General features: G+C 39.3%; 3 protein-coding genes across 3 annotated transcripts; all 3 read right to left on the bottom strand.

The window, feature by feature from the left end:
- Nucleotides 1–821: 821 nt before the first annotated feature.
- Nucleotides 822–58546, bottom strand: LOC139718498 (low-density lipoprotein receptor-related protein 2-like). Its single transcript, XM_071629971.1, has 42 exons — nucleotides 58336–58546; nucleotides 41906–42034; nucleotides 38208–38339; nucleotides 36797–36913; nucleotides 34560–34685; nucleotides 33682–33807; nucleotides 32120–32239; nucleotides 31454–31579; nucleotides 29551–29685; nucleotides 28476–28595; nucleotides 26112–26231; nucleotides 25586–25708; nucleotides 24882–25004; nucleotides 24307–24438; nucleotides 23526–23784; nucleotides 22872–23000; nucleotides 22082–22252; nucleotides 21220–21452; nucleotides 20485–20733; nucleotides 20003–20119; nucleotides 19544–19666; nucleotides 18412–18534; nucleotides 17506–17628; nucleotides 16821–16937; nucleotides 16114–16230; nucleotides 15315–15434; nucleotides 14593–14730; nucleotides 13930–14055; nucleotides 12976–13098; nucleotides 12173–12301; nucleotides 11279–11404; nucleotides 10544–10672; nucleotides 9833–9974; nucleotides 8880–9062; nucleotides 8082–8305; nucleotides 7115–7300; nucleotides 5781–5927; nucleotides 4932–5019; nucleotides 4321–4382; nucleotides 2439–2532; nucleotides 1896–1974; nucleotides 822–1244 (listed from the first exon to the last, which is right to left on the bottom strand). The coding sequence occupies exons 1-42, from the start codon at nucleotides 58544–58546 to the stop codon at nucleotides 822–824; spliced, it is 6120 nt and encodes a 2039-aa protein (XP_071486072.1).
- A 10575-nt stretch (nucleotides 58547–69121) lies between these two features.
- Nucleotides 69122–70693, bottom strand: LOC139718496 (toll-like receptor 8). Its single transcript, XM_071629970.1, has one exon. It carries the CDS (start codon nucleotides 70691–70693, stop codon nucleotides 69122–69124), a length of 1572 nt encoding a protein of 523 aa, XP_071486071.1.
- Nucleotides 70694–80043: 9350 nt separating this feature from the next.
- Nucleotides 80044–81974, bottom strand: LOC139718495 (toll-like receptor 4). Its single transcript, XM_071629969.1, has 2 exons — nucleotides 80393–81974; nucleotides 80044–80048 (listed from the first exon to the last, which is right to left on the bottom strand). The coding sequence occupies exons 1-2, from the start codon at nucleotides 81972–81974 to the stop codon at nucleotides 80044–80046; spliced, it is 1587 nt and encodes a 528-aa protein (XP_071486070.1).
- Between the last annotated feature and the right edge of the window lie 39922 nt (nucleotides 81975–121896).

Below are 121896 nucleotides of genomic sequence, written 5' to 3'. Positions count from 1 at the left end.
GAGACCATATCACTATGGATGTCTTTTATGCCACTAAATGCATGAAGTACACATTCTATAATATACAGAAAAATACCTAAATACAACATAAGATCGAAAGAGAATAGGCCCTGAAGATTGCTCAAGGTTATATCGGCGTAGGCACACGCACAAAGGAAGACTGGAAAACTTCAGAGTACTATTCTGACAGGAAGAAGTGGACTCGTTGAAGCTATCTAACATTGTGAGCCCTCACAAACAGTTTAAAAAATTGTCAGAGATCCAGTCTTGATTGTTCAAGCTCTCAACTCTTTTGATAGAAGGTGTTTAAGTTGATTTGTTGAAGTCAAATCACAACTTGAAAATATCAGTTAATCCCTTGAAGACATTCTTGAAAGAGTGAAAAGCTGTAAGGTTTTATAGAAATCCCCCTGACTCCTTCCACAAGAACTTGCTTGCATATATTTGGCTCACTATCAAGAGCTTACAGCAAACACTGAATGCATTGCACAGTCTTCGGCATGCCAGTGGTTCCAACAATGAGTTTTGTTTGAGTTTAAGGTGACGATTGGCATGCCATCCTAATGCACTTACATACATAAATTCCATTCTCAATCAATGAAAGACATCTTTCATAGCTTTCTACGCACACTAAAGCCTCCAATGCTCAGAGAAACCCTGCTGAGATACAATGTTTACATTTCTGGCAGGGCTAACGACCTAACTGCAGGCATTTTTATGTGTGTGCCTTGATGATTTGTACACCTTAAAAACAAATACAGCCCTGGGCCTGCATTCAGGTAAAGGCATAAAATGTATAATCAAATCAAAATACTCTTTCTCTAATTGTCGTCTCGCATCACAAGTGTATTCCTGTCTCCCTCCGCCTCTGTTGGACTGTAGGTGGGGGACTGAGGTGGGGTATGTAAGTCCATTTCGGGGAGGGGCACCATGACCCTCCCATTGGCATTTGCATTTATGTTCGCGTTTGCGTCGCCCCCAGCAATCAGCTCAGGAGGGGGAGGGGGAAGCTCATCGGGAGGCGGGGGGATCTGGGAGGCGTCGATCCCACCCTCCGGGGGACCGGTCTTCTCTGGTAGCCTGATGGCGTCATCGTTACCGGGCAGGGCGGTTTTGTAGATTCCGTCGGGGTCGGGATGGAAAGTCCCCGTCGCTGCCATCTCGTCTTCGTTCATATAGAGGGCCTCCTCATCGTGCGGGGTGGCGTAGATCGGGTTCTCAAATGCCCCCGGATCATTTCCATCCTACGTAAAACAACACAATGGTATATTGGACGGTCACTAATAAGTTCAGTTGTCTATTAAAATCTTCTCTCTGTACAAAGCAACTCCTAATAACAATGGGAAAAATTGTCAGCTCTTCTGAACTGGGCAGGCTGTCGCAGTCGTAGCATTCCAGAACCACCTTTGTAAAAATTTCTATTCTAGAATCCAAGAATGATAACAATATATAATCTGTTTTATCCTATTTGCAATGACACAGTCATTCCTTCAGGGACCTTTTGTGCATTGAGAAGGAATCTGTTACAGATGCTGCAAAGCTTTGCTACACTTGAAAAGTCGCATGGAAGACAAATTTTCGACTGATGTGGAAATAAATAATATATAGAAATAATATATAGAGAATTCAATGTATTTTATTTTTCTAGCATAATGAAAGATTAAGTACTTGGCTCATCTCTTTCAGGGGGGTGTTTTATGAAGCATTTTGTCCAACATATTTGCTCTCAACCAGTCACATGCAAGGATTTCAGTAGCTTATAACAGTTTGTCAGAAGAAATATCTGACGGGGGGGGGGGGGGGGGGGGGTCAAGGTATTTAAAGCACTGAGAACCACTGAATTCTTTTTCAGCATCCATTTATGAAAGAATGAAAGGAGTTTGAAGGTGGCTTACATGGACATGGAAGGGGAGTTCAACGTTGGTCCCTGTCCGGTAGGCAACATGACCCTCTGGGGCAGGGGGCTTGATGATCCTGTGTAGGGTGAGAAAAAGAAGAGGAGGGAAACAGAATGAATAAAAGGAGACAGTTTCAGACATTGGAGAGATGTTCTTTCTGTTGTTGGTAAGTATACATCAATATCATAAGAGGCCAATAATATCATTACAAATATTCTAGCTTTATTAAAACAATGTGCACCTTTGGTTGAGCCACAATTTCTTGTTCAAACTTAAATCATAATTATAATTAGAAAAGTAAACTTATATGTGACTTTTTTTTGGTGGTGGTGGTGTCACAGCATTATGCTCACACCAAGTACTTTCCACAAATTCATAAAGCGTTTTCTTTGATAAAGAAGTACTCTTCAATGCCAAAACAGGAGCAATGATTGTCAAAGTGTCTTAACACAATGCTTATGATAGCACTCATGAGCAATTTGAATTCCTTGATCTAACACAATATATAAATATTTCTGGGACTTCAGATTAAAAACTCACCCGGTCCTTCTCCTGACAATGACAAAGATGATGACTGCGATGACCGTCACAAGAACAGCAGCTCCAACAGCAATGCCAGCCACTACACCGGTGCCTGAAACACAATGAGAAAAAGAGTGTGAGTGCATGTGTGTGTGTGTGTATGCATACCATAGAGATAAGATACTTTAATCACAAGAAAAGATGAGACAAATCCATGCTATTTGCTAAATTTTCTGCCACAGGCCTCTGTGATACGAAAGGAATTCATAAACTGACACTACAATTATGCGCCACAGCACCTCACAGTGCATGCCTACCTTGGTTGAATCAGAATGTAAAAAAAAACTAGAAATGTCGCTACGGGGACTGGTATGCCTCCGCCATAATGCGTGGTTCTCCTAATAGGTCTATAGTACAATGTCTTGACAATGTGTGATGACAGTTTCACACAAGTGGCAAAATATTGAAATAACAGGTTTGCCACAAATGGGCTGAATGTTCACTTTCTTAGAACTAGGTTCAATTGGATGAATGATTAAAACGTCAGAGTGCAGGTATTTGGGGAACTGATGATTTTTACTTGACTTTTGACCCTTTTATAAGTTTATGCATTGAGTAATTTTCAAGGTATTGAGAAAAAGTATAATTTCAGTATCAAATGGTAAAATAGTATTATCTAAACCTGACCTTTGACCTTTGACCTCACAGTTCCAAAGAGAATCACTGTTAGGTAGAACATGCATAAATATGTAAGTTTCATGATGATACCTTGAGTTACTTTCGAGATATAGAGGAAAAAGTGCAATTTAGCACTTTCACTTGACCTTTGACCTTTTGACCTTTGACCTTTTGGCAAGAAACTTCCCACAGAATATAGATTGGGTAATACATGCATACATCAAGTTAAAAAAAATCCTTCAGGCATTGCATAAATATAAGGAAAGTAGTGATATTTTGAGGAGTTGACCTTGACCTTTGACCCCCTGACCTTTGACCCATGACCCCCAACTTCCCTAGATAATCACTGCCCATCGGTACATGCATATATACTAAGTTCCATGAAGATATACTGTACCTTGAACCATTTGCGAGATATGGAGAAAAACATGTTTGAAATTTCAACCTTTTTTTTTCACAAAATAACCTGTGACCTTTGACCTTTGACCCCGTGACCCTAAAATCCAAACAAAGTATTATCCCCCCAGGATATACCCTCATACCAAGTTTGATGTAAAACCACCACACGGTTCTTGAGATATCGACAAAAACAAAACGGGACGGACGTACGGACGTACGTATGGACGGACGGACGGACGGACGACCCGAAAACATAATGCCTCCGGCCACTTCGTTGGCGGAGGCATAAAAAAAAAGCACAACAGAGAAGATTTGAGGAGAGTGTGAAGTGGAGAAGGGTCGGAGAGAAAAGAGAATATTAGGAAGAAGATGATGAAGTCACAGAAGAACAGAGAAACTATGAAACAAAAAAAAAAGGGGGAAAGAGCTAAAGTAGGACAGAAAGAATCCCTCCTCCAATGGGGTTGGAGATACAACACTGAGGCAATGTATTAGTTCTTTTATTTTTCTCTATATATTTGTCTCAATTGGATAATCTGCAATCACTCTCATCTAAAATAAGTCACATGACATATCTCTCACCATAAGGCATCATCACATGACATAACATTTACAAATTTAGTCTGTGATAGATGTTACAATTTTTTTTTTCTTCAGCTTTGATTTCCAACAAGATATAAATTGCCTTTGGAACAGCAAGCAACTAATGTCAAACAATATCTGACAATGACTGCAAAAAAAAAAAAAGGAAAAAAAGAACATGACAAAAACAGTAAAAACTTGTCTAATCATCAAAGCTGCTATTTGGATTTGTAATACTCACTGAGTCCAACTTTAGTGCTTGGCTGAGCACCACAGTTTTCTCCCGTCCAGTCTCCGACACAGCTGGGGAATTGAGGGCAAACAAACTCAAGAGTTAGCAAGCAAGACGACTGCCATACTTCTATTCTTCATGTAATTTTTTTTTTCAGCACTCCTACTGTAGTCGTTATAAATATCAAGAAGCACTAAGCATTTATACTGCAGCTTATTATTCTCCCCCCCCCCCATATAATGCTCCTACTACATTTTCTACTACACTTAAATCTACTACTTCTTCTTCTACTACTACTACAACAAAAACTACTACTACTACAAAAACTACTACTACTACTACTACTACTACTACTACTACTATGTATTAGAATTAGAATCCCTCTTTACTCATGTTCATTAAGGTGCATAGCATCTCTGCCATCTGACAGACAAATATCAATGACAAAGTGACAATGAATTGAATGCAAAAACACAAAAAGAGCAAGATGGACTCAGGCATGTCTGACATTACTACTGTTTCTGTTTTTTTTCCCCCATCCTTCTACAAATCATTGGGAATTCAGTACGAGAGGAAACAGTTATCAACACCGATGACTGACTCGGGACTTAGTGTAATACCTGCAAGATCCATCTGGCAGACAGAAACCCCCGTTGAGGCAGGGACAGTTTGGAACCGGTGCTGGGAGGTTGCGGACAGGTATCACCGCTGAGGATTAAGGAAAGAAAAAAGATAGAAAAAGATTTTGAGAAATAATTGACGGAAAGTCAAAAAGAACCCTTTGGCACAGGATTATCCTTCGTAACAAACTTGCACAATTTCAATCAAGTTGTCAAAATTATACTGCAAAACCGGAAATTTTCATGTTCATAAAACCTTTCGCTAATTTCATGAGCCAGAATTCGCAAATGAAAAAAATGCGGAAACAAGGTTTCGTTTACAGAGTCAGCACTGAATGCCAGTTGCAAAACTGCGATAGTTTCATGTCATGAAAAAGGCTCTTGGCTCCAATTTGCCAAGTTTCACACTGCAAATATTTCAGGTTCTGCTTTTACACTATTATTTCAATTTGAGGCAAGCAGGTATATGTATATATATATACAGATCTCAGACCACAATTATCTCAAAAATAGGAGAGCATCTGTTAAAAGTTCTATGGTTCCTCATATTTTGTGATTCCTCATATCACATGCTGACATTTATACAATTTCAGAACCATTACATCTGTAGCTGATTTGGAAGGCATCAATGAATGGGTTGATATGGCTCATCTTTACTTGACATAGTCATAATGAAACCTACTAAGCGAAAATTGATTCTGGGCTAGTTATACTGGATCATCTCAACTGATGTACCAAAACTGGAGAAAAACATGCACGCTCGCACAGCAAAGCACAACACGTTCGTCAAAAATCCCCTCCCCCCCCCCCCCCATGAAAAAGAAAGAAAGAAAGAAAGAAAAAACTCACCGCTCTGACACTCCGTCCTGCTCCCCTGCCTGAAGTCATCCCCCTCAGGGCAGCCGCACCTGTAGCCACGGGTGGGTGTGTCTCCGATCATCGTGGGGATCAGGAAACACAGGTGACTGCAGGGACTGTTGTCACATCGGTTCGGAACTGATCCAGATAGAAAGGTATGTCCAGAAAAAAAAATGGTTTTTGAAAGCAAATCACACTTACACAAATACATACATACAATTTGCAACGCAGTTTCTGGCAACTAATTCACTGCAAAAGATGTAGCAACAGTCACAGCTCGACGGTAGTGCTTGGCCGTTTTGAGATATTTCAGTATGATCATTGAACAAAAACTAAACACCTTGTTTTCAAGGATTATTACATAACTTCACCATCAAATCACTGACATCAAAACCAGCATTCCCTCCTCTACAGCCTCTCCTTTCAAAAATCCAGAGCAAAACAAAAACAAATACATAAAATCATTTAAAAAGATATTTGGAGACATCCATAAAAAGAAACTGCAAGCCCATCTGTTCTGTAACACTTTGTTGCAAAAAGATAAAATTTCATGATAAATCACAGCTCTTGCAAGCATCACAAACTACAAATGCTATAAACAAGGCCTGCATGGTTGAAATTATTGACAAACAATTATTTTTCATGTTTTGTTTTTTTATTTTGCAATTTCTGGACAAGTAATAATGTTAAAAGTGAGAATATCAAAATTTGTTGATGTGGAGCCTTGAAGATGCACAGCATATTAAGGTGAATAACATTATTCACTTTGAGTATTCACCTTGAGAAGTGAGAACACAAGAACTTTTATTTTTTTTTCAAATTTGTTAGGACAAGATGTTTTCGTAGCTACAAATGTCCCTCTGACCCAAATGTAGGTATAGAATGGTTTTCTGGCAATTCTTATGTAATAATCATGGCAGAACAGTGTATGAGGTAGATAACATAAAAACAGAATCTCTCCCTGTCTGACAGAACAAAATTGATGATAATAACAACATTATATATTCTCCTTAATAGGATGGTAAGAGGTAGGTCTTTTCCAGGGACAGATTTACAGCCAAGAAAGAATACATGGTGTACCACTAAAAACCATCCACCCCTAAACATTCTACCACCATGGACAAATTCAGAGAATACATAACAATATAATACAATTCTCTGCTCTTTTTCTTTTCTGTGTGTGTGTGTTCCCATTGCATGGACAATATATCTGTTGCATATCTCTAAAACAGACCTAGATGGTCAGGCAAATTTCATATTTTTCTTAAAAAAAACACAACTAGAGGTAATCAGAGTCGTCAAACTAAACAACAAATATTGCCTACCATCCAAGCTGTATCGCTGTGCCTGGTACAGTCGGAGTCCCCTGGGTTGGTTGATGTCCAGTATGACGGTGACCGACACGCCACGTCCAAGCTTGTCCAGCCGGCGGATCTCCCCCACCCCCAGGGCGGAGGTGGTGAAGAAGATGCTGTCCTCAAACACCTCCAGGGAGCGTGGCCGAAACAGAGCTGAAAAGGAGATGGAAAGCACAACAAAAATTATTTGAGAAGAGCACTTCCTTCGTTTCCTGCAACTTTAGTAAGTTGCCCTTTTTAAAATCAACTTTTTTTAAATATTTTTTTTATATAGACTGAAACAGATATGTGCTTGTAGACAGATGTAAATGCCTATCTGACAAAAATAACAATAAATTACATACACCATAAACTTTACACATTTTGCAGGGTTTTTATTTGTGCAAATTTTACGAGTCAAGAACTTATCACAACAAGATAGTGTGACTGAATTCCTCAACTTGATATCCCAATCAAAGATACTCTTTTGATAGGGAACTGAATTCTAATTCTTTCTTCATTATAATGTTATTGCTAATTTCTATTACTGGTATTACTAATATCATTATCACCACTATCATAATCATAATCATAATCATAATCATAATCATAATCATGATCATAATCATAATCATAATCATTATCATTATCATTATCATTATCATCATCACCATCATTGCAGCTACTACTTCTAATGCTACCACTATTGTCATTATCACTATGATCAAGTTACACTTGTTAAACCCGGAATAGTTTTATTGTGCACTTTTTAAACCAAGCAGATTTTTCTTGTGGTGAAAGAAAGAACGAGCAGTTGAAGTCTACAACTAGTTGTGGACTTCAACTGCTCGTTCTTCCTTTCACTGCAAGAAAAACCAACCGGGTATAAAATGTGCACAATAAAACTGTTCCAGATCTTCATTCAACTTCAGGAGTGGGACACTGTGTGACTTACTGGTCGCGGCTCGCAGGAGCTGCCGGTTGGATCCGTCCCACCTCATGGTCTGGATCATGTTCAGGCCCTGGTCGCACCAGTACACCTGGCCGTCGTTGGCGAAGTCGATGGCCAGGCCCGTGGGCTGCTCGGCGGTGGTGTTGACGAGGACCTCGCGCCCCTCTCCGTTCATCCAAACCATCTCGATCTTGGGGCTGGCTCCAATGTCTGACCAGTAGAGGATGCTGATGGCAGAGAAGAGGAAACAGAAGATGTCAGACCATTTGGGATGATTTGGTTTTCACAATAGTCATTGATTAGACATTATACTGCTGAGTTTTAAGACAAAGTCACTTGATCATGGCAACATGGATCCCAAAGGGGAAGAAATGTGTGAATAGTTCCATAGGGGCAACTCACCAAATTTTGAGATCATTGCAAATTTCAAGCTTGTTGCAAACGGATTTCAGCCCAGCTGCATGCAACATTCGAAAAATGTGTATATAACCCAACATAACATCACATTTCCATATACAAAATGCCTATAGTAATTGCAGCTGCAGGGCCCAATTCTTTAATTCCAATGAGAACAAACTACAATTGGTTAGATTATCAACTACATCTATCACTGCAACATGACATGACATAATACAACATAACGTTACAGATCAAGTTATCTGAATATGTATCACATGATAGACAGGATCGAGTCAAATTAATGTTATCATGTTCAAAGTAAAACCAAATCACAGGACAATCTTCCCAGTGCAACTCAATTCAAAGTTCGCCGTGAGTCTGAGAAGTAATCATTGCAGTTACCCTCTGCTTGGATTCACGACGAGAGCTGCCGGAGAGTCAATGTCGCCCTCTACGACGACGCGGTAGTAACGTCCGTCCAGCGTTGCCGTGTTGATGCTGGCCAGGCTCAAATGTCCGTCCCTTTTCTTCCTCCGGGAGTTGTTGTCTTCCTCTGCCTGGCCCAGGTCGGTCCAGTACAGGTTTCTATCATCACACAGAGAGAAAATATTGACCAAAATATCTTTAACAACCTTGACCTTATATGCCAAAAGATGAAAAATTCTTCAAAAATGCATAAAATTCCCGGATCACTACCAAAATTAAATGAGGTGTTCCTTGTGTCAATATCGACCTTTCATGCAAGTTTCGTTTTAATCCGTACACAACTTTTTGAGTTATTTTGCAAACAGACAAACCAACGCCTATGATCACTTAACCTCCTCCTTCCTTGGCGGAAGTAAAAATTGAAACATTCTCTGAAAGGAAAAGTTTCATAAAATGAATATACAATTAAAGATAAGTGACATGCTCAGGTGAAAGTTTGGGGAAAATTGAGTGATCCATTAAAAAGTTATGAATTCCAGAGAGGCAGCATCACAAACAATGCAATATGTGGTGCCACAGTAGTAAAATGTTACAAAGTACAAAAGGACACTAACAAATCATTTTCATTCTCTTTAACAAAAGATGCACAATCCTTTGAATGTTACTGAAATAAGTTTCCCCATTTTCGTGAAATCCCTAACCTTGGGACACACAGCCTGATTTTCCTCAAACTTTCACTAAGTATCTCACTGCTCTTTAGAAATTTGCTACATTCCAAAATACATTTGGGGTTTCCCCATTCCCTTTTAACCTTTTCTGTGCTAGGCACTTTGGACAGTGAATACAATGCTATGATGTTTTCTGTGCAAATCAGCACTCGAAGCACACTTAGGGTTTAATAATGCGGTTGAAGTGTCCCCGTAGCTTACCCGCCATACCAGTCAACGGTGAGCTCCTGGGGTCGGTAGAGGTCAAAGATAGGAAGCACATCCTCCTTAGCGGTCTCATCCTCACCCGGGATGTAGGCTCGTATCAGGGCAGGGAGGTCCGGGTCAATCCAGTACACCACCCCTGTACATGGAAGGAGACATGTTTTAATGTTTTAGAAGGATTACACACTCTGTTGTTATCAATTAACCCTTTAGGAGCCTAAGCACTTAGCTTCTTGACAAACTTTTTCATCAGTGCTCATAATCCCTCCAAACCTTTAAGCAAATCAAAACTTGACCTAGTTGTCTAGTTTACAGCAAGCCTACTCACATGTAGTGATGTACCTCAGTCCAACAGGAAGGCAAAGGTGATACAGTAGGAATTAGAAGTACGGCATACTCTTTATTCATTGAAAATTAGCATCTTCAGAGAACTGTGCCAATTTGCATACGCGCACAGCAGAGTGCAAATATCCGCATAAAATGGAAACATACCCACACAAACATTCTCTTGGTGGATTGGTTGACGTTTCATAGATCACCCTTTAAGAACATACTGACAAAGAGCGCAACAGGGGAGCTATAACTCCTATAACTAAAGGTATTTAAAAATTGTTGGGCTCTTCCCTGCTGCACACATAAGAGCACTCTATGTTCTTATTGTACACATTTCATCCATTTGCTACCCCTGTGACAAGGATCCTTCCTCACCCTCGTCGTAGTTGTAGTCTAGAGATCGGACGGAGCCCTGGGTGGTGAGTACAACGCCAAAGTCGTCGATCGCCTCGTCGTAGAAGCGAATCTCGTCATCCTGGCCGAAGAAGTACCTGGGTCTGTCCCCTGGGAGATTTTAAGAAGAGTGACACAAATGACAAGACTTTGACAAATTCACATGAAAAGTGCCCGATTTGGCTTGTACATGTATATTGATGTTACAATGTAAAGGTCTGGGAAAAGTATATTTCTTCATGATTTACATACATGACCTTTAGTCTATCACCTGTTCAGTAAACGAGCACCAGTATTTGCTTCACATTTCACTACCATTTCCGCTAGTACAATTTACATACAAAAAAAATCTTACAGCCAAAAATTTTGTGAATTTACAGAGACCATATCACTAATGTCTCTTGAGAGTGTAAGGAAGAAAAGAGGAGGACCAAACGCAGAAGATAAGGGAAAACAAAGGAAAAGTTAAATAAAAACAGCTAACAGAGAATACAGAGAGAAAAAAAGAAATATACGAAAAGAAAGAAGGAAGAAGAAAAGAACAATATAAACGGAAAAAAAAAAGACCAGAAAAAGTAAAGGAAAGAAAGAAAGAAAAGAAAGATGTAGCAGAAGAAGAATGAAAATAAAATGCAGTATGCGACACAGGGGAATGCAAATACCCTCCTGCTACAAGAACCAATCCCGTGTGGGTTTAGGGTTGGTATATCAACCTACCAATAGCCTTGCAGTCCAGTCCTCTATCCCCTGCGTCTTGATATCCTGTAGCACAAGTGCATGTGTAGGAACCCTTGGTGTTGGCACAAGTCTGCATGCAGAGGTTGGCTTCACACTCATCAATATCTGGAGAGGTATATAACGAGCATATACGCAAGCTCTGAGCAAACGCTATCTCTTTAGAAATTACAGCTCTAGAGTTGAGGCAGGTCTGTACTGTGGTAGCCACAAAGATGACATCTTAATATCATCACTGAGCACCATTTATTGACAGGTAGTGTCGGGAGAATTAGGAGAAACACTTCCTATAAAATTACTACTACCTCATAATTACAGACTTGTATACTGACTTGACAACAAAAACATTGTCATCAAAACATATATCAGCAGTGGCAGCAGCCAAGAAAAAAAAAAACATTTCTGAAACACTGTAGGCTGTAGTCAAATATATTTAGAAAGCTAAATGATACATGTACTCTAACAAAAATATGGTACAGGACCTGTAGATCTACAGAATTACATTCATCATTTTAACAGGTACAAATGACATGATTGAAAAGCTAGTAAACAAAATTCTTTTGTCATGTTGTCATAGTACAGGCAAGATCAGTAAGATTAATTAAACCCATCCACAGATGTGGCTGAAAACTTCATGCATGCTTCTTTAAACATGTAAAATGTTGAATTAAAAAAAAAATGTATATATACGATTGAACATTCATGACATGCATATCAGAAGAGAAGCTGAAATCACACACTATATTTCTGTTAAATGTGAACACTGTCATGATGGAATGTGAACAAATAAATTACAAGCAGTTCAATCTGACTGTGCTAAAGTGTATGACCTGCAGTAAGAGGGAATCAGTAATGGGCGAATCAATGCCCTCTTACCATCACAGCCCATTTTATCATCAGCCAACCGGAGGCCGTTGCCGCAGGAACAGAAGTAGCCGCCGTCTTGCAAGTCGTTACACAGGATCTCACAACCTCCATTGTCTTCTGCACAGCTACCAGATACATCTAAAGAGATATTTTATAAAAATTGTGAGCGATCTCAGAAAAAAAAAGTTTCAAAGTGTTTATTGAAGACCATATATAGGTATGGATGGACCCAGCAGCATATGAGGAAAGTACATAAATGGCTATGTTTAGTCTGCCATTCTTATGTGGTCTTAAAAATTGCAGCATAGAAGAAGGACCTTTGTCGCTTGTGGTAGTGTGCACAGGTCTTCATAATAGCTATAGACATAATTTCTCTTCCTTCCAATGTTTGAGGTGAATCACAGCCAGCTACCTCAGACATGCTAATTGCATTTCATTTTTGAAAGTTTGATAGAAGACTAGCTAATGCCCCAAAAGAACTGATCCTAATCAATACATCGCTGTTGGGGCGTCAGAACTTCTTCGTATCCAAAAATGTCAAATGTTCAAGAGAGCAAAGAACATGGCAGCCCCAGCACTGTACCAAATGGAATCACCTTTCCTTTGACATGCGCTGGAGGCTTCATCTTTGGGGTAAGACTGCTATGATTTAGACAGGACATCACTCATCTGACTATCAGATAATTCATCAAAATAGTGATTTTCATCTTAAATTTGAGATACATGGTTTCCATCACCCCAGCGACGATATTTCTCTGGACAAAATCCATCGCTGTAGGATTCGAGAAAATCAAACTTTGTGTAAGACTTACGGCAGCCGATCTCATCAGACTGGTCACCACAGTCATCCAGGAGATTGCAGACGTACGAGAGCGGGATGCACTCATCGTTCTGGCACTTGAACTCCTCGTCGGTGCACTGTCTGACCACCTCACCTGCATCGATGAAAAGACGTCAAGAAAGCTGCAATAAAAACGTCTCACCGAAACAATGCCATCATTTACTTAACAAATGGGGAATTTGCAAACCATCATGTTGTCTGCTAAAACATGTTACTTTGCGAGCTTGCGCATTCACCCGATGCAGTAGCTCATAATTCCCAGCAGCAATCTGATTTTGGATCCCTGGCAACCATGCCAATTCTACTTTTCAAATGTCTACCAGTCAAAAGAGATAAAAAACAACAACAAAAGCAGATGATGGACATTTTACTATTAGTTCAAATTGCCAAAAACATCAAATACTGTTGACACATTGAAGGGACTGTGACAAAGTGAATAAAACTCTTGACTTTCAGTTGGGAGGTCCTGAGTTCAAATCTCGTCAAGTGCCTATGTCCTTGAACAAGATGTACTTACCCACCATGTCCCATTCGACCCAGGTGTATAAATGTGTACCTGGCAATGCTAAGGTAATACTAATGGCAAGGTCCTTCGATAGACCTCTAGAAGCTTTAGAGAGGCAAGCCTGGATAAAGAGGATTATTTTATTACAGGCAACTCCCATCATAGGAATGTCCTTGGGATCAGCACTTCCTTTTGTTATATCAAAATTTTGTTGTAGCTGAACATTAAAGTGCACAAAGATATATAGATAATAATTTTGGAACCTGAAGTTTTGCTTCGTTGAAACAAGAATTTTGTAACAACCATGTTCACTATAACAGGAGTGAACTGTCTAATCATAGTCGCCTACAAGATTTACTTAGGTGCATCAGAGAACATGGTGAAAAGGGGGAATGGGCAAGGATTTATCGGACTTCTTACAAAACTCATGGTTGTTCTCATCGCTGGCATCCCCGCACGTGTCAATCCCGTCGCACAGCGAGGTCCGTGGGATACAGAATCCGTTGTCACAGCGCCATCGCTCTTCTGAATCGCATGGGATGGAAGCTGGAAAGACGAGATCAAAAAAATTCTAAATGTATGGCATCTCAAACCTCTTCCTTTTCAGTACTTGATGGCAATCTAGGAGATGTAAACTGCGCAAATCTTATCTTAATTTTTTAAGGAACTAAATGCAAGTTGGGGTTATAAGCGAAGTACATATTATACATTGTTTTTTGCAATAAGCCATCTAGTAAGTGCATGGAACTGAACATAGGTCACCTGATGGATTTTTGGTCCAGAAAAATCAATCACTTATACTGTAAGTTCAATCTGATGGTATCATGTTTCAGCACATTTTCCAAAATTAATTCCAATTAAATGACAAGTGAAAATACCCACATCTTCAAAATAACAATATATATTTAAAAGTGCATGACCTGAAAGAGATGTGACAAAGGTGATTTCTCAAACAAATGTGATGCTGCCAAACTGTCATTTCTTGGAAGTCCCACAAGTCTTGTTGGGATTCCTCGATTTCTAAACAAGTTATAGCAACTCTCTTTGATAATTTCTCCAAGGTGATGGGTAATTAGGACTCACAGCAAAGACTGAGTGTCTCGTCGCTTCCATCGGGGCAATCGGCTGATCCGTCACATCGCCAGTCCAGAGGGAGGCAGACAGTGTCATCACACGTGAACTGATCTGGGAAGCAATAGAGTCCGCCTGGTAACCGCGTTCCTGTGGGGACAACCGGAGGGAAACAGTATACTCAAAGAGTCTGAACTTGCGATTATGATGGCATAGCAGATTTGGGAAGTAAACCACTCTTCTGTCAGGGCATACTGTGGCTACATACATTATGGCATCATAAATTCAATTCAGTCAAGCAAATTCTTGGCCATATCATATGAGCCCATTAACATTTTGTATAATTATTATGGATTCTTTGCAAAGTACCAGACAACTGCATGCGCCATATATTCTCAATAGTGAGTCTAAATTTTCGTGAATCGGGACTTCCCAATGATTTCATGAGTGGTTAAATTCGCGATCGTGGAGTCCTGTACTGAACGAAGAAATGCATACGCATATAACACATTCATATCTGGATCAGAGTTAATATTTTCGCATACCTGGCTTGCGAAAATAAAAACTTCGTGAAATATTCGCCATATACATTATATAGGGCTTTATCAAGACATTCAAACTAAGCTGAATGTAAAAAGCATGCTGCATAGTGTAACTTTTTGACAGCTGTGTATATGAAGTTTAAACACGGGGGGGGGGGGGGGGCGCAGCAGATGTGGATGCAATCTACGTACCACAGTCTACTTCATCAGAAGAATCCTGGCAGTGGCTAATGCCGTCGCACACATAGTCCTGGTCGATGCAGTGGCCGCTGGCACACTGGAACTGGTCAGCATATAGGCACATGGTGTCCACTGCAAAATTTAAAAGTTCAAACAATGACAGACTTGTGGTTATTTCAGTATCACCACATTCTAATTCGTAGACATAAACATTGTGCAATGCACTACTTTAATCACTTTTATACTGGAACAATTACACCCTAATTAAATTACATCCCCTATATATCATCATCTTTTATAGCCACTGTCACCTCATTCGATTTTGCTCAGTGTTGTCACAATTACCAGCATTACCTTCATCATTAAATTGTCAACACTATCAGTACCGCTATGATAACCACCATCACCATCATCATCACCATCATCATCATCGTCATCATAATCATCATCACCATCACCATCATCACCATCATCATCATCAACATCATCATCATCATCATCATCGTCATCATCATCATCAATATCACCATCATCATCAACATCAACATCATCATCATCATCGTCATCATCATCATCATTATCATCACAATTATCGTCACCACAATAACCACCATCACCACCACCACCAACATCTTCATTATCACCATCATCATTGCATCATCATCGTCATCATCATCATCACAATCACCAACTTCATCATCACGTTTATCTCCTGCTCTTTGGTGGCTAGTACTTGGAGCAATAAATCAGCCACACACATTATATATTCATATGAGATAAGTCACAACTTTTTCGATCGATAGAGACTCACTGCAAGTGGCTTCGTCCTCTCCATCGGGACAGTCCTCATCGTGGTCGCAGATCCAACGCTTTGGGATGCACTCCTTGCTCTGGCAGCGATACTCGCTCTCCGAGCACTGTCTGTACGCTGAAGGAGACAGAACACATCATAAGAGATTTGTTACATTCACTGCAGCAGTGTTAACCTTTCAGCTTGACAGGCACTTAGACTCAAAACCTTCTTCCCTCACCTCAAGTACCGTCTTCATCACAGAAGCCCCAATAAACCTGTCCGGTTTTTCGGACGGACCTTCTTAGGAAGTAGTTTTTCATGCAGTGACTAGTTATTGAAAGGAACTGGTACTGAGGTTCACAAGTAAAATACTTGTCATCAGAAAAGGAATGATTTTGTACAGTAAACAAAACATGAATGGAACTACTTCATTCTCTTGATTCCAAATGAGCTTACTTCATTGATAATCATCTGTTCAAAAAATAGTTAAAGCTTGCAAATATTGCATAAAGTATGATTTGAAATGCAAAATATATCCTATCAGGCTTGCATCTTACCGTTCAATTTTATCAAATGGGTTTACTTCTTGTGCTTGACACAATACTCTTGCCCAAAATTCACTGCAAGAGATCCTCAACATTGATTATATGTGTCTGCATCTCTTGAGAGACAAAGCTTAAGAGCAATGATTCTTTTGCAAGAATGTCCAACAGACAATCACTTACTGCAAGCCTGCTCGTCTGAGTTGTCTCCACAATCATTGTCGAAGTCGCAGACCCAACGGGGAGGGATGCAGTCGCCGTTGGTGCACTGGAATTCACCAGTATCACAGGTGGCCGATTCTGCAATAGAAATCACCACCAATACCATCAAATACCACTATGAACTTCTCTCCCTTTTAGATAGTGACATGGTACATCCAATGCTTAATACTTTTGTCTCTCCTCCGTGACACATTATGGCAGGTGTCATGATTGTAAAATACTTCTTAAAAACCCCCTGAGTTATTAAAATTGCGAAGCATTCATAAACTTTGAAATTCAGACATGAGATAATTCGTATGTATCAAACTTTCTGCTTCCGAAAAAATTCTAAATTTCTTTTTCATCCTAAATCAGCATACTTTGCTGTGTTCTCAGCTTTGATATTTTGAGTGTCTCAGGGTAATGCATTGTCTCGTCACTAGTAGCAACTTTGAGTGTAACAAGGTGTCACATAATGTCATATGCATTTCATACAGTAGGTATAAAATGTTGGATGTTTGGGTGGTGTGGAAGGAAATAGAAATACACATGGCGGCAAAAAGCTGGAAAGGTGGCAGAAGCATTCCATATTCTTAAAAAAAGATTGTTTTGTTTGTTTGTTTGTGTGTGTGTTGTTGTTTTTTTCATCCATAAAACAGTAACTCACCACACTGACTCTCATCAGAGTTGTCTCGGCAGTTGTCAAAGCCGTTACAAACCGCCCAGCCAGGGACGCAGCGGTAGTTAGTCTGGCAGGAGAACCATCCATCCGGACAGCCAGGTCTGCTCTCTATGAGGGCGAGAAAGACAGACAGACAGTCAACAAACAGACGAATAGACAGGAAAATATACAAACAGAAAGAACCAGAAACATAGACAGATGGACAGACAGACAGGAAAAGATAGATAGAGACAATAGAGAAAAAAGACAGACATGGTCATACAGACAGACAAACACACAGTGACAGACAGGGAGAAAGGCAGACAGACAGACAGACAGATGGAAAGAGAAATATCGGATTATATACAAACAGGTAGAAAAGCAAAATAAAAAAGAGTAATGATATTAGCTGGGACAAACTAGGATGCAATTACAGATAAATTAAATAGCTTGAGAATCTGGCTTTCTTCATCATTTTGTCATTTTACTGTTACGACATTCTCTATGGGGAAGACTATTGACAGGCATGCGCACACATATACACAAATCTAAAATACTTTTAGGATAGAAAAAGAGGTAAGAAGTACACTTTGGTACCCCTGCAATATGGCATCAGTTAAGTTAAACACAACTCTCTTAATTCTTTCTTATAACTTAACAATTAATCATCTGAAAATGTGACGGCCATTTTAACGGTGCGAAAGAGGTCATTACCAACTTAAAGAGAATTAGAATAAACCTTCGCAGCCAGGGAAAAGAAAAGACAGAAGAGGATCGACCCTCCCAACCCCTCCCCCCCCCCCCCCCCCCAATAAAACTCATACAAAAACAAAATGTCAGTCAAAGGATGAACAGGAAGAAATTTGATGCATAAAAAGCAGCTCTACAACCCAGCACTACAAGAATACTTACGACACTCTCGCAGAGGTTCATCGCTGGCATCGCCGCAGTCGTCATCTAGATCGCACACCCATGACTGTGGGATGCAGTAACCGGTCCCACATTTGAAGTAGCCTTCGGCACACTCGGAGGCAGCTGATGGTGGAGTGAGAGATCAGAGTGAGGCAGATCCAGATTGATGGAGGGAGAAGAAGATGGGGAAGGGGGATGAAGGTGGGGCATAATCATGCAAAACTCTGTTTATGGATTGTGCAGAATCTCAAGTCAAAGCGCACTAAACAAATGACAAAACCTACTTGGCAAAAAATCACGCCTGATTTGTCCAAAAGAGGCGTTGTGTTATTTTAGGAGGTACAGCCCCTATTTCACTGCATTAAAGCAAACACTTTTATTAGTTTAGAAACAATGTATAGTAATTTTGCACCATCACTTTTTGAACCACATATTTGTATTACATGCTGCAGTCTCCAATATATCAATTCATTCGCACTTTGACTGTGTGGATACACATGAAAGTGGCAATCCCACAATACGAGATTGGATTTGGTGTCTAACTGACGTTGTACAAGCATTTAATAATCTTACTTCTGTTTCCAAGTACTGTTTGATATGGCAAATATGTGAACTCTAAATTTGTTTGTTTGAATGATGTCATTGACTTCATTTTGATTGATTTTTGTTTGTGATTTTTGTAACCACTGATCTTTCATTGGAATGAAAAAATGAAATGCCAAAAGGTACAGTATGATATTGTACAGACCAATACGATTTCAAAGCTTTCTTCCGGGAAGAGAGGTTGACTTTTCTCATAAACACTTCAACAATAAGTCCTATTATCCAATAAAACAATTCAGAAATATATTCAAATTCTGTTCCCCTTTTGAGAAAAAAAGATTGCTCCTGACAACCAGAAAGCTTGCCTGAGTTGCCTGACAGAGCAACATTTAATGCAGTTTTTGAAGAGTATTTCACAAGAACAGCTGTACAGAACAACTTGCCATTTTAATATGATTAGGTCATCACAGGTACACAAGAATTTCTAATGTAACATTCAAAGAAAACTGGCATTATTCTGAGTTTATAAGAGCACTTGCACTGACTTCAAACTCTCGGAATGAGGATTGGAGATGACGATTCCACATACCACAGTCGCCCTGATCCTCGTCCGAGCCATCCAGACAGTCCTCGTTGCCATTGCAGGCGAGAGTTTGACTGATGCACGACCCCGTGGCACATCGGAACTCCCATGGCTGACACATCGTATCATCTGTACAAATGTGGAAATAAGGGAGCACCAGTCTCAAAATTTTTCCTTTGGATAAGGCTTAGGTAAATCTTTTATTGGATGAATAAAATATTTTTTTTTTAAGGCTTCTGCTTAAACAGAATATGAAAAAGCCACAAAGTCACCATGAAAGCAACAGCAGCAAAACGAAACAACAATGATAATTACAGTTAGCAAAATCATCTTCCATCATCAATACCACCATTAAAATCATCATTGTCATCATCATCATCAACATCATCATCATCATCATCATCAACATCATCATCATTAGCTGGATCAACTGACTTTGTCCTCCTACAGTTGACAATGACTTACTGCAGTGAGCTTCGTCGCTTCCGTCCTGACAGTCGTCCACGCCGTCGCACAACTGGGTCGGGGGCACGCAGTTATTGTTGGCGCACTGGAAGATTCCAACCTGGCAGTAGCGAATGGCTGCATGGAGGCAAGAAAGGGTAAAGAAGACAATGACGGTTTAACATTAAGAGTCTTCTACAGAGAACAGAACACAGAACAGACTTGGAGCACATATCAAATACTTTAACTACTATAAGTATTTGATAAAGTGTAAGATATCAAAAAAACTAACCAATCTACTGCAACAAGATGGGCTACCAATATAAAAAAAATTGTTACAAGATGAGAAGTCTTTTAGAAAGAAATCAAGATGAGACCTACTAAACGAGATGTGAGTGCGGTTTAACCACATTAACTCTGGAGTAGATTTGTTTGTCAATTCTACTGCTCTCAATTAAAGCAGTTTGAGAGGATTACAGTACATCGTTTTTAGCCACACTTACGGCAATCATCTGGCTCGTCAGACCCGTCCGCACAGTCATTCTCCACATCGCATCGCCATGACAACGGGATGCACCTCTGGTTGTCTTCGCATCTAAACTGGTTGGCGGTGCAGGCTGGCAGGCAGGTGAGGTTGTCTTCGTCCAGCTGGAAGCTGTCGGGGCAGGCGCAGGTGGAGGATTCCCCTCCAGGGGCAATGAGGCACAGGTGTGAACAGCCCCCGTTGTTGGCACCGCATGGATTTGTAAGCGCTTTTGGGGGAAAAACAAACACCCAACAAAATACATACTGTATGAAGTACACTGATCTATCAGCAATATTCTTCGCACATCCTACAACACACTTTCCTATTTTGTTGTTTATTTTGTTACATGCTTTTCACTTCCTGAAAAGAATCTCTTCATCTTGTCACCGATACAACCTAAACTTTTATCTATATGTCATCTTTTCTCACATAGTTAGCCTGTTAGCCTCATATCGATTTTCTTTTTGCTCTTCTTATCAAGTAATTTAAGAAACTGTTGTTGTGTGAGTTTTTGTTTCATTAATGGCTTTCCTGATGACGGGCTCCTGATGCTAAATGTTGGAATATTGTAACAGTAAAATGCAGTGAAAGAGCTGCATACTGTGAGTCTGATTTTACACTACATACTCTGCATCTATTAAGGTCAGCTCAAACAAGGTTGTGGAATTGCTCCAAGGTTTGGAGCAGGACAGAGGGGCAGATGGTCACTCACTCTGGTCCTGGCGCAGCGGATGATAGATCTGGACGTCCATCGGCAGCTGGATGTTCTGGACGTAGCGGGAGAGGCCCGCGCTGGTCAGCTTGTCGGCCCGCTTCACCCTCATGCTGGTCCAGTCCGTCCAGTACACGTAGTCCTCGAAGATGGAGATGGCGAATGGGTGGGAGAACATCTCCTCTTCCGGATGCGGGAGGATGGTGATCCCCTCGCCATCCAGGTCAGAGAATCTGTGGAAGGATGGTGGCGAGCAAAGAGCGTGACAGATACAAGGGAAATTGCAGAAGGATTGTGATTGGATAGGAATTACAGGACAGCTCAATCAAAGACAGCAATGAGTGAAAGGGAATGGAGCAGTCACCAAGAGATCTTCTTGTTGGAATTCTGGGCTAACTTTGTAGGAAACTTGGAGCTCTTCTGAAGGCAAGTGTCATGTTATTCTATATGTAAATCCATTTGGTAATAATAATATGTAATTGTCCATTACAAAATGTCCTCCATTTCTTACCTGTGACAAGAATGGTTGCTTCTTGCTTATACATGTATATGATCTGAACTAACAGTCACTTACATTTTTGCACAATACACCTTCTATGTGAAATCATGAACAAGACAAAGAATGTATCAATCAAAATAAACTTTAGAAGAAAATGAATGGAAGCTCAGAAAGTAAACAGAAACAATGCACACACAAACACACACACACAAAACCCAACACTCATAAAAGACTGTTCTCTATGCTTCAAAAAAGAAACTACATGACCCCACTGTATAGCAGGTTTCCATTCTTACATGAATACATTACACAGAGTAAAGGGCAATGTGAAATTTGTCGACCATGTAATGTACGAAGACTTACGCTATGTAGTCAATGTGGGCATCGCACCAGTACAGCCGCTCTGCAGCGTAGTCGATGGTGAGACCGTTTGGCCACACCATGCGGTCATTGTGGAAGCTGGACCTGTCACTGCCGTCCATTCCTACACGTCCAATGTAGGCACTTAAGCCCCAGTCAGTCCAGTACACATACCTTTTTTTTTTTGAGAAAAGAGCATGAATGTTGGTCTTACTAATTGAAAATTTAAGCATCTCAGCATCTTTGAGGCACTAACAACTACTCCTCTTAATGGAATAGCCTGGAACATCACTGAAAAGAAATTTTGATACAAAAACTTCAATAATATTGATGAAACGTTCTTTAAACAAAAACTGGTGCATATATAACTAAAATCATACACACAAGCACATTCATTTATCTCTATACATAATCATCGACCTGACTTATGAATGAATATATCGTCATGAAAACCGTCAAAAGAAACAATGATATAATAGATACAAAAAATACCATTCTCATAATTTATCAAGATATAATTGTTTTTTTTCTAGCCATAGCCTTCAATGATGGCCTCTATTAATGCTTCTTTGAATAACAACTTGAAAGTCTGTGGGGAAAAAAATGTCAATCCTATCACATATTGACAGACTACATTGCTCTATGATGTTTGGAGAAATGGCATGCTAACTAGCTGTGAGATGGGATACAGTTATCACATACAGAAAAGTGTGAATGCATAATGCATGATGCCTATGTACTCATCAAAAGACTGAATAGGATAACGGCTTCAAATCCATGAGGTGCAGCTTACCCGTATTTTGGGTTGACCACCACGGCTCTGGGCTGGTCCATGCCGGAGTAGACGAGGGTCTTCCGCAGACTTCCGTCCAGTTCGGCCACCTCCATCACATCATTGACGCTGTCCACCCAATACAACTTCCTGTCAACAAATAAATGAATGTACCACATAAAGTTCATTGCCTCATGTTGTATTTGAAAAGGTGGGACTAACCAAATAACCCCCCCCCCCCCCATGCTAAAGATGTGGTTTACCCAGCAAGTTTTACAGGGTCAAAAATCTTCCTGCGCCATATCTGTCTATGATGTTGCTAAACAGTTTTGGAGTGATTTTCTGAGATGGATTTTCCTCCAAACACAACAGCATGCAGAATACACGCTTAAGGGCACATATGCAAACCTAAAATATGTGCAGCTTGAACTCCTGAGCTCATTGACCCTATTTGCCAAATGATGAAAAAAAAATCCTTCAAAAAATTAATCAAAAATTCCCAGATCACTACCAAAAATGAATCATCTGTTCCTTGTGTGATTGTCAACTTTTCCTGTAAGTTTCATCCAAATCTGTTACAACTTTTTAAGTTATTCTGCCAACAAACCAACAAACCCCAACAAATATGTAACTTCCTCAACAGAGGTAATAATGAAAGAAAAACTTTTTCCTCACCTGCCAATCCAGTCCACAGAGAGCCCCTCGCCGCCATCTACGAACTCATCGACGACAACTTCCTGATCCATGCCATCCAGTCCCATTCTCAGGATGTGTTTCTCGTTGACATCCAGGAGGTACAGCTTCTCCTCGCTGTAGTCGAAGTCAAGCGCCACAGCGCCGGAGAAGCCCTCGGCGATCAGGGTGTACTCCCGGCCATCGGTCGAGAGTGACCGCACGTAGTACAGGTTGGTGAATATGATGAGTGGGTCAATACCTGGTGGTGCCAAACAGATGGTTTGTAAGACGAAAAATTGGAGAGCAATGGATCATTTCCATGCATATTACGTAGGCGCCTAACACTTCACAAAAAAGCAGGTCTAGATTTCTTTGACACATTCACTGACTGTGAGCCATTCAAAATCAGCAATCAGCAGTAATTACTCCTACTATCAATACTAGTACTATAAAATTATACAACCTACTGCTCTATAACTTTTTTTTTACTACTTATCTAGTCATGTCGTGCAACCTCAACGGTGATGTGAATGAAATGACTAAAAGTAAAAAAAATTCGCAAAAAATATTGTAAAATGATGAATACCTCATTGAACTTATTTGGAAGGCTTAGATCTCTGATAAATGTATTATGCAAAATCATATAATTGAGTACAATTATGTACTTTCAAAAAAATAGTAGATATTTTGCCACTCTTGTGACACAATTGTCCCCGTATGGGATGGTGTCAAAGGCCACAGCAAAGTTACGAGCACGAAAACAAGAAAACGGGACACAAACCTGATGCGTGTTTGCAGGAGCGGCCGTTGACCTCCAATACGTATCCCGTCGCACATTTGCACATGTAGCTGCCCCGGGTGTTTTCGCACAGCTGCGTGCACAGATCTGGCATCTCCTCGCATTCGTCAATTTCTGGGAATCAGGCATGGTGCAAGTAAATTATAAATGTGCGAGTTACAAGACGAAATCTGTGGTCAGTAGTTTTTGTTTTTGTTTTTTTATTGGTATTGCACAGGCCATAACACAATATATTGCCTGTTACGGGAACAAAATGACCCAGATGTAAAAGTTAACTGCGGCTGATTTGAGTTATTTGCAAATTATACTTAGCATAATGCATGGAAAGTACCTCATTGTCTTAGAATTGGAAGTTTCTGAGTACAGCTAATAAAAGCTACACGTAGGTCGATATCATTTGAATAAAAAGATAATATGCAATATATACATAAGATATGAGAGGGCAACATCACAAGTGCTCCACAATTCAAGGGTAGTGATGTTTACACCCAGGTATAACCTTTAGCTTCACATGGGGGACATCATATTCACAAATACCAGAGTGTAAACACACTTACCTGCACACGTTTTTCCGTCTGAATTCAGCCTGAACCCATCATCACACGTGCAATAGTAGCTGTTGGCTGTGTTCACACACGTGTGCTGGCATCCGGTTTGCTCATTATCGCATTCGTTTACACCTAAAGGAGGCAAAGAGGCCATCACACATGATTTCTTCTTCTCTGTTCTTTTCATCAAACAATAAAAAGCTCAAGTGTTTCATTCATCACTGAATAACTCCAATATTCTGCTATAAATACTCATCATATCGCATTTTAAAGGTCCATTTGGTTTTGTACATAAAAACAAATATACATTCAAAAACATCTATTTCCTATGCCTTTACACTTCCTTTAAATAGCACACTGAAGATCACATTTGCTAGCAAACTTCCAAGATTAATCACCTAAAACTTGACATTACAATAATACATGGTTTGCTGTCAACCTACATAAAGCTGACACGAAAGACAAGAAAATGTGATTGTGCTCATATCAAACCTTGCACTTCACTATACACAGTGCATGGCAAGCCTACACATGCAGTGTTGAAATGATACACCATGAGTTTGCTACTGAAATCCATGCACAACATGCTACTTGTATGACACCATACAAAGCTTATACGATACACCAGGCAATATAAACGTAACAATCCACTCTACACGGTGCATGGCACGCCTACACAGTGTCAAAAAAATACACCACATCACTGTGCTCACCGCAGCGATATTCATCCAGCCCGTCGTTGCAGTCCACATCATCATTACAGATCAACTCCTGTTTTATGCAAGTTCGGTCACTGCACATGTACTCCCCAGCACTGCACATTGGTCCTTCAGAATCTATTAAGAGGTACAGAAAGAGGGTATACAATGTATATAAAACCATCTCATTCAATTTTCATCCATTTTAACAAGTTTTATTGTAAAGGGATGAAAAAAGGTGTAAGTGACTCAATTTTCATATTTTTTAAAATAAAAGTTATCAAAGAACATCAAAAAAATACAACTGATTAAAAAGATGAGTTCTGAGAGGAGTTTGAAATGATTCAACAGATCGAGGCATTCTGAATACGCAGAGGGTGAGTTTATTCCAAAGGGTAATTTCTCTATAATTGTTTGAATTTATTTCAATAATCTAAAAGAAAGGAGAGAAAAGAAGAATAATCTGCACAACACTTCTTCTTTGCATTCTGAGATCAGGAGACAAAGCCATCAGGAAATTGAGAGGCAAGGCGGTGCATACCACATCCACTTTCATCTGAACTGTCTCGACAATCATCACGTCCGTCACACGTCCAACTCATGAGGATGCAGCGGCCATTGTTACATGTGAAATCCGTCTCGGGATTGCATGTTGCATAAACTGTATGGAAAGAAAAGACACCATATAACTCTTCCAATTCTGCCATTCAAGCAAACTTCAAAGGAAAAAAGAAAAAAAAAAGATGCACAAGGAAGTCCCGCAATGATCGATATCATGCATTTAGAAATTATTTGTGACCTGCTACAACAAAAGGATCCTAAAGTCGCTGATGGCTGAGCCAAGTAAACAGAGTTTGAAGTCAGATCTCCCAAATCAGTCAAAACAATCAGATTTCTGTTTTTGGCATACTTCTGTAGTATAATGTATCGGCTATCATCTGCCAAAATTTCGAAGCTAAATGATCAAAGAATAGGCAAGAAAATAGCGTTTTTCTCAGCCATGATTTTCTGACTTTCAACGGAACAGAAACGCGTCCAAAGATTTGGGTTTAGCGCCACAGTTAGACTCCGTCCCTAGGAAGTGATCTTATTGGTCAGTGCGCGTAGACCGCTGGTGCTAAGCTTGAATGAATGTTGCGGACGTTGCTAGGAGCATACCTTCTATTGTCATGTGGTGAAAACTGTCTTGCCTCCCTCTGATCATGATAGCGTCGGAAGGAAAACTTTGAAGGCGGTTTTCTCGAAACGCTGATTTCCTAAACCACTCTACATGCTCTAATAAAATCATCGATATCTCCGCAACTGAGTACTTTTATGAGTCGTGTTATATATCATATAAAAGTGGAAGAGTAAGGGAATACTGTCATGTCATTCTCAGAAAATTGTCCTAGGTCCCCCAACTTTCAGATCATTTAGTTGTAGCAGGTTACATTTATTTCAGGAAAGGATAACTGAGCTAAAAAGGAGTGAGGAAGTTTGCTCCTCAATTTTCATTTTGAAGCAAATCAGCACTTTACCCTCTGCTTACCACATAAATATCTTGTAATATTTGTGTACATTTGACCCACTGGCACTGTGAGGTTTAATCACATATCTCCAGAAAAATCAGCAACTGGCGTTTGGTGAAAGATTAGGACTATTCATTTGAATTCATCTGACCATTTTGAGATCTATATCAAAACAGTTTGGGCAATCCATGGAGTATGGTTAATGATAAATTTCTCTTGATTCATAGTGCAATGGGTACAATATTTTGGACATCACCACCTACATAATGTTATGGCACTTTACACCATTTTTCTTGTGTGTGTGTGTGTGTGTGTGTGTGTGTGTGTGTGTGTGTGTGTGTGAGAGAGTGTCACACACACACACACTCTCTTTTATATATTAAAAGAGTTGTTCTTTTAATATAATAGAGATTCTAATTTTCTATTTTTCTTTATATAGTGCTTGGCTAATATGCCTATAATTGCACATGTACTTTTTTTTTTTGAGTTGAAAAGAAATTGACTGGATAATTCATCCTATTTTTTTTTCCTGCTTGATTTCTGCTTTAAAATGAATTGAATGATTATTCTTGTTTTCATGGAATATATTTCGTAAATACATCAACATTTATGACAAATGTTATGTATATGATATGTATTTTTTTTTTTAACTGTTATATTTTCAAAGGAAATGGAATTAATAAAAAGATCACTTAAAAAAAAAAAAAAAAGTGACTTAAAAAAACATCACCAGCAAATGGTGGCTATGGTTATAGAGTCTTTTAAATTCTAAATTGAAGAATTAAAGGGATTGTATAGTTTTGGTTGAGACCTGACTTCAGGTTTCTAACATTCTTTGATAATAAGAAACCTCTTATGAAATGGGAAAGAGCATGTAATTCTAAGAGGGATTCAACGTTTTGATGAAAATTGGTTTTGAAATGGCCGAGATGCCCAAAACAGAGCAATCTGAATAAAAGGTGAGACCCACATTTCATTACGATCGCTTTGTTTTACTTTGTTTTTCGATGTCTCAGCCATTCCAAAAAATGATTTTGATCAAATAAAACTTTGAATTCCTCTCAGAATGGTATGCTCTATACCATTTCATGAGTGGTTTCTTGGCATCTCACAAAAAGTTGAAAGCTCAATCCTCATCTCCTATACTATACTATTATTAAAAACTCATTTGATGTCACATTACCATTATGGTAATACTGGGTCGACAAGCATTGTTCGATGCCTGAAAAAGATCATGTAAGATGTACCAAACATTTTATCTTTCATTTCATCATTTAAACAGAAAATTTGATAAAGACCCTTTCTACCCATCATAGATTTTCACAACACATACAAAAGTTGATGGAACTCATTTGCACCACATCTGCAAATGCTGGTCAAGGTGGACATAGACTCACCGCAACTTGACCCTTCGTCCGACTGATCTCCACAGTCGTTGTTGTGGTCACACTGGAAGAGCTGTGGAATGCAGAGTCCGTTGCTGCAGGCAAATTCCCCAGCGTTGCAGGTGCGCAAGGCTGTTCATAAGCAAAGGGGGGGGGGGGGGAGAATTTGATGTGAGGCCTCTTTGAAAATTTCATTCCAGCACAAATTTAGACACACATATTGGCAGTGTTGTGAGGATGACTTGATTTTGATTCAAAAAGTATCATGCAACACCAAAGCACCCTGTGTGGTAGTCTATCTCTTAAGATGCAATTCAATGTTTGTTTAACTTTGTCATTACTACCAGTAATGATAGTGCATGATAAGTCAGTTGCATTATGGAATGCCCTGGCTCCAAATGGTTAAAAGAATAATCTTAGGGTCTTCCCCAAATGTTAGAATTTTGTTCGATCATATGATGTGTGAATAGTTTCTTTTCAGTTTGATTTATTTTAAGTGTATACAATCTACACATCTGAATGACTTTAAACACGACTACTGCATGGATTAATCATGACAATTGAGACACGCACTCCTACAACTGTACCAACCTCTGCAATTTTGGCTGAAACAGAAGTACACACCGGACAAGGCATCAAAGATTTCACTTGAATTGAATACACAGTCAACCTTGCCTACGTCTACCTCACACAAGTCAAAAAATTGGCTAAGTTGAAGAAAAATTCCACCCAAGATAGACATTAAATAATGTGTGAATTCCATTGTGTAAGGTAAACTTAAAATCGATGTAAAGTTGAAAGATTATCTATAGTCACTTCAGATTCAACTCAAACAAGGCTGCCTGTATGTGTATGCATGATGGGAAAGTCATCAATTTGACCAAGAAGGCTCTCAATATTCTTTGTTCCGCCTAGTTTCTTGAGTTTGAAGGGTGAAGCAATTGCATCTTATCCAACTTTCTTTCAAGTCTCTGCCTTTGGTTGTTGCTTGGGCAAACTTTGCATAAGTGCATGCACATGCTACATCTACACAAGTCTCTTTATTATTACACATTGAAGATGAAAAGCAACCGTGGCGACTACTCACTGCAGTTTGCTAGTTCGTCATCACCCTTCTCGCAGTCAGTAACTCCGTTGCACACAAGCGTTGTTGGGATGCAGCGGTTCTGTCGATGCTTCTTTTGCTCACACCTGTAGAAATTTTCTGGGCAGACGTACTCTCCTAATAGCAAGTGGTAGAAAACAAAATTGATTAGTGACTACAACAACTAAAATTTAATCAAAAAGACTGCATAAGAATGTGTGTGTGTGTGACATGTTAATCTACACTAATCCTTTTTTTCTGGAACAAGTTGCCATTTTATCTATAAAAAAATGAACAGAAGTGACAGAAGACTGACTAAGCAATCAAAACAGAAATCTCTAACTAGAAATGTCGCTATGGCGACTGGTATGCCTCCGCCATAATGCATGATTCTCCTAATAGGTCTATAGTACATGTGGACAATGTGTGATTACATTTTCACAAAATTGGCAAAATATTAAAATGACATGTTTGTCACAAATGTATTGAATGTTTACCTTCCTTGACCTATGTTTAATTGGATGAATAGGACAGCATGTATTTGAGGATTTAAGAACTTTAACTTGACTTCGACCATTTCATAAGTTTATGCACTGAGTAATTTTCAAGGTATGGAGAAAAACCGCAATTTCTGTATTGAACAGTAAATTGTTATCATTTTCATCTGGCTTTTGATTTATAAGAGAATCACTGTCAGGCAGAACATACATAAATTCAGCATGTACAGTGTACTAAGTTTCAAGGTAACTTGAGCCACTTCCGAGATATGGAGAAAGAAGTAAGTTCAGCACTTTCACTTGATCTTTGACCTTTTGACCTTTGACCTTCTTGGCAAAAAAAAAAAAAAATCCCAGAGAATCTCTATTGGGTTACCGGTATACATGCATACATCAAGTTTTAAAAAAAATCCTGCTGGCATTGCATAAATATAAGGAAAATAGTAAAATTTTGAAGTATTGCCCTTGACCTTTGACCCCTGACCTTTGACCCATGAACCCTAAATTCCCTAGATAACCACTGCCAGTCAGTAGATGCATATATACTATGTTCCATGACGATACCTTGAACAATTTCCAAGATACAGAGAAAAAAGTGAAATTTTAACATTTTGCTTGACCTTTTGACCTTTGACCTTTTGACCTCATGACCCCAAACTTTCACCAGAGAATCTTAATTGGGTAGTACATGTATACACTAAGTTTCAAGAAAATATCTTCAGGCATTGCATAGATATGGGGGAAATAGTAAAATTTTAAGCATTTGACCTTGACCTTTTGACCTTTGACCTTGAGCATGTGCACCCAAAAGTTGATAGGCACAACTTCACCCCCTAATACACATACATGCCAAGTTTCATTAGGATACCTCAAAAGGTTTTGGTAGTTACCCTGTCCACAAAATTCATTACGGACGGACGGACGGACGGACGGAAAGACGGACGGACGGACGGAAAGACGGACGGACGGACAACCCGAAAACATAATGCCTCCGGCACCACTTCGTGGCGGAGGCATAAAAATTTTAAATGAGAGCTCTTACAATAATTAATATGCTCTTCTTAGAATTTTTTCAAATTACGCAAATGTTTCGATGGTAAACACGAGCACCATGCAATTTTCCCCATTGAAAGCAACATAGAATACTGATTTTTTTTTTCTCCTTAAAAACCATTTAGTGCCACATACCCATTCATTTTAGTATCTTTGGGAGTCAATTTTCAAGAATCCTTGCAGAATTTTTTAGTCGTATGGCAGGTTTGCCAACTTGCTAACTGCATGGGGATATTGCACAATCAATCATTTGCAGTATATACATCTAACCTTCTCGAAAGTTTTTATGGGAACATACTGTACTATGGTGAGATAATGGCTCTGGTCAAGGAATGTGAACAAGCCTCGGCACTCACCGCACTGGTCATGTTCGTCTGAGCCATCGGGACACTCCGGTATTCCGTCGCACTCCCACTCATCCGTGATACACGTCCCGTCATCACACGTGAAGAGACCCGCATGGCACGTGAATTCAGGTGAGGCTAGGGTCAAAGGTCAAGTCATAAATGGTTGGAGTTATTTTCAATCACTTAGACTTATCTGGGGCCCATTGCATAAAAAGTTACATTTGTGGTAACTTGGCCATCCAATGGTAACTTCCATGGAATTATTGATTTTGATTGGCTGTTGAGTATTGTTATCGCGGTAGTTACCATTGGATGGCAAAGTTACCATAATTGTAACTTTTATGCAATGGGCCCGTGGTTTCAACCAGTATATTACAACATTCATTAATGTCTTGAAATAAAGCAGTGTCTTTATTTTTGTTTAATAGCATATTATACAGGGGCAGATCCAGGAATTCCCTAAGGGGGGCTTTACAAAATTAAAGGGGGTGCGCGCGCACCCCCCCCCCCCCCCCCCCCCCCCCCGCATTTTCATTTCCATTTATTTTATTTTCACACAAAAAAAAGAGGGGGTGCGTGCCTGGTGACACCCCCCTCTGGATCCACCACTGTTATACATCAACATGCTTCTGTTGAAGCTGACAAGAGCATCTTGAGTTGCACAGTATGTCTTACAGCAGTATTCATCTTCATCTTCACCACCCATACAGTCCCTCTCTCCGTCGCAGCGCCAGGAACCAGGTATACATCTCCCGCTGTCACACAGAAAGTCCTCTGGAGCACAAGTCCTAGAACCTGCAGGGGCAGAGCGTGGTAAATTAATGCAGTAGAGTTATTAAGGGTGGCAGTCGAAGATTGAAAGCAGATGACAATTCTGTGGGAAGTTCTTAGGCAAAGATACTGTACGCTGCAGTTACTTGAAATATGATGCCACTAACATTGTTCATTTATGATCAATATACCACTGCAAAGATTATGAGGTGAAAATTTGATTGATCCTGGCACAAAGCATTTTGATGTCATTTTTGATAGTATTCATTTAAAGAAATGTTTAACTCTTCATGTGCCATGGTGGAAACCGCCTGTGTGCCACGTTATTCTGAGACACCAACGTTGTCATGCTTTGAGAAAACATTCTGTTTTTCAAATCTACATTACTTCTATAGATTTCTGTTAAGCTGGACATGTATTATAGTGGGTAAAGTTGTAGAGAAAATGCCAAGCTTTGCTTTTATGTAAATTGTATGATAAATCGATGATTGTTATCTTTCAAATGACTGGTAACTAAATTACTGTAAAGGCATGACTTTTACACACAAAACAGTGATAGAAACTTAGAATTTACATGCAAATCCAGTACGGAACACCGCATGTTAGTCAATTACAACCATAAAATGCAAGCTATATGTGAGAGGAACGTCAGGGCGAAACACGCTTTCATTGTGCTGTGGCATTTGGCAATCTATCGATCGGTTTGGGTGGGTTTGTGCGTTTGAGCAGAATAAGCGAAGTTGACATGCTGTCGAACGAGTCGGACGTGCAAATGTGGCACATAAAGAGTTAACAGACCTCTGACAACACTTGCTTCCTAATATGATGAAAATGTTTGAAATGAGTGCATACGGAGCGATAAACTGGGCATGCTGATGTTTGTTGACAATTTGATAGTACATATGTAATACTGTATACTCCATTTAATTATTTCATAAGGTTTTATTTTTGTGAATTCATCGCTTCATTCCACAATCACAAATCTAACCACCAAGGAAATTGTCTGGAAGTGCCGAGTTGCAAAAAAAGAAAAAAGAAAAAGAAAAGAAACAGACTTGCTACATATATAGTGTATACACTAACTGTACATGGATTCAAGGGCACTGCACAATCAAACTGTGATAACACAAAACTAGATGCATTCTTGGGGTGCAATGCCCGACAGTGAAGCCTATAGGGTCACTAATGCCACAGAACTGTACAATCGTCCTTTAAATAAGAAATCATCCTGAATGCGGATAACACTCTGAACCACCACCACAAACCTAATCACCTCGTCATTTCACTACAACAGACCTATCTTTAGAATTCATCATTTCATCTGTATTCATTCAACATCAGGACTTACCAAGAAATATTGCAAGCAGATGAACAAACAAACAAACAAACAAACAAATGCCAGTAAACAAACACTCAACCTCTATTGTGGAGATAATGATTACTTTGCAAGCAATTTTGGCACTCACCGCAGAACAGTGGCTCCTCGTCGGAATTGTCCCCACAGTCGTTGCTTCCATCACACAGCCACTGAGAGAACACACAGATGTTGTTGTCCGGGCAAGAAATGTAGTTTTCTGGACATTCTCTTGGTGCTGCAGGGGAAAGAAAAGTCAAAGGTCCAAAGATCATATTTGGACGAGAGGAGAAGTCCAAAAAACATATCAGTGAAAGTTTGAATAGAACTGAAAATATCACTGATGCATTAACACAATCCATGTGAGACGTATTAACATCAAAGATGTTGTCTAAAGGAAATGTCCATATGGCTGTTAACCCGTTGAGGACGAGTCCCGAGAATACTCAGGTAGGTGTCTATGAGAAATGCATGTTACAGCAAAATCAGTCCGTCCTCAACAGGTTAAGGTCATTGCATTTTATTTCTGTACTGATCTTTATCCAGAGATCTCTTTATTTGTCCTTGGTGGTTCTAAAAGCAACCTGCCATAAATTTGAATATTTAATGTCTTGACCCTTTGATGGATGTGCAGGCAACTCATGTAAATATTAACGTCCTCAAGGCCAGCAGTTGTCTTTACTTACATCACAATTTCGTTATAACTGAAGGGAATGTACGTTGCACCACAGATGTTACTGATGATAATTTGGGGACCTGAAGTTTAACTCTGTTCTTACAAAATTTTGTCACAAATTGAAATGGCAAAAAGTTATAATTTGTTTTCTGATTTTGTACAAATGTAATGAATCTAATCAGTTCCATCTGATCTCTCTCCAATACAAAGCTAAACAGTGAAATTCAGCGGTGCAAATTTAATAACAAGATGGCAATATCTGCAGCCAAAGTCCATATATGACGCTGTCAAGTGACATATCATGGGGTACTCACGGCAGTCTTTCTCGTCGGACGCCTGGCCATCCGGGCAGTCGGCAAAGCCATTGCAGACCCCATCGGCCGATATGCAAATACCGTTGGCGCACGTGAAACTGGTTAGCGGGTCACATGTGGGATTTTCTACACAGTGACATGAAGAAAACAAAACAAAGATGTTAACAATTATTCTGCTTCATGCAACTGGCAAATACCACTGGAGTGATAAATGTTCACTTTGATGGGGGCTTAATTGTTTGAGCATATATCACCATCACCTGTTGATTGATTTAGAAGACAAGAAAAAAAAATTGTATACTATGAATTTACACAAACAGCATGAAAGCAGTCATTTAACATTTGTTTTTAAATAGTAATAAGATATCAAATTGTCTCAAATTAACTCACTGCTTTTTTTTACAACATGGTTTTTCCTAGTATATTGCTACTGTAAACTCTGCTCTTGGAAACAACAAGTTAATCAGAGTTTCAATATAATAATGTATGTGTTGAATAAAGGCATATGGTTGTGCTTGTATGACCTAGTATCATGACTTGTGAATTGAAACCTATCCGCAGTGGTATTCCTTAAAATCATACAAACATGTTTAGGAGCTAGACTCTAGAGCTTTTAGTGATCTATCACTCAAACTAAAACGGAAATGAAGGCCCCCCCCCCCCCCCCCCCCCCAAAAAAAAAAAAAAAAAAAAAAAAAAAAACCTTTATTTTCATGGTACTGTTTGCTTTGGGGGCACTATTTTCGAGAGTCTTTACACTGCTAAATCTATACCCACTTCTTAAATTGACAACACATTTAGAACACTAAGTTCATGTTTCTCTGTCATATTGCCAGGTTTTCCGAATTTCTTTCCGTGCATTTATTCAGTTCCATCTACAGTTAATCTTTCTCCAAAATATTGTAGACGGCAAAATCTAAATGTAATGAGATGGTAACTTCTGCAGTAAGATCCCATAAGGAATCAATGAAATAACAAATCTAAAGCAGCATTAATTGATAACATGATCTTTCTAATTCAAGCTTCAAATTGAGTTCTAATGAAAGCAATGCTACTAGTTATAATTGAGCCTGAACTGCATCGACTCGATGTTGATGTTATAATGGTATTTTTACCATGCACTGCGGTCAACTCATGTTGCTGCATGTTGCTGCATACTTTTAACTGCATCAACTTATTTTGATGCAATCTGTTTACCAGGAGCTTCAGCTTCTTATCTTAGAAACTGGGTACACCTACAGTAAAGTATCACAGCAAATTGAGCTTCCACAGGTTGGCATCTAAATGATTATGGTATGATCTAAAATTAGAAGCTATCCTGTTGGGGTATCAAAATTCAAATTACAGTTGAACCTCTCGTATCCGGACAAGTCGGGACCGGGGCTCATCCGGATAAGGGATTTGGCCGGATACGGGAGACTCAATGCTTTATACATGTACATGTACATACACATGTACTGATGTAGCCCATTGTAGTACCACATGTAGTAATGTGTATACTGCAACCTTTTCATTGTTACACTCAGTAACAGACCCCAAAATAGAGGTTCGTGTTTGCAAGAATGAAATCATTTTCTTTTATAAATTCTTGGGATGATTTACCTAATAATTATTAAGAAATGTACCAAGTATATGTAATTCATGTGTGTTTGTGTAGGAGTTCTCAAGGAGTTGGGAATCCCCCTTTCCTCCTGTAATTATTAAAAAAAGATAAAAAAATCACGGCGAGATTGCATCCGGATAATAGAGAGATCCGGATAAAGGGAGGCCGGATAACAGAGGTTCAACTGTACATTGCTATTGCCATCAGCAGGTCCACAGAAATGTACCTTGTCATGATGCCATGCAAAATCTTGATCCATTCATATGACATTATTGGTGAGCACTGTTGAGTCAGCACACCCTTCAGAAAAGTCCCAGTAAAAGGGCTATAAATCACATTTCAATGTTCAAACACTGTGGGAATATCCTTGGAAGACAGCTGAAAATTACTGACACTCAAATATGAATTCACTTTGTGTAGTCATGCATGGTATTTGATAATTGAAAGAAGTGGCTGCACAATGAACATTCTTTTCATTAAAAGACATTCAATGGAACATAGTAAAATACCATTAAGAGCAGTGTTGTGTGTCTATATAGACTAAATATAGCAAAGAGAATTTGTCGCATTTGTTTGCTTGACAGTTCATAAAGATTGTCACACGAAAAACAAAGCAAAACATGATGTACAGTACCACAGTTTTCTTCATCACTGTTGTCCAGACAGTCATCAAAGAAGTCACACTGGAACTGCTGGAAGATACAGCGCCCGTTGGAACATGTGAACTGATCGCTGGCACACTGGTGATTGTCTGCAATTTGATCAAGACAGCAAGTATTTGGTCAAAAATGTGGTAAATCTGGTCACTCATTGATATGCACATTATGAATCATTTCTGTTCATTTTCAACTCTGAAACACCTTTCATAGATAGCTTTATAGACTCTAGAATGACAAAATGTTAGAGAATAATGGTATGGTACAGTAGTGGTAGCATATTGTACTGTGCACATTGCAGTTCCATTTTAGTTGTTGAAAACATTGCTAAATTGTGCCTTTTAATTTCTCAGAACTGTCTGTGACTTTTGTTTGAGCTTACAATAAACAGCAATGATATCCTGAGTGATGTAGATATGAGGATTTCAATTTTAAGGTTTATCTGAAAAGCTACCATCTTTTCCTTAATTTCTTAAAATTCCAAATTTACAAAGTTTACCTGGTTCTTAAACAGCCAGCTACAGTACAGAAGATTGAAATAAAGGTTCTGCTGTTTCTCTTAAACATGCATGATTTTGTGCAGATTTAATGCTATCAGTTCCATCTCATCTTTCTCTGAGTCTGGGTGTGGGATAAAATTCAAAAATTGCCCACTGAAGACCCAGAAGTCAAGATGGTTATGAGTATTTCTCCCACTGAAATTAATCCCTGGGATCATATGGGGACACGTACGACAGTCTGTTCATAGAGTACCAAAGTGTTATGTCACAGCCATTCATCACCATTGGTCCATGGAAAATGGTTCTTAACCAGTTGAAGACGAGTCCCAAGAATACTTGGGCAGCCAGAAATCTATGAGAAATGCATTTTATGCTAGTCTAGCTAACTAGCAAAATCACTCCGTCCTCATCAACGGGTTAACAACCTCACCTAGCCTAGCGTTAGCATGTATACCAGTACAACTGTCGGCCTACCGGTAAACTTCACTCTTCAAGTCTTTTGACTTACTGAAGTTACTGGGCGTCATAACACTAACACATTTGTTAACAGTTGGCCAGGTAATTCAGTGAGAACAATTATGAACTGAATTCATGGCCAGTTTGCAACGTGGCCATACAGTATTGTCGCCAATGCAATGCAAACTCTATTTGTGGTAAAGTTCTATACACAGCCCAGTCGCTGTAAGGCGTCGGGACACAGGTCGGGCTATGCATTTGACATCATCAAACATCATGAACATAGAGATCAAACTCGGTCACAATTATCAGGCAAAAACCTAAACTTTCAAAGGATAGGCAATATTAAATAGCAATAATTGTGGCAACTTAATGTAGCGTTCAGTTCTGCCAACTGGCGCTCACGTAACAACAAAAAGAGAAAAAGACTCACAGCAATAGTTTTCAGCCTCATCAGAGCCATCCATACAGTTTCTCACCACATCACAGGCCTGGAATATCGGGATACAGTTTCCCAGGTCCGCGCACGTGAATTCAGTGGTTGGGTCACATGACGACTGATCAGCTGTTTATGGTGCCGCAGCAAAAAGAGGGGAAAAAGCGAACAAATCATGTTTTGGCTAGTTTACAATCATACAACAATGACTCTGAGTTATACCCTTGGTTTTAATAGCTCTCCAAAAGAAATGAAACGCATCTTTATACTCGAACCACAAACTAATTTGTTTTTTTGTTTTGTTTTATTTTGCTTTTGTTTTTGCATTCATTGTAATTGTTTTGATCGTGTTCTTGGGATCGCACTTTCAGACAGTCAAAATACGACTACCGTTAGGCCTACATACACACCCTGGAACGAGGACTCAGAGGAAGAAGTGATTTTATCACTGTCCTGGAAATCGATATGATCGATATTTTATCGAGTAGACGAGTACGATAGGAAAATATTATTGCAATTTAATACAGTAAGTACCGTATTCGATTTCCCACATGGACCTATTTAACTACCACCGGATAGGGCGCAACTAGAGATCAGTGATGACTATAAAATGGTATGGAAACGCCAAAAAAAAAAAACGTAGAAACGCCCACTAACTGTAGAAATACATCAACCGCCGGCATAAATGTAGAAAACATCGCCCACAATATTGTAGAAAATGTCAGTAGAAAATGTCAACCATGAATTTAATGTAAGAACAGGCTATAGCGCCAAATAATGTCGAAATCGAGGCCCACTTTGATGTAGTAACGAAGTTGAATACATAATTGCAACCACAAATGCAGAAATTATGTTGACAGAGCTCTTTGTGGTTTATTTTCGGCTGTAGTAGGCCTACATAATATACAAACGGCGAGTTCTATGTTGGGGGTACAGAACACGAATCCTAGCAACAGCAAAACAAAACTTTAATTTTATAACTGCTCTTTAGTACAAGACACCCCATGAAGTAATTTATATCGAAATTCTCTATGATCTCCGACAAGTTTTGAGGCTCTAGGTCAGTAAAAATGTCTCCAAATAGGTCTACTTTTCTTCCCAGGAAAAATCACATTTCTGATGGTCATCTCTAATAGGCATATCTATCAAAGCAATACAGATTTTACAAAACACATAAAAAATGTGTATAAATCTTCCTCGATTGCGCAATTTATAAGTAATATCTTTGATGATTAAAAACTTAACGAGGAAACAGTCAGGTCTACATCCAACAGTGTAGTCTTCAATAGAAATACCTCTCCAGGCCTGCATATACACGACCGTATTCGTACTATTAAGGTGGAGTACAGTTAATTCTGAGTATACCGACAGAACCGAAATAGAAACAGAAGCTTGCGGACCGGGGGGGGGGGGGGGGGGGAAGAGAAATGTTTTTGTAATCAAGCATTGTATCTACTTCATACAAATTGCATACAATACCATAATATTTCACACACATATGGAAAGGTTTTTGGCCAAAAGTCTACTAAAATCATTCTACAGCTGAGAGTGCACGCTGCCCGCACACACAGAACGCCAAGGTGCACGCTTTGAATTATTCATGAGCCTACACGGTCTGCCACACACGTCGTGCACACAGCAGTGATACGGACTGGTCCATTGTCGAATATGGGTAAAATGCTGCAGAAACAACATAGGGGCAGTCATAAACATAGCATTATATGGGTTAAATCTACATTGACAACATGAATTACATGCCTTTCATGAAATTGTTTACATTATCTGCTTTTTAACTGACCACACACTCACACACACACACACACACATATACGCGCACACTCACTGAGGTATCAATCTTATATTGCTGACAGACGTCGCTTTCTGGTCATGTGCAGCAACTTCAGTAAATTAATAGCAAAACCCAAGTACACTCTATAAGATGCACAAATAGAAACTGAAAGCTGATGTAGTGTAGATTCACAATCATGTTGGAATGTTGACCACTGCAAGTTCCACCGGCACTGCACTGCACTGTGCTTCATGCTCCACTCGTTGTTACCTGGGCACGTTCACCCCCATTACACAATGGTGCACTCTGCGTATATGCGCTTGCCGAGAAAGATATGATCATCGAACATCATCGAAGAAGAAAATTCCCGTTTTCTATATCTTCTCAGCAACATATAAAGTCATAACTGGTACAGTAGGTGGTCAGTTAATACAAGGGTTCACCGCTGACTTCAGGAAACTTAGAAATGAGAAATACATATCCAATTTACGTTATAACTCACGGTATATGAAATCATAACTCGTCCAAATGCAGCCACAAATAAACAGTGACGTCATGTTTCATATGATAATGAGCTTCTCTGAGTCGCTGATTGTGATTGGATTGAGGACGGGACCTTCTCAGTTTTTTGCCAATTCCGACAAGACCTACAATCCAATCACAATGAGTTTGACATATATGATAGAGAATTTTTTGGCGCGTAATATGGTAGAAGCCACAGCTTCATGTGCCATTCGGTTGCGGAGATACAGCCTTTCAAATAGGGAGGTATCACTGCATCACACGGCGAACACTTCAGGAAGTGTGTACAATCCTATGGGGCAGTTATTCTGAAGTGAACTCACAAAGCTGTTTTTGAGCAGCCAGTCCGACGTTATTAGAAGTCCATTTATCTTCTAATTTTAGTATTCTACAGAAAAATGTCCTAAGACTAGAAAACCGCTAGCCACAAGTCCACGGACATTACTTACTTTATGATATTTTTCCATTAATGACAGTAAGTCGGGTTTTGCTTGTGCGTCTCCATAGGTTATAACACAGGGTGCGCGCGCGCGTGTTCTGTGTGTATTAAAAGAGACAACCTTTCCATATGGTACACAAACAGACACACACACACACACATGCACGCACTCGTACACAGCATATTTTACGTTAGTTTACATGTCTGTCAACAAAAGCAAATAAACAATTTACCGTTTAAGTGTTTAAGTTACCTGTGGGCGACTTTTGCGAATTATTTCTACATTCGTGGGCGTTTCTACATTTTGTGAGAGCTGTCTAATTTCTACATTTGTGGGCAATTTTTCTACATTCGTGGCTGATGTATATCTACATTAGTTGGCGTTTATAGGTTCAAAGGCGGAATTCAGGGAGGCTCAGAACACGCGCCACGCCCAGTGCCCGGAGGAAAGCTTGAGCCCAGTTCGTGAGCACTTGAGTGGTAGCCTCGCCTATTCAAGGCTCCGGTGAATCTAACGTGACATCGTGGGTTCGATTCCCGGCTGGTGTGTATATACTGTAGCTTAGGTCATTAGACAAATTATATCTTCGGTAAAATTTCCCCACACCTATCACGATCAGTAGGCCTTGATAAAACGCTGGGGTGAAAATAATCTTTGGGCCATCTGATAAAAAAGAAAAGAAAGCTGTCTGCAATGGTTGCAGTAAACAGGAAATCATTGACTGCCAATAGACCTATAATTTTGATTGAATATTTTCCACCCTGTGGAATCCTTCCTCAATTAAATAGTCCTTAGACCTTGGAGAAGACAGAGGTTTTCATGGTGACATAAAAGGATGAGGTAGGCCCTACATTGTTAACCAATGCTGTTCCAAGTTAAGTTCCAATACCCCTTTTGACAACAAAATTCTCATAGAATATCAATGAATACGTTTGAGTACTCACGGACGCAAACTCTGTTGTCGTTTGCTAACGTCTGATTGGCTGATGGGCATGAACACGTGACCCCGGCAAGTCCAGGACGAGATGTGCATATATCGCTGCAGCCACCGTTAAAGTTGTCGCATGTTGGAACTTCATATAAACAGTAAGTATGGTTGAGAGTTATGCTTCTATTTAGTGGTTGCAAAACAAATCTGACACTGATCAACATATTAAAACGAACAGAACAATCACAAATTTACATTATTTGATATTCACATTTTCACAATAAAGGCGAGCAAAATATGTTCTACATACGTTCACATCACTCTTATTCATTTTTTTTAAATTGAAGTGGTTTATTGATCAAAAAAACAACAACACAATAAAACATAGCAGCCAGCAGGCTGAATTGCTGTTTATTCTTTACAATTATTCAAAATTACACTGGTTAACACACTGAAAACTCTGAGGAATAAATATAAAACAATTTATAACATATGGACTTAACCATTATGTACAAGCTAAAATTGATTAAATGTGAAAACATTAGATACACAGAAAAATGAAACATAAATCTGGCTTCTGACTTCCTTTCATGTTTTAGAATAGCAACAAAAAAAATCATTCTCATTGTGATATAAACCAAAATGTAAAAAAAAAAATGTCATTCACTTCATCTTATAACCCTTCCCTTTCATGCATGCTTTCTGCATTAGTTGTGTAACAAAACTTAGCAAAAATAGCATAAAAATGAGTAAAGATGAAGGAAGAGTAAAAGAATAGACAATGGAAGTGTGAGAGTAGTAGAGGGGAGAGAGAAGTGAGAGAGAGGGGAAGTACAAAAATGATTGACAGGTATAGAAGGAGTAATGAATGAAAGCGCGAGAAGAAAGAAAGAGGGATAAAAAGAATTAAAAGCAAATCTTATTTGGATATCGGGGGGGGGGGGCTTAAAATAATGTAGTGTGTAGATGTCCAGTTATACCTTCATTCATTATTCATTTCTCTTCTTTTATCTATTTTTTTTTTTGGGGGGGTCGTTTTCTGTAAGAGGCATAGTAGTTCAAAATCATGAAAAATAAGAAAAGATAAAAGATTAGCGAAAGAATTCAGAGAGAGGGGGGGGGGACTTTTAGGAGAGATACGAAAAACAAACTAACTACCATTTATGGGCTTGAGTTGGCAGGGGAATTGTTTTATAAAAAACAAACAAACACGTCATCAACGCATGCTTCAGACCCGATGAAACATTATAGGGCCTAAACGCAGTGTGTCTCTTATTTCATGTAATACCGTAACGGGTAATGAAACTGGAGATAATTAGCATCACTGCAACAAAATGGCCAAAATACGAACATGGATATAGATGTCAGACAATAAGTAATTACTCCCTAGAGTGCCCTAGTGTAGTATCTACTCTCGAGAGATGCGATTTTGGTTTTTTTTTTTCATCATTAAAGCCATTAAGACTAATGGACATCTGTCTCTCGAAGTGTAAGACTTCACTATGGTGATTATACCCATAACATTTAAAAATACACATCACTTTTCTCTCACAATATCCAAAGCACCGTCTAAATCGTGCTGGTTGTATATATATATATATGTATATATATATATATATATATATATATATATATATATATAAACATATAATATATAATACATATATATGATATATATCTTTATTATGATGCAATAGTCAGGAGTAGAATAAAAATGCTGCCATGCTGGCAATTACTACAATAAGTACTGCTATTGCTATACTTAAGGCCTATACTCTTAATACTATAGTATTGGACAGTTGGTACGTACCAGAGTCCAGCATACTACTTCTTCTACTACTCCACCAAGTACTGCTATTATACTATTGACATCCACTACTACATATGTAGTAGTACTACTACTACTACTACTACTACTACTACTTCTACTACTACTACTACTACTACTACTTCTACTGTATTCTATGTAATATGCATGATAGTATGTTGACAATGTATACCAATAACGCTCTTCTGTACTCCGTTTCCAAATAAACGATTAAAGCATGGTGAATTGAACCCATTTTTGAATATACTCATAACCAATGCAATATGATTATAGGTTAAGAAGTAAAAAATAATGCTGCTGTTGATGGTGATGATAATGGTGATGATGATGATATGGTAATGATACTACTACTATACACTATAATACTACTGCTACTACTACTGGTAGTACTCCTACAACAACAACAACAACAACAACAACAACTACTACTACTACTACTAATAATAATAATAATAATGATAATAATAATAACAACAATAATGATAATACCATTTATACTTATCATAATAAATACAACAACGAATGGCGCCTTTCCATTAGCTCAGAGATTCTTACAGCGTTATGGCTAATATGTGTAATCAAAGTTGTTGTTGTTGTTTTTTTTTTAGCAATCATGCATCGCGTTTAATTTCTGTCAGTGTTTGGAACGAGGATATACTTATATTCTTTTAAAACATCCCTCACTACATCATACCCACTTTTGTTACAAACTTTCATGTGTGCTCGTTGTCAACGCCAATGGAGAGTTCACCCTTTTTAAAGTATACAGAACGTATGCTAAAGCTAGGTAACAGGTATAGAATGATCACGCATATAATTCTTAGGACGTTTGTTTAGACAGGAAATCCAGGAAAAACTCCTTTTTTATTATCAAGTCCTAATTTCTGATCTCTGTAAAGGAAAGTGAAGCTCAAGTATAAATGTTACTAAGTGAAACCCATCAATATTAGTAGAACACATCAATGAAATTTTGAGGACAATCGGACAATCAAAAGTTATGAATTTTTAAAGTTTCGGTGTCGTCATCGCTGAATAAAGAGACTGCTACATTTCATGACGTCATTATTGTCAGCAACGTACAGAAAATATTCTAGGAGAATTTCACAAAATTACATTTTCCATGAAAAGTACACTGACTTGTTACTGCCATATTCTAAGCAGGGTAATATCACTGACTTGTTCTATACTAATATTGCTGCTTTCGCTCAGTCCAAATTTATATTTAGGTCTTGGTTTTCTTTAATAGCATATCTTCTTTAATTAAAAAAAAAACCAACAACAACATGGGAACAGATTCGTGAAGACTTTTGGACAAACTAGTGACACCTTTAGATTTCCTGCAGATAAAATGCTTTAAATTTGTTTAATAAAAAACAAACAAACAAACAAACAACCTTGCCATTATCGATCACAAACGTTTATAATGAGATGTTGCAATAAAGACAACTCGACTAAAGCATTCTACTATGAATTAGAATGATCTTTGTTTGAGAGTTCATTTTGTAAATAGTATATAATTTTAACTGGCTCGAAACACAAGATGGATGTCACAAGGATTTCCTTGATTAAAAAGTTTGGGTTGTTTTTCAGCGCAACCTGAAGCCATAGAGATGATTAGGGTTTTTTGCGTTGCTGACTCCTGGCTTCGTGACAAACAGCGAATCGATAAAAGACGCATAGGCGTTGTATTTTTGCTTAAATTATCCAAAGAATGTATGCATGTGGAGTATACTCGGAATGTTGATCATAATAATCTGCGTCTTCTGAGTGCAAGGTAAAATGAAGTGTCGTGCGAGATATCAACGCAAATGAAACTACATTATGTAATAGCAGAGACACAGCCTATTGTATGGTATAGTTAACGGATATTGCTTCCGTTTGTCAATCTTCCATCGCACTTCCTCTATACCCTCAGTAGAGAATCTATGTGTGTGTATGTGTGCATGTTTTACCCAGAATATGCCACATGGTTATAATTTCATCCCGTGTTATGATTTCACGCAGGTCTGTTTAGATACTAGAAAAAGTCAGTATCCTTCTTGATTAGTATGTATAGGAATGGAGAAACCACGTGATTGTTTTTGTCATAAAAAGGGTGTGCAAAGCCAAGTGCTAAGCTGTACAGGCAGTAGTAGAACAAAATCCTCAAAGAGTACGAGTTTGTGCACCAGCCTTGGACTTCTGTCTTGCTCTCTATTGAGGATGCTCAGCAAATTTCTTCAGAGAAGCAATTAAGGTCTGATCTTTCCTATCTGGGAGATTTAGCTGTCAAATTCCTCAGGCAAAGGCACACAGTGCTCTTTTACCGGCTGTTCTGGCGCCGCTTTCTAGATTTTTTTTTTCTCTCCCGTCGTTTTGACACCGTTGAGTATCCTCAGGCATGGTAAACATTTATACCTTCTCGTTCGAGTTCGACACGCACAATCATAGCTTTGCAAATCCACATCCTACATTATAGGCCTCCTATATATACCCTCCACTGCTTCAGTCCACAAAATGTCGCACAGACAGCCCGCATAGCACCGCGCATTGTGAATACACGGTCTTGATTTGAATAACAAGGACAGTGAGCTGCTTAAATCACAGGCAAAGAAAAGTTGCATAACAATCACCCCAACCCCATTTTGTTCCGATGTTGCCCTTCTTAAAATGTAGGTATATAGCCTTGTGGTGATGCTCCTGTTGATGTTGTTGTTCTAAATACGGTATGCGTGGGTCGAGATTCAATGGACTACATAAGACGTTTAGGCGCTTGCATTCTCAGGCGATGTGCATTGATGCACAAATTGACTGTATAGGCTGGGTGATGGCGACAAGTTAAAGAGAAAAAGAGAGACAGGGGCAGAAAAAAAGAAGAGGAAGAGAGGATAGAACTTTTTGTGACTCACTTTGTGTAAGAAATTTACACTATTATTTTCCGAGAAAATATTGCACACAAAAAGACACTCTAAACGTGAGGTCTTGCTGAGTCAATCTTATAGACGAACTTCCACTGGCTTAAAAGATTAGTTCATCATGTTTATATCAAAATAGCTGAGTCGTTTTGACAGCGTTAACTACACAATTTGAAGTAAGGACAGTGATGCAGGCCTGTACTTTGATAAAACGGCATCAACAAGTTCCTGTAATTTTGCTGGACATGCGCCATCATTTTTTTTTTTTTTGGGGGGGGGGGGGGTCCTTGATGTGCACCACCGTCATAAACATTGGAAGTATATGTCAGTATTCATTTTTTTTTTCTTTCGGGGTTGGAGATGTTGAATCTTCTTACCAGCTAGCTTTCTACGCGGTATAACGTATGTGATATACATGTATCTTTTATTATAAGGCGGAATACATCTATTGATCAAGTAGGCTCTTTTGGTAAAAAAACAAATTAATTTGATAGTCCCACACATTAGTTTTGATGAATTGGGGTTTTGCATACCACTGTGATACGTACGTTTTACATCGTCCACCGATGTAATTATGATGTAATCCTTTCTTTCTTTGCAATTATATTATGTAGCAGAAGCTGACTGATGAAGTCGAAGACCTTTGCGTGGACGGTAACTATATTACAATTCCCAGTAAAATTATCACATGTAAAAAGTGAAAGTACTGCGCGAATAACTCGGCCAGGATTGTCGGACCGTTAATTATGACCACTGGACCGGGTCCGAAAGTGGGTGTAGGACCAGGAGAAAAGACCCGAGTTCATTGTGGCGGACTGCGCGACAGACATTCCATTCCCGTTACTCTAATTGCGGGTCTGGGTAACCTGTTCCGTTGTAGTGCACCATAACTTGTATTATACACATTAAAAGTAAACGGGTTCTTGATAGTCTGAACAACTCTAAACGCCTTCATTCACATCACATTGTGTCGATGAACACGCTTTTACAGATTTTTTTTTCTTTTTTATGTTGTTGTTGTTGATTTTTTTTTACTAATATCCATAATCGTCAGGGTTCCTTATGTCTCTGTAACCCCGCTGAAATTCGAAAACAGAACTGTGTAAGGAATCAAAAGGTACACTGCAATGTATGTCATGGGCGAGGGGTAGAGTTGCGGTTATGAAAATTGTTTGTTCATTTCCATCTAAGAAGATGGCTGGATAGCCCATATTCAGCTACGTTAAGCTGGTCTTCCATGGGGTCCAGTTGGATGTGAGGTGGGACCACTTCACAGGGTTAAACACCCTGCTCTTTGCGATGGATGAATGAAGTGGGATCTTTTGCGTGCATGAGTTGTGACTCTCTCATACACGGGACCTCCATTTTATGTCCTATCCGAGGGACAAAATGGTTATGTGTGAAGTTAAGTCCAGGTATATATGGTTATACTTAGGAAAATTGTGATTGAATCCCTCTCTGTTTCATAGTCTCTCTAATTTAGTTTTCTTCTAGGCTTACAAGCCAAACGTACTATTGGACAATTATCGTTGTAAGCATGTGCCAGTGTCAACCATTCAATGTAATAGGAGACTTCAGTACACATACTTGTTTTAGACAACCCTGCAACCTATAACCAGTTCTCCATTATGAAGGAAATCAGCAAAGAAGAAGGAGTTACGACCACATGAAACTCTATTTTTTCATTACTTGTAAAGAAGAGTCACCTACCTATTGATTGCCTATTTATGGATACCTATGGATGATTCTGAACGCAGGCTTTAAGCCTCTACATTCATTTAGTTGGCTTTAAGTTGGCTGGATCATGACCAGGTGGACATGGCGTCAAACCTAAAACTTGATAGGTTCGTTTTTCCAAAACTTGTTCAGACCAGTTTCAAAGTTGTAAACACTGGTGCATCTTTTAGGTTTTTGTTAAACCATTCCATTTTTTTTCTAAACCCTTATAAAACGATTGGGAAAGAGTTCCTTATGTCCCCCCCCCCACTACCTAACTACCCACTAACCCCACTATACCCACTAACCTTTATTTAGTTTATTATTAGTAAAAAAAAAAGTGATTTATTTATTTTGTGCAAATTAGTGGGGGATAATAATAAACTAAATAAAGGTTAGTGGGTAGTGGGGTTAAAGGTAGTTAGGTAGTGGGGGGGGGGGACATAAGGAACTCTTTCCAACGAGGATTGTGTGTGTATGTGTGTGTGTGTGTGTGTGTGTGTGTATGTGAGTAGTGGTACGTGATCTAAAAATAAACATTTTTTTAATCATGTCCTCTTGTGTATTCATTTGTAAGACCTATATAAGCACTACGTTTTTTATCAAATTTTAAATTCTGTGTTGCTGTTACTATTACGAACAAGATGCATAAGACCATTAGCTATATAGCATGGCGTCTTCGACATTCAGAACCCTTAAAGTGTGCTGAATTCTATCCTTTCTTTTGATAGTCATGTGGTCATTAGAATGACTTTAATCCATCCATCTTACATACCGGTATTCAAAAGTGAATGATTACACAACACCTTCTGCATCACTTGCATTGTACGGTATGATTTGCAGAGAAGACCCCGTGGACCTACATGTATATACTCCTGAGACCGGTGTAGAGCTTACATTTTGGTTTAATTTGTACTATGTTCTCATGCTGCAAGTGAAGAAGAAAATATAAGAATATTTTGCTGTGTATTATCGATTGTTACTATTTGAATAATTCGATTTCAAATGTTTAAAGCACATGATATATTCAGAACTTTAAGATGCAAATATTTGCTTCTATCCTCCATGTGATAATTCAGTTACTTTTACAGATTTGAGACAGGAGAATACTGTAAGTTAGTCAGAGAAAAAATATTAAGATAAAAAAGCTTAAAAATCGACATTTTACCATGTGGAAACATTATTTTGTTTTCATTAATCTGTTCCTGACTAAGATCAGGTGGAGTTTAGGCTTGCGAATGATGATGAACAGGGGTCAATAATAATAAGACAATCATGTCTACCTCATCATTACGAGTATACATACACCGATAGCGAACATTTTATATATTTTTTTCCTCTGGCTTATTCATCGAGGTATGCAAGGTCTTTTAAGATCGAAACATGAAGTATGAAGCACTCAGTCGTCTCTTAAGTACAATATATCACCAGCAGAGAAAATAAGTCAATAATAATAAGACAATCATGTCTACCTCATCATTACGAGTATACATACACCGATAGCGAACATTTTATATATTTTTTTCCTCTGGCTTATTCATCGAGGTATGCAAGGTCTTTTAAGATCGAAACATGAAGTATGAAGCACTCAGTCGTCTCTTAAGTACAATATATCACCAGCAGAGAAATACATGCCGCAAAACACCGATATCACTCGTACCTCTTCCGTCTGGGGGACATCACACTGTAGCTTTCTCACAATCATGTAGATGATAACTTACTACTTACTGTAGTACTCATCTTGACAAGAAAAAAATATATATGCACTTACCTTGAGCATGTGTAAGATATACGGATATAGTTGATAAAAAGAGGAAGAAACTGGTTGATTTTCGATGCCGTATGTGCGCCATCTTTACATCACCTCGCACCGATGCCGCTTTCTCGGTCGGGACTTATCGAATTTCACTATCTTGAATAACAGTCCGTGCTGGTCAGTATGCTGGCGTGTACCTATACCTCGAGAAACCAGTGTAGCATGGGGGTTGTACTGAAAGGAGCGTAAAAAAGGCATCCATTCGTGCAGATTGCACGGAGCAAGGGGGAGAAGGCCCGAGAGAAAGGAGATCAAGTATGGAGGTTTCTTGGCTATTGAAAAGAATCACTAGAGCATCGATTGTCGCTTTTCTTCTCACTCTGTGATGCACTACTTTGGCGAGCTTACGTCACCGCCACCAATCCGAGCAGAGCTGCCTTTTCATTTCACAATTGTCTAAAACAGGAAAAACAAAACAAAACAAAACAAAGCAAAGCCCCGCCTGCTTCTGTTCCAGCTAAAACCTTGGCGTTTCTCCCATTATGACGGTATAAGTGCGTCAGATGGGGCATGGGCGTTCCCAGATGGTATCGCGGAGCCAGTATGCGTTCACTTTCCGTCAAGACCGTTACACTATTTAACAGGTTGTTTGGTCACAACCTGACAATCATCTAGAACATAACGCCCGTTAAACTTGAAATACAGCCAGATCCATAGGTAAACAACGTAAGTGTGCCTAGTGTGTATGTATATATAATGTATGTATATGGTCAAATCTGTATTGCGGCCACCTGTCTATAACGGCCAATGTTTTCATCTCCCTCGGGTGAATGCTATAGAGAGGCATATATATATATATGTATATATATATATATATATATATACACATATAATATAGATAGATTGATTGATAGATAGATAGATACATACATACATACATACACACACACATATATATATATATATATATATATATATACATACATACGTATATTCATAGCCACACATCACAGAATATTAATATAACTTGAACGACCATGTTTTTGCTGAATGATATAGGGTTGAACTCTATCATTATTATGTTCCTGGACCATGATAACAAGGACTGAAGGAAAAGCTGGTGGCACTCCACGAACATCATCAGCTTCATGAACGCCTCCTTCAAAAATCTCATAACAGAAGTTTAAGTCAACGGCCAGTGTCAGTAGCATATAAGTGATGTAATCACTTACTATTTTGCTGGTAAGCATCATCAAAACAAAATAGAATACATCAGTTTATGTTGACTTGTGGAAACAAAAATAAAACAGTACATCTCCTCAAAACAACTGAAACCTGCTTTTGGCTACCACTATTTTAAACCACTCTCAATTTTAAAAAATACATTATAAATCCTGCAACAACAAAAAAAAAAAAAGAGGAGAATTTGATAAGGAAATTAGTTTTATATTTCATGAGAACTTCATATTTGTTTATTCTTCATAACAAAAGTTGCTTCATTTTTGTATCAGCTTTCCTGTGGAACCCTTTGTAATCAAAGAGGTACATTGTAGAAAAAGTCTATGAATTAATTAGGGTTATGCATATATAAGTAAGTTGTTATAATGCTTAAAAAAGACAAAGCCCAAGGGAACCAGCGTTACTGTCATGGGCATAAAACTTTGTAGGAAGACTCAACTTAACGGGACCCCTTCCACGGCAATAAAACATTGATGTGTGTTGGAGAGGAGAAACGGGTTTGTCTTTCATCCTGTCCCGTTAAGGAGCAAATAACTACTGCATTTTACCTTCCAAAATGAATACCCACTATATGATTATTTCCAAATTTTACTAGAGAGAGGTCATGCCCTGGTACAGTTTTTGTTTATCCTTTTTTTCCCACAAAAACTCAACATGTAGCCTCCACAAAATGATAAGGTTATAATACACTTTCTAACCCGTCTACGGCACCAGACCTGTATCGGTCTCGTGCACTCACATGATTCCATGTATCCTCTTGGGGTGGCACTATTACGCAACGACAAATCTCGACATCCACATTTCGATTTGGCTGCACCTGCTGCAGGATCTACACCTCACCTTTCGGGAGTGCACAAACTGCCTCTACTCATCATTTCCATATAGCTTCATTACTTACTTTTTTGTTTTTGCCAACCTTTTTTTTTCTGTTTCTTTTTTTTTTTCATATAAACAATATACAAAATAGTTTATTACAAAACAATACAAGTTTCATTGTGACAACATAAATTCCACATTCAAATGAAAAAAGAAAGAATTTCGAGTATAAAAAAGGGTAAAAAAAGGGTAAATAGAAAAGAACAAACACAACAAACATAATCAACACAAAACACATAAAAAAAGAAGGGAACATGGCACCCAACCCCATGTCCAGTGAACCTTATACCTACTTACACTACCGACACACACACACACACACACACACACACACGCACACACACATACATTTACACACTTTTTGAATGATATTGTATTGTTATTTCGTTTGACGTCACAATCGTTTTCACAATAAAGCGAATACAAACATTCAACCAAATCAACGTAATCAAACTGAAAAAAAACCTTCTGCCTCATCGTACAAGTTAAACAAGAAAAGACAGCATGACATGAAAGCGTTCTTAATCATGCAAAACAGGCAAATGATAGGATAGCATGACATGACAGCATGTAGTCATGGTAGTAAACTAATATCTCATTTTTTTGATAAATCGTACTTGAATAATTGATCAAACGAAATCCTTATTTTCTTTTACATCAAAATCATAACCCATGTCCCTAAATCCACCCTATTAAACCGACAACCCCCACCGCCTCCATGCATAACTCACTCTATTGCCTAAACCCCATCCCTGTCCACACCTGTCACACACACACACACACGCACACACATACACATTATACACAAAACCCTAGACACACATATCCAAAACAATCATACGCAAACATATGCATAATATCTACATTTCTGTAATATCCTTTACTCCGTATATCCCTTACATATACATAAACACACACACACACACACACACACACACACACACACACACATACCGAAACACACACATGCACAAAAGCATACCACACCTACAATGGAAAACGCTCTATTCCTCATCTCGTGTTTCCCTTCCCCATTCTGTCCACACTCCTGACTCGAGAGAAAGAGAGAGAGAGAAAAAAAAAATCAGTACTAACCTCTTGAGGACGAGTCCCGAGTATACTCGGGCAAGTGTATGTCTATGGGAAATGCGTGTTGTAGCAAAATCAGTCCGTCCTCAACCCTCAAAGGGTTAAAGTCTCCCTGATGCAACAGTTGAATGAGCAAGTCTCTCATAAGCACACCCACACACCCACATACAAAGCATCCCACAACCATGTTTATAGTGCACAGCGATCCTCTACACGCCACACTAGCACTCATTTTTTTTTAACTTATCCTTTATGGACGCTTGAACGCCATGACATTGAGCGAAATACTAACGCAATTCATATTCACTTTCAATTTCAATTCTAATTTCAATTTATTTCTAAAACTTGTTTTATCAAGAATACAACGTAAAAATGAAAATACAAAAATAACACAGATGTTTAAGAGAATAAGATTTTCTGAGGAAAATAAATTGTTACAGCCATACGCAATAACTCATTCATTAGATTAAAACACAATAAACAAGCTACAAACAGGCAAACAAACAAACAAACAAACAAACAGTGCAATGTTACCGACCCTGCCGTCATGGGCGTATCCCTTCTATTGTACACAAAAAGTTCTTGTCATGATTTCCCCTACCCCTCGGGGAAAATATCATAGGATGAAGCACCTCTTCCTTCTCGCATATCCTCTGTGGTCGATCACAAGCTGTGAGGCTGGGGCCACGCATCCACCGACGTGGTTCAATTCGACACGTTTAAAATTGTCGTGACCCGGGCTATTTACTAACCATCCAATAATCAAACAAAATAGGAAAGCACCTACATCAATGTTATCTAATGATACCTTGCACATGTTTCCAAAAAAAAAAAATCGTAACAGTGGGGGCGCTGTGGCATAATGGATAAGATTCCCGACTCCCGATTGGAGGACCCGAGTTCAAATCCCGCCCAGTGCTTACGTCCTTGGACAAGATACTCTTACCTACCATGTTCCTCTCGACCCACGTGTATAAATGGGTACCTGGTAACGCATAGGTTAATAATGATGGCAGGGCCCTCTGGTAGAGCAGTGGCAACACTAAAGAGGCTACCATGGGTGATTAAGACCTTCATTATCATTATTACTACTACTTACGTTACGGTAAAACATCATTGTGCTGTGCTTTTATAAAAACTAGTTTTGAATTACATAATAACCGGGATGGTTCCCTCATTTCAATACAATAAACATCATCTAAGCATAACAAAAAACCTTTATAAGAATTACTCGCAATATACATTAACACATGACAGTCAACATGCTACCAATAGCATCAGTAATCACTAGAAACATTTACACACTGTACAATGAATCACACGACGTCACAGACTATGATGGCATAACTTATTATTAACAGTCTAAGACATAGTATGATATACCTGAAGGTTCATGTTTTGTTTTGGAACACAGCCAAGTCATAAACTATTTACAAAGAGCCTTCGCATTATAAGTTCCTTTATACATATACAAATGCATATACATGATGTATATGTATATATTATATATATATATATATATATATATATATATATAACGAAGAATCAAGAAATAAACCAGTAATGCATTATTTCGCCAATATATAAGAAAGAATGAGTTTATTGAGTTGCTCAATAAACTCATTCTTTCTTATATATTGGCGAAATAATGCATTACTGGTTTATTTCTTGATTCTTCGTTATATTGGAGCCAATACGTGAATTCGCAACATGTTTGTACATATTTATATATATATATATATGTATATATATATATATATATATATATATATATATAATGTATTTACTAGGTGTTACAAAAGCATTTCCCACTTTTGATCCTTATTAGTTCAAAAACTATATATTAGATAACACTGTCATTGGTATGAGCTATAGCTGAATAGCGTACAATTTTGTTGGAGGTAATTTAAAAATGATAGCATAAATCAGTTTCATTAAATTCAAGATTCATTTTGAAGTTAGGTTTCAGATTTTGCTCTATTTCAAACCCTCTGTACAAAATTGAACATTACACAAGAACCAATGTGTGTATGTGAGTGTGTGCTTACAATGACCCTGAACAATAGACATGAATACCACGAATACCACCTTTTCAGAGCTCTGCCGACAAGGCTTCGGGTCTCTCGCTCCAAGGCACATGAATGCTTTGCTTTATTTACAATTCATGATGGATTGCCCTGGGCACTGCTAGTCTGGATTCATGGTAAAGGGTAAAATGCATGCGCATGACAAAAATAAGCATACGTTTTCACCTGCTTGCATACACTACATTTCAGGATGAATAAAGACTAGCTGGGACAGTGGAATTTTTATGAATGTGTAATAGAGCATTTCAATCCGGTCCATTGTTCAGGACCATTGTCAGGATGTTAACGACAAACTGGCGTACACACCAATTGACCCCTGTACAAAATAACATTACAATTTTGTACAGAGGGTTGAAAATAGACCAAATCTGAAACCAAGCTTCAAAATAATTCTTGAATTTAATGAAACTGATTTATGCTATCATTTTTAAATTACCTCTAACAAAATTGTACACTATTCAGCTATTGCTCATATCAATGTCACTGTTATCTGATGTTTAATTTTTGAACTATTAAGGATCAAAAGTGGGAAATGTTTTTTTTTAACACCTAGTATATATATGAAAATATGAAAATTTGGAATTTTGATAAATACCAATTGACAATTGATGTACTTCGCTATCGCATCATTCTTTCTATTACTATATTACTGCAAATACGCGGATCAAATAAAAATACATGTATTATATTTATATGTACATACTTATATATAGGCCTGTATATAGATAATATGTGTGTGTGTTTGCTTACAAATTTTTTTTTGAATAATCGCAAAATTCAATCTTAAAACAAGATTTGACTTTGTCTTTCATCTACACCCTGAACACAGCATAATATTACAGCTGATACATCATTGAAGCGGAAGGTGGCAGTTCAGAGTGAACCATCTACTGCGAAACTGAAAGGATTATGTATTCAAATTTTCTCTCAAGCACCTGGTCACAAGTTTCACATGTCACAAGCTCCATACACTTCAATTTCGTATTACATGCATTAATTGTAGAAAATGGAAGAATGATTATTATCTTCAGCAAGGTTTCTGGATATCATGAACAAACGTTGTCCGAAAAGTAGACGTGAAATTCAACATTTAAGTGAACCAATTCATTACAGAATTTCAAAATACATTCTTTCAAACCCCTTTGACATCTGTATCACTCCTAAATGCAGTTAAAACGCTGAATAATTGAATATTAACCCAAAGTGTAATACATTTTTACCCTAACTGTAATATCGACCCATAAATGTAATGTTTTTCAACCCTAAATGAAACATCGATCCCCGATGTAATATAGACCCTAAATGTAATACATTTTAATCCTAAATGATTACCAACCCTAAACGTTATAAACTTTAAGCTTAAATGCAACATCAAAACTAAATGTAGGAAATGTCAAAATTAGATGCACTGTAACCCCTACATGTAATTCAATAAACCCTTAATGTTATTTCAGCATGTAAACCCTGCATCAAACCTGAAAGTAATATCGATCTTAAATTTATATTTTTTTTTTCACTGATTGTTAATGTAAGAACTGGAGACAACCATAATGTGATACAAGGGTGCACGTTACCTAGCGTGAATGTAATATCAATCCTTAATAAGATGCATTTTGACGCTAAATGTAATGTCGACCCTAAATGACATAAATAATGTTTATGCAGTTTAATCCTAAATACTGACTATATTGCACTCTAGACCCATATGTTAACAACTGGAGGCAAACGTAAATACAATGCAGGTTTGTTCTAAATGTAACATCCATTATAGTCTATACCTAGATAATCATCAATGTCAGTTTAAAGGCAAGGACAATTCATTCGATTTATATTAACACTTTTGGCTCTCCGTACTACCACTTGAATCATTGTGTGAATAACCCATCGTGGCTCTTTCTGGATAAAGTCAGGGTTACTTCAGTCTGCCCATCATAAAAAAAATGTTGAATTCGAAATAACGTTTCAAATTTCTACCATTTTTGTTAATATTGCCTCTTTTCTAATATCATTTGAATTTAGATTTGACAGAAGGTTCTTCATTTTCTCCATTATTTTATACTTTTTTTCATCTTTAGGGGCTGCAAAGACATTTTAGAGATGAACGGGTAAATTTCCATATTAATCTGTGTTTCCTATTGCGTTGGCTTTGTCTTTTGTTTTAATTGTTGTATGATAGAGCACATACGCATAAATGAGAAACTGTCCATTTTTGCAATTTTTACTTTTGTGCCTTGAAAGAGAAAACCGGATGTGTTCACTCATGCGTAAAATTTCCACTTTATTGACCTGCCAGGTTGATAGCCAATCAAACTGCCTTTAACATGGTATATAAAACATTAACATTTAGCCTAATATTCTATGAGACATATGGGCTCGGAAAAGTGTTTACTTTTTTTTTTGGCTGAGTGTATTTAGGGTCGATACTACATTTAGGGTTGATAGTACATTCTTAAGGACAACATGTGTTACATTTAGGGTTAAAGGATATGACCTTTCTGGTCGATATCACATTGAGCATCTTCGTTATACAGGGGTGATAAAGAGTCTTGGTTCGTTCACTTTCTTCGAAAAAAATTAAAGTGACATCATAATATTTCGGTTGACTTTACAAAAATCTAGAGGGTAGATTTACTTCCATTCCATTTCAGTTCCATGCCATTCGGAAGCATAGTGGCATGTTGAATACCAAAGAGTATTCCCTTTCAGTAAGATTGTATTCATTGGAATTGTTTTTTTTTTTTTTTTTTTTTTTTAGTTCCATGGACAATTATATGGGTAACGTTAGGTTTAGAATGACTGTTTTTTTAACACACTTCATGAAATGATCCCAGAAACACTCCTCCTGTTGGATGTCTGAAGACCAGCGAAGAAAAGGACGGTTGACGCCTAAAAGCAGACGAATTATGTATGGCAATCTGTCGTCTGCTATGTTCTCTAAGAACACCAATAATATTGCATCACGCTGTGAATGATTCATGTGCTGAAGGGCCAACCTCAATTTCGTCATGTACCAAGGACTGTCGATAGCTGCATAACTGATTACAAACACTGATTTGTAGCTATTTTCGATGACATCCGCCACGGCATCTAACCGCAAGAGCCCTGCTCTGAGATCATCGTCACCCACGCAGAGGACAGCTTCGGGATAATTCTCGCGGACTACCGGAACCATTCTGTCAATGACCCATTCTTCGTCGTCATCGTGGAAAACGATGTTGATATCGTAGTGATATTCATCATCGTCGATTATTTCTCTATACCCAATAATGCACAGTTTCAACAGAAAAAGTTTGTGTTTAATCCACCATCGGTTGTAATAGATTATGATCCCGGTGAAAACTATTGCAACGCCAGATATAGCGATGCAAGCGTAAAGAAGTACGCGAGGACGGCAAACAAGAATCGGTTGGAAATCAAGAAAACTGTGACCAACGAGTTCGGCCGGTGAGTTATCAGAACAATATGTGTCACTTAAGAACACTTTGTCGTAATTCTCGTGCACCCAGATACGGAGCCATTCATTCTGACAATAACACGAGAGAGAATTGTGAGACAAGTCAAGGGAAGTAATGCTCTCGCGAATTGGAGAAATGACCTGTTCGGGAATGATACCTATTCTTGTCCTCGTCAAATCAAGTTTATAGAGGTTAGTGGTATTTTTGAATAACATAGGGGGTAACCTTGAAAGCTGGTTACGACCCAAGTATAGAGAACCCAGTCTGGGTGTATTTTCGAATATCAAATTTGGGAGTTCCTCAAAGTAGTTGTCGTCAAGACTCAGAGTGTCGAGGTACCGCAAAGATCGGAAGAGTTCTGTTGGCAATGTAACCAACCCAACGTCTTGCAAATACAACCGACGTAACTGACTCAGTCCATCAAATCCCCAGGATGGAATTTCGTCTTTGAGATTGGTTCCAGTGAGATCCAACGTTTGTAAACTACGCATATCCCGGAAGACCGAAACATTTTTCTTGGTGTCCCACAAGTCAGACGGGTGCAACTGATTTCTAGCCAAGAATAGTTCTTCAAGGTTTGATAGTCCAGAGAAGGATCGAAGAGGATCAAGACCGTTTATGTTTGAGTCGCTGACATCAAGGACGGTTAGGGCTGGCAAATTGTGGAACACATTGACATTGAAAGCATCGATTAAGTTGTTGAATTGTAGAAGAATATATTCAAGTAGTTCCAGGCCAGAAAATGCTTCGGAATCAATATGTCGTATACTATTAAACGACAAATCCAGATAGAAGAGATCCGGAAGAGAAGCAAAAGCTCTTGGTGGAATCTCTACGAGGTTATTATTGCTGATAAAAACTGTGCGGAGGTGAGGTATCACCTTGCCAATTGTCTGTGGCGTCATTAATCTTGAAATTCCGCATGAAGCAACATACAAAGTCTTAGCAGATGTCATGTTTGTAAAGGCCACAAAGGATATCGTCTCTAGTTGATTCTTGTTCAGCGATAGAACTTCTACACTTGTTAAATATGAAAACACATTGTCTGGAAGGTGGGAAATGTTACTCGCGCTTAGGTACAAATCAGTTACCTGCGATCCCTGGAGCGGGGCAAAGACGGACTGGGTAACGTCTCCAAGCTTGGTCCCACCGAGTCCGATAAAAGTTAGACGAGATGAATTCCTCACACCCTCAAAGAGCTCTCTGGCGCCAGTTTGGGATAATGGATTTCCGAGAAGTTGCAATCCCTCAATGTGTACTCCTTGAAAGCTTGCGCTGTGCACTTGACGCACAATGTTATTACTGAAATCTATTAATTTGACTGAATTTGCGCTCCCTAGATTCTCCAGGTCGCCCTCGTCAATCACCTGGATTTCATTATCAGCGAGTGCCACATTTGTCAAGTTGCATGCACTAGAAAAAAGAATCTTTAATTTAGCTGATGAAATGGTATTGTTGCTTAAATCGATAAACTGAATATAGTTTTGTCTTCTCAGGTCCAGCGAAGGAATCGATCGAAAGCGATTGCTGTTCAAAAAGAGGTCGGTCAGGTAAAGATTTTGATGAAAGAGTTGACTGGGAATGCGCGTTAAATTATTTCCTATGAGATTGATGGTTTGTAGTCGGGGAAGGCCTACGAAAGCCCCTACGTCGATCAAACGGATCCTGTTGTATCGAAGTGACAGAAACTCCAGTTCGGGAAGTCGACCAAAAGAGCCATTAAGAATCTGGTCCAGTAGGTTGTAGGAGAGAGACAGACGTCGGGTATCAAGAGGGATATCAGTTGGGATCTTAGTCAAACCTCGACGGGAGCAATTGACGCTAGAAGACTTCACTAGGTACTGGCAAGGCGCCGGAAGTGATGCGATGTCTTGGTCAAAGGTCAGAGATGTGGATGGTGCAGGTAGCAAAAATAATTGCACGAGGAATCCTGTCATGCCTGGGAGCACCACCAGAGTGAGAGAAGTTTTGGTAGAATTCGAAAATGTCATCATCATCCTCATCTCGTGCCGAATCATGGCCTGATTGGAAGACGCCTGTTGCAATATACTGTCAAGAGATAAAAGACATTACCTTGACGTAAAGTAACAGGGGACCCGGGGTGTAGCGCTCATACGAGTAACACATGTTCATCTTCCACGCATCTTGCAAACTATTACCGATTAGAAGAACACATAGGGGGGCATTCGTGTAAATATATATTCTATCATCCTAGTGATGTTAAAATTGGGCCATAATTGTTTCCCCTCCCCCACACAAGGTTCCAGGGGACTATCCATAAATCTGCCATGAACAAACCTGAAAGTACAGTCACTAATCTACTAGCCTTATACTCATAACTTAGCTCAATCACTTCTGTCTCTAGAGAAGATTTTGTATAAACTGTCTAATTTAGAGGCTTTGCCTCTCCCCACCACCATTTTTGTTGGTTTGTTTGAAGGCCTAAGGCAAACAGCCTTCCTAGTTCACCATTGAGATACAGTCAGTAATGGACAATTGTAACCTACTGTGTGGTGAATTGTTGTTTACTCAGTGTGCTGACAGCTCCTCATAAATGTATACATTTCACTGAGAAATATGAAAATGAATTGAAATTGAAATCGAACTTGAAATGTGTGATTCAGGGAATCTACTCTCATATACGTGGAAACACAATATAATGCATCTGAAAGTCTGCATCCCAAATCCTGAAGACTGAATGTAGAATGTTGTTAAGAATGTATGTACCAGGTTTAAAGTGAAACTAAAGGTCCCTGCTGTGAAGTTTCCTTCAGTTAAATTCCCTTCTTCTTCCATAACACTGAAGGCTTACCAAGTGCAATGGGTTATAGACTCTTAATTAATTCCTTCTTTTCTCACAAGCAACACTCTTGCATGTTCACGTTTGCGTCATATATTTTGATGGATTAGAAATATCTAGCCTACATGTAGTTTGATAAGTCTTATAACTGGTTTGAGCTGAGAATCCCTCCATAAAAATATAACCCCTATTCAAAATCTCTATCTGTCGACTAATATATTGTGGTGTAGGATCAACACCGTTACAGTTCGCAATTCCGAAGTCTCGTTATTCTGAAGGTTCATTAATCTGTAAATGATAAAAAGGTTCGTTATTCTGGTATGCTAGTGCAAAAACGAAGTAAGGTTCGTAATTCTGAAGGTTCGTTAGTGACCTCAGCATGTGCCCGATTCTAGGAGATTTGTTCCGTCCCGATCGTTGCATTTTACCTTTGCCTGTGACATTATCATGGCACAGAGTGCTGGTTTGTACATAATGGTATTCGTCAATGACAACTATTCCAGCATTAACACGGTCATGTCTACATGTCAACCTCTGGTATTTTGATGAATAGGAACATATTTTTTCCCTCCACCTCCATTGTGATTGACCTTGAAGCTCCATAAATAGACACATGAATAGATATTGCTTACCAGTGAGTCGAAAGCCACCGAGGCAGAGCTCTGAACGTGACGCTGAAAGAGTATTACCACCAACTCCTCCAACGAACAAAGTTTGCTGTTTCTACAGAATTCCTGGTGATTTACCTTGAACACTAAAACATCGCGGAAAAGTTACAACGTGTATAATGTTCATTGCTTTCTTGGTGAAGCAATACACTGCAGGGTACTATGCAGAAGATAAAAATAAGAGTTGAGGAGTGCCTACGGGAACCACTGGGGACGAGAACGAAGGGTTAGTTCACATCTACCTCCAGTCTTTTGCGAACTTGGACTGTCAGACCACGAGATGGCGCCATTCGACCATGGCCTTGATGTCTGATTTCATTTCATTTGACATGACTCGAATTTACTTCTCATATTTCAAAACAAAATACAATACATACCACTCTACAAAACAAGATTGAAATCAACGAAATAGAATTCGAAACATAGAAAATGAAATGTGAAATAAAATGATATATGTCCAAATAAATGGCACAACGCTATTTCAAATAAATGATGGATCTAAAGCGTTATGTCCACAACGAAAAGGATTATCCATAAAAAAAAAGATATTCAGTGTTTGGTGATTTGACACTAAACAAGAAGGAGAAGAATGAACAAGATAAGCAGATACAGTGTGAACTCTTCTTCAATAAGCACGTCTTCAAATTCACGTTTAAGAAAAAGCTTCCTGATTGTAAATACATTTACCGGTATATGTATCAGCGCACTTGATACGTAAGCATGACTACGACCGACCATGACCTGGCATATAAATTGCCCATCTGCAACTGGTAAAAGATAAGAAGAAAAAGCATACCACGTGTGCTTAACTGCAATCCAGGTGATGATTTGTGTGAACAAATGGGCAAATCTTTTCTGAAAACAGTCATGGGCGGTGAGTATCGATTCGAAGCAATGTTATAGATGGAAGAGCCTGTCTATACAGCCTTTAAGAGCTTGATTATGATGTGTTAACTTGGGTACACATTATTCGGTGTTTATTTTATTTCGCTTGATTTTTACTCTGACGACTTTTGTTTTCGATCAGTATCTTGTTTCAGGGTGATATCTTTCATTGGAGCAGTTAACTACACATACTGAGCTCTCTTAGAAAGCAGATAATTTTTGGGCGTAACTGAGACTTGAAAAGGAAAAAGAACCAGGTGCAAATAAATGGCTGAATAAGACGACTGTATAGTTCCGCATTTAGATAAAATACAACTCATGACTATACATGAAGTGATCTATGTCGAGGATCCGTTGTTTATTATTGACTGAAAGCATCTGTTACAAACTCCGGAATAAAAGTCCCACATTGGATGCCTTCTTTCGATGAACACAGTTTCCTTATAATTATACTGAACAATAGACGCATCCATTTAATAAGGTGCACAATGTTCATTGCTTTTAAAAGGGACACACTTCTTAATCGCCCATCATTATTGAAAAAATAAATGGTTGTGAAAACACAACTATATTCAAAGTCATAAAGTGTTGTATCAGTTAGCTAAAATCCCCCTATCCCCATCCCCTTTACAAGCCACACAAGCACAATCAACCTGTTTGTGGGAGCTACAGCATTTCTAGTCAAGTCTCATAAACCCCCTTTCTCTGATTTCAATTCAATTCAATTCAAAGTTTATTTCATTTTTCGACAAAACATATAAGTTACACTTCTTTTGACAACAGAGAATAAGGTAAACAGAACCTTATGTATCGAAAAGAATGTAAAACAATTGAGGAGGATCTTATAGTAATTATACATTATAGTAAAAAAACCTAGAAGTGATCGAAATAAAGTACATGTATAACTTTGCTTTAAGTGCGAAAAATGGAGAGACCCACTAAAAAGACAGAGCTTGTAGAATGTGGGTCCCTCTAGAATAATAACATCAATGGAAAGATTAATTGAAGCATCATAAATACAAAAGGAGAAAAAATAAAAGAGCAAGAAGTCTGGAAGCCCACTGAGAAATAGATTCACAGATAAATACACTTACTATCATAGACGTGAACAACATAGGACAAGACTAGACAACAAAACAACTGGTGGAGAAAAGGCTGTACGGGACAAAACGGGATGGACAAGACTAACAGACGCGAACAAACATGAAACAAGACTAGACAACAAGACAACTACTGAAGAAAAGGCTGTACGGGACAAAACGGAATGGAAATGATTAACAAATAGAAGACAAAATAGCAAACGAAAATGCACAACATATAGACAGCGATCTTCGACAGAAGCGTGTCAAGAGAAACAGATGATAGTTGTGGAGGAAAAAAAAGTGATATTGTAGCGTCTGAAAGGAGAAGAGCAAGGAAATGGAGGGACGTGAGAACAGGAATAAGACAGACATTGATGTCTTTGACTCTTTTGGCCTACGACACAGTCTGGCATCGAGGACTTACCCTCAAGCTCCATCAAGCACTACAAGACAGACAGATGGTCCAAGCCATCACAAACATCACTTCAGACCGCTGCTTCAAAGTAATCAATGACGGCGCATCCAGCAGAACAAGAACGGCGTCCCCCAAGGCTCGGTTCTTGCACCAGCACTCTTCAACCTGTACACAGCAGATATCCCCCACATCAGCAGCTCTAAATACGCCTACGCTGATGACCTGGCTATTCTCTCCACATCAAACTCCTTTGAAGAAGCTGAACACACCCTCACCCAAGATATGCAGTCTCTGCAGACTTTTATACTACCACCAATGGCGGCTAAAACTTAATGCACAGAAGACCATCTCTTCTGTGTTCCACCTGAACAGCAAGGAAGCAGACTGCCAACTCCATGTCAAACTTCAAGGAACCGATCTTCCATTCTGTGCTACTCCAACTTACCTCGGAGTGAAACTCGACCGCTCACTCACCTTCCGTCACCATGCACTGAATGTAGCTGGGAAAGCATCTGCCAGAGTGTGCCTTCTACGCAGACTATGCGGCCATGACTGGGGAGCTGATTTTACCACCCTCCGCTCCACGCCCTCGCCCTTGTCTACGCTCCAGCGGAATACTGTGTCTCTGCCTGGGGGCGTAGCTGCCATACCAAGAGAGTGGACACCCAACTCAACTCTGCTCTCCGCACCATCACAGGCTGCCTGAAACCAACCCCCACCCACCAGCTCCCTGTGCTAGCAGGCATTCCACCCCATCACCTCAGAAGAGAAGCCGCTACAAGACAGGCAGCACTGAAGGCTGACACGGAAGAACACCATCCCCTCCATGGTTCAAAGGATACAATACAAAGTACCCATCCTTACCTAGAAAGTCAAGCACGGTCTAGTCCCTGGATACGTCTCTGAACTATTAGTTCCCAGAAATCCATCCCGTGTCCTACGATCCTCCCGCTCAATCCATCTCCAACTTAGCCCTGGAACAATACCAAGTACCCGTTACAGCAGCCGTGCTTTGGCCGTCGCCGCTCCCCCTTCACATCAGATCTTCACCAGCGCTAGATACGTTTAAGACCCCCCTGAAGACACATTTAATGAAGTCAGTATAAATTGAAATTAGTATGATTTTATGTTTTCGTATGTTACGTTTTCTCCTTTGATTTTTTTATGTGTATCTGATTTTGCTAATTTTAGCACTTGATTACAGCTAAAGTATATTGAGTAATGTAAATCATTGCAGAGTTTGTAGTTATGTTAGATAATGTAAGATCGTGTTTCCGTATAATTATGATCCATGTATAAGGCGCTTAGAAACTTTGTATTGAGCACGGGAAAATGTTGGCTATTTTAGTATTATCATTTTAAGCCTTTTGATATCCTGCTTAATTACTATCCTATGAAATTGGCATATGGTGACTGATATATTTTCCTTCAAGTTGGCAAACATTTGGAGTTTTGCATTGTTTTGTGTGCAGATTTCATGAACAAATGAGCTCCGTTTGGAATGTGGGAAACCAGATAGAATTTCGATTTGACAATTGAATGAGGTCAAGATTATAACTTCTGTAGTAAAACCTTGATGGGTTAAACATAAAAAGGAAACAGTTTAATTCATCGAACCAGCCAACGTGCCATAGCATGGCAGGATGCAAAAGAGGTCACATAAGGGAATTCTTCTCCTTCGCAAACAAATCAGTCGGTTTATCGTGTTCCTCGCTGTTTTTCACGGAACAAGCTATATGGGTAGCGTTACATCTAGCTTTAGTGTTATCTTAACGCACTTCAAAAATTGATTCCAGAAATACTCCTCCTGTTGGAAGTCGGGAAACCAGCGAAGGAAAGGACGGTTGACGCCTAACAAAAGGCGCACTATGTATGGCAACCTGTCATTTGCTATATTCTCTAGGAACACCAATAATATTGCGTCACGCTGCGACTGATTCATGTGCTGTAGGGCCAACCTAAGTTTCGTCATGTACCAAGGACTGTTGATAGCTGCATAACTGAATACAAACACTGATCTGTAACTGTTGTCAATGACATCCGCGACAGCATCGAGCCGCAAGAGCCCTGCTCTGAGATCGTCGTCACCCACGCAGAGGACAACTTCGGGATAATTCTCGCGGACTATACGGGAACCATTCGGTCAATGACCCATTTTTCGTCGTCATCGTGGAAAACGATGGAAATGTTTTTTTTATAACACCTGGTATATATATATATATATATACATATATGAACATATGAAAATGTGGAATTTTAACAAATGCCAATTGACAATTGATGCACTTCGCTATCGTATCATTCTTTCTACTACTATTACTGCACATACGCGGATCAAATAAAAATACATGTATTATATGTACATACTTATATATAGGCCTGTATATACATTATGTGTGTGTGTGTTTGCTTACAAAATTTTGTTTTGAATAATCGCAAAATTCAATCTTAAAACAAGATTTGACTTTGTCTTTCATCTACACCCTGAACACAGCATAATATTACAGCTGATACATCATTAAAGCGGAAGATGGCAGTTCACAGTGAACCATCTGCTGCGAAACTGAAAGGATTATGTATTCAAATTTTCTCTCAAGCACCTGGTCACAAGTTTCACATGTCACAAGCTCCATACACTTCAATTTCGTATTACATGCATTAATTGTAGAAAATGGAAGAATGATTATTATCTTCAGCAAGGTTTCTGGATATCATGAACAAACGTTGTCCGAAAAGTAGACGTGAAATTCAACATTTAAGTGAACCAATTCATTACAGAATTTCAAAATACATTCTTTCAAACCCCTTTGACATCTGTATCACTCCTAAATGCAGTTAAAACGCTGAATAATTGAATATTAACCGAAAGTTTAATACATTTTTACCCTAACTGTAATATCGACCCATAAATGTAATGTTTTTCAACCTTAAATGAAACATCGATCCCCGATGTAATATAGACCCTAAATGTAATACATTTTAATCCTACATGATTACCAACCCTAAACGTTATAAACTTTAAGCTTAAATGCAACATCAAAACTAAATGTAGGAAATGTCAAAATTAGATGCACTGTAACCCCTACATGTAATTCAATAAACCCTTAATGTTATTTCAGCATGTAAACCCTGCATCAAACCTGAAAGTAATATCGATTTTAAATTCATACATTTTTTTTCATTGATTGTTAATGTAAGAACTGGAGACAACCATAATGTGATACAAGGGTGCACGTTACCTAGCGTGAATGTAATATCAATCCTTAATAAGATGCATTTTAACGCTAAATGTAATGTCGACCCTAAATGACATAAATAATGTTTATGCAGTTTAATCCTAAATACTGACTATATTGCACTCTAGACCCATATGTTAACAACTGGAGGCAAACGTAAATACAATGCAGGTTTGTTCTAAATGTAACATCCATTATAGTCTATACCTAGATAATCATCAATGTCAGTTTAAAGGCGAGGACAATTCATTCGATTTATATTAACACTTTTGGCTCTCCGTACTACCACTTGAATCATTGTGTGAATAACCCATCGTGGCTCTTTCTGGATAAAGTCAGGGTTACTTCAGTCTGCCCATCATAAAAAAAATGTTGAATTCGAAATAACGTTTCAAATTTCTACCATTTTTGTTAATATTGCCTCTTTTCTAATATCATTTGAATTTAGATTTGACAGGAGGTTCTTCATTTTCTCCATTATTTTATACTTTTTTTCATCTTTAGGGGCTGCAAAGACATTTTAGAGATGAACGGGTGAATTTCCATATTAATCTGTGTTTCCTATTGCGTTGGCTTTGTCTTTTGTTCTAATTGTTGTATGATAGAGCACATACGCATAAATGAGAAACTGTCCATTTTTGCAATTTTTACTTTTGTGCCTTGAAAGAGAAAACCGGATGTGTTCACTCATGCGTAAAATTTCCACTTTATTGACCTGCCAGGTTGATAGCCAATCAAACTGCCTTTAACATGGTATATAAAACATTAACATTTAGCCTAATATTCTATGAGACATATGGGCTCGGAAAAGTGTTTACTTTTTTTTTTTGGCTGAGTGTATTTAGGGTCGATACTACATTTAGGGTTGATAGTACATTCTTAAGGACAACATGTGTTACATTTAGGGTTAAAGGATATGACCTTTCTGGTCGATATCACATTGAGCATCTTCATTATACAGGGGTGATAAAGAGTCTTGGTTCGTTCACTTTCTTCGAAAAAATTAAAGTGACATCATAATATTTCGGTTGACTTTACAAAAATCTAGAGGGTTTACTTCCATTCCATTTCAGTTCCATGCCATTCGGAAGCATAGTGGCATGTTGAATACCAAAGAGTATTCCCTTTCAGTAAGATTGTATTCATTGGAATTGTTTGTTTTTTTTTTTTTTAGTTCCATGGACAATTATATGGGTAACGTTAGGTTTAGAATGACTGTTTTTTAACACACTTCATGAAATGATCCCAGAAACACTCCTCCTGTTGGATGTCTGAAGACCAGCGAAGAAAAGGACGGTTGACGCCTAAAAGCAGACGAATTATGTATGGCAATCTGTCGTCTGCTATGTTCTCTAAGAACACCAATAATATTGCATCACGCTGTGAATGATTCATGTGCTGAAGGGCCAACCTCAATTTCGTCACGTACCAAGGACTGTCGATAGCTGCATAACTGATTACAAACACTGATTTGTAGCTATTTTCGATGACATCCGCCACGGCATCTAACCGCAAGAGCCCTGCTCTGAGATCATCGTCACCCACGCAGAGGACAGCTTCGGGATAATTCTCGCGGACTACCGGAACCATTCTGTCAATGACCCATTCTTCGTCGTCATCGTGGAAAACGATGTTGATATCGTAGTGATATTCATCATCGTCGATTATTTCTCTATACCCAATAATGCACAGTTTCAATAGGAAAAGCTTGTATTTAATCCACCATCGGTTGTAATAGATTATGATCCCGGTGAAAACTATTGCAACGCCAGATATAGCGATGCAAGCGTAAAGAAGTACGCGAGGACGGCAAACAAGAATTGGTTGGAAATCAAGAAAACTGTGTCCAACGAGTTCGGCCGGTGAGTTATCAGAACAATTTGTGTCACTTAGGAACACTTTGTCGTAATTCTCGTGCACCCAGATACGGAGCCATTCATTCTGACAATAACACGAGAGAGAATTGTGAGACAAGTCAAGGGAAGTAATGCTCTCGCGAATTGGAGAAATGACCTGTTCGGGAATGATACCTATTCTTGTTCTCGTCAAATCAAGTTTATAGAGGTTAGTGGTATTTTTGAATAACATAGGGGGTAACCTTGAAAGCTGGTTACGACCCAAGTATAGAGAACCCAGTCTGGGTGTATTTTCGAATATCAAATTTGGGAGTTCCTCAAAGTAGTTGTCGTCAAGACTCAGAGTGTCGAGGTACCGCAAAGATCGGAAGAGTTCTGTTGGCAACGTAACCAACCCAACGTCTTGCAAATACAACCGACGTAACTGACTCAGTCCATCAAATCCCCAGGAAGGAATTTCGTCTTTGAGATTGGTTCCAGTGAGATCCAACGTTTGTAAACTACGCATATCCCGGAAGACCGAAACATTTTTCTTGGTGTCCCACAAGTCAGACGGGTGCAACTGATTTCTAGCCAAGAATAGTTCTTCAAGGTTTGATAGTCCAGAGAAGGATCGAAGAGGATCAAGACCGTTTATGTTTGAGTCGCTGACATCAAGGACGGTTAGGGCTGGCAAATTGTGGAACACATTGACATTGAAAGCATCGATTAAGTTGTTGAATTGTAGAAGAATATATTCAAGTAGTTCCAGGCCAGAAAATGCTTCGGAATCAATATGTCGTATACTATTAAACGACAAATCCAGATAGAAGAGATCCGGAAGAGAAGCAAAAGCTCTTGGTGGAATCTCTACGAGGTTATTATTGCTGATAAAAACTGTGCGGAGGTGAGGTATCACCTTGCCAATTGTCTGTGGCGTCATTAATCTTGAAATTCCGCATGAAGCAACATACAAAGTCTTAGCAGATGTCATGTTTGTAAAGGCCACAAAGGATATCGTCTCTAGTTGATTCTTGTTCAGCGATAGAACTTCTACACTTTTTAAATATGAAAACACATTGTCTGGAAGGTGGGAAATGTTACTCGCGCTTAGGTACAAATCAGTTACCTGCGATCCCTGGAGCGGGGCAAAGACGGACTGGGTAACGTCTCCAAGCTTGGTCCCACCGAGTCCGATAAAAGTTAGACGAGATGAATTCCTCACACCCTCAAAGAGCTCTCTGGCGCCAGTTTGGGATAATGGATTTCCGAGAAGTTGCAATCCCTCAATGTGTACTCCTTGAAAGCTTGCGCTGTGCACTTGACGCACAATGTTATTACTGAAATCTATTAATTTGACTGAATTTGCGCTCCCTAGATTCTCCAGGTCGCCCTCGTCAATCACCTGGATTTCATTATCAGCGAGTGCCACATTTGTCAAGTTGCATGCACTAGAAAAAAGAATCTTCAATTTAGCTGATGAAATGGTATTGTTGCTTAAATCGATAAACTAAATATAGTTTTGTCTTCTCAGGTCCAGCGAAGGAATCGCTCGAAAGCGATTGCTGTTCAAAAAGAGGTCGGTCAGGTAAAGATTTTGATGAAAGAGTTGACTGGGAATGCGCGTTAAATTATTTCCTATGAGATTGATGGTTTGTAGTCGGGGAAGGCCTACGAAAGCCCCTACGTCGATCAAACGGATCCTGTTGTATCGAAGTGACAGAAACTCCAGTTCGGGAAGTCGACCAAAAGAGCCATTAAGAATCTGGTCCAGTAGGTTGTAGGAGAGAGACAGACGTCGGGTATCAAGAGGGATATCAGTTGGGATCTTAGTCAAGCCTCGACGGGAGCAGTTGACGCTATAAGACTTCACTAGGTACTGGCAAGGCGCCGGAAGTGATGCGATGTCTTGGTCAAAGGTCAGAGATGTGGATGGTACAGGTAGCAAAAATAATTGCAGGAAGAATCCTGTCAAGCCGGTGAGCACCACCAGAGTGCATGGGCGTCACCAGGGGGGGTGCGTTGGGTGCGAACGCACCCCCCTTCAGATCCTTAAAAAAAAAAAAAAAAATCAGTCTGCCAGCGACCTCAACGCTAAATAATTATTCTTTTCTATTTTTTTTTATATTTGACACCAGGGACACACACACACACACACACACACACAAATCTTCGGCAAAAAACAATTCGCACCCTTGGTTCTGGCAGCACTGATTTTATACATATCTATTAGTATTCTTAAGTGTTTACTATTTATCGACCGGTACTGTACATCCGTGCGATACGGAGCACTTATACACGTTTGCACGTACGTGTGCTACTTACAAGTATGTAGGGTCTATGTACGTTACTTCTGACCAATCCATATTGCCAGCCCAAGAGCGAGCCTTAGCCTCATTTAAAAAAAAATGAAAAAAAAAATGGAGGGGCAAGCATATCATTTTGCCCACCCCCCCCCCTCCATAATTCCAGAGACGAGAAGATTTTCTTTTTTTTGACAGAAAAACAAACTGTTACCCCCATAAAAATATTGGAGGGGCAAGCATATTTTAATTTTGCCCCCCCCCCCCATAATCAATAATTCCCGTAATGAGAAGATTTTCTTGTTTTTGAAAGAAAACAAAAATGTTGCCCCCATAAAAATATTCGAAGGCAAGCGCACCATTTGCCCCACCCCACATAATCATAATTCCCGCGATGAAAAGATTTTCTTGCATTTTTGTTAGAATTTAAGAAATCTGTCCAATCATTTCACCCAAAAGCAGTGGCGTAACTACGGAGGGGGGGGGGTGCGCCCCCTCCCAATCCGCTGGTAAAAAAAAAAAAACCCTACCGAAATAGTAGTTTAAGTGTTAGTAAACTGCTTTTTGAATGAAAGGGTGATCAAGAAATAAGATATTTTTTCTATGATTTCTTTAACCATAATTAAATAGGTATATAGTGTGAAACATTGTTCAAAAAACCCGAACCCGACAAAAGATTGTGATTTAGCGTGATTCCTGGTTGGCATTCTGCATATCATAAGCAGGATGTGCGCAGTGTACTCAGTACATCCGAACGAAGAGTCGCTACAATGTTGCGCAATGTGATGTAGAATGTACACCTTTGTACCTCACGCTTCGTTACATCAAAGCTAGATCATTGATTTTGCAGCGTTGCTTTACATACTAAATGTCTTGCATTGCCAATAAAAAGACTTGACCTTGGCTAATTCCTAACTTTTCCATGTATATAATACACACACACAAACAAACACGCACAATTAGTTTAGGGAATGCTCTAAAGTGCAGATTTTGGACATCCTTTCCACGACGCCACCTCGCTGGTCATAGCTCCCCCAGTCATGAACATAAACCCACAGCCTTGACTACAGTGGCGGATCCGGGGGGAGGGGCGCACCGGGCGTCCCCCCCCCCCCCTTTAATTTCCAAAGCGGAAAAAAAAAATAATATAGCTTCAAACGACAGTTTTTGGACAGTAAAATGTCAAAATTTTCAAGCTCGCTCGCTCCTCTCGCTCGCATTTAGTCGTAATGCCATTCTCCTGAAGTTGCTGCCAGTAATTGCCGGCAGTTGCGCCTGGTGCGCTCCCCCCCCCCCCCCTTGATTTCCAAAGCGAAAAAATATAGCTACAAACGGCAGTTTGGGGACTGTAAAATGTCAAAGTTTTCAAGCTCGCTCGCTCCGTTCGCTCGCATTTAATGTTTATGCCATTCTTCTGATGTTGCTGCCAGTAATTGCCTGCAGTTGCGCCCGGTGCGCCCCCCCCCCCCGCTTAATTTCCAAAGCGAAAAAATATGGCTAAGAACGGCAGTTTTTGGAATGTAAAAATGTAAAATTTTCAAGCTCGCTCTCTTCGCTCGCTCACATTTAATCGTTATGTAATTCACCTGATGTTGCTGCCAGTAATTGCCAGCAGTTCCGCCCGGAGCCCCTCCCCCCTTAATTTCCAAGACGAAAAAATATGGCTAAGAACGGCAGTTTTTGGACTGTAAAATGTAAAATTTTCAAGCTCGCTCGTTCCGCTCGCTCGAATGTAATCATTATGCTCTCCTGATATTGCTGCCATTATTTGCCAGCAGTTGCGCCCGATGCGCCCCCTTAAATTCTAAAGCGAAGAAATATAGCTACAAACAGCAGTTTGTTTGTTTGTTTTACTGTAAAATGTCAAAATTTTCAAGCTCGCTCGCTCGCTCGCATTTAATTGTTACGCAGTTCTCCTGATGTTGCTGCCAGTAATTGCCAGCAGTTGGGCCCGGTGCGCCCCCCCCCCCCACTCCTTTATTTCCAAAGCGAAAAAATATGGCTACAAATGGCAGTTTTGGGACTATAAAATGTCAAAATTTTCAAGCTCGCTCTCTTCGCCCGCTCGCGTCTAATTGTTATGCCATTCACCTGATGTTGCTGCCAGTAATTGCCAGCAGTTGCGCCCGGTGCGCCCCCCACCCCCTCCTTTATTTCCAAAGCGAAAAAATATGGCTCCAAATGGCAGTTTTTGGACTGTAAAATGTCAAAATTTTCAAGCTCGCATTTAATTGTTAAGCAATTCTCCTGATGTTGCTGCCAGTAATTACCGGCAGTTGCGCCCGTTGCGCCCCCCACCCCTCCTTTATTTCCAAAGCGAAAAAATATGGCTCCAAATGGCAGTTTTTGGACTGTAAAATGTCAAAATTTCCAAGCTCGCTCTCTTTGCTCGCTCGCATCTAATTATTATGCCATTCTCCTGATGTTGCTGCCAGTAATTGCCAGCAGTTGCGCCCGGTACGCCCCCCCCCCTTAATTTCCAAAGCACAAAAATATGGCTACAAACGGCAGTTTTTGGACTGTAAAATGTCAAAATTTTCAAGCTCGCTCGCTCCGCTCGCTCGCATGTAGTCGTTATGCCATTCTCCTGATATCGTTGCCAGTAATTTGTCGTTTCACAACGTCATTCCATAATCCATTTATAGGGGGTACAACCCCCTCCGGCACTTCCACACCCTCCCCCCACCCTTGCTCGCTCCCTCGCATAATAACCCCCTCCCCCCCCCCCCCCAAAGATGAAATCCTAGTTACGCCGGTGCCCTTTCCCCGCTTGGTTTCCCTTTAAAAAAAAAACAGTAAAAGTCTAGGGATTGAGAGCTTCCTATATTCCAAATGTCTGTCCAAAAAATCTCGTAAACATTTTAGTGTCAAAACGCACCCCCCTTGAAAAAATGCTGGTGACGCCCCTGAGAGTGAGAGGAGTTCTGGTAGAGTTCGAAAATGTCATCATCATCATCCTAATCTCGTGCCGAATCATGGCCTGATTGGAAGACGCCTGTTGCAATATACTGTCAAGAGATAAAAGACAGTACCTTGACATAAAGTAGCAAGAGACCCGGGGTGTAGCGTTCACACGAGTTATACAAGTTCATCTTCCACGCATCTTGCAATTTATTACCGATTAGAAGAACACATTGGGGGGGGGGCATTCGTGTAAATATATTCTATCATTCTAGTAATGTTAAAATTAAGCCATAATTGTGCCCCCTCCTCGCACACAGAGCTCAAGGGAATACCCATAAATCTGCCATGAACAAACCTAAAAGTACAGTCACTAATCTACTAGCCTTATACTCATAACTCAGCTCAATCACTTTTGCCTCTAGAGAAGATTTTGTATAAACTGTCTAATTTAGAGGCTTTGCCTCTCTCCGCCCCCATTTTTGTTGGTTAGTTTGAAGGCTTAAGGCAAACAGCCTTCCTAGTTCACCATTAAGGAACAGTCAGTGATGGACAATTGTAACCTACTGTGTGGTTGAATTGTTGTTTACTGTGCTGACAGGTCCTCACAAATGTATACATTTCACTGATAAATATAAAAATGAATATTGAAATTGAAATTGAAATCGAAATTGAAATGTGTGATTCAGGGAATCTACTCTCATACGTGGAAACACGTATAATACATCTGAAAGTCTGCATCCCAAATCCTGAAGACCGAATGTAGACTGTTGTTAAGAATGTACGTACATGTACCAGGTTTAAAGTGAAACTATAGGTCCCTGCTGTGAAGGTGCCTGACCACAAACACTGTTGGCTTACCAAGTGCATTAGATTATAGACTCAATTCATGCCTTCTTTTCTCACAAGCAGCACTTTTGCTTGTTCACATTTGCGTCGTATATTTTGATGGATTAGAAATATGTAGCCTACGTGTAGGTTGATAAGTCTTATAACTGGTTTGAGCTGAGAATCCCTCCATTAAGATATAACTCCCATTCAAAATCTCTATCTGTCGACTAATATATTGTGGTGCAAGATCAACACTGTTACAGTTCGCAATTCCGAAGTATTCGTTATTCTGAAGGTTTGTTAATCTGTAAATAACGAAAAGGTTCGTTATTAGTCCGAAAACGAAATAAGGTACGTAATTCTGCATGAAGGTTCGTTAGAGACCTCAGCATGTGCCCGATTCTAGGAGACTTGTTCCGTCCTGATCGTTGCACCTTTGCCTGTGGCATTATCATGACACAGAGTGCTGGTTTGTACATTTGGTATTCGTCAATGACAACTATGCCAGCATTATCCCTATTATAATTATGTCTGCACGTCAATAGTGGTGAAAAGCGCACATACAATGGTGCACCCTCTACTAGTATTTTGAGGAATGGAAACATATTTTTTCCCTCCACCTCCATATTGCCACTGACCTTGAAGCTCCATAAATAGACACATAGATAGATATTGCTTACCAGAGAGTCGAAAGCCACCGAGGCAGAGATCTCAACGTGACGCTGAAAGAATACTATCACCAACTGCTCCAACGACAGAGTTTGCTGTTGCTACTGAATTCCTGGTGATTTACCTTGGACACTAAAACATCGCGGAAAAGTTACAGCGTGTATGTTTACTGCTTTCTTGGTGGAGCAATACACTGCTGGGTAATATACAGATGATAGATATCAAAGAGTTGAGGAATGCATACGGGAACCACTGGGGACGAGAACGAAGGGTTAGTTCACATTTGCCTCCAGCCATTTGCGAGTTTGGAATGTCAGACCACGAGATGGCGCCATTCGACCAGGGCCTTGATGTCTGATTTCATTTCATTTGACATGACTCGAATTTACTTCTCATATTTCAAAACAAAATGCAATACATACCACTCTACAAAACAAGATTAAAATCAACGAAATAGAATTCGAAACATAGAAAATGAAATGTGAAATAAAATGATATATGTCCAAATAAATGGCACAAGGTTATTTCAAATATGACGGATCTATGTCTACAACAAAAAGGATTATCCATAAGAAAAAAAGATATTCATTGTTTGGTGATTTGACAATAAACAAGAAGGAGAAGAATAAACAAGATAAACAGATACAGTGTGAATTTTACTTCAATAAGCACGTCTTCAAATTCCTGATTGTAAATACATTTACCGGTATATGTATCAGCGCCCTTGATTTCCTACGTAAGCATGACCGACCATGACCTGGCATATAAATTGCCCATCTCCAACTGGTAAAAGATAAGAAGAAAAAACATACCACGTGTGCTTAACTGCAATTCAGGTGATGATTTGTGTGAACAAATGGGCAAATCTTTTCTGAAAACAGTTATGGGTGGTGAGTATCGATTCGAAGCAATGTTATAGATGAAAGAGCCTGTCTATAGAGCCTTTAAGAGCTTGATTATGATGTGTTAACTTGTGTACACATTATTCTGTATTTATTTTATGAGTACCTTTTTATCTCTTTTTCGCTTGATTTTCACTCTAACGACTTTTGTTTTCGATCAGTATCTTGTTTCAGGGTGATATCTTTCATTCGGAGCAGTTAACTATACTTACTGAGCTCTCTTAGAAAGCAGATAATTTTTGGGCGTAACTGAGACTTGAAAAGGAAAAAGAACCAGGTGCACATAAATGACTGAATAAGAAGACTGTAGTTCCGCATTTAGATAAAATACAACTCATGACTATACATGAAGTGATCTATGTCGAGGATCCGTTGTTTATTATTGACTGAAAGCATCTGTTACAAACTCCGGAATAAAAGCCCCACAGTAGACGCCTTCTTTCGATGAACATAATCTCCTTATTGAACAATAGACGTATCATTTTAAAAAGGTGCACAATGTTCATTGCTTTTACAAGGAACACTTACTAATCGTCCATCGTTATCTTATTGACAAAATGGTTGTGAAACCACAACTATCGACTATAACCAAAGTCATAAAGTGTTGTATGAGTCGGTTAAAATCCCCCTATCCCCATCCACTTTGCAAACCACACGAGCACACTCAATCTGTTTGTGGGAGCTACAGCATTTCTAGTCAAGTCTCATAAACCCCCTTTCTCTGATTTGGTGTTGTTTATACTACTTTTTTTGGCATTTACTTTATTTTAGTATTCCACAAAATAGAGCAAAAGATTTGTTTTTTTTTTTCTCATTTGAGCCATCTCTTCATAAAGCATATATTATTTTTCATGCCTTTGTCACAACGCACCTCGACAATTATCATTCCCCGTTTGTACTATGTCAACCTTCCCTATGCCCATATTGCCCCCTGCAAAGAATCCAGAACACAGCAGCTCGTCTCTTCTCTTGCACCAAGAAATCCGACCACATCACCCTCATCCTTCGCTCCCTTCACTGGTTCCCCATGGTTCAAAGGATACAATACAACGTGCCCACCCTTACCTAGAAAGTCAAGCACGGTCTAGTCCCTGGATACATCTCTGAACTATTAGTTCCCAGAAATCCATCCCGTGTCCTGCGATCCTCCCGCTCAATCCATCTCCAACTTAGCCCTGGAACAATACCAAGTACCCGTTACAGCAGCCGTGCTTTGGCCGTCACCGCTCCCCCTTCACATCAGATCTTCACCCGCGCTAGATAGGCCTACGTTTAAGCCCCCCTGAAGACACATTTAATGAAGTCAGTATAAATTGAAATTAGTACGATTTTATGTTTTCGTATGTTACGTTTTCTTCTTTGATTTTTGTGTGTGTATTTAATTTGGCTAATTTTAGCACTTGATTACAGCTAAAGTATATTGAGAAATGTAAATTATTGTAGAGTTTGTAGTTATGTTAAATAATGTAAGATCGTGTTTCCGTATAATTATGATCCATGTAAGGCGCTTAGAAACTTTGTATTGAGCGCGGGAAAATGTTGACTATTTTAGTATCATCATTTTAAGCCTTTTAATATCCTGCTTAATTACTGTCCTATGAAATTGGCATATGTCGACTAATATATTTTCCTTCAAGTTGGCAAACATTTGGAGTTTTGCATTGTTTTGTGTGCAGATTTCATGAATAAATTAGCTCCGTTTGGAATGTGGGAAACCAGATAGAATTTCGATTTGACAATTGAATGAGGTCAAGGTTATAACTTCTGTAGTAAAACCTTGATGGGTTAAACATAAAAAGGAAACAGTTTAATTCATCGAACCAGCCAACGTGCCATAGCATGGCAGGATACAAAAGAGGTCACATAAGGGAATTCTTCTCCTTCGCAAACAAATCAGTCGGTTTATCGTGTTCCTCGCTGTTTTTCACGGAACAAGCTATATGGGTAGCGTTACATCTAGCTTTAGTGTTATCTTAACGCACTTCAAAAATTGATTCCAGAAATACTCCTCCTGTTGGATGTCGGGAAACCAGCGAAGGAAAGGACGGTTGACGCCCAACAGAAGGCGCACTATATATGGCAACCTGTCATTTGCTATGTTCTCTAAGAACACCAATAATATTGCGTCACGCTGCGAATGATTCATGTGCTGTAGGGCCAACCTAAGTTTCGTCATGTACCAAGGACTGTTGATAGCTGCATAACTGACTACAAACACTGATTTGTAACTGTTGTCAATGACATCCGCGACAGCATCGAGCCGCAAGAGCCCTGCTCTGAGATCGTCGTCACCCACGCAGAGGACAGCTTCGGGATAATTCTCGCGGACTACGGGAACCATTCGGTCAATGACCCATTCTTCGTCGTCATCGTGGAAAACAATGTTAATATCATAGCAATACTCTTCATCGTCAATCATCTCTCTATACCCAATAATGCAGAGTTTCAACAGAAAAAGCTTGTGTCTAATCCCCCATCGGTTGTAATAGATTATGATCCCGACGAATATGACTGCAACGCCAGATACAGCGATGCATGCGTAAAGAAATACGCGAGGACCGCAAATAAGAATCGGTTGGAAATCAATAAAACTGTGTCCAACGAGTTCGGCCGGTGAGGTAACAGAACACAGGGTATGACTCAAGAACACTTTCTCGTAATTGTCGTGTACCCAGTTACGAAGCCATTCATTCTGACAATCACACAAGAGAGAATTGTAAGACAAGTCAAGGGAAGCAATGCTGCCGACGATGGGGGAAAACACCTCTTCGGAAATGATATCAATTCCGCTTCTTGTCAAATCAAGCTGATATAGTTTGGTGTTATTTCTGAATAGCAGAGGGGGTAGCCCCGAAAGTTGATTTCGACCCAAGTAAAGAGAACCCAGCCTGGGCAGATTTTTAAAAATCAGATTTGGGAGTTCTCGCAAGTTGTTGTCGTCAAGACTCACAGTGTCGAGGTAACGCAAAGATCTGAAAAGTTCTGCCGGCAACGTAACCAAACCAACGTCCTGCAAATACAACCGATGTAACTGACTCAGTCCTTCAAATCCCCAGGACGGAATGTCGTCTTTGAGAATAGTTCCAGTGAGATCCAAGGTTCGTAAATTACACATATCCCGGAAGACCGAAACATTTTTCTCGGAGTCCCACAAGTCAGACGCACGCAAAGGATTTTCGGCCAAGATTAGTTCCTCAAGAGTTGTTAGGCCAGAGAAAGATCGAAGAGGATCGAGACCGTTAATGTTTGAGTGGCTGACATCAAGGACGCGTAGGACTGGCAAATTGTGGAACACATTGACACTGAAAGCATCGATTAAGTTGTTGTTGTCTAGAAGAATGTTTTCCAAGTGTTCTAGGCCAGCAAATGCATCAGAAGCGATATGTCGTATGATGTTGAAAGACAAATCCAGATAGATGAGTTTTGGAAGGGCGACAAATGCGCTTGGCCCAATCTCCACAAGATTATTGTTGCCGAGATTTAGTGAGAAGAGCTGAGGCATTAATGTTCCCGGTGTCTGTGGCGTCATCAATTGTGAAATCGTACACGAGCTAAGATACAACGACTTAGCGGATGTCATGTTTGTAAAGGCGACAAAGGAGATTGTTTTTAGTGGGTTCTTGTTCAGCGATAGAACGTCTATATTTGTTAGATATGAGAACACATTGTCGGGAAGGTAGGATATGTTACTCGCGCTTAAGTGCAAACGAGTTACCTGCGATCCCTGGAGGGGGGCAAAGACGGACTTGGTAACGCCTCCGAGATTCGTCCCATTAAGTCCGAGATATGTCAAGTGAGATGAATTTCTCACACCTTCAAAGAGCTCTCTAACACCTGCCTGTGATAACAAACTTCTTTGAAGTTGTAATCCCTCGATACGGACTCCCTGAAAACTGGCAATATTCACTCGATGCAAGCTATTACCACTAAAATCCAGGAATTCGACTGAGTTTGCACTCCTGAGATTCTCCAGGTCACTTTCGTCAATGAGCTGGATTTCATTATCAATTAAAGCTACATTTGTCAAGTTGCATCCGCTGGCCAGAGCAATGTTGAATTTTGCTGATGAAATGGTATTGTTGCTTAAATCGATGGACTTGATATAGTTGTGTCTTCTCAGGTCCAGCGAAGGAATCGATCGAAAGCGATTACTGTTCAAAAAGAGGTCGGTCATGTAAAGATTTTGATGAAAGACTTGACTGGGAATGCGCGTTAAATTATTTCCTATGAGATTGATGGTTTGTAGTCGGGGAAGACCTATGAAAGCCCCTACGTCGATCAAACGAATCCTGTTGTATCGGAGTGACAGAAACTCCAGTTCGAGAAGTCGACCAAGAGAGCCATTAAGAATCTGGTCCAGTAGGTTGTAGGAGAGAGACAGACGTCGGGTATCGAGAGGGATATCAGATGGGATCTTAGTCAAGCCTCGACGGGAGCAATTGACGCTATAAGACTTCACCAGGTACTGGCAAGCTGCTGGAAGTGATGCGATTTCTTGGTCAAAGGTCAGAGATGTGGATGGTGCAGGTAGCAACAATAATTGCAGGAAGAATCCTGTCACCCCGGTGAGCATCGCCAGAGTGAGAGAAGTTCTGGTAGAAATCGAAAATGTCGTCATCGTCGTCTTCATTCCATGCCGATTCATGCCAAGAGATAAAAGACATTAGCTCGACATGGTACAGCCCTCACCAAAGTACTATAATTTCACTTTCCACACATTCTTACAAATATTACCTACAAGAAGAATTAAAACAGAGACGGGGCATATATATATTATCAGTTTAGCGATGTGAAATTTGGGCCTGAATTAGGTCCGTTCCCCCATTTAACAGGGCCCTAGAGGATTACCCATAAATCCGCAAAGAACAAACTTGAAAGTATAGTCACGAATCTACTAACCTGATGTACTCATAACTTAATTCTATCAATTCTGACTCCGGAGAATATAGAAAAATAAACCATCTAATTTACATGCATTGCCCTCCCCATCTATTTTCTTTGTGTGTGTGTTTTTTTTTGTATAAAGGCTTCAGGCAAAAAAAAAAAAAAATCTTTATTTCGCTTAATTTCATAGTTCACAGATATTGGACCTACTTTGAAGTTGAAGTATTGTTTTCAGTGCTAACAGGACACGAATTAAGTTTTCATTACGAAATATGAAAATACTAAAGACCTCCTTTCTCACAAACACCACTCTTGCATGTTAGCGTTTTCGTCATTAAAGGACAAGTTCACCTTCATATACATAAGGATTGAGAGAATGCAGCAATATTAGTAGAACACATCAGTGAAAGTTTGAGGAAAATTTGACAATCCGTTCAAAAGTTACAAATATTCTAAGTATCTGCGCAGTCACTACTGGAAGAGAAGACTACTACAGTGTATGATGTGACATGCGTACAACTATGTAAGGAAAATAAAAAGAGAATTTCACAAAACTTTACTTTTTGAATAAAGCGCACATTTCTTTGACTTGATACTGACGTATGTTACGGGTAATATCATTCCCCCTGCCTTCTGAAAGAGAGAAGTCGAGTGTTCTTTTGTTATGCGAGAAAAATGGAAATATGTTGAATTTTCTTTATTCTTTCTTTATATCGTTGTACTCATGTGACATCACAAGCTATAGTAGTCTTTTCAAAAGCCCTGACTGAGCAGAAACTTCAAAAATTCATAACTTTTGAACGGATTGCCCCATTTTGCTCAAACTCTCACTGATGCGTTCTACTAATATTGCTACATTCACTCAACCCACGTGTCTTTGAAGGTGAACTTGTCCTTTAATTTTGATGGATAAAAGCATTTGCATGCATCTTTGATAAGCCTACAAAATATTAGGCTTGAGCTGGGAATATGAAAAAATATAACCTCTATTCAAAATCTCTGTATCTGTCGACTAAAATGTTGTGGTGGAAGATCAACACTGTTACCATTTGCAATTTCAAATATTACGAAAATGGTCACTACGACGATGAAATAAGGTTTGTTATTCCAAATGTTTTTCTTTTACGAAAATGAACGCAGCCTTTTTCATTCTGAAGGTTCGTTAATCTGTAAATGACAAAAAGGTTCCTTATTCCGGTACCTTAATCCAAAAAACGAAATAAGGTTCGTTAGTTCGACGCTTAGTTAATCCCAAATGAAAAGAGAGAGAGAGAGAGAGAGAGAGAGAAAGTATGGCCGTTAATCTAGGAACAAAATAAGGTTCGTAATTATGAAATCTTGTAATTATACTTGAGAGACCTGCACCCTAACCATATTTAATGTTTATATATGTTTAAATCACATAACGTCACTGACATTCTGTGAAATCCCACTCACATAAAGGAAAATTGCTGAAGATGCCAATGGAACAACAAGACCAATGATCGATAACAGAAATTTGCAGCTATCGTCGTCAAACTCGACGATGCGGAGTAGTTGTGCACTAAGGAAAGGGCCAACACCTCGCCACCCCGCTCTCTCATAGACAAAGCACGTAAAAGACGTGTGCGGGTGACCGTGATGATACTGATAACACATATTCCTTATATAGATTTAAGGTTTTCAAGAAAAACTGTTCGGTTTTCACCTCAGTTTGCTTAGTTGTAGAAACCCTGCAAAGTTTCAAGCGTACTGAACACAGTCCCTGGCGTACATTTCTGTTCAGTGCGCTTGTAGTAGCAATTTTACTCAGGGTGACGATATTAGGGCCCCTGACCGAGGTGCGGGTACCTCACTATACCCCCTCAGCGTGTGCCCAATTCTAAGAGACGTGTTCCATTCTGATTGTTATATTCGACTCCGAAATGGAGAGGCCTGTTACATTGTTATGACAGAGGGTGCTTGGTGTACAGGTGATATTCCCCAATGTCAGCTATTCCAGCATTATCACGATCATGCCTACGCGTCAATAGTGGCGAAACCCCCACTCACAATAGCGCATCCCCTACTAAATCTAGAATTTTGATAAATAGAAATATAATTTTCCCTTCACCTACATTACACAGATCTTGAAGCTCCTTGAATAGACACACAACGATATTGCTTACCTATGAGTCTAGTCCCCTTGGCAGAGATCTCAACGTGACGCTGAAAGAATATCACCACCAACTCCTCCACCAATGATACGTTCTTGCTAGACAATACCTGGTGATTATTCTTAAGTACTGAAACTTCACGGAAAACTTACAGTGTGTATGTTTACTACTCTCTTGGTGGAGCAATACACAGCAGGATAACACGCAGATGACATTTGTCAAAGAGTTGAGGAGTGCATATATACGTTGAACAAAGGGTGCAATTCAATTCGAGACATTTGCGAGCTGGGAGTGACAGACCACGAGATGGCGCCGTTTGACCACAACGTCAATGTCTGATTTCATTTCATTTGCTCTCATATTTCACAACAAAATACGATACATATTATCCGACAAAACAATGTAAAGATCATCAGAATAGTATTCGAAACATAAAAAATGAAATATGAAATACAATTATATAATTGTGACCAAATATATGGCACAAGGCTACATTCAAATAAATGATGGATCTAAAGCGTTAGGTCAACAACAAAAAGGATTATCCATAAGGGAAAAGACATTCAGTGTTTGATGATACTGATAATAAATATGAAAGAGAAAAGAAAAAAAGGTAAAAAAACATGATGTGAACTTTACTTTATTAAGCACCTCAAATTCACGCTTAAGAAAAAAATAAATGAATGTAAAACTGGGTCTCAATCAGCCTGAACGCCAAAAGAACGGAGATTTTTCAGGGGCTGCAGAATGTTTTTTTTTCAGTGTGTGTGATGTGTGTGTGTGTGGGGGGGGGGGGGGAGGGTGCGGGACGGGGCTGTCAAGGTCAAGACCCTCCCCTCCCCCCCCCCCCCCGTTCCGCGGCCCATGTTGTTAATGTTGACAGTATTATAATGTATAGCGGATGGATCGTTGTCGTACCTTGTTAACAATAAAGATTTTAAGGACGTTCCTCAGTTAAAGTGAAATCCATGTCATTTTCTTGAAACTGTCCATACCGTAACTTTGACCCATCCGAAGCCCAAATATGTAAATAAAACCATAGGTTCATGTGCTTGTTTTTCTTCTACGGGACTTTGAAAAATATGACTAATCCGCCGTCCTGTACCAAAATGATAGCGTTAGAGGATCAAGATCACGATTGGCAACAAAATCTGCAATGACAAACTGAAATCCCCATAATTCTTTCAAAATCCACGTTATTTTCTCCAAATTTGCAAGAATTGCAGAAAAGGGTGCCCAAAACGAGGAAAAGGTTTTAAAGTTAGGGTTTAACACTCTCATTCTTAAGCAAGCAGCGCCCTCACGCGGCAGAAAACACCGAAATCTCTCAAATCCTTCTCATCGACGTTTTCTGTTAGGGGTGAGCAAAAGGACAAGGTTCATAAAACTTATGCTGTACATTCAAAACCCATGTCAATTTCACGAAACTTTACCAAATTGTAGACAGAGGCTTACTTATTCCAGAAAAAGAATCAAAAGTTGGGGTTCATGTGCTCGTTTTTGTGCTAGCAGCGCCCCTATGCGACATCATCGTAAGTCCCCAAAATCTGGTCAGGAACCTATGCAGGGATGCCCTGACAGGGTGGGTTCATAAAACTTATGCTGCACATTCAAAACCCATGTCAAATTCATGAAAATTGACCAAATTGTAGAAAAAGGCTTACTTATACCAGAAAAACAATCAAAAGTGGGGGTTCACGAGCTCGTTTTTGTGCTAGCAGCGACCCCAAGCGACATCATAGTAAGACCCCAAAATCTGGTTAGGAACCTAGCCATGGTCGCTCTAACAGGGTGGGTTCATAAATCTCATGCTGTACATTCAAAACCCATGTCATTTTCACGAAACTTTACCAAATTGTAGAAGAAGGCTTACTTATTCCAGAAAAACTGTGAAAAGTAGGGGTTCGTGTGCTCGTTTTTTGTCCTAGCAGCGACATATACTATAGTACGACCCCAAAATCTGGTTAGGAACCTATCCAGAGTCGCCCTAACAGGGTGGGTTTATAAATCTCATGCTGTATATTCAAAACCCATGTCATTTTCACGAAACTGCACCAAATTGTAGAAAAAGGCTTACCTGTTCCAGAAAAACTATTGGGGGGGGGGGGGGGTTCATGTGCTCGTTTTAGTGCTAGCAGAGCCTCCTTGTGACAGAAATCACCGTAAGACCCCAAATCTGGTCAGGAACCAATGTAGGGATATACCTTGCTAGGATGCATGAATCTCATGCGGTTCCCTCGAAACCCCATTTTCTTAAAACACACACACACACACACAAACAAACAAAAACGTGTCACAATTGCAGTGATATGGTGGAAAATATTCAGAAAGAAAGGTCCATGTGCGTTTTCGTTATTATTTCCCTTACACAGCCATAATGATATTATGTGGATGCAAGCGTGGGAAACTCCATATCGTTGACATGCACGCTTGTTTGTTTTACCCACTTGCTGTAACCATGTACAGAAAGTGATAATGGAGGAAGAAGAATAAATATATGGAATGGGAGTTTTGGCATTAGTCTGACGGTCCTCCAATGGAAAAACAAATCTTAATACAATGACGTTGATTGTAGATTGCATGTGTTGGTTGTTGCAGTGGTTGGTAAAGTGCGTGTTGTAAGCTATGGAGATGAACTTTGCCCCCCCCCCCCCAAAAAAAAAAAAAAAAAAATCTTTGATTCTCTTTTTGTGACACCAGATTTGGTAATAAAAAAGATAATATATGAAATAAAAAACCCAATATTTTGCATTATACTAGTAATGACAAGTTTAGATCTAATTTAGATTAATATTTAACAGAGATACTCAGATTGTTTTAGTTGCTAGACCTAAAGATGAAATGTGTGTCATATGCTTGTGTTGTTGTTGTTGTTGTTGTTTTTAACACCTAGTCCAATAGAGTAGTGAGCCTTAGACCCCGACTAGGGCCTAGAGGCCCTTGGTACCTTAGCACTCGACTTTACCATGTTGATGACCGGATAATGAACTTCATGTCACAAAACAGATCTATGGATTGAAAATGCAAACAGCTCTGTTCCACTTCCAAGCTTCGCGATTCCGTCAATCCGTGTTGTGCTACAATGACCATGTATATGCGGCTCGGACCGCTGAACTTTGCGTAGTATGTACAGATTGTAACGCGTACAGTCGGCACGCGAGCCGAGCGAGGCCGCCCAGCACGGCTGCACGGCGCGGCCGAGGTGGGGAGCTCTCGGGTATCCGTACGTACACGTACCACACTCTGGCTCGATCTACTAGCAGCTGCTCAGCTCAGCTAGCTCAGCTCATCACTCTCATCAAGACAGCTTTGAGAAGAATCACAAAGCCGGCGCCATCTTTGTCGACCTCACTGCAGCCTATGACACTGTGTGGCACCAGGGTCTGACTCTGAAATTATTAAAGACAATCCCTGATCGCCACATGGTGAGGTTCCTCTGCAACATTCCAGCTAACTTGAGTTCGTTCTGAAGACTAGTGATGGACAGTCCAGCAGACCACGCCAACTGCGGAATGGAGTTCCTCAAGGCTCTGTACTATCCCCCTTGCTCTTCAACATATACATCAGTGACATCCTCTTCACAACCTCACGACAGTATGGCTATGCAGATGACCTTGCCCTTCTTCACTCTGACAGAGCCTGGTCAAATGTAGAGAATACCCTCACTGCAGATATTTCGCAAATCCCGAAGTATTTCAGGATCTGGAGACTCAAGATCATGTCCAAGACAACGGTAACAGCCTTCCACCTGAACACCAAGGAGGCTAATCGGCAGCTCAGTGTCATTCTTGATGGAACACCTCTTCCATACAATGCCACACCAACCTACCTTGGAGTGAAGTTGGATAGGCAGCTGACCTACAAGGAACAACTCAAGGCCATAAGTGCAAAAGTGTCTTCAAGGAACAATCTCCTTCGCCGACTTGCAGGCTCAAAATGGGGTGCCAGTGCAACCACTCTCCGCTCTATAGTGCGCTAGCACTGGTATACAGTGCCGCAGAATACGCCTCCCCTGCGTGGTGTAGGAGCTCTCACACCAAGAAACTTGACTCAGTTCTGAATGACACCATGAGATTAATTACAGAATGTCTCCGGCCTACACCAACAGAATTCCTACCTGTTCTCTCAGGCATCGCTGCCGCCCCCATGCGCCGAGAACATCACACACATAGGCTGGTCACCAAGGCCTCCAGCAACCCGGACGACCTCCTCCACGACGTAGTTGAGGGCTCTGTAACTCTGGGTCAGCGGCATCAGCGACTGAAGTCTGGCCGCCCTTTCTCCCGCCATGCAGCAACGCTGAGAGGATCAGACTTCAACATCTGCCAGACATGGAGAACAAGCTGGGAAGACACCCAACGACCTGCCCAACTCGTTGTCACGCCCAATACATCTGTCTCCCCAGGAGCAAACCTCCAAAGGAGTGAGTGGGTGTCTCTAAATCGGATTCGAACGGGAGTTGGGCGTTTCAATGCAGCCATGCATCGTTGGGGGCTACGCCCGTCAGCAGCTTGCCAGTGTGGTGCACCAGAACAGACTGCTCAACACATCATGAGTGAGTGCCCTGATCTCCGCCCTCCTGACAACATGGACCTAACGGACCCTACTCCAGAGATTGTAACTTGGCTACAACAATTGAGGGACATTATTTAGCTGCTGCTGCTTTATAAGCAAGAAGAAGAAGAAGCTCATCACTCGTGCGTGCGCTTCTATACGCTCTTTGTTACGTCACTGACGCCTGCTAGGATGCGCACAAACTCAACTGAGGAACGTCCTTAAACTACTTTTGAATATAGGTGGAGGGAAGGGCTTTTGGTGACAACATTTAGGGATGTCACTCCAAACTTTTCATAGGGTACTTGATAGTTTTCTGGGCAAAAACTATTCAAAGAATGACTTTGTTGGGTTGGATAAACATTAATTTGTCGTTTCTTTTAACTTCAAATTCGTTTCAATTTATTTCATACTTCTCATAATATATATCAATATTACATCAAAAGTGATAGCACAAGTTCGTGTACCTTTTCAGTAATAAACAAACAAATGAATATACATACATAACATACACAGTAATCATAGTGATGACTGGTCGAAATTGAAATAGGTTTGTACAAAGAGAAGTATATAACTGGACCCTATCCACATAAAAGCAAACTTGTGTGGCTGTAAGGCCCGTATAATCAGTGTTTGTGAATGAGAAACGGAGAGCGGATAGGAAGTTCAGACCAGGTATGTTAACAATACCAAATAAAGGAAATGAGAAATGGCTATTTATGATTAAAAAAACAGGGTTGAAACAACAACAACAACAAACTAAACTAAGATGTGAACCATACGGGGAACCATAATTGTGACCGAACTATCATTTGCTTTTAGAGTAAACATGAGTTGTGTATACTTTGGTATGCGCAAGACTGTTGTTGCACCAGAACTATAACAAGTATTCAGCATATTCGAAAGCACAATAACAACAACAAAAAGACATGTACAGTTATCGAGTCATCTGATGCCCGCCGTCGAGCTCTGGGTAGAAAGACAGAGAGAGAGAGAGAGAGAGAGAGAGAGGGAGAAATAAGGAGAGAAGGAGAGAGAGAAACGAAATAGAGTGCAGAATTGCTAATGATGAATTCAGAGAAGATGATGGCAAGGTCGAGATTGCAATCTGCCGCCTGTTGACAAGTGTGGTTAATGGGACAATAATGTACAACAATATATCACTTATGACTTTGCAAATTTATTCAGCGTCTGCAAAACATGCATTCAATAGACTTGACTTGATTAGATACATTGGTTTATGTATCGCTATCATTATACATTTACATAAAAAAAATTTCGCCCGACCGCAAGGAATACTATATATTAAAGAATAAAAACATGAGAAACAAAGAAAGCGATGTAGCAATTACCAGACAAGAAGGGCTACAGCTTAAGCAAGGCTTGATATGTTGGCAGCCTTTCAGAGAAAACAGACTATTATCAGACTTCCAAGTTGGTGACTTGCACAGCTGTCCTGAAAAGAAAACTGTACGTTAAAGGCCGATAAACTTCCCGCTTCTGGATCATGTTTTGTCGGTTGACAACTTTGGCGCCTGATGGCGGACGATTATGCACTGTACGTATAACTGCTTGAACAATTGTTGAATGGAACAAAAGCTTCGGAGCTTCGTGTTTGACACAAATTCTACAAATACCATCATTGACAAAGCAACGCACTTTTCACAGCCCTCTTAATTCAGCACATAATCAAAAGGCTGTTTCAACAAATAGAGAGTTTCAGATGTCAGAACCTGTATGTCTAAGAAAGTTCTATTACAGTGTATTAACCTGTTGGAGTTTAAGGATTTTTCAAACAAAATGTGTCAGACTGTCTAAGTGTGTGAGATCCGATGTCACCATACACTTGAAACCATGACACAAAGAACTCTAGCTAGGATACTGGCAATTTGAAGCGTAAAACATGTATTCTGTGACACTGTTATTTGACCTACGCTTAAATATAGTCCAGCACTGTTTTGAAACACTTTGACAAATTTGTTAGGATGATATGTGCAGAAGGAATGCCTCCCTTGTACGCTTGCTAAAGTTAGAAGAAGACAGACTATCCGAAGCTGCAAATCTTTTCACAGTTGAAATGATTTGGTTGGTATTGTATTAAAAAGAAGACAGTTGGTAGGTTTATGAAATCATGATGAAACTGTGTCCATCAAGAGGTTGCAAGTTGATTGCACGAGATTGTGCAAGGCATTTATTTGGCTTGTGTCCGTGATTTTGATCGTATATCAAATTCGTCAGACTATATATAGAATTATAAAGTTTGTGTGCCTTCTTCCTTTCATAATCGTATGTCGTATAGTGTCACGACCTGATCCCGGTTCAATTACTAAGTTTCAGATTAATGCAAAAAAAAAAAAAAAAAAAAAAACCAACACACTATGATAACCATGAAACCCTCGTGCGGAATAAAATTCTTCATGATTCTGTGATTTACGAATATGACTACCGAGTCATCGCCCAAACAAGTGAACTAATTATATCAAGTGGCACTTTCAGACAACGATGTCGGATTTATGTTGATCAGCTTAATGATAACAAGGAAGTGAATTTGAACTTCCTTCATCTTACCCTTAATCCCACTGTACAAGTTAGGTGTATGCATACTCTGCTCAAACATACAAAACCCGCATGCACACATTTCCAACACTTTTACACGCACACACACGTTAAAAGACAGCAATTCTGACAACGGTGTTAAATAAAAGAGCCTGTCTACAACCTTTATGACCTAGATCACGATTCCGCGACATTCCAACATGTGAACACATTGTTCGGTGTTACTTCATTTTATGAGTAGGCCTACCCATTTTTATTTCTACTTGCTTCGATTAATTCCTTACTCTGACAACTTTTGTTTTCAATCAGTGCCTCATTTCAAGATGATATCCTTTATTCGGAGCATTTAACTACAGGTAATACTGGGCTCTCTTCGAAAACAGGTAGGTTTTAGCCTTAACTGAGACTTGAAAAGGAAAAAGAGCCGAGCGCAAATAAATGGCTGAATAAAATGACTGACATTCCACGTTTAGATATGAGCAGCTCAAGACCACGTGAAGTGATCTGTGTCGAGGGTCTGTTGTTTATTACTGACTGAAAGAATCCATCACAAACTGGAACAGAAGACCAACATAGCATACCTTCTTTACAATAATAATAATGATGATGACAATAATAATAATAACAATAATAATAATAATAATAATAATGATAATAATAATAATAATAATAATAATAATAATGATAATAATGATAATGATGATGATAATAATACAGGGTACTTGTAGTGCGGCAACTTTACATGACTAATATGCTCAAGACGCAGAAGGAAAAGTGAATTATGAAATACAAAAATTTGGGTGAAGATATTGAATAGACATTTTCTTTAAAGGTGCGCAATGTTAATTGCTTGTAGAAAAACCTTCCTGATCTCCCGTCATTTGCTTGAAAAAGGTTGCAAAAACAATTAGTATAGTCAGGGAGATGGGAACACAATCGCTACTGGTATCCTGTTAGATATGAAGACTGTATGAAGTATACTGAGACAAGTGACCACATGTAGGCCCTCAACCATTTTTCCTTTCAAATATACCTTAAATTCTTCTGGATTCTTCTGAGCTCCATCTCCAATGCATAGGTGCACAGTAAAATTTAGATTTGACAATTTAATTAGATCAAGATGATAATTTGTGTTGCGAAATTGCGCTTGAACATTATTGGCTTAGCATAAATACAGAACATTCTAATTCATCGATCAGCCGTGCTCTAGCTAGCATGGCAGGGTACCTTTCATCTGACCCCGCTGTTTCTCGGAACAATTTATATGGGTAGCGTTACATCTAGCCTGGCTGTTTTCTTAACACACTTCATAAATTGATCCCAGAAATACTCCTCGTGTCGGATGTCTTGGGACCAGAGAAGAAATGGTCGGTTGACGCCTAACAGAAGGCGAACTATGTATGGCAACCTGTCGTCTGCTATGTTCTCTAAGAACACCAATAATACTGCGTCACGCTGAGAATGATCCATGTGCTGAAGGGCTAACCTCAGTTTCGTCATGCACCAAGGACTTTCGATAGCTGCGTAACTAACTACAAACACTGATTTGTAACTGTTGTCGATGACATGCGCGACGGCATCGAGCCGCAAGAGCCCTGCTCTGAGATCGTCGTCACCCACGCAGAGGACAGCTTCGGGATAATTCTCGCGGACCACGGGAACCATTCGGTCAATGACCCATTCCTCGTCGTCATCATGGAAAATGATGTTGATATCATAGTGATATTCATCATCGTCGATTATTTCTCTATACCCAATAATACACAGTTTCAATAGGAAAAGTTTGTGTTTAATCCACCATCGGTTGTAATAGATTGTAATCCCGGTGAAAACCATTGCAACGCCAGATATAGCGATGCAAGCGTAAAGAAGTACGTGAGGACCGCAAACAAGAATCGGTTGGAAATCAAGAAAACTGTGTCCAACGAGTTCGGCCGGTGAGTTATCAGAACAATTTGTGTCACTTAAGAACACTTTGTCGTGATTCTCGTGCACCCAGATACGGAGCCATTTATTCTGACAATAACACGAGAGAGAATTGTGAGACAAGTCAAGGGAAGTAATGCTCTCGCGAATTGGAGAAATGACCTGTTCGGGAATGATACCTATTCTGGTCTTCGTCAAATCAAGTTTGTAGAGGTTAGTGGTATTTCTGAATAACAGAGGGGGTAAACTCGAAAAATGGTTTCCACTCAAGTATAGAGAACCCAGCATGGCCGAATATTCGAATATCAAATTTGGGAGTTCCTCCAAGTCGTTGCGGTCAAGATCCAAAATGTCGAGTTTCAACAGAGATTTGAAGAGTTCTGCTGGCAATTTAACCAAACCAACGTTCTTTAAATACAACTGGTGTAGGTTACTCAGTCCATCAAATCCCCAGGATGGAATATTAGTTATGAGACTGATCCCGGTAAGATCTAAGACTCGCAAATTACTCATGTCTCGGAGAACCGAAACATTTTTCTCGGAGTCCCATAAGTCAGACGCATGCAACGGATTTTCGGCCAAGTATAGTTCTTCAAGGGTTGATAGTCCCGAGAATGATAGAGCAGGCTTGAGACCATTTATGTTTGAGTTGCTGACGTCAAGGACGCGTAGCGCTGGCAAATTGTGGAATACATTGGAATACATGAAAGTATCGATTAGGTCGTTGTGTTGTAGATTAATATTTTTAACGTGTTCCAGGCCAGAAAACGCATTGGCATGGATATATTGTATGTGGTTGAACGACATATCCAGATAGTCGACATTCAGAAGGGCAACAAAGGCTCTTGGTGGAATCTCTACAAGATAATTTTTGGCGAGATTTAGTGTGGAGAGCTGCGGCATTAACGTGCCAGGTGTATGTGGTGTCATCAATTGTGAAATTTTGCATGAGGCAATATACAACCTCGAAGCAAATGTCATGTTTGTAAGGGCGACAAATGATATCGTCTTTAGTGGATTGTTGTTAAGCGACAGAGCTCTTACAGTTGTCAGATATGAGAAGACATTGTCGGGAAGGTAGGAAATGTTACTCGTGCTCAGAAACAAACTAGTTACCTGCGATCCCTGGAGGGGGGCAAAGAGGGACTGGGTAACATCTCCAAGCTTGGTCCCACTGAGTCCGATAAAAGTTAGAAGAGATGAATTCCTCACACCCTCAAAGAGCTCACTGGCACCAGCCTGGGATAATGGATTTCTTCGAAGCTGCAATCCTTCAATATGAGCTCCCTGTAAGCTCGCGCTGTGCACTCGACGCATGCTGTTATCACTTAAATCCACATATCTGATTGAGTGTGCACTCCTCAGATTCTCCAGATCGCCTTCGTCAATCATTTTGATTTCATTATGAGTGAGTGCCACGTTTGTCAAGTTGCATCCTCTTGCAAGAAGAATGTTGAATTTTGCTGATGAAATGGTATTGTTGCTTAAATCGATGGACTGGATATAGTTGTGTCTTCTCAGGTCCAGCGAAGGTATTGATCGAAAGCGATTACTGTTCAAAAAGAGGTCGGTCAGGTAAAGATTTTGATGAAAGACTTGACTGGGAATGCGCGTTAAATTATTTCCTATGAGATTGATGGTTTGTAGTCGGGGAAGGCCTATGAAAGCCCCTACGTCGATCAAACGGATCCTGTTGTATCGAAGTGACAGAAACTCCAGTTCGAGAAGTCGACCAAGAGAGCCATTAAGAATCTGGTCCAGTAGGTTGTAGGAGAGAGACAGACGTCGGGTATCAAGAGGGATATCAGTTGGGATCTTAGTCAAACCTCGACGGGAGCAATTGACGCTAGAAGACTTCACTAGGTACTGACAAGGCGCCGGAAGTGATGCGATTTCTTGGTCAAAGGTCAGAGATGTGGATGGTGCAGGTAGCAACAATAATTGTACGAGGAATCCTGTGAGCATCGCCAGAGTGAGATAAGTCCTGATAGAGTTCGAAAACGTCACCATCATCGTCTTAATCTCGTGCCGAATCATAGTCTGATGGGAAGATGACTGATGTGATTCACTGTCAACAGATAAAAACATTAGTTTGACAAAAAAACAACAACAGCAACAGCAACAAAGATATCAAAGAAATGATGAGATACAGGGTTTCCATTGGCGTTTTGACCTGTGCACCAATAAGTGTCGCCCTGATCAATTCATCTTGATATTTCGGTTCAAAGAAGGTAACTATACACTTACTGTTCTAGAGAGGTTGGAATGTTTGCGATGGAACTGAATCGGTGCACATTTTTAAAGTTTAAAGAAAAATAAATCTTCATTTTGCTGAATCTGCATGCTTCAACATTGAAGAACATTCGGTGTTAGAAAATTTATTCGTGATTTGTAGCTTCATATCAGTTCTTTTTTTCTTCTATAACAGGACACAGATATAGGACCAATACTATCAAACGTACAGAGACAAAGATACATATTATGAACCTTCAAACCGCACGTGGGTCGATTTTCGAGCAGGCCGAAAAAAAAAAGTGTGTCTGAAAGCCCTGCAAACACTAGCATTAGCTTTGATATTTTGTAATATGAATGAATAGAATGTTGATTAAAAGTGTACCAGGTCTGACATAGTTTGAGGCGAATCTGATAATCTTTACTTTACAGTAACCTGTAGTTAATCGCCTTCATTTTTCAGAAAAGCTAAAGACTGACTCAGTGCAATAGGCTAGACCCTTCCCTTCACTCCCCCTCTCTCACAAGCAGCACTCTTACATGTCTGATTTTTCGTCATTTACTTCGATGGGTTACAAACATTGAGGTTTAATAATAATGATAGTAATAATAACAATAATAATAATAATAATAAAAATAATAAAAATATTAATATATCAATTTATAAAGCGCCAACCATATAGACATATATTCTTCTGCGCTGCAAAAGCTTCTGACATGCTTGATAATAATGAACAGTTAAATGAAAAGACGTGTTTTAAGCCGAAAGATTGCTACGGTTGGGGATTTTCTGACTTCTAATGGTAGATCATTCCAGAGTTTGGGAGCTGCACAGGCAAACGAGTGCAATGTCAGGTTTAACCTTAGAACCCGTCCTTCAATATCGAACCTAATATTCAAAATCTCTTTCTGTCGACTGGGGTGTTCTGGTGCAAGAACATAATTTATGTACGTATCATTGTACATACCGTTGTTTGAGTATGTAGCAGATTTCTGGTGGTCATGTTGCAGAGTATACGGTTGTCCATTGAATGTCCAATTCTTGCTTTTATTTTACGTTCTACCGCTGGGTTCACCTATTCAGTTAATCATAATTTTGTCTCAAAACACTTGTGCAGTCCACAGAACCACTCTTGTTAAAGATACAGCATATAGCAAAACATAACTTACAAGCTATTAAATCCATTAGTCCACAGTGCGAAAACATATACCTCTCATCATAATTTACGACTAGAAATAATTTTACTCATGAATACGAGGGAGAGCATTATATGACTTACTTCTGACCCGGCGATCTGAAGGAGGAAATCATAATAACATACAATTTCTTTGGCACTTTGCCCTTTTGTCTGGGAGGAGGGAGAAGGCGATTAACATATTAAAAGATAACATCTAAACATGCTGTAAAGAACATTTCGTTTTCAAGTATATAGGGTGGGACTACACGTCATGTCTTATGTTTTTAACAAGATTATATATATATATATATATATATATATATATATATATGTTCATCGTTGCTGTGGTGGCAATTTTTTGGTGAAAAAAAGACTTTTTTTTTGGATTAATGGTCAAACAATGGGTTAAGAGGTTAGTGATGTCCTGTCCAAATCCAAACTGTCTTACTCCAAAAATAAAACCACCACGGCATGTCAAAAGAAAGGCTATCCCATTCGATGTAGTGCCTTGGTCGCCATTTTTTTTTTTTGGCTCTCCTGAACATTTGTAGAAAAGTGGTCTTGTCGCCCTAGCGACGATATATATTTCCTGTTTGATAATTATGTTCTTGAAGGGTGAACCCGTGTCATGTTCAAATTGTTTTGATAGATGGATGGCACCCAAATTGATTGCTCAAAGAAGTAATGATATATGAGACATAGAAGAAGAAAGTGTTGGACTTTATAAGTTGCCAAGGTGTGAAGGAAGAGATCAAAAAACAATGAATAGATGATGCAATCAACAGATTGATAGGTGATCATCCCACTGGTTGTTCAACAATATCATATGCCGGTGATTTAGCAACAACATCCATGTGCTTATAGATATTTTAAGGAGATATAACAAACTGAGAGATACTTCTTTTTTCCGACTCAGCAGCAAGCTTGTGACGGATAAAATTTACTTTGCGTTCCTCTTCATCCAAACAGAAGATGTAATAATCTTATTTTTTTTGTGTCAAAGTTAAAGGTGAATTTCTTACTTTATCGCTTCATCTTAATTGCATATCATGTGATTGTATATCACTGTCATTGTTTCGTGAAATCTCCTCAGTGTGTGCCCAATTCTAAGAGACTTGTTCTGTTCTGATTGTTGTATTTTGACTTCAACATGGAGAGGCCTGTGAGAGTATTGTCACACAGAGCGATAGGATGGACAGGTGGTGTTCCTCAACGTAAACTATTCCTGCATTATCATTATGATATGTCCGCGCGCCGATAGCGGTGAAGAGTGCATATACAACGATGCACCCTCTACTGGTATTTTGATGAATACAAATTAAATACTAGCTCTTTATTTGCCATGGTGGAAACCCTCTACTCTCTAAAAATAAAATCGAGTGAAAATATTCATTCTTGAAGGAGTGAATAGGGGCCTACTAAAAAGAGTGAATATAGAGTGAAATTGGAGTGAATTTTGAGTGAAAATGTTCATTTTCACTCGTTTTACAGCGACCTCAGGGATCACTCCAAAATCTTCGAGTGATCCCTGAGGTCACTGCAAATTGAGAGAAAATGAACATTTTCACTCTAAATTCACTCTTTTTAGTATTCACTCCTTCAAGAGTGAATATTTTCACTCGATTTTTTATTTAGAGTGTGCCACGTTATTCTGAGACACGAAAGTAGTCATGCTTTGAGAAAGAATTCTGTTTTTTTCCAATCTATACAACTTCTACAAATTTCTGTTAAGCTGGACATACTTGTGAGCAAAGTTGAAGAAGAATGCCAAGCTTTGCTTTGATATAAATTGTATGACAAATCTATTTCTACTTATTTTTTTTTTCAGTAACCAGTTGCTAACATTACTGCAGGGAGGTGAGAAGGCGTGACTTTTGCACATGAAACCGTGAGAGAAACTTAGAATTTACACGCAAATTTAGTTGGGGACACCGCTTTATAGTCAATCACCACATAGGAATGCAAACTGTATGTAAAAGGAACAAAAGCACGAGAAAAGCTTTCATTGTACAGCGGGATTAGGCGATTTATCGAAAGGTTTAAGCGGATTAGTGCGTTTGAGCGGAATATGCGAAGTTGGCACGCCGTCGACTGAGTGGGACGTGCGAACATGGCACATAAAGAGCTAGTAGACCTTGAAGGTCTTCGAATAGATACACAGCGCTATTGCTTACCAGTGAGTCTAAAATCCCCTATATAGGCAGAAATCTCAACCTGACGCTGAAAGAATATCACCACCGACTCCTCCACCAACGATACGTGCTTGCTAGACAATTCCTGGTGAATAACCTTGGACATTGAAATTTCACGGAAGTTACAGTGCGTATATGTTTACTGCTCTCTTGGTCGACCAGTACTACACCGCAGGGTAGCACGCAGATGATAATTATCGAAAAGTTGAGGAAGCGGAGGAGCTGATGCAGGAATTCCGTAAAGGGGGGGGGGGGGGGGACGCCTTTAGAAAATTAAAGGGGGCGCACGTGTGCCCCCTCCATTTTTCTTTTTATTTCTTTTGTTTAAAAAAGGTAAAAAGGGGGGGGGGGGGCGGTGCGCCCGCGTCTGGATCCGCCACTTTTGAGTACCTACAAGGGGGTACAAAGGTTTAGTTCACATCTGCATCCAGCCATTTGCTAACTTGGACTGTCAGACCACGAGATGGCGCCATTTGACCATAGCCTTGGTGTCTGATTTCATTTCATCGACAAGACTCGAATTTATTTCTCATATTTCACAACAAAATACAACACATATCACTCAACAAAACAATATCAAAATCAACGAAATAGAATTTGAAACATAGAAAATGAAATACGAATAACAATGATATATGACCAAATAAATGGCACCAGGCTACATTCATATAAATGATTGATCTAAAGCGTTAGGTCCACATCAAAAAGGATTTTCCGTGAGGAAAAAGATATATAGTGTTCGTAGACATTGGTAAAAAAAACAAGGAGAAAAATAAACAAGGTGAAAAGATACAATGTGAATTTTAGTTTAATAAGCACGTCTTCAAATTCACGTTTAAGGAAAAAAGATCAATAATCCTTAATCATCAGCCTGAACGCCATAGAACTGAGAAGAACTACTGAAAGTTATGACAGTACTTAGGTACACATCTGTAAAGCTAAAGTACCTATCATATTCCAATTAACATTTTATTTATGCTTCGTAATTCCTCTATATTGTCGTACATCCCGTATTGTAATACAGTAAACCTCGCATGAGTCGAAGCTCTCGGGACTGACAAAAATGCGTCGACTTAAGTGAACTTCGACTCTCGCGAGAGTCGATTTTTTTTTTCGACTCACAGTTATGTACATGTATTATAGTACATTTGCATGCATGTGTGTGTGTGTGTGTGTGTGTGTGTTTGTGCATCCGTGTGTGTGTTTGAATTCAAATTTGTCTGTTCTTGAAGATAACATTCTTATTTTGTTCTAAATTGAACATGGAATTTGTATCAATACTAGTAGTTAAACATAGTTCTGAGAATGTCTGCGCTAACGTGGCAATGTGCATGTGCTATGTCTATGGTGCAACATAGCTATAGGTAGCCATCTCTGTCAACCTACCCTGAGACAAACACTCTCCCAGGCCCATCCCACCTCCATTGAACAAAACTATACAGCCAGCCGGGCACGCACAAACAAGCTCCGCCCACTTGGCCTGTCACTAAAATATCAAAGCAGCGATTGGTTGACCAAGGAGTTCTGGCTAGACATGGATGAAGTATGGATGTGCTGTGTGTATGGATAAAGTATGGATCGATGTGCTGTGTGTATGGATAAAGTATGGATCGATGTGCTGTGTGTATACATGTATACATGTGTATGTATTCGACATGCGTGCGGAGCGGTACGGTGAGTGTGCATGCTTACCTGCAGCAGGGCAGGGACGGGGTTCTGCGACATGCCGATTTTTTTTGTTCTCATGAGAATGCCAGACAAATCTTCTTCGGCTCAAGTGATGTATACTACGTGTATTTTGTACAAAAGGGACTTAATTTTTTACTTCGACACAGCCGAAATTCGACTCTCGTACTTCGGCTTATCCAAATATTTCTTAGAGAAAATACATAGGGAAAAATCGGGACTTTTTATTTGGCTTCGAGTTAAGTGATTTTCGACTCACTCGACGTCGACTTATCCGAGGTTTACTGTATTTGTCCGGCCAACCTCGATAAAAAGTTTTAACAATAGCATATTCCTCTTGTAAAACAGAAAAGAAAGCCATTATATACCTACGTGCACTCACTCCGGTTTTCAGGATCATTCAGATCATTATATACATTCGCAGAATTAAAAACACTGGAGGTCAATGATATCATTTTTTTTTTGTTCAAAATTCACTCTTTTATGTTTCGTTTACAAAACGGTCAGTTGCAAACTTCTTCTTTTTTTCTCATTATCTATTTCCTCCAAGACGATCTGGAAATTTATATAATCCTAAAACGGTGATGGCTCTGAAATAGACGTTATCAGACACACCGGGTCCGATATTTGGAACTCTTTTCCTTGTGATATCGAAACATAAAGTCGACATGCATTCCTTTGAGAAAGCTGTGAAAACAGTGCTGCTCTTCAGAGATATCAATGATCCTTTCATGTGCTGTACATTATCTTCCTGATTCTAAACTTTTAGCTGTGTATGTATAAGCTCACTGGCTTGATCTCTGACGTAACCACGATTATGACCGATCATGACTTGGCATGCAAAATTGTTTATCTGCAATTGGGGGAAAAAACATACCACGATATGCTGAACTGCAATCCAATATTTTAAAGCTGGTAAAAAGAGTTTGGTGATTTCTCAACCAAAATTTGTCGGACTGTCCAAGTGTGGAAGATCAGATGACATCATGCAATTGAAACCATGGCATAAAGAACTCTAAGATACTGACAATTTGAAGCGTAAAAAAGGTATTATGTGACACGGTTATTTGAATACGCTTATATAGTCCTGCACTGTTTGGAAACATTTGGACAAATTTATTAGGATAATACATTTATAACGTGCAGAAAGAATTCTATTTCTCCAATGTACGCTTTACAAGATATAAAGCAAACTATAATCCATGTATCCGTAGTTGCAAATCATTTCACAGTTGAAGCAATGATTGGGTTATCATTGTTTAGAAAAAAAAATACATATTTGATTAGTTAATGAAAATGTGAGCTTCACAATGATTTTTAAACAAGTGGGACATTATACCAGTAGTGGATGACACAAGATTCTGTAAGGCATTTGGCTTGTTATCCGTCATTGTTAACGCATGCTAAATTCGTTAGACTCCAAGACGTTTTGGGGCCCTCTCCCTTTTATGTTTAACCGTATATATATGTCAAACTGTTACGACTTGATCCCGGTTCAGCATTTGAGTTTCAGATTAATGCAAAACCCATCACGATAACCGTGAAACCCTTGTGCGAATTGAAATTCTTCATGACTCTGTGACTTTGATTACTTCATCATCTTCTAAACAAGTGAACTGATTTAAAAAAACACACACAAACATGTAATGGACCAAGGCACTTTTAGACCACCACGTCGGATTTTAAATATGTTGATCATGCAGGTTGAGGAAAATAAGGAAGTGAATTTGAAATTCTTTTATTTTACCCTCAATCCCGCTGTACAAGTTAGGGGTATTTCTACTCTGCTCAAACATACAAAACCTCGTAAAGTACTCACAAACAAACACACACAAGCACATACTCACGCGTTAAATGACTGCAATTCTGACAACGGTGTTAAAGGGATCGTACAGTTTTGGTTGAGACCTAATTTCAGGTTTTAACATTTTTGGTGAGACAATGATAAACCTCTTATGAAATAATATGAAAGAGCATGTAATTCTACGAGGAATTCAACGTTTATTTGATGAAAATTGGTTTTGACATGGCTGAGATATCCAAGAAAGAGCGATCGCTTGTTTTACTTTGTTTTTGGATGTTTCAGTCATTCCAAACCCGATTTTCATCAAATAAACTTTGAATTGCTCTAAAATGGTATGCTCTGTACTACATGTATATCATAAGTGTTTTCTTGGTATCTCGCAAAAAGTTAAAGCCCAATTCTCATCTCCACAAATACTGTACTATCCCTTTAAAGAAAAAGAGGCTGTCCTACGATCTTTATGAGCTATAGATTGTGATTCCGCGATATTCTAATATGAGAACACATTATTCGGTGTTATCTTATTTTAAGAGAACCTTTTTTTTAAATTTGTCCTTCGATTAATGGCTTATTCTGACATCTTTTGTTTTCGATCAGTGCCGTATTTTAAGATGATATCCTTCATTTTGGAGCAGTGAACTACTTATTGGGCTATCTTCGAAAGTAGGTGGTTTTGGGTCGTAATTGAGACTTAAATGGCCGAATAAACTGACTGACCTTCCGCGTTTGGATATGAGCAGCTCAATACCACGTGATGTGATCTGTGTCGAGGGTCTATTGTTTATTACTGTCTGAGAGAAGCCATTACAAACTGCGGAACAAAAGACTATAATTGGGTGCCTTCATTGGGTAAAAATATTGAATAGACCTTTTCTTTAAAGCTGCACGATGTTAATTGCTCATTAAAAGTGTCTACTTACTGATACCCCGCCATTTGCTTGAAAAGTTTGTGAAAATACTTATAATAGTCAGTGAGATAGGAACACAATCGCCATCATATCCTGTTAGAATATAGGAAGTATCTGAGACAAGTGACTACACGTAGGACCTATATACAGCCATCTTCCTTTCAATATATACCTTAAATTCTTCTGGATTTTTTTTTTCTGACTTCCATCCACAAGGTAGGATGCGCAGCGAAATTCAGATTTGAAATTGAATGAGGTCAACATGATATTATGTTGCAAGTGATTGACAAATTGCCCTGTAGGAAAACTGCGCTTGAACTTTATGAACTTAGCATGAGTAGAGAACACTTTAAATTCATAGAACAGCCCCTAGCCGTGGCGTAGCATCGCCGGATACCCTTAGCTAGAGTTCACATCACTAAATTTTTGTCCGTCGCGATGATATCGCTCATTGTCCTCCTCGTGTGATCGAGGTGTTTGTAATTATTATTTTTTTTTTAACGGAACAATCTATATGGGTAGCGTTACATCTAGCTTGGCTGTTTTCTTAACACACTTCAAAAATTCATTCCAAAAATACTCCTCATGCCGGATGTCGGGGAACCAGCAAAGAAATGGTCGGTTGACGCCTAAAAGCAGACGAACTATGTATGGCAACCTGTCGTCTGCTATGTTCTCTAAGAACACCAATAATATTGCGTCACGCTGAGAATAATTCACATGCTGAAGGGCTAACCTCAGTTTCGTCATGTACCAAGGAGTTTCGATAGCTGCATAACTAACTACAAACACTGATTTGTAACTGTTGTCGATGACATCCGCGACGGCATCGAGCCGGAAAAGCCCTGGTCTGAGATCGTCGTCACCCACGCAGAGGACAGCTTCGGGATAATTCTCGCGGACCACAGGAACCATTTGGTCAATGACCCATTCTTCGTCGTCATCATGGAAAATGATGTTGATATCGTAGCGATATTCATCATCGTCGATTATTTCTCTATACCCAATAATACACAGTTTCAATAGGAAAAGCTTGTATTTTATCCACCATCGGTTGTAATAGATTATGATCCCGGTGAAAACTATTGCAACACCAGATATAGCGATGCAAGCGTAAAGAAGTACGCGAGGACCGCAAACAAGAATCGGTTGGAAATCAAGAAAACTGTTTCCTACGAGTTCGGCCGGTGAGTTATCAGAACAATTTGTGTCACTTAAGAACACTTTGTTGTAATTCTCGTGCACCCAGATACGGAGCCATTCACTCTGACAATCACACGAGAGAGAATTGTGAGACAAGTCAAGGGAAATAATGCTCTCACGAATAGGAGAAATGACCTGTTCGGGAATGATACCTATTCTTGTCCTCGTCAAATCAAGTTTATAGAGGTTAGTGGTATTTCTGAACAACATAGGGGGTAACCCCGAAAGCTGGTTTCGACTCAAGTAAAGAGAACCAAGCCTGGCCGAATATTCGAATATCAAATTTGGGAGTTCCTCCAAGTCGTTGTTGTCAAGACTCAAAGTGTCGAGTTTCAACAGAGATTTGAAGAGTTCTGCTGGTAATTTAACCAAACCAACGTTCTTCAAATATAACTGGTTTAGGTTACTCAGTCCATCAAAGCCCCAGGATGGAATATTATTTTTGAGACTGATCCCACTGAGATCTAAGACTCGCAAATTACGCATGTCTCGGAAGACCGAAACATTTTTCTCGGAGGTCCACAAGTCAGATGCATGCAACGGATTTCCAGTCAAGAATAATTGCTCAAGGGTTGATAGTCCATAGAATGATCGAGCAGGATCGAGACCGTTTATGTTTGAGTTGCTGACATCAAGGACGCGTAGCACTGGCAAGTTATGGAATACAGTGCCGCTAGTGAAAGTATCGATTAAGTTGTTGTTCTGTAAGTTAATATTTTCAACGCTTTCCAAGCCAGAAAACGCATTGGCATCGATAAATCGGATGTTGTTGAACGACATATCCAGATAGACGACATTCAGAAGGGCAACAAAAGCTCTAGGTGGAATCTCGTAGAGATTATTAACGGCGAGATTTAGTGTGGAGAGCTGCGGCATTAACGTGCCAGTTGTCTGTGGCGTCATCAATTGTGAAATTCTACACGAGGCAATAAACAACCTCGAAGCAGACGTCATGTTTGTAAAGGCGACAAACGATATCGTCTTTAGTGGATTCTTGTTAAGCGAAAAAACTTCTACAGTTGTCAGATATGAGAAAACATTGTCAGGTAGGTAGGATATGTTACTTGTGCTTAGGTGCAAATGAGTTACCGGCGATCCCTGGAGCGGGGCAAAGACGGACTTAGAAACGTTTCCTAGCTTGGTCTGACTGAGACCAATAAAAGTTAGAAGAGATGAATTCCTCACACCCTCAAAGAGTTCCCTGGCACCAGTCTGAGATAATGGATTTCTTTGAAGCTGTAATCCTTCAATGTGGACTCCCTGTAAGCTCGCCCTGTGCACTCGACGCACGCTGTTATCACTAAAATCAACATATTTGACTGAGTTTGCACTCCCGAGATTCTCCAGATCGCCTTCGTCAATCGTTTTGATTTCATTATGAGTGAGTGCCACGTTTGTCAAGTTGCATCCTCTAGCAAGAAGAATGTTGAATTTAGCTGATGAAATGGTATTGTTGCTTAAATCGATGAACTGAATATAGTTTTGTCTTCTCAGGTCCAGCGAAGGAATCGATCGAAAGCGATTGCTGTTCAAAAAGAGGTCGGTCAGGTAAAGATTTTGATGAAAGACTTGACTGGGAATGCGCGTTAAATTATTTCCTATGAGATTGATGGTTTGTAGTCGGGGAAGGCCTGTGAAAGCCCCTACGTCGATCAAACGGATCCTGTTGTATCGAAGTGACAGAAACTCCAGTTCGAGAAGTCGACCAAAAGAGTCATTAAGAATCTGGTCCAGTAGGTTGTAGGAGAGAGACAGACGTCGGGTATCAAGAGGGATATCAGTTGGGATCCTAGTCAAACCTCGACGGGAGCAATTGACGCTATAAGAGTTCACCAGGTATTGACAAGGCGCCGGAAGTGATGCGATGTCTTGGTCAAAGGTCAGAGATGTGGATGGTACAGGTAGCAAAAATAATTGTACGAGGAATCCTGTGAGCATCGCCAGAGTGAGATAAGTTCTGATAGAGTTCGAAAACGTCACCATCATCGTCTTAATCTCGTGCCGAATCATAGTCTGATGGGAAGATGACTGATGTGATTCACAGTCAACAGATAAAAACATTAGTTTAACAAAAAACAACAACAGCAACAGCAACAAAGATATCAAAGAGATGATGAGATACAGGGTTTCCATTGGCGTTTTGACCTGTGCACCAATAAGTGTCGCCCTGATCAATTCATCTTGATATTTCGGTTCAAAGAAGGTAACTATACACTTACTGTTCTAGAGAGGTTGGAATGTATGCGATGGAACTGAATCGGTGCACATTTTTAAAGTTTAAAGAAAAATAAATCTTCATTTTGCTGAATCTGCATGCTTCAACATTGAAGAACATTCGGTGTTAGAAAATTTATTCGTGATTTGTAGCTTCATATCAGTTCTTTTTTTCTTCTATAACAGGACACAGATATAGGACCAATACTATCAAACGTACAGAGACAAAGATACATATGAACCTTCAAACCGCACGTGGGTCGATTTTCGAGCAGGCCGAAAAAAAAAATGTGTCTGAAAGCCCTGCAAACACTACCATTAGCTTTGATATTTTGTAATATGAATGAATAGAATGTTGATTAAAAGTGTACCAGGTTTGACATAGTTTGAGGCGAATCTGATAATCTTTACTTTACAGTAACCTGTAGTTAATCGCCTTCATTTTTCAGAAAAGCTAAAGACTGACTCAGTGCAATAGGCTAGACCCTTCCCTTCACTCCCCCTCTCTCACAAGCAGCACTCTTACATGTCTGATTTTTCGTCATTTACTTCGATGGGTTACAAACATTGAGGTTTAATAATAATGATAGTAATAATAATGATAGTAATAATAACAACAACAATAATAATAATAATAAAAATAATAAAAATAATAATATATCAATTTATAAAGCGCCAACCATATAGACATATATTCTTCTGCGCTGCAAAAGCTTCTGACATGCTTGATAATAATGAACAGTTAAATGAAAAGACGTGTTTTAAGCCGAAAGATTGCTACGGTTGGGGATTTTCTGACTTCTAATGGTAGATCATTCCAGAGTTTGGGAGCTGCACAGGCAAACGAGTGTAATGTCAGGTTTAACCTTAGAACCCGTCCTTCAATATCGAACCTAATATTCAAAATCTCTTTCTGTCGACTGGGGGTTCTGGTGCAAGAACATAATTTATGTACGTATCATTGTACATACCGTTGTTTGGGTATGTAGCAGATTTCTGGTGGTCATGTTGCAGAGTATACGTTTGTCCATTGAATGTCCAATTCTTGCTTTTATTTTACGTTCTACCGCTGGGTTCACCTATTCAGTTAATCATAATTTTGTCTCAAAACACTTGTGCAGTCCACAGAACCACTCTTGTTAAAAATACAGCATATAGCAAAACATAACTTACAAGCTATTAAATCCATAAGTCCACAGTGCGAAAACATATACCTCTCATCATAATTTACAACTAGAAATAATTTTACTCATGAATACGAGGGAGAGCGTTATATGACTTACTTCTGACCCGGCGATCTGAAGGAGGAAATCATAATAACATACAATTTCTTTTGCACTTTGCCCTTTTGTCTGGGAGGAGGGAGAAGGCGATTAACATATTAAAAGATAACATCTAAACATGCTGTAAGGAACATTTCGTTTTCAAGTATATAGGGTGGTACTACACGTCATGTCTTATGTTTTAAACAAGATTATATATATATATATATATATATATATATATATATATATATATTTATCGTTGCTGGGATGGCAATTTTTTGGTGAAAAAAGACTTTTTTTAAATTAATGGTCAAACAATGGGTTAAGAGGTTAGTGATGTCCTGTCCAAATCCAAACTGTCTTACTCCAAAAATAAAACCACCACGGCATGTCAAAAGAAAGGCTATCCCATTCGATGTAGTGCCTTGGTCGCCATTTTTTTTTTTTTTTGGCTCTCCTGAACATTTGTAGAAAAGAGGTCTTGTCGCCCTAGCGACGATATATATTTCCTGTTTGATAATTATGTTCTTGAAGGGTGAACCCGTGTCACGTTCAAATTGTTTTGATAGATGGATGGCACCCAAATTGATTGCTCAAAGAAGTAATGATATGAGACATAGAAGAAGAAAGTGTTGGACTTTATAAGTTGCCAAGGTGTGAAGGCAGAGATCAAAAAACAATGAATAGATGATGCAATCAACAGATTGATTGGTGATCATCCCACTGGTTGTTCAACAATATCATATGCCGGTGATTTAGCAACAACATCCATGTGCCTTTAGATATTTTAAGGAGATATAACAAACTGAGAGATACTTCTTTTTTCCGACTCAGCAGCAAGCTTGTGACGGATAAAATTTACTTTGCGTTCCTCTTCATCCAAACAGAAGATGTAATAATTTTATTTTTTTGTCAAAGTTAAAGGTGAATTTCTTACTTTATCGCTTCATCTTAATTGCATATCATGTGATTGTATATCACTGTCATTGTTTCGTGAAATCTCCTCAGTGTGTGCCCAATTCTAAGAGACTTGTTCTGTTCTGATTGTTGTATTTTGACTTCAACATGGAGAGGCCTGTGAGAGTATTGTCACACAGAGCGATAGTAGCGATAGTAGCGTTGATTGTACCACATTATGTTTTTTGTACAGTGTATATCATACGGACTTGCTGAAAAACAGCCTAACGGCTGAGTGCAAGTATTTTTTACCCGTGTTTAAATAAAACAAACAAATACAAACAAAAGGATGGACAGGTGGTGTTCCTCAACGTAAACTATTCCTGCATTATCATTATGATATGTCCGCGCGTCGATAGCGGTGAAGAGTGCATATACAACGGTGCACCCTCTACTGGTATTTTGATGAATACAAATTAAATACTAGCTCTTTATTTGCCATGGTGGAAACCCTCTACTCTCTAAAAAAAAAATCGAGTGAAAATATTCATTCTTGAAGGAGTGAATAGGGGCCTACTAAAAAGAGTGAATATAGAGTGAAATTGGAGTGAATTTTGAGTGAAAATGTTCATTTTCACTCGTTTTACAGCGACCTCAGGGATCACTCCAAAATCTTCGAGTGATCCCTGAGGTCACTGCAAATTGAGAGAAAATGAACATTTTCACTCAAAATTCACTCCAATTTCACTCTAAATTCACTCTTTTTAGTATTCACTCCTTCAAGAGTGAATATTTTCACTCGATTTTTTTTAAGAGTGTGCCACGTTATTCTGAGACACGAAAGTAGTCATGCTTTGAGAAAGAATTCTGTTTTTTTCCAATCTATACAACTTCTACAAATTTCTGTTAAGCTGGACATACTTGTGAGCAAAGTTGAAGAAGAATGCCAAGCTTTGCTTTGATATAAATTGTATGACAAATCTATTTCTACTTATTTTTTTTTTCAGTAACCAGTTGCTAACATTACTGCAGGGAGGTGAGAAGGCGTGACTTTTGCACATGAAACCGTGAGAGAAACTTAGAATTTACACGCAAATTTAGTTGGGGACACCGCTTGATAGTCAATCACCACATATGAATGCAAACTGTATGTAAAAGGAACAAAAGCGCGAGAAAAGCTTTCATTGTACAGCGGGATTAGGCGATTTATCGAAAGGTTTAAGCGGATTAGTGCGTTTGAGCGGAATATGCGAAGTTGGCACGCCGTCGACTGAGTGGGACGTGCGAACATGGCACATAAAGAGCTAGTAGACCTTGAAGGTCTTCGAATAGATACACAGCGCTATTGCTTACCAGTGAGTCTAAAATCCCCTATATAGGCAGAAATCTCAACCTGACGCTGAAAGAATATCACCACCGACTCCTCCACCAACGATACGTGCTTGCTAGCAGGCGCGCCGGAAGCAGTTTTGGATTGGGGGGGGGGCAAACATTGGAGGGGGCTCAAGATTAGACCATGCATATGTTACACAATATACACATACACACACACACACACACACACACACACGCACACACATCTATTATATATATATATGTAAAGTGGCGTACGGTGGGTCGAAACATGGGGGGAACCATAAAGTAATTTTGACGGTCTGTATGCTTGTGCGCGTGTGCGTGTGCAATAATGGGACTACAATACATTACGGAATTTGATACATTCAACAACGCAGTCATTGAGGAACATTGTAAGGTTTCCTTACATGGATTATGGAATGACGGTGTGAAACGATCGACAAATTATATACTGTCAGCAACATAAGGTGAATGGCATTACAATAAAATGCGAGCGAGCGAAGCGAGCGAGCTTGAAAATTTTGATATTCTACAGTTCCAAAACTGGAGTTTTAATTGTATAGCTACATATTTCGCTTCGAAATAAATGGGGGCGCATCGGGTGCAACTGCTGGCAATTATTGGCAGCAGCAACATTAGGAGAATGGCATAACGATTCAATGCGAGCGAGCGAAGCGAGCAAGCTTGAAAATTTTGACATTCTACAGTCCCCAAACTGGGGTTTGTAGCTTTATCTTTCACTTTGGAAATTAATGGGGCGGCACATCGGGCGCAACTGCTGGCAATTACTGGCAGCAACATTAGGAGAATGGCACAACGATTCAATGCGAGCGAGCAAAGCGAACGAGCTTGAGAATTTTGACATTTTACAGTCCAAAAACTCCCGTTTGTAGCCATATCTTTCGCTTTGGAAATTAAGGGGGGCATCGGACGCAACTGCTGGCAATTACTGGCAGCAACATTAGGAGAGTGGCATAACGATTCAATGCGAGCGAGCGAAGCCAGCGAGCTTGAAAATTTTGACATTTTACAGTCCCCAAACTCCCGTTTGTAGCTATATTTATCTTTCGCTTTGGAAATTAAGGGGGAGGCGCACCGGGCTCAACTACTGGCAATTACTGTCAGCAACATTAGGAGAATGGCATAACGATTCAATGCGAGCGAGCGAAGCGAGCGAGCTTGAAAATGTTGACATTCTAGAGTCCAACAACTGCCGTCGTAGCTATGTTTTTCGCTTTAGAAATTAAGGGGGAGGCGCACCGGGCTCAACTGCTGGATGCGAGCGAGCTTGAAAATTTTGACATTTTACAGTCCAAAAGCTGCCGTTTGTAGCCATATTTTTTCCCTTTTATTCATATATATATATATATATATATTTATTTTTATTTTCTTTGTTTATTCATTTATTTTTATTATCATTATCATTTTTTTTTTTTGGGGGGGGGGCTTTTTTTTTTTTTGGGGGGGGGGGCAAAAATGCGTTTTGCCCCCCACTTTTTGGATAGGGGGGGCGGCCGCCCCCCCTGCCCCCCCCCCCCCCCCCACTTCCGGCGCCTATGCTTGCTAGACAATTCCTGGTGAATAACCTTGGACATTGAAACTTCACGGAAGTTACAGTGCGTATATGTTTACTGCTCTCTTGGTCGACCAGTACTACACCGCAGGGTAGCACGCAGATGATAACTATCGAAAAGTTGGGGAAGCGGAGGAGCTGATACAGGAATTCCGTAAAGGGGGGGGGGGACGCCTTTAGAAAATTAAAGGGGGCGCACGTGTGCCCCCTCCATTTTTCTTTTTATTTCTTTTGTTTAAAAAAGGTAAAAAGGGGGGGGGGGGCGGTGCGCCCGCGTCTGGATCCGCCACTTTTGAGTACCTACAAGGGGGTACAAAGGTTTAGTTCACATCTGCATCCAGCCATTTGCTAACTTGGACTGTCAGACCACGAGATGGCGCCATTTGACCATAGCCTTGATGTCTGATTTCATTTCATAATATTTGTCTGGCCAACCTCGATAAAAAGTTTTAACAATAGCATATTCCTCTTGTAAAACAGAAAAGAAAGCCATTATATACCTACGTGCACTCACTCCGGTTTTCAGGATCATTCAGATCATTATATACATTCGCAGAATTAAAAACACTGGAGGTCAATGATATTTTTTTTGGTTCAAAATTCACTCTTTTATGTTTCGTTTACAAAACGGTCAGTTGCAAACTTCTTCTTTTTTTCTCATTATCTATTTCCTCCAAGACGATCTGGAAATTTATATAATCCTAAAACGGTGATGGCTCTGAAATAGACGTTATCAGACACACCGGGTCCGATATTTGGAACTCTTTTCCTTGTGATATCGAAACATAAAGTCGACATGCATTCCTTTGAGAAAGCTGTGAAAACAGTGCTGCTCTTCAGAGATATCAATGATCCTTTCATGTGCTGTACATTATCTTCCTGATTCTAAACTTTTAGCTGTGTATGTATAAGCTCACTGGCTTGATCTCTGACGTAACCACGATTATGACCGATCATGACTTGGCATGCAAAATTGTTTATCTGCAATTGGGGGAAAAAACATACCACGATATGCTGAACTGCAATCCAATATTTTAAAGCTGGTAAAAAGAGTTTGGTGATTTCTCAACCAAAATTTGTCGGACTGTCCAAGTGTGGAAGATCAGATGACATCATGCAATTGAAACCATGGCATAAAGAACTCTAAGATACTGACAATTTGAAGCGTAAAAAAGGTATTATGTGACACGGTTATTTGAATACGCTTATATAGTCCTGCACTGTTTGGAAACATTTTGACAAATTTATTAGGATAATACATTTATGACGTGCAGAAAGAATTCTATTTCTCCAATGTACGCTTTACAAGATATAAAGCAAACTATAATCCATGTATCCGTAGTTGCAAATCATTTCACAGTTGAAGCAATGATTGGGTTATCATTGTTTAGAAAAAAAAAATACATATTTGATTAGTTAATGAAAATGTGAGCTTCAAAATGATTTTTAAACAAGTGGGACATTATACCAGTAGTGGATGACACAAGATTCTGTAAGGCATTTGGCTTGTTATCCGTCATTGTTAACGCATGCTAAATTCGTTAGACTCCAAGACGTTTTGGGGCCCTCTCCCTTTTATGTTTAACCGTATATATATGTCAAACTGTTACGACTTGATCCCGGTTCAGCATTTGAGTTTCAGATTAATGCAAAACCCATCACGATAACCGTGAAACCCTTGTGCGAATTGAAATTCTTCATGACTCTGTGACTTTGATTACTTCATCATCTTCTAAACAAGTGAACTGATTTAAAAAAACACACACAAACATGTAATGGACCAAGGCACTTTTAGACCACCACGTCGGATTTTAAATATGTTGATCATGCAGGTTGAGGAAAATAAGGAAGTGAATTTGAAATTCTTTTATTTTACCCTCAATCCCGCTGTACAAGTTAGGGGTATTTCTACTCTGCTCAAACACACAAAACCTCGTAAAGTACTCACAAACAAACACACACAAGCACATACTCACGCGTTAAATGACTGCAATTCTGACAACGGTGTTAAAGGGATCGTACAGTTTTGGTTGAGACCTAATTTCAGGTTTTAACATTTTTGGTGAGACAATGATAAACCTCTTATGAAATAATATGAAAGAGCATGTAATTCTACGAGGAATTCAACGTTTATTTGATGAAAATTGGTTTTGACATGGCTGAGATATCCAAGAAAGAGCGATCGCTTGTTTTACTTTGTTTTTGGATGTTTCAGTCATTCCAAACCCGATTTTCATCAAATAAACTTTGAATTGCTCTAAAATGGTATGCTCTGTACTACATGTATATCATAAGTGTTTTCTTGGTATCTCGCAAAAAGTTAAAGCCCAATTCTCATCTCCACAAATACTGTACTATCCCTTTAAAGAAAAAGAGGCTGTCCTACGATCTTTATGAGCTATAGATTGTGATTCCGCGATATTCTAATATGAGAACACATTATTCGGTGTTATCTTATTTTAAGAGAACCCTTTTTTTTTAAATTTGTCCTTCGATTAATGGCTTATTCTGACATCTTTTGTTTTCGATCAGTGCCGTATTTTAAGATGATATCCTTCATTTTGGAGCAGTTAACTACTTATTGGGCTATCTTCGAAAGTAGGTAGTTTTGGGTCGTAATTGAGACTTATATGGCCGAATAAAATGACTGACATTCCGCGTTTGGATATGAGCAGCTCAATACCACGTGATGTGATCTGTGTCGAGGGTCTATTGTTTATTACTGTCTGAGAGAAGCCATTACAAACTGCGGAACAAAAGACTATAATTGGGTGCCTTCATTGGGTAAAAATATTGAATAGACATTTTCTTTAAAGCTGCACGATGTTAATTGCTCATTAAAAGTGTCTACTTACTGATACCTCGCCATTTGCTTGAAAAGTTTGTGAAAATACTTATAATAGTCAGTGAGATAGGAACACAATCGCCATCATATCCTGTTAGAATATAGGAAGTATCATAAGACAAGTGACTACACGTAGGACCTATATACAGCCATCTTCCTTTCAATATATACCTTAAATTCTTCTGGATTTTTTTTCTGACTTCCATCCACAAGGTAGGATGCGCAGCGAAATTCAGATTTGAAATTGAATGAGGTCAACATGATATTATGTTGCAAGTGATTGAAAATTGCCCTGTAGGAAAACTGCGCTTGAACTTTATGAACTTAGCATGAGTAGAGAACACTTTAAGTTCATAGAACAGCCCCTAGCCGTGGCGAAGCATCGCCGGATACCCTTAGCTAGAGTTCACATCACTAAATTTTTGCCCGTCGCGATGATATCGCTCATTGTCCTCCTCGTGTGATCGAGGTGTTTATAATTCTTTTTTTTTTTTTTTTTTTTTTTTAACGGAACAATCTATATGGGTAGCGTTACATCTAGCTTGGCTGTTTTCTTAACACACTTCAAAAATTCATTCCAAAAATACTCCTCATGCCGGATGTCGGGGAACCAGCAAAGAAATGGTCGGTTGACGCCTAAAAGCAGACGAACTATGTATGGCAACCTGTCGTCTGCTATGTTCTCTAAGAACACCAATAATATTGCGTCACGCTGAGAATAATTCACATGCTGAAGGGCTAACCTCAGTTTCGTCATGTACCAAGGAGTTTCGATAGCTGCATAACTAACTACAAACACTGATTTGTAACTGTTGTCGATGACATCCGCGACGGCATCGAGCCGGAAAAGCCCTGGTCTGAGATCGTCGTCACCCACGCAGAGGACAGCTTCGGGATAATTCTCGCGGACCACAGGAACCATTTGGTCAATGACCCATTCTTCGTCGTCATCATGGAAAATGATGTTGATATCGTAGCGATATTCATCATCGTCGATTATCTCTCTATACCCAATAATACACAGTTTCAATAGGAAAAGCTTGTATTTTATCCACCATCGGTTGTAATAGATTATGATCCCGGTGAAAACTACTGCAACACCAGATATAGCGATGCAAGCGTAAAGAAGCACGTGAGGACCGCAAACAAGAATCGGTTGGAAATCAATAAAACTGTGTCCTACGAGTTCGGCCGGTGAGTTATCAGAACAATTTGTGTCACTTAAGAACACTTTGTTGTAATTCTCGTGCACCCAGATACGGAGCCATTCATTCTGACAATCACACGAGAGAGAATTGTGAGACAAGTCAAGGGAAATAATGCTCTCACGAATAGGAGAAATGACCTGTTCGGGAATGATGCCTATTCTTGTCCTCGTCAAATCAAGTTTATAGAGGTTAGTGGTATTTCTGAATAACATAGGGGGTAACCCCGAAAGCTGGTTTCGACTCAAGTAAAGAGAACCAAGCCTGGCCGAATATTCGAATATCAAATTTGGGAGTTCCTCCAAGTCGTTGTTGTCAAGACTCAAAGTGTCGAGTTTCAACAGAGATTTGAAGAGTTCTGCTGGTAATTTAACCAAACCAACGTCCTTCAAATATAACTGGTTTAGGTTACTCAGTCCATCAAAGCCCCAGGATGGAATATTATTTTTGAGACTGATCCCACTGAGATCTAAGACTCGCAAATTACGCATGTCTCGGAAGACCGAAACATTTTTCTCGGAGGTCCACAAGTCAGATGCATGCAACGGATTTCCAGTCAAGAATAATTGCTCAAGGGTTGATAGTCCATAGAATGATCGAGCAGGATCGAGACCGTTTATGTTTGAGTTGCTGACATCAAGGACGCGTAGCACTGGCAAGTTATGGAATACAGTGCCGCTAGTGAAAGTATCGATTAAGTTGTTGTTCTGTAAGTTAATATTTTCAACGCTTTCCAAGCCAGAAAACGCATTGGCATCGATAAATCGGATGTTGTTGAACGACATATCCAGATAGACGACATTCAGAAGGGCAACGAAAGCTCTGGATGGAATCTCTACGAGATTATTAACGGCGAGATTTAGTGTGGAGAGCTGCGGCATTAACGTGCCAGTTGTCTGTGGCGTCATCAATTGTGAAATTCTACACGAGGCAATAAACAACCTCGAAGCAGACGTCATGTTTGTAAAGGCGACAAACGATATCGTCTTTAGTGGATTCTTGTTCAGCGAAAAAACTTCTACAGTTGTCAGATATGAGAAAACATTGTCAGGTAGGTAGGATATGTTACTTGTGCTTAGGTGCAAATGAGTTACCGGCGATCCCTGGAGCGGGGCAAAGACGGACTTAGAAACGTTTCCTAGCTTGGTCTGACTGAGACCAATAAAAGTTAGAAGAGATGAATTCCTCACACCCTCAAAGAGCTCCCTGGCACCAGTCTGAGATAATGGATTTCTTTGAAGCTGTAATCCTTCAATGTGGACTCCCTGTAAGCTCGCGCTGTGCACTCGATGCACGCTGTTATCACTAAAATCAACATATTTGACTGAGTTTGCACTCCCGAGATTCTCCAGATCGCCTTCGTCAATCGTTTTGATTTCATTATGAGTGAGTGCCACGTTTGTCAAGTTGCATCCGCTAGCAAGAAGAATGTTGAATTTAGCTGATGAAATGGTATTGTTGCTTAAATCGATGAACTGAATATAGTTTTGTCTTCTCAGGTCCAGCGAAGGAATCGATCGAAAGCGATTGCTGTTCAAAAAGAGGTCGGTCAGGTAAAGATTTTGATGAAAGACTTGACTGGGAATGCGCGTTAAATTATTTCCTATGAGATTGATGGTTTGTAGTCGGGGAAGGCCTATGAAAGCCCCTACGTCGATCAAACGGATCCTGTTGTATCGAAGTGACAGAAACTCCAGTTCGAGAAGTCGACCAAGAGAGCCATTAAGAATCTGGTCCAGTAGGTTGTAGGAGAGAGACAGACGTCGGGTATCAAGAGGGATATCAGTTGGGATCTTAGTCAAACCTCGACGTGAGCAATTGACGCTATAAGACTTCACCAGGTACTGGCAAGGCGCCGGAAGTGATGCGATGTCTGGGTCAAAGGTCAGAGATGTGGATGGCGCAGGTAGCAAAAATAATTGCACGATGAATCCTGTCATGCCTGTGAGCACCACCAGAGTGAGAGAAGTTTTGGTAGAGTTCGAAAATGTCATCATCGTAGTCTTAATCCCTTGCCGATTCATGGCTGATTGGAAGAAGCCAGCGGCAATGTAATGTCAAGAGATAAAACAAACAAACAAACAAAAACATTAGCTTTACATAAAGTAACAACAGGCTCGGGGGTAAAGCGCTCACCTGAGTATTACAAGCTCACGTTCCACGCATTGTTTTCTATTAAGAAGAGAACAAAAACAGGAGGGGGACATTCGTGTATACTAAAATATCCAGAGCGTATAAAAAAAAAGAAAACAGAAAAAAAGAAGGTAATCCTACTTTCAAGGATTACTATTTCATACTTGTCACAAATGGAGCGCAGTATTAGTTGTGAGGAAAGGGGAAATCCCTTCTTTTCATTAATACCTAATCATGTTGACAAATGTCACGCATGACTGAGCACATGAATGTTTAAGACAACAATGACATATTGCATTTTTTTCCAAGTTTGACTGCTATCATTAAGGAAATACTAATGTCTCACAGAATGTAAATGAAAGTGACAAATAATATGTCAGCTTGCACGACGGCAGGATTGTGTTCAGGCCGGGTTTGTTGTTTGGGTTTCTTCTAACATTCTATGGTCCATACAACCTGTCCTGTCCGATAACTTGGTCACTCTCACAAAGGCTAATCCATTATCCATTTTACTTCTCTTTTAATATTGAGACATAGATTTAGTCGCTGCAAGCTATGTGTTGAATATTAACAGAGAAATTTGAACTGTGTGGGTTGGTCTTTGTGAGAGTGACCAAGTTATCGGACAGGACAGGTTGTATGGACCATAGAATGTTAGAAGAAACCCAAATACAAACCCGGCCTGAACACAATCCTGCCGTCGTGCAAGCTGACATATTTATTTGGTCACTTTCATTTACATTCTGTGAGACATTTATTGTTCCTGCAGGTGACACTCAAACTTGGAAAAAGTGCAATTTGTCATTGTTGTCTTTAAAGTTTATATGTTAAATCATACGTGATATTTTTCAACATAATTAGGTGTCAATGGAAAGAGGAAGAGTTCTTCTTTCCTCTCAATCAACATTGGGCTCTCCATATCATAATAGCAGACAATTAAAAAATAGTAGCCCTCCAAAGTTGGGTAACCTTATATATATATTTATATATGAGATAAAACCTAAAATGGCATTAGACTGAAAACGCTTTATCCTGGCGAGGAAAGCGCATGATCTAGAAACAAGACACCAAACAGGTTAGTCATCGCATTCTTCATCAGCGACCAGGATGCGATGTGATGTTAGATTAAAATCCGTTTCTGAAGCAGACATACACACAAGGGTATACGTCTGCTCCTGGTCGACGTATATCCTTATATATATATATATATATATATATATATACTCAGCAAAAAAAGTAAGTTCCCCCCTAGCATTTGTGGATATATCTCAAAAAGTATTCAACCGATTTCCATAATTCAAACGGAAATGGATAAAGAATTTTATTACTCATAACATGAGTGGCAAATCATTGCCACCAGATATCATTGGTGTGAAAAAATGCATTTTATGTCAAAATGCATGGAAACAAGTCGCACTTTAGTGATTTGCAATGACTTTTACACACATAATCAAACAATCACTCATGATTCTGAGCATTTAAGCATGGGTTATTGCATATTTCTCTATCTCTTTCTTTTCATAAGCATATAGTGAAGTATTTGATAATTGATATGTCCACCACCCGCAATGACCAACCGCCATCTCCTTCTTATACTGTTAACTAAAGTTTGTACTTGGCGCTGCTCAATGTTGGCCCATGCCCTCTGCAAGATGCGCTGAAATTCTTGCAGTGAAGAGTCATCTTTCAACTTCTTGCTCGCTTTCCACTTAATGATATCCCAAAGATTCTCTACTGGATTACAGTCAGGGGATCTTGCAGGCCACTCCATACGTTCGATGTCATTTTCCTCAGCAAACTGATCTACAACTTTAGGGCATGATGCAAAATACCCACAGGCACATTAATGTGATCAACTTAAATTGGAATTACAAATCACATGGCTTCTACCAATATTTTCATATTGAGAAGGCCTATTGTTCAAAAAGTATGCATAACATCTGTTTAATAGGGAAGCACATTGTACCTGAAGAAATTCCTGAGAATTACACAATTTAAAAAGATCATTTGATAACTTAAATAGGAAATGTATACAATATGCTTCCTATGGCCTAAAGTGCAACTTTTTTCCCATGCATTTTGACATAAAATGCGATTTTTTACACCAATAATGATATCTGGTGGCAATGATATGCCATTCATGTTATGAGTAATGAAATTCCCTATCCATTCCCGTTCGAATTATGAACATCCGTAAAATACTTTTTTGAGATATATACAAAAATGTTAGGGGGGAACTTACTTTTTTTGCTGAGTGTACATATATATATATATAATGTTCATCTTGGAATTTTCCACGTGTTGGACTTCGAATGTTATAATCATAAGAAGAATGAGTCTCAAATATGCCATCTGTAGATCCAACAAAAAGGTTTTTATTCACAAAATTTTCAACCCGCCTCGGGCCTTCGTCAGTGTAGTGTATACTAGGACAATGATAAGTTTTTGCAAATTATGATTCATGAACGAAATCATAACCAAATTATGATCAAACATAAATCAAATTATGATTCATGTTTGCAAAAACTTATTGTCCTAGTATACACTACACTTACGAAGGCCCGAGGCGGGTTGAACAATTTGTGAATAAAAACCTTCTTGCAATTGGATCTACAGATGGCGTATTTCATTCTTCTTATAATTATAATTATATATATATATATATATATATATATATATATATATATATATATATAGATACACGCACTGTATATTTTATCACCTTAGCGATGTGAAATTTGGGCCTTTATTAGGTCCCTCTCCCTTCCGCGGGGCCCCATACACGAATCCACTAACCTGATACTCATAGCTCTATACAATCACTTTTGATTGCCCTCCCCCTATTTTTGGAAGCTTCAGGCAAAGAAAAAAAATCTTCATTTCGCATAATCTTCATACTTCCCAATTATAGAACAGTTGCTTGGTAATGGACAATTTTTTGTAACCTACATATGTAATTTTTAGTTGATTTGTTGTGTTCAGTGCTGACAGGACACGAATGTACTTTTCATTGAGATATGAAAAGAAATTGAAATTGAAATCAAAATTCAAATGTGTGATTTACAAGTTGAATCCCCTTCTTCTTCCACGATTACTAAAGGCTCATCAAGTGCAATGGACTATCATCCTCTTTTCTCACAAGCAATACTCTTGGAAGGTTCACGTTTTCGTTATATATTTTGATGGATAATAAAGCATCTACATGTATGTTTGATAAGTCTAATATCAAGTTTGAGCGTGAGTACCTCCGTGAAAATATAACCTCTATTCAAACTCTTTGTGTCTGTCTACTAAAATGTTGTGGAGCAAGATAAACACCAACTACGTTTTGCAATTCCGAAGTTTCGTTATTACGAAAATGAAATAAGGTTTATTATTCCAAAGGTTCTCTCTAAATTCCTTAGATTGAGATGAGGTACAAATCCAAAATTAGATTGAAAATCTCAATCTAATAGATTTAGAAGTCAATCTAGTGTTCAAGTCTAATTTTGGATTTGTCCCTAACCACAATATTACAGATTGATTTGACATCTAAGGAATTTAGAGAGTTCGTTAATCTGTAAATAATAAAAAGATTCGTCATTCCTACGGTTAAAACGAAAATGATGAAGACGAAGAAGAAGAAGAAAAGGTGGAAAACATGACAAAAATAAGGTTCGTAATTCTGAGGGTTCCTTAGTACCTCCTTAGCGTGTGCCCGATTCAACATGCACACTGCATGGTGTACAGTTAGCATTCTTCAGTGGCAACATGCACGATAATGTCTACGCGTCAATAGTGGTGAAGAGTGCACA

Source organism: Diadema antillarum, unplaced genomic scaffold (assembly GCF_040938485.1).
Source record: "Diadema antillarum isolate AM-2024a unplaced genomic scaffold, OU_Dant_1.0 scf00000095, whole genome shotgun sequence".
NCBI classification, from domain to species: Eukaryota; Metazoa; Echinodermata; class Echinoidea; order Diadematoida; family Diadematidae; genus Diadema; species Diadema antillarum.
The sequence above is the reverse complement of the archived record's forward strand: the minus strand, read 5'-3'. Positions and strand labels throughout refer to the sequence as shown.

Excerpts from the sequence above, each read along its gene's own strand:
- LOC139718498 (XM_071629971.1), bottom strand. The coding sequence starts at position 58,546 with ATGGTTCCGGTAGTCCGCGAGAATTATCCCGAAGCTGTCCTCTGCGTG. Across the intron at positions 12,302-12,975 it reads GTCTGATGAGATCGGCTGCC|ATGTATCTGGTAGCTGTGCA; the intron begins GTAAGTCTTACA and ends ATATCTCTTTAG. Across the intron at positions 5,928-7,114 it reads ACAGCGATACAGCTTGGATG|TTCCGAACCGATGTGACAAC; the intron begins GTAGGCAATATT and ends TATCTGGATCAG.
- LOC139718496 (XM_071629970.1), bottom strand. The coding sequence starts at position 70,693 with ATGACGCCACAGACAATTGGCAAGGTGATACCTCACCTCCGCACAGTT.
- LOC139718495 (XM_071629969.1), bottom strand. The coding sequence starts at position 81,974 with ATGACGACATTTTCGATTTCTACCAGAACTTCTCTCACTCTGGCGATG.